This window comes from Macaca thibetana, chromosome 5 (assembly GCF_024542745.1).
Source record: "Macaca thibetana thibetana isolate TM-01 chromosome 5, ASM2454274v1, whole genome shotgun sequence".
Classification (NCBI taxonomy): Eukaryota; Metazoa; Chordata; class Mammalia; order Primates; family Cercopithecidae; genus Macaca; species Macaca thibetana.
In genome coordinates this window covers 89,278,942-89,397,396 of record NC_065582.1, presented here as the reverse complement: position 1 = coordinate 89,397,396, position 118,455 = coordinate 89,278,942, and the positions used below count along the sequence as shown (strand labels likewise).

The following is a 118,455-nucleotide window of genomic DNA, read 5'->3' as shown; positions in this document are numbered from 1 at the left end:
TTATTTCTTTAGGTTCATTATTGTTCTAATGCCTTAAGTCAAATCTTCTTAATATGTTTATATTCAGTCATTCTCATTTATTAGCATAAAATTTTAAAGTGATGAATTTTCCTCTAATCACAACTTTAGCTAGATCTATAGATCTGATATGTAGTGTTTTTATTATCTCTATTTTCAAAATATTACATAATTTCAGATTTAGTTTCCTCTTTTATATAAGTTCTTGAGAAAAAAATTTTAAAAGTGAGGCTTTCATCCCATCTTACCAAGTTTATTTTCCAGTTTAATGTATTGTTATCAGAGAAGTTGCCTATATTGTTACTTTTGGAAAATTTTCCTTGTGGTCTAATATAGTTACTTTTATGAATATGAGTTGTATTATTGTTTTTTCAGCCTACAAAATTTGATATTACTATCTGTATTAATTATAGCATGTACATTTTCTACATATTGATCTTTTGTCTACTTACATTGTCATAGGTTGAGAAATATGAGTTAAAAACTCCTTATACTGATGTATTGTTTCATTTAATTCCCAAAGGCTCTCAATGACTTCAAATACTGTGTTACCTGATACACAGATATTCATAATGGTTAGATCTTTATTAAGGACTGCATTCTTGACAATTGTAACATGCCCTTCTCCTTTTCTTTTTTGTAATGTGTTGGACCTTATCCAATGTTAAGATTGTGACTTCTGACTTCATTTTATAGCCTGGTATGTCTTTTTCTATTTTTTATTTTCAATATTGCTGAGTAGCTTTAAATACAGCATGTATTTCTTTTTTAAATCCAATCTGGGAGATTTTTGCATCATTTAAATTTGCTGATAGGACATATAGATTTTGTCATGTGATTGTGTTTTATGTTAGCATTGTTTTTGTTGCTTTTATAAATGTTTCACTAAATGATCTGTAATTTCCTTGTTTTGTTTAGTGAGTGTTCATTTGGTAACTTAGAAAGTTTACACTTTAAAAATCTTATCTAAGCCTGGGTTCCTCAGAAAGTGTAGCCTGAAACAAAAGCCTATATGTTATTACCATTTTAGGGCAGGCAATGTCAAAAAGACTGAGAAACAAGGGAAATGAGGCAAGAAATGAGAAAGCCAATAGAATTGTTAGCTACTGCTTTACAATTGTTTGCTCAAGCCCTAAGAGAGAGGGTAAATGGAGTAATATTTCCATTTTACATATAAAAACACTGAGACCTAGCAAAGGTTGAATAACTCATTCAAAGTCTCAAAACAGTGGCAGTGCCAAGATTTATGCTTAGTCCAATTCCCTACTGTTTCCACTGATTCTGTCCATGTACCACCTTTTGATTCTGTCACTGCTTCTCTTCTTCACATTTATTAGATGACTACTGTATTTGTCTGGTAATGAGACAGGGAAACAGAGATAAATACCTGCATGCTAACTGAAATCAAAGTTTAATGACTACTATATGCCTTTACTGCCCTTAATTTGAATCCCTGCCATTCTCTTTTCTTTTTTTCTTTATCTCATTTTACACCTGTTGTCTGTATACTTTCTCAGGGCTCTATAGACAATTCTTGCCTTTTATCTACATCATTTCTGTGACCTTTTCTGTCTATAAACTGAAATAGTATGTCCCTTTGCTTTATAATTGCCAGTCACTGGTGGATTTCATCATTGTTCATTCACCTCCCAAAAGATGTTTATTCAGTAGAATTACTTTCTTTTCTCGTTTTTGGTTTTTCCATTCTGAGCATTTTCAAATGCTATAATGTCAACAGCACCAATCTCTGGAGAATCAGAATGAAGCATGGTTCTTCTCTTAAGAATGAGCTTGCTTTATGATGACCGTAGGTCATTAAAGAAATTAAATGTGAGGAAATTCTATATTCCCACAGACATATTTTTTGATGCATTTATTTAGGTAGTTTAATTCTCTCCCTTTATTATGTTCTAACACAAGTAACTTTAATATTCACTTAAGTTTTAACAAATAACCTAAATAAACCAAAACAATGTTGAGAGAAAAGGATATATTAAAATGAGCAAAAAGCTTAGTATTTTTAAAACCAAAATTTTAAATACCTCAGAAACTAGTTATATCAAAAGAGGTAGTAATCTTTGCCTTCTTTTCGCCTTCTTGCCACCAATATCCTAGATAAGATATGGGCCTGTAGTGGGTAGAATTGTGTCCCCCAAAAGATATGTCAAATCCTAACACATGGCACCCTGTAAATGTGACCTTATTTGGAGACAGTATCTTTGCAGATGTAGTCAAGATGAGGTCATATTGGATCATGGTGAACTCTAATCCAATGCTGTTCTCCCTAGAAAAAGAGTTAGGACACGGATACAAACATAGAAGACAGGGTAGAAGACCACTTGACAACAAAAACTGAGATTGGAGTCAAGCCACTGTAGGCTAAGGAGCAGCAGGGGTTGCTGTGACAACCACCAAAAGCCAGGAAGAGGTTAGGAAGTATTCTTTCCTAGGGCCTACGGAGGAAGCATGGCACTGGGACATTGTGAGTCTAGACATTTAGTTTCTGGAACTGTTAAGACAATAAATTTCTGTTGTTTAAAGCCACCCACTTTGTGGTAATTTGTTACAGCACATCTAGGAAACTAATACAGGGTTTTTTATAATTAATAAAAATTAAACTTTTATTTGGAATGATTTTCCCCCACCTTTCATAATTAAACAGTGCCCTATTTTACATTACATAATTTAAGTAAAAGGCATAATATTTCATGCTAATAAACCACATTTTTTTTTACTCAGAAAAACATGAACCTTTGAAAAAATACAACTTAAGACATAAGCTTTGTTATTTTAAAATTGTAGGGCTTGTCTTTACTTACATATCTTGCCTATAGACCTCACCTTAAAATAGTAACTATAATAGATTACTAAGAACAAAGTAACAAAAATAGACAGTAAATATCAGTACTAAATCCAATAAACTTTGTGTATATATGTTAGTAACATATATAGTATATTACACATTTTTAAAATATAACTTTTATATATTAAAAAGAAGACAAAAGAACAGCAACTCATTTTACCCAAACTCAATGAAGGCTACTGAAATCTTTTAGCTGTGACAGAGACCATTTTACCTTAAACATTTAACTGCATATACAATTACTGATAGGAAACTAAAACAGCTCCCTTTTACACTATTATTTCTTGCCAACATTCCCATAAAAATGTTTAGTTAAGGATTTTTGTACTTAATAAAATTCAAATTGTTCTTAGGGTGTTCAACACAACCATTCAAGTAATAAAATAAGTATTCAGTATTACAGAATAATAAAGTATTTCAGTATTATTCAAGTAATACAGATATATGGCAAATCAATCATGTTATCAACAACTAATAACTAAGAACCATACATGATGAGGACAGAGGTAAATATATATTTACATGCATATTTTCACATGTGTATTTGATTTATAGAAACATACATTAGTATGCATATTCTTATAGGAGAGGAGGCAGAAGCACATATAAACTTTATTCATTTTAAGAGCCAACAAATTAAAAATATATATGGAAAAAAAACCCACAGCTGCTAAAAACTGTTCCATTTTAAATGCAGGTAAAGACAAAATTGATCTTTCAACAGCAACAGCCTTACAAAATAATTTAGTCTGCAAAATTCAATTTTATAATTGAAGTAACTTATCACCATTGTAAGAATTAAGAAAATGCATTAAAGAGATTCTCAACTCTTCAGTAATTACTTCAGAACCATAAAAAGGCACCACAAAGAAGGAACAGATATGCGCTCCATAGTCCAAAAGAAATGAACTAAGTCTATCAAACTGATACTTCTTCCTAAAATTACTAAATTTCTTTCAAGTAACTAAGTTAAACACAAAAGCTACAAAGAGAGGGTAACCTACCATATACAACATTCTGATAGATTGACAGTATATTTATGAATATGTGCCCTCACAGATACGTAGGCAATAGATCATAAAGATGTTGATGTGACTATAAAATTAAAAAACTGAAAGGTCAGAAGGCACATTCTAAAGAATATGAAAATATATTAATAAAGTAAAATTATCTAGAAACCACTATTTGAGGCTTTAAAAAGAAACAAAAAAAAATACACATTTAAATCTTCTTATTCTAAATCAAAAATATTTTCTTACAAAGTTTAAAGGGCTTTTTTATTATTATTTAGGTCCAAAAAAAAAGTTTTTAAAATTCACAACAGAAATAACAGAAAATAAAATGTTCTTCCAATTTCAATATTCTATACAGCACCTCGCTTTCTCCTAATTTTTCCTTAAACTAAAAGGAAACCAGGTAACATTAGTGTGGCAGAGAGTTCCCTGTAGATTCAGTGTGATTTTCCTTATCCTGCTTTTCTTCACGTGGTGAATCTAGTTCATTTCTGCTATCTTCCTCCTCACTGGAATCACTGTCCGATCCACACTCCTCCATCCTGACAGACTGAGGGTCATAAGAAGCACTTTCACAGGTTTTGTCTGTGGGAACAGCTCCTTTCCGCTGGGGCAAGATAGTAAAAAATGCTTCTTGCCAGTCTCTTGTTTCCAGGTATTCCAGAATAATCTCAAACACTGCAATAAAGACAAACTCCATACATTTCTTAGCCAAGTTCATCACAATGCTGCACAATGTCTTTTAAAATACATTGTCTTTGTGTTAAGAGTGCTAGTTTTTCCTAATAACTACTTTGTTCTTATCTCTTCTTTCTATTGTCTGTCAAGCCCAATTTGCCCCAAGGTACTCAAGCCTGTTACCTCTTATCTAGCTTTTTCTCAGTTCAGTTCTTAAGCACTCAGATACTTTACCAGTATCCCATGTCAATTATAATCAATAAAGACCTTTTCAGTTTATCTCCTACTCTTTTTTAGCCCCTTCACATCTTTATCCTTTACATGCTAACAACCTAGTTAGCATTCATTTAACTTTCTTCATGTTTCCTGTAAAGAGCCACTCATGCTAGGAGCTCCTTGTCTGCTTTTTTTATTTTGTTTTTCTTTTCCCATTGGTTGTAGTAAACAGTATCAATATTGTCTCCAGGCTACTCACATCAGCATACTGCTGAGGGGCAAACCTGAATTACTTTGTGGAAAAAGTAATTTCCACTATATATCAAAGGTTTTAGAGTCAATTCATTTGTTGAATCAATAATTTCATTTTTATAACTCCCTAGAACCTGCTATATAGAAAGTATTTAGTGTATAAGAAGTTTAATAAGCAGTTGTGTATTGACTAAAAACTCGGCTTAAAATTTTTTTTAAAGCAAAGTCAAGGCAAAGACAGGTACAAGAATGGATATGTTATTTGCAACAGCAAAAAGAAAAAAACACAATTCAACCATAGCAGAATGGTTAAATTATTGTATATTCAAATGATGGACTATTACATAGCTATTAACAACAAGTTTTTAAATTAATTAATTTATTTGAGACAAGGTCTCACTCTGTCACCCAAATTGGAGTGCAGTGGCACAACCATGGCTCACTGCAGCCTCCACCTCCTGAGCTCAGGTGATCCTCGCATGTTGTCCTCCTGAATAGCTAGGACTACAAGTACCCACCATCACGCCCAGCTAATTTTTGTATTTTTTGTAGAGATGAAGTTTCCTCACGTTGCCCAGGCTGTTTTCGAACTCCTGGGCTTAAGCGATCTGCCTGCCTCGGTCTCCCAAAGTGCTAGGATTAAGATTACAGGCGTGAGCCACTGTGCCTGGCTACCATTAACAATCATTCAATGACATGAAAAAATAAAGTCATAAAGGAGAGAAAATATCCCAGATTTATAACATTGTACGTAATATACTAAAAATCCAATTATGTAATAAATAATAATATATATACATAGGAAAAGAACTAGAAGTCAACACCAAAAAGTTAATACCAAGTATTTCTGTGCAGTAAGACATAGCTAATTTTTTAACACTTTCGTACATTTTCAAAATTTTCTAATATGCATTCTGTTACTTAAACAAATTATAAATGATTACGTTTTACAATTTTGTCTCCAGGAAAGTGTAATACTTTCTACCTATTCAAATACTAAATGCAATATTCTTTCTCACAATGTTCGCTCAGGTGTATTTTCAGTTTATCCCTTATAGCTTACCATGATTAACTGCCAAAACTTTTCGACTATTCATCTTCACAAAATTTCCAAGCGGGAGCTGTGCATGATTGATTCCATAATCTGATGCTTGTTTATATGTGAGTCCCTAAAACAAAGACACGATGACTTCGACAAGAACATTAAATTATTTAAAGTTTCTGTAATAGTATAAATAATTTTTAGATAAGATTTATAGTTCAGAGACTACCTGAATGGGGGGTATGTGTGTGTTTTACTGCTCATTTGGAAACATTCTCTTGAAAATAAGTATAGTCAATGTGCAGAGTATTTGTTTTAAGCTCCTCAAGTTACAAATGAGGAAACCAAAGACATGCTTCCTGCCCAGTTAAAAAGCTCCTCAGCAGCAGAACCACAAGAAAAATCTGGCTCACATATCTCCTGACTCAAATAACTTTTCCCCATTCTACCCTGCCTTTATCTCAGTTTAAAATACAGTCCTGCACTGCATAACAAAGTCTCAGGCAACGACAGATTTCATTTACAGTGGTAGTCCCATGAGATTATAATGGAGCTAAAACATTCCTGTCACCTAGTGACTTTGGAGCTGTTGGAACATCACACTGTAATGCATGACTCAAGTGTTTGTGCTCATGCTGGCAGAAACAAACCTTCTGCTAGTCACATAAAAGTACAGCACATACAATTATGTACAGTACATAATACCTGACAATGATAATAAATAATTACCTGTTACGTATTTACTATACTTTTTATCGTTAGAGTGTACTCCTCCTACTCCTAAAAAAAAAATAATTACATATAAAACAGCCTCAGGCAGGTCCTTCAGGAGGCATTCCAGAAGAAGGCACTGTTATCACAGATCCATGCATGTCATTACCCCTAAAGACCTTCCAGTGGACCAAGATGTAGAAGTAGAAGACAGTGATTTTGATGATCCTGACTCTATGTAGGCCTAGGCTAATGTGTGTGTTTGTGTCTTAGTTTTTAACAAAAAAGTTTAGAAAGTTAAAAAATAAAGAGGATTTTTTTTTTTTAAATTTTAAAAAGTTAAAAAATTAAGAATAGAATAAGGCCTATGGAATACGGATATATGAAGAAAATATTTTTGTACAGCTGTATAATGTGTTTATGCTTTAAGCTAAATGTTATTACAAAAGAGTCCAAAAGTTTAAAAAATTAAGTTTATAAAGTAAAAATGTTACAGTAAGCTAAGGTTAATTCATTATTGAAGAAAAATTTTTAAATAAATTTAGTGTAGAGTAAGTGTACAGTATTTATAAAGTCTACAGTAGTGTACAGTAATATCCAGGTCTTCACATTTATTTGCCACTCACTTACTGACTCACCTAGAGCAACGTGTAGTTGTGTAAGCAGCGCTCATGGTAAGTGCTCTACACATGTATACCACGTATAACCTGTATTTTTAAAATCTTTTATATCATCTATGTTTAAATATGTTTAGAAACACAAAGACCATTATGTTACAGTTGTCTACACTATTCAGTACAGTAACATTCTGTATAGATTTGTAGTCTAGGAGCAATAGGCTATGCCATACAGCCTATGTGTAGTAGGCTATACCGTCTAGTAAGTACCGTCTGTAAGTACACTCTATAATATTGATATCGCTTAATGATGTAATTCTCAGAACATATTCCCATTGTTAAGCAATATACGACTATACTTAAACTGAATTCCTATAGAATCACCATCATTATTCCCATAAATGTAAAAAAAAAAATTAAATTTCCAATAACACTACTTTGCACAAATGGCAAAGACAAGTTAAATGAAAACTTGAATTGAGAAATTTTAAATAACTGACTATAAGTTTTATTTTTCCTTGTCAAAAAAATACAGAATATGAATTTCATCTCTTCTCAAAATTAAAATCTTTGAAGCCTATGTCTAACCAGAACTGAAATGGTCAAAAAACAGAGTACAGGAGAAAGAAAAGCTCAATTTCTCAACTGATGGTTTGTATACTTGGGGGGCGCAAATAATAATAGATTGAAGCAGGTGCTTTTTTTTTTTTTTTTTTTTTTTTTTTTTTGAGACGGAGTCTGGCTCTGTCGCCCGGGCTGGAGTGCAGTGGCCGGATCTCAGCTCACTGCAAGCTCCGCCCCCCGGGTTTTACGCCATTCTCCTGCCTCAGCCTCCCGAGTAGCTGGGACTACAGGCGCCCGCCGCCTCGCCCGGCTAGTTTTTTTGTATTTTTTTAGTAGAGACGGGGTTTCACCGTGTTCGCCAGGATGGTCTCGATCTCCTGACCTCGTGATCCGCCCGTCTCGGCCTCCCAAAGTGCTGGGATTACAGGCTTGAGCCACCGTGCCCGGCCTGAAGCAGGTGCTTTTGAAAACAAAATTGTTTTAGTTCAGAGAAACATAAACATGAGAAAGAATGTGGTTCTATATAAATAACAAAATAGAATTTTTCCACAAAGAAAAAAATAAAAAGGCTAAAGATCATTCTGATAAAATTCCTTATGATGCAATAGAGCTGCAACTGTCCAATTGGTAGCCATGTGTGACTACTTAAATTTAAATTAATTACAATTTTAAAAATTCAGTTCTTCAGTCATACTGCACACATTTCAAGTGCTCAACAGCCACAAAGCTAACATACTGGACAAGCAGATATGAAGAATTTTGCATGCTGCAATGTAACTGGCGAAGTACAAAATGACATTTTCTTTTAGAAAGTGCTTTTCTGTAATTTTTCATCCAAATAAAGGTATGGATGGGAAGAGAGAAAAGTACAAATGAAAGAGAACAGAAAAAACATCCCATGAAAATAATATATTTAAAAACTAGTTAAGTTCTAATGGCTTAGCAACTGATTAGCAGCAGATTCTTCTATCAATAAAGCATAGCATTTAAGCATGTGGATGGACTCCAGAGCAATCAGCCTGGTTTCAAATAGCTGCTCTGTCATCTACTACTGTTGATTTTAGACTTAATTTCTCTGTGCTGTGAATTCCTTACCTGTGGAATGGAGATAATAATAGCACTAATCTCACTGGGTTGTAGTGAAGATTAAGCAAGCTAATATATGTGAAATACTTTGTTTAGCTCAAAAAGTGACTGACGTATAGTAGGCACTCAATAAACATCAGCTATTGTTAGTATTATTGTTACTTTCAGGAAATGGTGATGTATCAATTTTAAGTACAAGCAAAAGCAAAAATAAAAATTTAATAGTACCTTGTGATGGTTGTGATCTACTAATCCTCCAATCACATAGGCCTTTGATTCATCTAATTCCTTCAGTATATTAGGTGAATCTGATGTAAGATAAATCAGGTCTTCTTTTTTTATGAGTTCACTATAGTGCTCTGGTTTGATATGGATATCCTTTAAGACAATGGGGAAAGAGATTACTAATTAATAGGACCTTATGAAAGTTGGCTAAAAATGATTATTCTATTTTCCCAAAACAAATCCAGTCAAAAACATATGAAACAAAGTTTGAAAGAATATAATTACAATGCATTATTTTGAATTTACTACATCAATTTCTTATAATCTCACATTTTGATCATTTAAATAGCCTCTTAGTTTTGTTTCCTCGTTGTTGGCCTTAAACCCCTCCAATCTACTTCCACACACTGATAGCAGGCTCTAAAAACACTACTTTTAACGTTTTATCTTTTTCTGTGGGATAAAATCTAAACTCCTTAATTTAGAAACTCTTTCCTGAATATAGCACTAATCTACTTTGCCAGCTTTATTTCCAGTTCCAACAAAACAAATGCATTTTTACTGCCACATATTTGCTTACATTGTTCTACGACCAAAGAATGCCTTCTCCAATTACTTCCTCTCCATCTATATGAATCATGAAAGGGAAATAGCTGGTCAGGAGTGGTGGCTCATGCCTGTAATCCCAGCACTTTGGAAGGCTGAGGTAGGTGGATCACAAGGTCAGGAGTTCGAGACCAGCCTGGTCAACATGGTGAAACTCCGTCTCTACTAAAAATATAAAAATTAGCTGGGCATGGTGACAGGTGCCTGTAATCCCAGCTACTCAGGAGGCTGAGGATGGGGAATTGTTTGAATCCGGGAGGCAGAGGTTACAGTGAGCCGAGATCGTGCCATTGCACTCCAGCCTGGGTGACAGTACAAGAGACTACGTCTCAAAATCCATGTATCTGTTCTACAAAGAGACACACATTTGAAAACTTCTTCACCAGAATTGTCAGGTCACAGGTACAAAATTGAACAACAGCTGGCAGTCATGATTTTGTAAGCCACATTGATTGCATAAAAGATGTATCACCAGGCTCAGATGACATTTATCCATAATTTTTAATGAAACCAAGAATGAAGCAAAAGAACTCTCTCCTAAAATGTATAATTAATAAATAGCCACTTTTCTGGAAAATGTTATATTATAAATTTAATAAAGGCCCCAAGAAGAACCTGATTAATTACAGAACAATTAATCTCAAGTCCCTCTGGAAAGCTGATGGTATAAATGATAAATTTAATAAGTTGCAAAATAACTAAAAACATGCCTCTTTTAATTTATTACACTACTTCTTGGAAAACCAGGTACAAATGTAGGATTTGATAAATATATTGTACTTAAAAACTTAAAAGCCTTTGAAAACGTTTCATATCATAGGCTATTAATAAAATAAATGCCTTCGTTATGCAATTAGTGAGTGTGAAAGGGAAAATGTGTCACTGAGAGAACTGACTTTGAGAAAGAAAAAAGGTATAGGGATAACCCAGTACTTCTCTAAATAGGATCAAGTTCCTCAGGGACTGGTACCAAAGCCAATCTATTTAGTCACCTTTACCAATGACTGAGAACAATTTGGTCCAATAGAAAAAATTGTGAGGCCACACACGCAATTTTAAATATTCTAGTATCCGCATTTTTAAAAATGAAAATAGGTGAAATTAATTTTAACAATTTATTTTATTAACACAGCATACCCAAAATTTTATCATTTGAACATATAATAAATATTTCAAAAATTATCTAGGAGATATTCACATTCTTCCTCTCTCTTCTGTGGTACCGAGTCTTTGAAATCCTGTATGTATTTCACATTCATAGCACATTTCAATTCACAATTCAGACTGTCATATTTCAAGTTAATAGCCACATGCAGTTAGTGGCCAGCACAGGGTAAGAAGAAACAGAATGCAGGCACACTTCCAAAATTTAGAGTGACTTCATTTTTATAGGTAACATATAATGTATAGCTAGTATGCCAGGGAGAAATTATATAAAGGCCCTTAAAATTATTTCTTTTTAAAAATATGTTTTAAAAGTTGACCATAAAATAGGTAAGATTTAATGAGAACAAATACAAGCTACCAGATATCTCACTCCCTTCTTCAGCATCTCTGATTTGTAATCTTAGACTTAGGTTCAGAGATTGCATCTGGAGATTGTTGTATTAAGTAGCATTATATAGAGTTTAGGTACGAAATGTAGACCTTTAGAAACATAAAAATACTTGGAATTATGTGAGAGTTCATCTGTTTTAATTACCTTCCAGTTGACCCATCCTTTGTCATTTTCATCCATGTTCTTTTTCAGCTGGCCTCCATGGCTTGTCAAGTAAAACTGATAAAAGATTTGTAGGTATAGAAAGAGAGAACATATGACCATTTAAGTCTAATGTTTTATTTCTCTCATCTACTCATCTGATGATCAATGAAACACAAAATATATTTATTCTCATTTATCTAGAAAAAAAAATTTGTGACATGCTTTGAACATACAATAAACTGGGGCAGAAATAGTATGTTTCGTGTGCATGCTTCATAACCCAGTAGCTGCGGTATCCCATTTACATTTTCATTCCAAGTAGTTATAACATGGCTATACCTTAATTATCACTTGTCTGCAAATTCCCTGCTTCCATGTCAAGTTCCCAGTCCTCTTTTTTTTTTTAAACAATACAAAGTCTTCATAATTTTTCTTTGATTCTAAACCCTGATACCTATTTAAGTTTGAATCATAGGTGAGAAGGGGTCTACTACAGATAAAAATGGGGATAAAAGGACTATCACAGAAGTGTGATATGAAACTATAAAACAAAAAGTACAAAATACAAAAATTTAAAATTACTATTACTTGGTAAAAACAAAATATCTAACCAAAATATATTAACAGTTCCTGGTTCTTAACATCAGTGAGCCAGTATTAATTTTTAGGTCACCTAGAATTCCAACAGAAAGATGTTATTCTTAACAGTAGCCAAATAGTCTCCCAAATCACTCCCTCATCTCAGCTTAAAAAAGACTTGACAAAACTCTCAGTGACCCAAAAGAAAACTAAAAACCTTTAAGTAGACAAAACCTATACAACAGATACCACAGCATATATCAAGCGGTGGCAGCCACAGCTTCTGCCTCTCCATCCAATCTTTCTCCCACATTGGAAGTAATTGTAAACTGAGAAACTGGTATAAAAATATATGTACGTCCCATAAAGAAGATATTCAACTACAGGCAAGGAAAAGGCCAATTTGTGTAAGACTGATGATTACTGGAAACAGTGTGTCTAAGATAACATATTAAAAGATGTTTAAAATATTTTGCTTTATTTTTGTCAAAAAAGAAAACATTTTTCAAATAGGCATTAAAAAAGATTATCTGTAAGACTCCTGCAAAGACTATAGGAATTATCTATGTCTTTTGCCACAAAAGATATAAAAGAAAACTAGAGTCTGCTTTAAAATCTTCAGACATACCTGCACAGGATGCAGTGCCCGTCGGTTTTCTGCGTAACATCGTTGAATCTGCTTATGAAGTTTCTTAATGTCCTATTACAGAGTCAATTTTTAAAGCAAAGTTATTAAAATTGTCTATGGCCATTCCACAATCTTAAAGGAATGGAATAGGCAGAAGGGATGACTATATACATACAATTTTTCTTCTTAAATACAAATGCATTCTGATAAATGTTATTTGATTTCCTTACATTAACAAAATTACTATAAGTTAATGCTCTGTAAGTGACCCATTATTACATATTTTGTATTTATTTAAAATGCTAGTTCATGAAAACAGTTACTGTCTTAAGAGACAACAACAACAAAAGACTTTCAGAGCCATATTACTATTTTCATGTTTTACCAACAACACTGGTAAAACCCCGTAGATCTTTATGATTAATAAGTGGTTAATTTAGTTCTGTCATCTAGATTGTGAAGTGTGTGTGTTTGTCTCTCTTTCCTGTCTGCACACATACTGACACACACACATATAAATATACATATTTATTATATCAATGCAATTTGCTAGCTAATTTAACTTAGGGGAAATAAATTTTGAAAAACTTAAGATTCATTTCAATACACAAATTTATATAAAAGGGATATTACATATTAAAACAAAAATGATTTGATCTAATTCATATACAAGATTTTTCTGACAATGATTCATGATACCTTTAATACCATCAAGTCATCAAAACTACAGTCAATAATAAGGCGAAGGGTGCTATGAACAACATCTCTTCGAACACGTTTTCTGTCATTTCCATCTGAGTTTGATTCCATTTGACATTGTCGCTCCAATTTTTTCCTCTTGCGTTTTTCTTTCCGCTTTTGTCTAAAATTAGTAATTGAAATAACATTTTGTTATTGTGTATTCAGTTATTCACAACTCTTCTATATAAACAATTACTTCTAAAAACCATCAAGTTAAGCCATATGAAATTGTCACTTCTGTGACCATTCAAATATGGTCAAGTATTAGCAGTTTTATATAGTACATCTAAAAGCTTCAGATAGGAAGGAAATGAGCTTCCAAAAATGATCTAAAGCTTTCTGTCTAAATCCTAACTATACTACCTGAAGAGCTTCATTTGTTATTGGTATCATATTATCCCTAAGAAAACCCTCTAAATACTGAGTTTGAGTTGTATTGAATTTTACTTTCATAATTCACCTAGATGATTTTTAAGCCACATTTATAAGGTATAGAAAAAAGCAAAATAAAATTGTTCATTAAAAAAATTACATACTTTTGCTCTAATTTATACCAACTATAGTTTATTTTCTCTCCACAAACTTTGGCATTTATCATAGTAACAAATTTAGACTAATTGCTTTCACCAAAATCTGCAATGGTTCTTGTGGCAAAATCAATGTTAGGCCAAAACTTGATCTTTCTGAGTTGGCTGTTTTTATTCCATAACTAGCACATGGACACTAATTACATCCCTTATCTAAGTCAGTTGTTTCAAAAATTGTGCTGCTACTCATAATAAGGTTCTGCATGAGAAAAAGTGTTGAGTGCAAGATCATCAACAGTGCTAAAAGATACCCCAATAATAATGTTAAAAAATAGTCTTAACAGCCAGTTGACAGTGTTAGCTAACAATATACATTTTTAGCTTCAATTTTTTTCTCTTGCGTTTTTCTTTCCGCTTTTGTCTAAAACTAGTAAATGAATTTTAAGTAACAAAAATATGCCAAAGGGCTATGCAAGCTCTAACATTCCATATTTCTAAATAGGAAGAGAGCATATACATTTGAAACACATACTTGCGGAGTTCCCGTTGCTCTTCCCATTGTTTCTGTTTTATTAGTTTTTTCATTTGTCGCTTAGATATTGGTTCACACCCTTCACCTAATCTTGGCTTCTGGCTTTCCTCTTGATGTTCATTTATGCCTTGCTTTTTGTCAACATTAGAAGTTTCAATAAATGCTGGCAACATTTCAGATGACATTATTTGGTGCCTCTGAAAAACAACTTTTGACATGAACAGATAATTTACAAGCACAAAAAAGTTAAAAAACTCAATCAATATGATTAAAGTTAAACCATACAATAAATAGAAATAAAACTTTAGACAAATAAATGTCATTTATTGGTAACTATCATTTAAATACCATTTAATATAAATTAAATATCATTCATCAGCAATGCTAGCAAAGGTCTAAAGAAATGGGGTGTTTCATATACTATTAGTGGTCATGGTACAATTTTTCCAGAAGGCAAGACATACATGTTTTAAGAGCTTTAAAATCTCTATTTAGACACCCTTTGACCCAGTAATTTATTTCCTTAAATTTCTGTAAATAAATCAGACATGCACACAAAAATGTGCACAAGAGTACATGCAATGAATGCAGTGTTAAAAAACAGTGAAAAGTTAGAAACCTCCTGAATGTCAGTGAAAGGAAACTAAACAATTATGGTTAATCTATAACATGGGCAAGGAATACTAAGCAGCCAGTAAAACGTATATATCCAAAATTATTTAGTAAGGGGAAACGGTTATACGTTAAATAAAACCAAATAAAACAATATATACGTTACGACCAACTTTTTAAAAAAGGTATACACACACACAAGTTTAATTCTTACCCATGGTTTTCTACATTTTCTAAAGTTATGTAATGAAAATGTTTTTAATAAAACAAAAAATCTTAAAAAGAGATGAAAAGCATCTTTTCTATAGTCTTCTTTAATGCTGTAGAATGAGGGAGACTATGAAAAGACAGAACTGATTTTTAAAACTGAAATCAATAACCAGGAAACAAATTCACTTGATACAAATTAAAAATAGGGCAATCTGAAAATGACTTTAAAATAAATTTGGCTGAAACATTTCAGAGAGGTCATAAGGGAATAATAACTATAATAACAAAACAGAAAATTGTGGTATAAAAGCAGGCTTTACTAAAAGGTAAAACAAGAATCTGAGAAAAAGAACAATTTGAAAACTAGGAAATGAAGACATAAAAACTTCAATAGAAGAGACAAACTCCAGATTACCTGGAGTCCCAAGAAGTAACTGATGACTTAGAAGACATCCTGACAATCTGACTCAGGATGCAGACAAAAATCGAACAGAAAAACAATATGGAGGAGCAGTAAAGACTTGGATAACAGAATGAGAGAGATAAAGGAAAACAAGGTAATTAGAGATAAACATATAGCCTTGAATGCACTTTTTTTTTTTTTTTAAGCTAGAAAGTAAGGTAAGCACTCAATTTAAGAAACTGGAGGTAGGGAAACTGAATAAGCCTAAAAAGACTACATGGAAAAAAATTTTTAAAATATGTATTTTGATTCCCTGGATCACTTTTATTTTCCTTTCTTTCAATACACAATACATTAAATAAAATTCAGCAATGCAGGTATCCAAAACAATACCGGGTGGAGGAAACTTAAAAGCACAATTAAAATTCACAGAAAACAAACTGCTCTCTTCATGAAATAATAATATTCCAAGAGAGCACATTTCTGTTTATCAGTGGCATTATTTTCAGTTAATTCTCTATTTTATTCAAAAACTGCACATGTTGATTACTTCTATGTGAAGATTTTTTTTTTTTTTTTTTTTTTTTGAGACAGAGTCTCGCTCTGTGGCCCAGGCTGGAGTGCAGTGGCCCTATCTCAGCTCACTGCGACTTCCGCCTCCCGGGTTCAGGTGATTCCACCGCCTCAGCCTTCTGACTAGCTGGGATTCCAAAGGCGCGCCACCATGCGTGACTAATTTTTGTATTTCTAGTACAGAAGGGGTTTCACCACGTTGGTCAGGCTGGTCTCGAACTCCTGACCCTGGAGTGCAGTGGCCTGATCTCGGCTCACTGCAACTTCTGCCTCCCGGGTTCAGGCGATTCCACTGCCTCAGCCTTCTGCGTAGCTGGAATTCCAGGCGCGCGCCACCATGCCTGGCTAATTTTTGTATTTTTAGTAGAGAAGGGGGTTTAACCACGTTGGTCAGGCTGGTCTCGAACTCCTGACCTCGTGATCCGCCCGCCTCGGCCTCCTGAAGTGCTGGGATTACAGACAAAAACCACCAGGCCCGGCTTACGTGAAGACTTTTTAAAAAGCAATTAATGTTTTACAGTTTATGTACACCAGGGGGAGCATTTGCTTTTCCTATCCAAGAAGTCTGCAGTTAAATTTAATTTGACCTGTCATAGTACAGCAATGTTTCAGTCTCCCAAATACAAGGAAAGGTGATGAGCTGGTCAACATCTTCATCTTCATCATCACCATCATCTTTTTAAAAACTATTCCTAATTAAGAAAACACACTGTACTAAGTGAAGTTTTTAGGCTTTAAACAAGCCAGGTGCACTGAGACAAATGGAATGCAACAAAAATGATGCCAGCTTGATATCTTATAAATTATTCCTTATAGTATACTTTACAAAGATATCTACCAACTCGCACTGTCTACACTATACAATAAGTATAATGTATATCTACACTGCACTATGTACCAGCGTGTTCAGATTGAATGTTAAGCAAAACATAGCATTTTATTAGGTATACTTGCTTTCTAATCGTTTTAGTTTGGGCAATAATTTATAAAATTCTGTGGCAGTTGTTCATTCCTTTCTCACATGCAGTGATGCTCATCGTACATTTTCATTCATTCAACCAAGTTCAACAAATGTTCAAGAATGTATTTTACAGTAACTATAAAAATATTTGTGTGAGGTCGGGCGCAGTGGCTCATGCGTGTAATCCCAACACTTTGGGAGGTCGAGGTGGGCGGATCACCTGAGGTCAGGAGTTCGAAACCAACATGGCAAAATCTCGTCTCTACTAAAAATACAAAAATTAGCCAAGCGTGGTGGTGGACGCCTGTAATCCCAGCTACTCGGGAGGCTGAGGCAGAAGAATCCCTTGAACCTGGGAAGCAGAGGTTTCAGTGAGCCAAGATCGCATCACTGCACTCCAGCTAGGGCAACAGAGCAAGACTTCGCCTCCTATATGTGTGTGTGTGTGTGAAATTTTACTTTTGCATAAAATTTTAAAAATCTGTAGGGTTCATTTGCAGATATAGGTTATCAGGTGGGCTTACAAACTATCTTACATTGTATTTACATATCTTAGCACAGCTTAAGGCAAGGAGGATACATCCTAAATCAATGAGCACCAAAAGAAATAAAAAAGTTTTTTAAAACGGCATTAATTTATGGATTGGGATAAAATAAATATTCGTCGTAATTTATGACAGTCTCCCTTTCAGAAAAATCTCAACGAATGTGGGAATAATGCAGATTAGAATTAATGACTTGACAGCAATAGCAAAAGAATGTCCTTTTTTTTTTTTTCTTTTTTTTTTTTTTTTGAGACCCAGTCTCGCTAGGTCGCCCAGGCTGGAGTGCAGTGGCAAAATCTCGGCTCATTGCAACCTCTGCCTTCCGGGTTCAAGCAGTTTTCCTGCCTCAGATTCCTTAGCCGGGATTACTGGCATGCGCCACCACGCCCGGCTAATTTTGTATTTTTAGTAGAGACGGGGTTTCACCATGTTGGTCAGGCTGGTCCCGAACTCCTGACCTCAGGTGATCTACAACACGCCTTACCCTCCCAAAGTGCGGGGATTACAGGCGTGAGTCACCGCGCCTGGTCAGGAATGCCCTTTTTAAAGACATGCTGGCTAAACGTGGAGCAGCGAAAAGCCCTTTGTTCACTTCAGTTGTCAAGCCTTTTGAGCAGAGGGTTGGGAATGCAAGGGGCAGAGGAGATTCATAAAGTGACAAGTAATGTGTCGCCATCCTCTTTATATCTCTAGAAAAATTCCCAAAATTTAAAGTAGTTCAGTGAAATCAAGTAACACTTCGATCTTTTTAAAACTGTCCTCAGCTCACAGCACCTGCAGCAATTTCCCCTCGGGCTTTCTACATTTCAGAGGGTTCAGTCACGTCAGCCCTTCGCAGGAAAAATGAGGTAAGGCACCTTTAAAGAGGTAACGCCCACGGTCTCTGGCCACGAAGTGGCAGGGTCGTAACACGCTTTCCGGCCCTTTAGAGTACAGATTTCCCTCTCATTCTTTGCAAACTCACTTTTAACATACTACGGGCCGATGGCAACCCCAAAACACAAGCCGACGAAGAGCGCACAACCACAGGGGCGGAGCCTCGCCCACTCTCCCTTCTACGCTCCCAGCCAGCGAACGCATTTCAGAGGCGGGATTAAGCTGCTGCTGGCGAACCAGGAAGCAGCTGGGTAGGCCGCGGGAGGCGCCTATCAACGACGTCATTTCCTTCGGCAACAGCGCAGCAGGCAACCACTTCCACACCACTGCTCCCCTCTACCCCGGAAGCCCTTGTTGGTAGTCGGGGGCTGCATGGCACGCACCCCTTTGCGCCCAAATAATATCATAGTGCGGGGGAGCGCCAGCCAGTGCAGGACACTTACCGAGATGAGGAGTTGATAGGGAAGTGAAATCTCAGAAAGAAAGCCTTTCTAGGTTGGCCTGGTTACCGCTCACGCTTCCTTCCACAGAAACTTCAATTCCCAGAGGCAGGGGCGGTAGTTACACAGTGGAGGCTACGGCGGCTGCGTCTTACGTCATCGAACTGCGCCAATTTAGAACCCGCAATGGGAGAAAGGGGAGGGGTTTATGCGGGGCGGGGTGTGGAGTTAGGGTTTTGGGAGCGGGAGGTAGTTACAGTGATGTCTGTTTTTTCACGTTCAAGAAGTAAGTGTGTACCTGCAGACATGTATTTATTCATTCATATATTCTTGTGAGTATTGGGTGGAGGAATTAAGATAGTCCCACCGTTAAAAATGCAAAATAACGAAGAAAGGCTTGTAATTTGTCTGTGTTCAAAATGAAACGCATCTCTTGCCTATATTATTTTTAATTTATACAGCAAATTACCATATCACATGATTTTACATAGCTCAAGTAGAAAATTAAATTCGAAAAGTGAGTCAGATTCACAATAAAATGCATTTAAATTTAGAATCTGTAAGGCTTTTTTATGGCTGAAGTAAAACAGTCATAACTTTACTCTTTATTCATTCCTTGAGCTATTTTTCCTATGCTGTTTTGCAGAACATCAGATGACATTTCATTGTTTATAATACTTGACCTTATATAATCTTTTTGCTATATATAGACCATGTCAACTGAGAGAGAAATGAAACACAATCCCATAGATTGTCGTTTTCTATTTAGTTTTTTCCCCTCTACTTCTAATAGGTGATTATTGCAGAATTTGAAGATAAGAATGAGGTTTGCATCTTTGAATAGAAGACTGGCTTCTCATATAGAAATAATTTTGAAGTAAATTATCATTGATGCTTGAAGGTATTTGAACATGTTTAAAGGCTTCAATGAATAGAAAATTAAATCCAGAATTTGAGGTTCTCTAAAAGAGCCGAAATTTCTTTGACTTCAGTTACAAAACTACAGTCTTGCCATAAGCCCTTAAATTTTACTTGAAACACTATGTCAGCTATAACACTGTTGTGAGTGCCTCTTCTGTTTCTTCCTCATCTCAAACCTAAAAGATCTTTGTTAACTAAGCACTAGCAAAAAAGTCTGGATCCACTTCTGATCTGTTAGTAGGGCATCTTTTTTCAGCTGCCTCCATATCAGGGCAAAGAGTAGCTCAGGGAGGATTAGTAATTGGATATGTAGCCCTTCACATGTAGGTCATTAAATTCAGGCTGGCAAAGTAATGTGCCAAATCTTTCCACAGCTGTTCAGTTGCTTCTATGGGATCTGTTTTATAAATAATTATACATTTTTTTCAGAGTTAATACCTGGCATCCTTAGATATTTTAAGCAAAGTTTTAAAGCAAAAAAACAAACAAAAAAAACAAAAAAACAAACAAAAACACTTCATATGCTAATAATGAAGTCAATAAATTTTCTTTTGACGTGGACATCTAACTTTGTAGTCACTTGGTGCAAAATTTAAAATGATTCTAGTATTAATCCAAAGTAAGCACCAAAAAAGCACCAGCAAAAAAGTCAATTTAAAAAAATTGAAACATGGAAAGTTTAAGAAGGTGAAATCATATGAAACAATATTTTCATTGATTTGTAAAATTTATGTGTTTATTTATTTGACACATGTATCGAGTTCTATACTTTTTGTGTTAGTACTGGTGATACAGAAATGACTGTCATCCTTAAGGATGTCCTTAAGGAATCCTTAATCTAATAGGGGAGCCAGCAGTAAATAAATACAACATGTACTTGAGATGCTTGTACTTTGAAAGAAGCAACTATTAAATGTTTCTCCTTGAGGTACAAAACAAGGAGATAAAAACCCTAAGGGCTTCTCTGACTTGGACAACTGTAGCAATGCAGTAACATTACCGAGGTCATTTAGGGAATACTGGAAGAAAAATAGGTTTTGAAAAAATAGTTTTGTTTTAAAATATGTAGATTCTGGGGAGTCTGCAGGACATCTGAGTAGAAACAGATTTTAAAAAGAATGAGCACATACTTGTAGTTTAAGCCAATATAAGAGGTTGAACTCAAAGAGATACTACTCCGTGGGTTACAAATGCATACTATCTACGGGGACTGGAAGGTAGCAAATGAGAGAAGCGTCTGGAAGCAAAGTATTACAAAACTGAGAGTGCATTTCCTCTTTAATCAGGGTGCAAGTTCCAAGAGAGAATATGAGCCTAATGACACCAGAATATGAGCCTAATGGCATCATTTTTTTAAGAACAGCCATAAATATGAAATCTGGTTTTAAAGTGTTGGCAGCTATTTAGTTTGTTTTAAAATACTGAGCAGACTAAATAAAATATGTTTGTGGGCCATATTCAGACAATTGATAACCAGTTTGTTAAATTGGACCCTAGTTGATAGAATAAGAAGGAGGCCACAGATAGAACTGGAACTTTAGAATATAAAAATACAGTAATAACTATGATTATGAACCCCTCCATAACTTTGATTTCAAAATATTGGGCAATCATTACAAATTTCATTATTTTAAGCTTAATTCTGATTTTAAGTCTTAGGATACTCTTCAACAAGTTGTGAGTGAGGAGATGTGGAAGTAGAATAACACTTGTGAGTACTTTAATTTCAGTCTAGGAAAGCCAAAAAGAAACCCATTTTTAAACACGACTTGAAAGGTAGCTAAAAGGAAGAATCGACCACTCATCTATAATCATTTCAACCTGCATTTCGACCGACTCCAAAAATACAGAAAAAAAGTTTAAAATGTATTTGTACATTTACATATACATACATATTAATCATATCCTCCCAAGTAGTACATGAATATTGAAGACTCTGGGAAGATGATTAGAGAGGCAGTGTAGTCTGTGAACCTCCTGAATCTCCTCATAAAAACAGGTAAAGCATCTAGGATAGAAAATAACAATCCCAGAAGATAGCTATAACATAACTAGGTGAAAAGGAATCCCTACAAACCTCACAATGTGAACAGGAAGGAGCAAACCCAACTTAATATCGGCAACTGTGTAGGAGAGAGTGGTGGAAAAACAACAGATCATCTGAAAACCCTCAGAATGGGAAGTCCCCAAAACTGCCAAACAAATAATCACTAAAAAACAGAGGAAACCAATGTGAGGTTGGCGGCAAAACTGGCAGGTTGTTCATCTGACTCTAAGCTCAGCTAAGTGTGAAGGAATGAGCAGGAGGGTCTGAAGCTGCTGGAGGGACGTGAGGCCTGTGAAGTCTCAAAACCAACAAACTGGATCTCCATTCTTGAACGTAGCCCAACACTAAGGAGAAACTGCTGAAAGTTGAATCCAAATTGAACAAAACAGAGACAATGCGGCCAAGAAAAAAGCAGATGCAGATAAAAGTGGAGAATAGAGAGGAGACAGATCTCAGAAAATATAAAGACACGTGTGTCATTTTATGAAATACTAGAAAAGGAACCTCTAGAGCCATGAAACTGGAAAAGCTATTCTACCCAATCCTCCCTCTTAAAAATACAGCATAACTTAATTAGCCTAAAAATGCACCACAGAAAAGGATCGTGGTCGAATTTCATTTAAAGTTGCTATAATAGAAAAAAGAATATGAAGCCAAAAAAAAAAAAAAGTGGATGAAAACTATAATGCAGTATTTCAAAACAGCAAATTTTAAATAATAGAAAATATTGAAGAACAACATGAAAATGATTCAAAAATGAATATTTGAGGATGAATAACAGAACTCAGAAAATAAGAAATATACAAAGCACACCCATATATTCACCATTATACTGGAAGTTCTAACCAGTGCAATAAGATTTAAAAATCAAATAAAAGGAAGAAATAAAACCATTTATAGATGACATGAATATCTATCTAGAAAATCCCCAAAAATGTACCAAAAAAGACCCTCACTAAACTAATAAACAATTATAGTAAGGCCTTGTGATATAAGGTTAACATGCAGAAGTCAATTGCCTTCCTATACAGCAGCAGGGCAGAACTGGAACTTGAAATTAAAAAGCAACAACCCCTCCAAAATGAAATAGGTATAAATCTAACAAAATTTGAACAGAATCTACATGAAGAAGTTGCGAAACCGATGAAAAAAGTCAAAGAAGATCTAAATAAATGGAGAGATATGTATTCTTAGATTGAAAGACTTGATGCTGTAAAAATGAGCCAATCTTGGTGTCCAGATCTTGGTTTCTAGTACAGTTCTTCAATAAAGGAAACCAGGGATTCTTGGAGAAGTGACTGATTCTAAGATTGGAGTAAAAATGTACAAGATGAGCTGGGAGCATCTTGCAGTGCCAGATAATAAGGAGATGCTAAAAACCAAAACCAGAATCAGAACCCAAACAAAACACATTTATGGGTATGTCAAAGGAACACGGGGCCAACTGAAGGAACTCCCAGTGGCTAAAGATAGAACAATTGTAGCAACAGAGAAGGATTTGACTATAACCTAAAATATAAATTAAATATCCACAAGTCCTTATTGATATAGTGATTAAATAAATCAATGGGAAATTAAAGACAAATTTCCCATGCGGAGGAATTCAAATAATTTATGTAGCTACTCCACCCTCAAGGAGGAGGAACATAACTCCCAACCCCATAAGTGTGGGATGTACATAGCACTTCCTTCCAAAGAGCTCAGTATGAAAAAAAGGGAGAAAAAACAAATTAACTTTACAATGGAGAAATCTGACAACACTGCTCAGCCAGATGATCAAAGTCAATGTAAATAGAGATAAATCATGTTGATATTATGTACCTCTGATGTAATGTGGTATCAAGAAAACGGCACTTTACCTCTGTGGTCTTCCTCCTCCAAACTTACAACTTCAGTCAAATCATGAGAAAAATATCACAAAAATTCACTAGAGGAGTATCTTACAAAATATCTGCCCAGTTCTCCTCAGAGCTATTACAGCCAAGAGGAGCCTAAAGATACATGAGAACTAAATGTGATGTACCCTGGATGGAACAGAAAAAAAGAGGTAAAAACAAAGGTAATCTAATAAAGTATGAATTTTAGTTAATAATATATTAATATTGGTTTATTAATAATAAATCAACTACACTAATGTAAGATATTAACAGTAGAAATAACTGTGCAGGCTGTATGGGAAATCTTTGTATTATTTTAGCAATTTTTCTGTAAATCTAAACTGTTATAAACAATAAAACATTTTAAAGTAACATATACATTATAGTATGTGAGAAAATATAACGGCAAAAAAAATGCAAAAACAAACTATATTCCATCTCTCAGAGATAGTAATTATTAAGGTGTTCAGTGAATACTGTTCTAATCCTTTTCTGTGCTAACATGTAGGTATATTGTTTAAACAAGAAATCTCAAACCATATCTACATCTGCTGTTTAACAGACTGTTTACTTACTAAGATATGGTAAATATACTATATTTACATGTTTGCATATTTACATATACCATATTATACAAAATACATGCTTATATAGTATTATTTTAAAATGGCTTAGTGGAATTCTGCTGAATTGATACACCATAATTTATTGAACTAATTTTTGTACTTAAACATTATGGTATCCAAATTTTCACTATACCACAAACGTCTTTGTGGTAACATTTTTAATGTTATTTTTGTGCATTTTATGCTCAAACCCACAAGACACTATTATTAAGAGCTAGTGTGTTTCTCCACCGTACTTTCTTTGCTCTTCATCCCTTCTTGCATCTCAGATTTTATCTGGGGTCAATTTTTTTTCTAATTGAAGCATATTTTTAAATATATCATTTGGAGGGGTCCTTTAGTTGTAAATTTTCAGTTTTAATTTCTCTGGAAAATCTCTATTTCAAGTTTATACTCAAAAGACATATTTAGAGAATATATATAGAATACTAAATTCACAATTATTTTCTCTCAGCACATTGAAGACAACATTCTAATGTCTCCTAGTTTTCATTGATATTGTTAATAATTTAGTAGTTGTCTGCTTCTCTTTCTCCTTGAAAATAATCTATCCTCTCTATCTGGTTCCTTTAAATATCTTCTCTCTCTCTTTGATATTCTGCAGTTTAATTATGATGTGTCTACTTGTGTGTATGTGTGTTTTAAAAATTATCCTGCTTAAGATTTATTGAGCCTCATGAATCTGTGGATTGGTGTCTGTGATAGGCAGAAAATGGCACCCCAAAGATGTTAAATGTCTTAATCTCCAGAACCTGTGATTCTAAGTTAAGGTTGTAGATGAAATTAAAGTTCCCAATCCGCAGACCTCAGGGTAAAAAGATTATCCTGGATTATTTAGGCAGGCCCAGTATAATCACAAGGATTCATAAAATGGAAGAGGGAGACAGAAGAGATGGTCAGAGTGACATGAAGTAAAAACGATTCAGCTTACTCATGCTGGTTTTGTAAATGGAGGAAGAGACCATGAGTCAAGGAATGCAGGTAGCTTCTAGAAGCTAGAAAAGGTAAGAAAACAAATACTCCCCTAAAGCCTCCAGAGAGGGATACACCTGCCAATACTTTCATTTTATCCCAGTGACCCCAGTGTTAGACTTCTGACTTCCAAGAGTATAAGACAATAAATTTGCGTTTTAAACCACTAAATTTTGTGGTAATTTGTTATGGTAGCTATGGAGAACTGATACAGTCCCTTTCAATAGTTCTTGGAAATTCTTCAATATATTCCCCAAATATTGCCTTTGCCCCACTCACTCTATCCTCTATATCTCTTGATCTCTCTTTAACATTTTTTATTTTCTTATTTGGGTAATTATTTAAAATAATTGACTTCTGGTTCCACTTCAAATAAATTCATATTTTTATACCTATATATTAAGAATTATTTCATAAATGTAATTGTTGCATTGCATATACTTTAAAAGGAAAATTGCATTTATGCTAGGATATAATTTAGGTTTTGAAATTTCTTTTTTTTTGAATGTCCAATACATTTATTCTGATCAAAATTAAAATCTTATTGTATTTACAGTAGTCTACTAAAAGAGTTTCCATCAATTCTCTCCTTTAAATGCTAGCAATTCAGTTTTGTGTGGTCAAAGATAATTTAGAATCCTTTTATGGTAACTGATATGATACAAAGGCTTTTTTTGGTTGTCAAATTTATATGCGTGTATATATGTATGGGGGCATACAATTTGGTTAATGACTCTATTTTGGAAAAATGAATGTTCTTTTTAGATTCTTAGATTCCCAGTGTTTCAAACCAGTTTTGCTTTTGATAAGGAATTCAATGAATCTTTATTTTCTTATAGAGAATTCTTTAAACAATACCTTTCAAAATAATGTATGTATTCCTATAAATTTTGCCTTGGAATAAAAAAAAGTCATCACATTAAGAATATTTTTAACTTAAGAATTTTTTTCAAGATTCTTTCAAAATGCTAACTCTCTCATTGATTTGAAAATACTTTTAGATTTAAACTGTTATGACCATGTAGGAATAACTTAAAGTGTCCTTCTAAATTTTTTTTTCATTAATGTCATGCTTCTTTCTAAGAACAAAGTGTTTCAATGTTGTAAACAGACTTTTTTTTTTTCACATACCTTTCACACATCCTGACTTTCTATATCTAGTAGGATAATACATTTCCTTCCAACCTTTAGTGGGGTGAAGTTCATTTGTCTTCTAATCTAAGAAAATATGTTAACTCCTGACAACCTCTGACACTCAACAGAAACACAACTGTACTTTGGAATTAATCATCCATCTTTATTTCATAGTCTCCTTATTTATCAATGTAAATGGAAGTATAGCAAATATTTCACAGTGTCATGTACTACCAAAGGAATTTCATTGCAACAGCATTGTTTAAAAATGTATCATTTGATTTTAATTTAACTATCATAGATCAACTTTTACCCCTGTATGTTCAGCCTGAATGTCTAACCACAAATTCACAAAAATCAAGGGCTCTGTTAGTTTTCATACAAAATTGTGATGATTTATTATGAAGACAGTCCCAATTAATAATTGCATGTCATCTGTAAGAAATCAATTTTTTACTCACTTCCCACCTGTAATTTTTTTAAGCAAAGAGGAATACTTGAGTCTAGGTTTCAAGGTTTATTTTTCTATAGTCCTAAAATCACTTCAGTAAATTAATCTGAGATGCATTTATCTAATATGCCAAATGACTGTTGTAAGGATTCCTATAAAAATGTAAGGTGATTAACAATGTATGTAATTGTTCCATAGATGGCAGCTCTTGTTTTTTTTCTTATTGTGCTTTGCTTCTGCCCTGCTTCACATGTTATGTAAAATAGCTGGTGAGTTTTAGGAGGTAGTGCTCAAATACTTGCACAGTGTTTGCTGTGCTTGATCAACAGAGTAACAGAAGAGAATACTTCTTCAATACACAGAGTTCACTGAATTTGGAAAGGCTTTGGCATTCTTATTTCATCTGTAATGAAACAATCTCAAGAAGTCTTTTCTAAATTGTCCTTATAAAAAGAAAATGTTGTAAGTTTATATTTTATAAGATGATGTTATTTATAACCAGCAGAAGCAGCCTTATTTGAACATCTTATGTTGAAATGACTACTTAAAACAGTGACTCATAGGAGCTTTCTAGTGGAAATCAAATGCTCAAATGAAACAGAATTTAGTTTGTTAGGCAATAGTGATATATCTTTTATTGGTTGGACTCTGGAAAACACTTGACAACGAATAGTACTTTACCCGAAGGACATGTATCATGCACCACATAGTCTAACCACAAACATTAAAGGTCTTGCAACTGTGAGCCTCAAATGAAAATATGTAAGGACAGTTTTCATACAATCAAATACGATACAAACTAGCTTTTAATTTAAATAAATATGTAAATAAAGTTCAAGTGATTATAATGGCTTTATATCCCTATGTATGTATTACAGAAATTGTGGCAAACAAAGAAATCTATTCAAATGGAAAGTAAAGCACTTTCACATTACCTTATATTCGTAATCCCTATTATTCATAAAAACTTACATTTCTTTAACAAAGCTACTTTTCTGTTTAACTCCAGGAAAACTTTGTATTTATAACTTGAAGGTGATATTTCCAACCAAACAATTTATTTTTGCTTGCTACTATAGCTATATTTTTTATACAAAATTGTGATAGCAGATGAAATTCTATTATCAATAGAAGAACAATTTTCATATTTCGATCTTTATGTAAAGATATTATTCAAGAGGAAATATGCTTAACTTCGTAGATTTAAAAATTTTAAATTTCATTGTGTCCCTATCAAGTCTACTATCTTTTACCTGGATTGTCTGGAAGATTTAATCTCAAGGTTAGGGTTTGAGAAAAGGGTTTTGAGAGTGACCAGGGTAGACTCAAGAATTCATTTTATATGAAAATATGGCCATAAATATTTTAAAATACATTCAGATAGCCCTTCACTAGCACATTTTTCCCTACTTTGCCAAAACATTCCCACATACTGCCTAAGCCACCTCATTTTAGTAGGTTTTGTTCATAGCAGGTCTCTCTCATGGGAGTTTCCAGGGACAAGGATTGATTCAGTTAGTATGGCCTCAGCCACACTAGGGTATTTACTTTAATTCTACAGAAGTTTTCTAATTAATAGTCTGTAGCAAAAGAACTAAGAGCTGGAATTCCCCCTCTTAATCTCTTCCTAGAAATGGGATTCAGAAAGGACAGGACTGCATCCAACCAGTTTGGAGACTCAGACAAATGTGTCTTGTCACAGACACAAATAGAGGTCTACTATGAAATACTCAATTGGCTTGCTAGTGTGCTAACGACAGACAATGCTGATTTGCTCAAACCTCATACAGTTTCACACATAAGGATGATCATCTGTGTTTCATGAAAGTTCTATCTAACATTATTTTGAAGTGATTGGTGGTGGTATGACTTAACAGTTTAAATATAAATCCTAAAATTCAGTGTGAATTTTTTATAATAGCATACAAATAGTATAAAAATTCAAAGATGTCCATACAAGAAATATTAAAATTTGGTTAGGTTTAGCTGAGTTTGAGAATCCTTACTACCCTCCCACATAGTATTGTAATGTGAATATAGGCAGTTACTATAACAGGCATAGTGATGGTTATATATTAAGCAGAAAGTATCACCACCAGTTTTTTTCTTGGAATGTCCCTCAGTGTCTCTGCATTTATAGGATGGCATACTGGTTTGGTTTAGCTCTCAAAAGTGAAAACATTTAAAGTTTCCTCATTGGGTAAAAAAAATTAAAAAGAATGAGAGACTGAAAACTGCAGCCCACCTACGTTTAATCATTAATAATGAGCCCTTCAGTGAACTTAGGTCGTGGTTTTGGAGTTTGGAGTCTGACCTTTCCCCAAAGATAAACATGATTGTTGCAGGTTCTGAAGAGGGTCACTCCCTCACTGGCTGCCATTGAAAAAGCCTACTTCTCAGTGACTCCTAGCTGGGCACTGGATGCAGTTGAGGGTCGCTGGTCAATATGATTCTCCTTGCTGTGCTTTTTCTCTGCTTCATTTCCTCATATTCAGCTTCTGTTAAAGGTAAGTTTGTGTTGCCTTTTGCTAAACTTTAATTTCAATCTTTGGGGTGGGAGGCGGATACGTGCGTGTGTGTGTGTTTGTATGAGTGAATAGTGAAAGAGTTTCTAACTAAAGTATCTTCAAAACCATGTAACTTTGGAATGTTTGTGAAAGCATGGTTGAATTGAAATGAAAACCAAATTCAAATCCCTACAAACATTAAGAAAACAGAGATTTCTCTTAGGTTCAGTTCCTCAGACCAGTGTGTTCTTGCTTTAATTTCTCATTCATGGTCTGTTTTTAAAAGAAGGAAAAAAGATACCCGCTATTGTTACCTGCTGCTGTTGGTCACACTGAATGCAGCTCCTTCATTTGAATTGTAAATGAGGATTTTTTTTTTAAACCCAGTTCTTAAATTTTCTTCTAGTTGCTTAGCAATGTGACCTCAAGAAGAATTAGACCCAATGAAAAAGGCATTTGATTTGCCAAAGAATTATGAATGAAATGGCACAGCATGTATTTAATTCTGTTACAATTCAAAAATGATAGAATTCATAGTGAATTAAAGAAAATTAAATTTCCTGATACAGATTTAAGAAATAAGACATTATCTTTGGAAAAATAATGTTGCTGCTTACAGTTTATATTTTAAGATGAAATTAATTTTAAAAATATGTATGCATTAATACCATTGAAAAGGCAAGAGATAAAACATTTTATGAGCAATGGTTTCATAAAACTGTTGCGAAATGTATTAATATAGAATCTTGTTTCAAATCAGCTAGATTATAAACATTGGATTTCCAAATGCTGCATTATGTACAATGAATACTTTTTCGTTTCTTAAGAAGACACACTGTTAAAACCAATTGATCAAACAGCTTAGCATTATAGGGACCAATTTTAAAACCATGTACTCTAAGTAATTGATAGTAAACAATTCACTTATAAACTTCTAAAACCTGTTACGGATAAATGTAGCTTTTGATATTAAAGTAAAGTTTGCCTCAGGACTTTTGTTTAGAAAATTTCCACATGAGGAAAAAAACCTAATCTTCATTATTGGAGCAATAGAGGGCTAAATTTAAACCAATTCACCTAAGCAAATCACACTGTAGGTTCTTGAACTAAAGAAAATATTTTCACCAATTTCTAAATGTTTACTATTTAAACATACAGTTCTTACTTGGACAAAAGAAATTTTTTAATGAGAAAAAGATTTGTAAATTGTATCTGAGAGTTGTTATATAGAGAACTTACTATTTCGTCTGCCAAATAAACTGTTGAGTAGTCAAAATATGTGTGATTTAAATACCATAGTATCAAACCTAATACCATAAGTATTTTGAGAAAAATAATTGAGACATGGTACTTATCATGAACTTCTCTTCTTTTTCCCATTTTATAAACTAGTTAATTGGGTGACCTCATGTTTTCAAATGTACTTACAAAAGATTTAAATGTACACATATGCTAGACAATGACTATTGGGAAACAGCATAAATGAGAAAATGTGGTTTAGAATATTATAGGTAGCTGTAGCTACAGTTTATTGTGTACAAGCTTAGTAGTAAATCTAGATTTTTAAAGCTTAAAACATATAATTTAGGGGCCACTTTTGAGAAAAGATTACAAAAATATCTTAACTATTGCAAAGGTTGCTCAAAAAGAGATGGCATGTGGATACGTTGCTAGGGTCCTCTTCTGCAGTCTTTGGAAGGATCCTGGGCAAGAGAGCTTAAGCTTCATTAGCATCATGGTACGTTGCTTATGCTGATTTCATAAATTAAAAGTGCATGACTTGAGAGCTTCTTTACCTAGATGGAATAACTTTTTGCATTATGGTACCATGATTTAGTTATAGATTCTTTGCCCTTTTAACAACTGACATTAGTTAGCAAACAACTCGTGAAGAGTTTACCTTAAAATCAGTCCATTTAAAATTTGAGGATCTCATGCCTCATTGCCTCAAAACTCATCTCTAAATTACCAATGCAACTTTAGTAAATCCCCAGATCTGGGTGGATGTTGAGGGAAGGTTAGAATCTAAAGAAAATTGAGGCTGGGTGTGGTGGCTCATGCCTGTAATCCCAGCACTTTGGGAGGCCAAGGTGGGTGGATCACCTGAGGTTGGGAGTTCGAGACCAGCCTGACCAACATGGAGAAACTCCGTCTCTACTAAACATACAAAATTAGCCAGGCATAGTAGTGCATGCCTGTAATCCCAGCTACTCAGGAGGCTGAGGCAGGAGGATCACTTGAACCTGGGAGGTGGAGGTTGCAGTGAGTCGAGATCACGCCATTGCCCTCCAGCCTGGGCAACAAGAGCAAAACTGTTTCAACAAAAAAAAAAAAAAAAAAAAAAAGAGAGAGAGAGACAGAAAGAAAGAAAGAGAAAGAGAGAAAGAAAGAAAGAAAGAGAAAGAGAGAAAGAAAGAAAGAAAAGAAAGAAAGAAAGAAAGAAAGAAAGAAAGAAAGAAAGAAAGAAAGAAAGAAAGAAAGAAAGAAAGAAAGAAAGAAAGAAAGGAAAGAAAGAAAGAAAGAAAAGAAAGAAAGAAAGAAAAAGAAAATTGAATGGCAGATTGGAATCTGAAGAGGGTGTTAGGATTAGGATACAAGAGCACATCTATATGATTTGCTGTGTGAACTTTCTAAAGACAAGTTTTCCCTACTTTTTCTTAGTTATACTTTGTGATGACTGGACTATTTTCAGTGCATTCTCTGGATTTTCCTTATAAAGTATTTTTACCTATTTAATTTCGTCACCTTTAAACCTGTATGCTTCCTTCATTTCCAGTCTTTCTCTCAATCCCTCACCCCACCCTTACTTTTTAGTCAATTTTTATTAATCATCTTCCAATTCTTTTTTGTTCTTACCCTTCATTCTCCTTTTAACTTCTGACCCTTTAGTTTTCTGTTGGGTTCATAAATGCCATTACCTATCACCCTTATCATCATTGTACATCTCTTCAAACCTCACCATTAACTTATGTTTGCTTTACCTTCTTGACTAAGCCAATTATCAGTTATTGTACTCATATAAATCTGACAGAGGAGTATGTAAAAAATATTTCTTGAAGATTCAAAACTAACAGTTTTGTTGCTTTTAAGTCACTTAAAAATTCTAAATGCACTTGAAGGGCAAATTAAAGAGGTTCTGACTTTTTTTGGCTAATACTAATTTCTGTTTTGGTTTTATCTAACAAGAGTTATCAAAAAATATTATTATACATACTCTGAAGAGCAATAGCCTACAAAAGGAATTAAGTCAACAGTATAAATTGGACATGCCCCAATGCCCAATGTTGCCAGAACTCTGCAAAACGTAAACAGAGAAATACTGATCAAAAAGGAAAGTATAAGAGGGATAACACTCTAGCACAGTCCAAATTATTTGAACCATTTTAGGCTTTTTCTCCTTTTGAAAGAGGTAAGAAACAGTTTGGAGGAATAAAAGGCCCATTCTTCCCTGTGCTTTATCATTTCCAAGTCATAGTCAAAAATCGATTTATTATATGGCCAGTAAAGTGAGGTAAGAAAAAAAGTGAATAACATAATAGTTTGGAAAGCTTTGGAATTTAAGAAAGGTTACCTTCCTACAAATATTTCATAGTTATTTTAACCAGAAGACATCTTAATATAGTCCACAAAACTTGGATTTCGGTAAATTTAGACTTCAAATCTGCATTATATTTGCTATATTGGGTTGAACTTGCAGTCAGCTTCTATCTGCTGTCACACAATGCTTACATTTAAGAATTGCTCTGAGGATTAGATAAGACAACATGTATTTCCTTTATGCCCTATGTGGAATTTGATAGGTGTCATAAAAAGAAGGCCTCCTGACCAAAATATTTTTCCTAACCAGAAAGCCAGTATTTAAACCTGCTATAGAGTCCCCAGTTAAAATGCAGAAGAGATAGAGATAAGAGGGAATCCCAGCCTTCATCCCCTTCAAGGTTTTTCCTGACTCTCTTTGCCTTCTGTATCTCACACCTCAGTTTCTGCCTGACTTGGTGCTTGGACACAGCTTGGTTTTGTGTATACACATTTAGATCCTTTCATACTTCCTTCTCCTGGCTCTTCTTGATTCCTATGAAAATCCTTGTCCCTTTTCTTTGAAGGTTTGACAGATTATATGATTTCACTACCCAAAACTCTATGACAGCGTCCCACCTCACTCAAACTCCCCAAATCTTCCTGCCACCCATAGGTACCTCCTTGACCTCATCTCCTTCACTGTGTCTTTTACTTACTAATTTCCAGCCTCTTTGGTCTCCCTGCTCTTTGCTCTTCCTTCACTACACCTGCAGGAGCCCTCCTCGGGGCCTTTGCACTTGCTGTTTCCTCTGTGAGGGGAAGGGGTAGAAAGGATAGGAGTTGGGGAAGGGGGGTACCCTTCCCACAGATGTGGCTCACCAAAAACCTTTGTCCAAAATGTCACCTTTCCACAGAGGTTTTTCTCTCAGCACCTCCATTCCCTTTCCTGCTTCAGTTTTCTTCATGAGCACTTCTAACATACTATATAACTTGCTTATGTACTCATTCTTTTTAATTGCCCTTCTCCATCGCATTTAAATGTAAACTCCATGAGGGTAGAAACTTTGTCTCCTGACTGGGTGCGATGGCTCACACCTGTAATCCCAGCACTTTGGGAGGGTGAAGTGGGCGGATTGCTTGAGCTCAGAAGTTCAAGACCAGCCTGGTCAACAAGGCAAAACCCTATCTCTACAAAATATAAAAATTAACTGGACTTAGTGGCATGAGTCTGTGGTCCCAACTACTCAGAAGACTGAGATGGGAGGATCACTTGAGCCTGGAGATGAAGGTTGCAGTGAGCCGAGATCACACAACTGCACTCCAGCCTGGGTGATAGAGTGAGACCCTGTCTCGGAAAAAAAAAAAAAAAAAAAAAAAAAAAGTATAGAAAACAAGAAGAAACTTTCTCTGCCTTTCTCTGCTTGTTAACTGGTGTAGTCCCAGAGCCTTAAAAAGTACTTACTGTTCAACAGGTACTCACTATATTCTAGTTGAATGAATGAATAAATTTCTAGCTCACTACCTAGGAATGGAAAATAATGCAACCTAAAGTTTTAGAGATATATAGTATAGGTAAGAGCATAATCTTTACAGACAGACAGCCTGGATTAAAATCATGTCTCCAGCCAGACGTGCATCTATAATCCCAGCACTTTGGGAGGCCGAGATGGGAGGATTACCTGAGGTCAGGAGTTTGAGACCAGCCTGGCTAACATTGTGAAACCCTATCTCTACTAAAAATACAAAAATTAGCTGGGTGTGGTGGCATATGCCTTGTAACTTGTAATCCCAGCTACCCAGGAGGCTAGGCTGAGGCAGGAGAATTGCTTGACCCCGGTAGATGGAGGTTGCAGTGAACTGAAATCATGCCACTGTGCTTCAACCTGGCTGACAGAGCAAGACTGTCTCAAAAAAAAAAAGAAAAAAAAAATCATCTCTATGATGAGTGACCTTAGGTAAATTATATTGTTTCTGTGTCCCCTCAGTCTCTTCATCTATAAAATGAGACTAATAATAGTGCCTACCTCATTAGATTTTTGTGAGGATTAAATAAGTTAATACATATAACATGCAGATGATGGAATTTTGACCACTATTTCCTCTGGGCAAGTATGTGCTGTCATAGATAGAGGAGACAGTGAACAGATTGTTACTGTGTAGGTGGGTAAGTCCTTTTCAGAGGTTTTCTTAATTTTTTGGCATTGCAAAGTAGTTTTTGCTATCACCTTTCTCGACTGCTTTGCTTTGGTCTAGTCACCCCAAACCCCTTTCCTGTACCTCTCCCCATATGTATATTTCCTGAGAGAAAAAAAGATTATGGTTTCCTATTATAGTAAACCGGGCAATGAAACCCCTTTAGCATTGAGGAATAAGGTAAACTGAAGTCTTTTTTAACTATCTCCTGAGAACCATAGATAGAAAATACACAGAAGAAAAAAACTTTATGTGACCATTCATTTTAAGTCATCTCTGGGAAAAGACTTGCTCCTTGGCATTTCTTTTGGTTAGGTAAACTGAATTGGATACTGTGTGAACGCATTCATATATCAGTTTTCTTGGATCACAGTACAGATTTGTATACTATTTGATCTTTTTAAATTAAGCCATGCCAAGTTTAAGCCTGTACTAAGATTTCATATAGTAAGACATTATTTTATTTGGGCACAGCTAATTTAAAGTTACATATGTACAGCCCTGAAATGTACCTTTGTACTAAAAGTTTGCTAATTACATTAATAGAGTAAATTGCACTGAAGAGATGTTTCTTAAATATCAAAAATATCCAAATTAAAGAACTTCCTTCTAACCGCTAAAATTACTTTGGAATTGATCTGCTTGCATTTAAATAATATGTTAATTACAAATGGCTCATATTACATTTATAAACCAATTATTGGTGGGTCATCTACTTGAAATCATATTCATATAATTAAGAGAAATACAATGGCATTTAAACAAAACAACAAAATATCTATAGTTCAACCATGGCACTAGCTGATAATTGATTAGGAATACAAACTAAAGTTCTCTGAAATGGGAACTTCTTTGTTTGTTTTTTGTTTGTTTATCTATATTTTACAAGTCAAAGATTTCAGCAGACGAAGTAGAACCATGTTTCAATCAGCGAATATTTACCAATATTTACCAAGCTTCCTGAGCCCCACTGTGGTAGAGAGATGCACTGATGGTGAGACAGCATGTTCCCTTACAATGAAAACTTGATTTGTGTCATTATCTTTATGCAGGTCACACAACTGGTCTCTCATTAAATAATGACCGGCTGTACAAGCTCACGTACTCCACTGAAGTTCTTCTTGATCGGGGCAAAGGAAAACTGCAAGACAGCGTGGGCTACCGCATTTCCTCCAACGTGGATGTGGCCTTATTGTGGAGGAATCCTGATGGTGATGATGACCAACTGATCCAAATCACGGTGGGCATTTTCTACCAGATAAATGCAAAGATTAGATGTCAGAAGTTTTTGAGAAGTCTACCATTTGACAGCACTTGTTTTGGGTTCTTGGTTATACATCCATTTAGTTTGTTATCTATCACTAAAATAAGCAATTCTACATATTTAAAGGTTTTGCTGATGAAAAGTGAACTGATCTTTCCAAATTGTTGAAACAGACAACAGAAGGTATATACTGGTAAACAACCAGAGTATGGTGTTCAGTTCTATAGATCATGTTAATAGGGACATTATACTAGAGTCTTTTCAAAATGTTCTCGGAGAGAAGGGTCAATAATCCATTTTGTATGGAAAATGATTTAGACCACTAACTCAAGAGGAGATCAGTTAGGAGGTTCCTGCATTCCTTGATACAACAGGTAGAATTACTGAAGAGAGAGTAAACCCAGTCTGTGTTCTTCCTGAGGAAGGAACCAAGTACTCCCCCGAATAACAGTGTTTGGTCAGTTAAAATGGTTTAGATTTATGTGTTGAAGAGGGAGGTCAAATTAGATGGTCTCTGGGGACTTTTCCAATGGTAATATATGGTGATTCCCTTATTTGCTTCTCAAGAACCTAAAGATAATAGATTCCTTGAGTAAAGTCAGTTATTCTGCATCTTGGTGTGAAACAGGCACACAGGACAAAGTATTTGGAACAAGTAGTTGCTGGTGTCCTTTATAATGAGGTGTCATAGCAATCCATTTACAAGTGATATTTGCTTCTTTGGATGTCTCTAATTGCTGTTGTGTTTTCCAAGTTGGATCAAAGCATCATCATCCATCTCTCTGAGCCATTTCTCAATACAACAGTAAACTATTCTCCAGAAAACATTATATTCCTCCTTATTCAGTAATTCAGCTTTATTGTTATTTACACAGATGAGGTAGAAGGGGGCGGGGGTCCTTTCCAACAAGTGGTAAAGAAAGTGAAGTGATCAGGCAGACAGAAACCACACAAAACAAATGAAAAGGGGCAACGATAGGAAAGAATCATATTCAAGTCATAGTTATTTTAAGCCTAAAGTCACAGAGTTCTTTAAGTATTGCTATTTTTACCTTATTAAAAAACCTAGTTTTTAAATACCTTCTCCATTCTTTTAAAGTGAGTGGCAAGGTCCTGTAAATTATGAACTGAAAATGACAGAAGAAATTGTGGCCAACTCTGTCTGTTTCTTTACCATTTTATTTGCAGAGAGACTCTGATGAAGACAGACATAGGAAGTTTTTTTTAAACAGGTTTCTTTCTGTTACTCCAGATGAAGGATGTAAATGTTGAAAATGTGAATCAGCAGAGAGGAGCGAAAAGCATCTTCAAAGGAAAAAGTCCACTTAAAATCATGGGAAAGGAAAACTTGGAAGCTCTGCAAAGACCTATGCTCCTTCATCTAATCCATGGAAAGGTAAAGGGGCGTTTAGGTTCCACATCTTCTTCTCCAACTTCATATTTTTCTTCCCTTCAGCAGATACTATTTTGAGGTAATCACATTATAACTACTTTTATGGTAAATGGAATTTCTTCAAGAACTAAAGAACTGAGGTTGTAAATTAAATGTTTCTAAACTAAATCAATGCCCCGAGTTCCCTTACATTTACTAGCCAATTTGTTTCCTATTTTTCTGAAAATCTTTATAGTAGAATCAAGTATTTATTTATTGATGAAAGGCATTATTAAAAGGTAATTTTCTTATCAAATTATAAGGGATTACAAACATAATGTAACAAAGGAAGTCATCAAAGCATCGTTGGATAAATTCAGGAAAGAAGACAAATTATGAGACTGAAATGATCCAACTTAGATTAGTAATATTGATTTGTTATGAGATTATCAATATTTGGCTAAAGTACAAGGTTAAAGCTTTTAAAAGGGTATGACAAGTCTAAAGTAGAGTTTTTTAAAGCCTTTAGAAATTATTTTAAAACTATGACATGGAAAAGCATTTTGTATATTAAAATAATGATTGAACACTTTATAATATCTATTTGAAATTCTGTTTTAAAAATTCTATAAGTGTGCATTACTTACGACTTGAGTCTAGTCACTTAAAATGGTCTTAATAAATTTGGAATTGAGAAACAATTGTGATCAGTTAATTATTAGGCATTACATATGTGTGTTTATGAAAATTACAGATAGTGTGCTGACATACATAAAAATGTGTCTAAAGATGAGAGCTCAGTTTTAGGAACAAAAGCAGGAAAACAGAAAGGGAACATTAGACTTATAACTCCATACATCTCTAAAATTTCACTTTCTAAATTCAAAATAAAGATAAACTGATCTTTATATACTGATAAAGTAATACTTTATTTATTTTCAACTAAAGTATTTGAAAACAAATACTTTGGACATTTCATATATGTATATTGCTAATCATGATGCACATTTTTGTATGAAGTTCTAAAAAGGAGCTCACAAGAAGAAATCTTGTATTTTCACCTCTCCTACAACCAAGTATGAATCACTATCTTTAAGAATGCTTTCTCTTCCTTCTCCACTTGTCAAAATACTTCCCATGTTTCTGACTGCTCACATGCCATTTCTGTCATAAAGTTCACACCCTTCCAGCCAGCTGGAAATAACCATCACTCTTTAGAATACTCTTAGCACTTTGCAGCTCACTCATGACCCTTATCACTTTCTTTTTGATCATTTGTGTTCATTGCTAGATTATGGATCTTGTATAGAAAAAAATCCAATTCCTCTTTGTATTTCAGCCTCTCCCCTCACATCCATGCCCTTCCACTCCCTCCTTCCCCAAAGCACCCAGAATCATGCCTTGCACTGCATATTTTTATGAAGCTTTCTCCAACATCTTCCCAAACCTCTGGGCCTATTTCTATCAAAGCATTTATCACAGTGTATTGTCATTCTCTTTTTATGTCTTGGCTCTCCACATTCAGAGTAAGTTTCTCATGGGCAGAGTTGTATCTCTGTCTATTCAGCACCTTGCTCATAGAGGGGACTGAATATAGATACTTCTAAAATAAAAGATAAACAAATAAGATTATATAGGGCTCAACTGAATTGAACTTTGATAAAGGTTTTACTTATTGTTTACTTTATAATAGCTAAGACGAACTAAGCACTTACTGTGTGCTAGGTGCTGACTAAAGGCATTACACGAATTGTCTCTTTTATTCTTGTAATGGCCCTGAGCAGTAACGGCTGCCTTATCAACCTCTTGTGATAGTTGAGGAACCAAAGTTAAGAAAGGTTAAGAAATTTGCCTATGGTCATACAACTGGCAGGCGGTGGAGTTGGGATTTGAAATAGAGTCTATGCTCAAACTTTTATGTCTACTGTCTTCCAGCTGGAAAGTATTTGGAGAAATGCCTGCTTCTTTGGTTGACTTGCAGTGTTCCTTATTTACATCATGAGATCAGTTGACTTATTTGATTTTCTTATGGCTCAACTTTGTTAACAACATGAAATATTGTTATTTTCTTCTCTGAGCTTCCAATGTGGCAAGACACTTGAGTTCATAGATATTATTTGCATTTATAATCTTAATGACAACCAATCATTTTATAGCTCCTTTGGTAGCAGCTGAGTACAAAGTCTTCTGCTACACACATGAAAGGACTCAGTACCCTCACTGTTCAAAGGCTAGGATGGAACTGCCACATCATTATTTTAGTAATGCAGTGGGCTAATTCTAGAGGAGCTATGATTTGCGATGATTTACTGTAACCACAGGTTAAAGTACATCATCGTATCTTTCAAATATATAATAAAGTATTTGTTGGAAAAAACAATGAAGACTAAGAAGCCAACAGGAAGTTTTGGCCATATCAGTATCAGAAAGATCATTACTTAAATTATCATTTCAGTTTACTATGAGAGAAATTATGGACAGGCAGAGTAAACTGCAGACGGGCTACTTTCTTAGAGAGCATTTTCTACCATAGGCTCAAATTAAGTTGTGCTCCCTGAAGTTTCTGTGATTTCAAGGATGCTCATCAGCATGTAACTTTTGTCCTTCCAGACCTCCCCCTCTCTCCCTTTCCCATATGAGGGTCTCATGTTTACATTTTAAAAGAGAGTCCATTAAAATACTTAGATACATATTCATTGCACATCTTTTTTCTATGCCCACTCATCTTCCCTACATAAGTGGGCATGACTCTAGTTTTGTCTACAAATCATAGAGTTGGAAACGTGACAGTAATCTGATTAAGTTGATTAACGCTGATGAGTGAAAGATGCCTCAAGTTATACTATGGATTCTTTTTTTGGCCTGAAAGGCTAATCCAATTAACTGGATAATTACCAGATTTCCATTTCTGGTTTTGGCTTTGTGTTGACTAAATTAACCACGTGGCTGCTGAATTGGGCCTTTATTTTGTATTGTTTCCAGGCATTGATTTGCTCTCTAAATCAGCATGGCTCTTGTACACACACTGAACTGCCACAAGAGATGTGACACCTTGAAAGTCCTTCTGAAATTTGTTATATATTCCTTTACATGTTTGTTCTCCAACGTGTCATTTCCTAGCCGTGCTCTGTCTTAGATAGATATCAAATATAAAATTACTAATCTTTGTTTGCTGGGATTCTTTTTATTATTTTGATTGTTTGGCCACTTAATGGAATTTAGTCTCCTCTTATTTTTAAAAGATATATAAAGGAAGGTGTGGAGAAAGGCATTGTCTTCCTAAGAAAAAAACAATATGAATGATGACTACCTATTTCAAGAGGAAATTGGCCCCTCATATTTGGCTGGAAGAGGCACTGCACTGCCTTCCCAGCCATTTTACCCAGTCTCCCTCTAGGTGTGGTTTCCTTGGATTAAAGACTTCGTTTGTAACCAGGTCGTACCTGCTGCTGCTCTTTGGAAGCTCTGAGTACTGTGAATTTAGATAAGAGCCCTGTGCTGTTGGATGTTCAGAACTAATTTCAATGCTGAATGAAGTAATCAACTTTATGGCCTGAGTATAATAAAACTTACTCAGTTCCTGTTGTGAAATAATAAATTTAAGATTATTGCTGTGACAGCCATGTGGCTTGAACTGCAAAATTCTGACTTCATGTTATTATTTTTTAAATGATTACAAGGCAGCTCAATTCTAACAGTTTTGACATTTAGCTGGTGTGGATATCAGTACTATCTTCACTTTGGATCTCATCAGTCTGCACTAAAGAAAAAGAATTTAGGCCCTAGAAGTAGCAGTCATATAAAAGAAAAAGAGATGTGTTCATTTTTCTAGTTCTGGGGAAGCAATAAAAACTAATAGAAAGGATGAAAAAAACTTTTTTCTTTGTGTCTCACAGTTTATAGCTATCATTCAGCCTGCCAGGAGGGAAAAAAAGGCTCTAACACCATTTTCTAAGGGATCCAGAGGTCAAGATCAAAACTTGGTCCATAGCAGTGGGTCAATAACAGATAAGCACTTAATCTTATGCATAGTCCAAAGATTAAATCCAAGAACTGGGTTTCCTTACCTTCTAGGTAAAACTTTAAAAATAGTTCAGGTACATTTTGTAGCCTGGAAGGAAAATGACACAGTGGTGACAATGCTTTTGTTTTTCCCACTTAGGAGATCTTGCTTTCTAAAGTGTTTATGGTTCATACCAAAAAGACATGGGCCATATAGACATGTGTGTATTGCCACTGAGTGAACACTTTCTGACTATTTTGGGGTAATCTAGTTATGAACTTCTAATAGTCATGATATCTGGAGATACACTTCCAAATATTTGAAAAGGAAATTACATTATGATTATTAAAGGAAGGAGATACAGTTTACAAAATAGAACTTCAGAAACTCAGGCTTGGGTCTGAGATATTGCCAGTGATTTGTTTGAGAATATGATACTGTGAATTTTCAGACACTGAGGTCATTATTCCAGTTTCTAAGTTGGACAAACACTATTCCAACATTTATAGGTTAGTCCAGTCTAATGACTAAAGCTGATTGCCAGATAAAGTACCTAGTAAATCCATCACTAGGCAGAGTATATGTAGGAAGTAAAAATAGAGATTTGAGACACTTGTTTGGATAATTCAGGAAAAACATTCTCTTCTTCTAAGGCACAAGAGAGTCTTTATGTAGGCTAAATTACTGAGCTTGGTATTATTTGGATTCATTGCATAGTTATTGAGCTTTATGTTTTACTTTAGAAGCTGTGGTTGGTTTTAAAGAGTACTAGGAAGGCATTCAGGATATTTCTGGTAGAAATGCTCAACTGTAATTATCATAGACCTTGAGAATTTTTACAGGGAACACGTATCTATCCTCTATTTCTAAATTGTGTGATGTGTATCAAGTCTACAGGATGAAAACCAACAAGTTGCTTTCCATTAAATTCGCTTTGTACTTTTATCCTTGTTTCTTCAACATTAAATTATCAAAATGGCAAAAGACACTGTTATCATCTCTGTGCCTATAGATATCAAAGATGATAAAACAAAGCTAAGTGGCTTACTATTCCTGCCAAATCATAGTCACCCTCCTCATTTCAACCTCCTTTCTCTGTCTTCTGATGGGAACCTCAAAGCAGTGCCTGGGGCAGGTTATGGAGCAGTAGCAATCTCAACCTCAAATTTCCCAGCCTTCTGTATGTGTATATATATATACGTGTGTGTATATATAGGTATACCTTTACCCAATACCAATATAAATACTCTGGAAGGTGAAGAACATTGCCCCTGTGAAATGTTGACCATGGGTATTATGGCCACGCCTGGGGCCTTGCGATAGCCCATAGAGGCTGTGCCATCTCAGGAATCTCAAAGGTAGTGATTGCCATTTTTGGCCAAGGACTTTTTTATTTGCTGTTATTTTAAACTTTAGTTATTTTTTGTTTCAAGTACCATTACAGGTAGAGAACATGCTGACATGTTCAAACAGAATGTTCATTTCTCTTCCCTTGGGCCACCCTTGTTTTCATGAGGCTCCCAGCTTATATCAGTGCTCTTGCCCAATGCTGTGCCCATCGTGCAAGAGCCTTCACTATCAGTCTCTCTAAACTTCACATTCTGATGGTCTCAGAGATTTTAAATAGCTTCTTTTCACAAAAACGAAATTCCAGATTTGGAGTGTCAGATCTCTTTCTCCCAGGATTAATACAGGTAAGCATCTGACTTTGACACTTATTTAACTAAATCTGATAAATTATGCATTTTTGCTTCATTTGTGTTCTGTTCCCCTCTCTCCACCAGGTCAAAGAGTTCTACTCATATCAAAATGAGCCAGTGGCCATAGAAAATATCAAAAGAGGCCTGGCTAGCCTATTTCAGACACAGTTAAGCTCTGGAACCACCAATGAGGTACTTACAAATATTATTAAGGATTCAGCATCTCAATAAGTTTGTAAGGATTTCTACTTACACAATTTAAGTAGAAGAGTTACTACTAAGATAATGCTCAGAAAAGGTGAGTTGTGTAGTGAAGTCTTGTTTACCTAGAGAATTAGAATTATTTACACTAAAGGAACGTTGTGGGAATCATTCCAGTGGTTCCCAGACGTCACTGTGCACCACTGTACCATGGAGGGGCTTGTTACAAATATAGATTCCCTATATTCATCCCAGAGATTCTGATTCAGTAGATCAGGGAGGACTGAATATCTGTTTTTTGTTTGTTTGTTTGTTTGTTTGTTTGCTTTTTGAGATGGAGTCTCACTCTGTGGCCCAGGCTGGAGTGCAATGGCGCAATCTCAGCTCACTGCAACCTCTGCCTCCCAGGTTCAAGTGATTCTCCTGCCTCAACTTCCCAAGCAGCTGGGATTACAGGCAGGCACCACCATGCCCAGCTTGTATTTTTAGTAGAGACGGGGTTTCACCATGTTGGCCAGGCTGGTCTTGAACTCCTGACCTCAGATGATCTGCTCACCTTGGCCTCCCAAAATGCTGGGATTACAGGCATGAGCCACCGCGCTTGGCCAAATATCTGTATTTTAACAGTCTTTGTGGATTATTTGGATGCCTTGTCAAGGTGGGGAACCACTCGTCTGTACCAACACTGTTCATTTTGCAAAAGAAGAAACTAGAGAAGTTAGGTGGACCTTCCAGTATCATACCTGGGGTCAAGACTGGAGTCCAAGTTTCTTAGACTGAATTCAACCAGCCCATGAGTGGGTGAAAAATCTGATGGTAGGGTTGGACCAAAAGAATGTTGGTTAGCTTTCTAGAAAAGAGACCTCTGCTTCTGTGATGCTGGCAGAGGCCCCAGGAGAAAGCTCAGAGAAGCTAGACAGAATCTGTATTGAGATACATTTGCCTCAATTCAAACTAATGATGTGTAACTAATGATGATTTGAGTTAGTCCCACAGGATTTTAAGAATTTCTAATCATATTCAGCTAGTTGAAGTTACACACACACACACACACACACACACACACACACACACACACACACCACACACATACACACCACACACACACACACCACACACACACATGCACAGAATCTAGATACAACTTTAACAATCAACTCCCTTGCCACAGAATTACCCATTTATCAGAAGTTTCAAATGTTACCAGGCCATTTGTCTAATTCTGATTGGATTTAGAGAGAAGTAGGAAATCCTACATTATTCCTGAAAAAAATGAGAAGGCGCTAGTAAGACTCAACCAAAGAGAATGGGAAGGAATCAACAAGCTACCAGAAACCTTGTTCCTGTCTTTGTATCTTATCATCCTGGGGGAGAAAAAAAAAAGTCCCCTGTGGCATATTAGAGACCTCAGTTTTCAAGCCACTTCTCATTAGAACTCAACTGGCCCACAAGGAATCCCAAACATTATGCCCTTGCTTTCTTTTTAGGTAGATATCTCTGGAAATTGTAAAGTGACCTACCAGGCTCATCAAGGCAAAGTGATCAAAATTAAGGCCTTGGATTCATGCAAAATAGCGAGGTCTGGATTTACGACCCCAAATCAGGTATGATAGATATCACTTTCTTTGAGGCATTCAAATAATTACATTTTGTAGAGATTAATGTAATAGAAAAATAAAGTAGAAATAGAATTTTGAAGCATTTATAATTTTTAGTTTAGGCTGTAAATTCACATATATGAAATGAATAGACCCATTTCAGTGAGTTGTAGGTGTTAATAATGAGGGATGGGTGTAATGAGGAAGTTGTTTTGTAGACCAAAAGACAGTTTGCTATTTACTTGATTCGATAATTTAAAAGATGATTCCTTGTTATAAAGATGGCTATTTATTTATTTAGGTCTTGGGTGTCAGTTCAAAAGCTACATCTGTCACCACCTATAAGATAGAAGACAGCTTTGTTATAGCTGTGCTTGCTGAAGAAACACACGCTTTTGGACTCAATTTCCTACAAACCATTACAGGGAAAATAGTATCAAAGTAAGATAATGCTGAAATTTTTATTTTCTTATTATTCTTTGTTATATTATTATACTTGATTTGTAAATAGATCTCTGTGTGTGTGTGTGTGTGTGTGTGTGTGTAGTCATGCGTTGCTTAACAATGGGAATAAGTTCTGAGAAATGCATTGTTAGGCAATTTCATCATTGTGCAAACATCATAGAGTATACATACACAAACCTAGATGGCATAACCTACACTACATTATATGGTATAGCCTATTGTTCCTAGGCTACAAACCTGTATAGCATATTGCTGTACTGCATACTGTAGACAATTAAACATAATGATACGTTTTTACGTATCTAAACATAGAAAAAGTCAGTAAAAAAATGCAGTATAAAAGATACTATGTAGGTGTACCTTTATTCATAAAAGGTACGTTAATGAAATTTGCAGGGCTGAAAGTTGCTCTGGATGAATCACCAAATGAGCACTGAGTGAATATCATAGACTAGGACATCACTGTACACTACTGTAGACTTTATAAACACTGTACACTTATGCTACACTGAATTTCTAAAAATCCTTTTTCCTCTATCATAAATTAACCTTAGCTTACTGTAACATTTTTACTTTAAAAACTCTAATTTTTGTTAACTTTTGAGCTACTCTGTAATAACATAGTTTAAAACACTTTGTACAGATTACAAAAATATTTTTTCTTTAAATCTTTATTCTACAAGCTTTTTTCTATTTTTAAATTTTTTACTTTAAAAAATTTCCGGTTAAAAACTGAAGACATAAACATATATATTAGCCTAGGTCTACACAAGGTCAGGATCATCAATATCACTGTCTTCCTCCAGTGGAAGGCACCTACAACCTCCAAATCTTGTCTCACTGAAAGGTCTTCAGGTGCAATAACATATGTGGAGCTGTCACCTCTTCTGATAACAATGCCTTCTTCTGGAATACCTCCTGAAGAACCTGCCTGAGGCTGTCTTATAGTTAATTTTTTTAATAAGTAGAACGAGTACACTCTAAAATATTAATAAAAGGTATGATATAATAAATACAGAAATCACTAATAGTCATTTGTCATCATTATCAAATATGTATTGTACATAACTACATGTGCTATACTTTTATATAACAGTAGCACAGTAGTGTGTTTCCACCAGCATTGGCAGAAATATGTGAGTAATGCTTTGCACTATGATGATAGGACAGCTATGATGTCACTAGGCAAGAGGAATGTTTCAGCTTCATAATCCTGTGGGACCACCTCCATACATGGGTCCATCATTGACCAAAATGTCCTTGTGAAGCACATGACTGTATTCATTGTGCTTCCTCATTTCAGCTGTGAGCTCCTTGAAAGTAGTAATTATATCTTGTTCATCTTTATTTTTTACATCATCTACAACAATTCATGGCACATGGTAAATAACTACATTTTAAATAAAATTGTATTAAAAATCAATTATTTATTGAACAGATTTTAAGTTTTAAAAAGACAAACTACTTGATTCATTCTAGTTCATTTTCTAATTTCTCTGTCAAATGTTTTATATGTTAAGGTTAAAAAGTGGTAGCATTTGTAATTTTTCTCTTTAAGAGTTTTAAAATAAATATTGTTGTTAAAAACATAAAAAGTTCCATAGTAAAGGGATGTGACAAAATTTTTGATATGACTTATGCAACTTAAATATTTAGGCCTGTTTTTCAATTGAAGACCATTTCTCTGGACAGAATTGTTCTAACAGGATTAAGAACTAGAATTTTAAATCTTAGAGTTTCTGTTATTTTCAGGTTTTAATTCAGAAAACAATGTTTTCTAACAGTGAATGTATTATACCTTATGCCATTGCTTCTCAAATTTCTCTGGAGTAGCTCTAATATTAGTACCAAATAGATACAAAATATTAGTAAAAATGCCTCATTACAATGCTTGAAATTTTATAGAAGCCTCATCTGGAGTAGAATTTTGCTTTCTACTTCATATACTACCGGTATATCTATAATGTTTTATTATATTTTCATATAAAATCAATATTTTAAGTTACTTATCAGGCCTATGAGATTTCCATTGCTATGTAACAAACAACCCCAGATTTAGTGGTATAAAATGCAACAATCACTGTACTGTTCTCTGTCATAATTTATAGGCTTGCCTTGGCCTTGCTCGGCATCTATGTAGTTGCAGACAGTCAAACTATTTAAAGGTTGTTCCCCCATGTATCTGGTGCATGGGCTGGAAAGACTCAAACAACTGAGGCTCCTGGCGCAAGTATCTTTTATTTCCCTGTGGCCTCTCAGCATGGCAGCTTCATGTCAGACTTCTTATGTAGTAGCTCGAGGCTCCGAAGCACATGTGCTGATAGTGTGCCAGAGAAAAGCTGAATCCTCTTTTAAGATATAGCTGTAGAGATCACATAGCATTACTTTCACTCTCCTCTATTAGTTGAGGCAGTTGCAGAGTCCTACCAGGGTTCAAGGAGAGGGATGTAGACCCTACTTTTTGAGACAGACAGGTTCTGGAAGAGCATGTCACACAAAAATATAGTTGAGACTATTTTTGGAAAATAAGCTTTTCTAGCTGTCTTGGTTAATAAGTAGCACATGGTTTTATTGACAGTATCATTTTCAGAAAGCTGGGCTAAATTCAAAAGAGCTGACGTCGCATATCTTATACATCATCCAGGCAATTTTTCTTCCCTGTATACTGTTGACATAATATTTTGAAAATCCAAACTTAAATTTTCAAATCTTTTCATACAATTGTTGCTGCAGAAAGACTTCATAATGAGCTTTCAGTTACCTATGGAGATATCACAGTTTGAAAGACATGTCTGTATACAACTTGAATAAATTACTATCTTGTTTGCCAAAAGAGTGGCAATTAGTATCTTGTTCACTCAAAAGAATGATTATAATATAGCATTTCCCTTTGGTATTATGCAGGCAGAAATTAGAGCTGAAGACAACCGAGGCAGGCCCAAGACTGATGTCTGGAAAACAGGCTGCAACCATAATCAAAGCAGTTGATTCAAAGTACACGGCCATTCCCATTGTGGGGCAGGTCTTCCAGAGCCACTGTAAAGGATGTCCTTCTGTAAGTGCAGACAAATGTGTGAATAATCATGACATCAGACTCTGTTTTCCTTTTGTCTCCAGTGAAAACATCAGCTCATTTAATGAAGAAAGTTTCTGAAGAACTACCAGCTACCACAGAGTTGTGATGACAGCAGTCACAATATGCACCTGACATGGTGCATGACACACCAATAATTAACAACTAGTTACCATTCATTCCTCTCAAAAAGTGTTATAACTCAAGGGCAACTTTTAATAAGTCATCTAGAATTCAGGGAGGATAGAGGGCTTAATGAAGTTAGGGGGAAGCATATGGTATCAAGAATGTGGACAAAGGCTGAACCCTGAAATTTCTGTCACATAATAGTGATTTGTCCACAGGTGACATACTTTACTGGCCTCAGTGTTCTGAGTATTGCTGCAAGGACTGAAAAAGGATACCAGGATCTTTGCCTAAATTAGGAAACATTTATTTACCCCAGTTTCCCCTAAAATTACTCTCAGAAATGCGATATCTCATCCCCAGGGCAAAGTGTAGATTATCTTGTAACATTTTTAATCCAACAAAGAAAATTTTCTTTTTATTGCATGAATCAATTATGATATACAGTCAGAGAAATGACCATCCAGCATTTCCTTATCTGTAATCTTTTGTCAGAAGAACAGACCATTGGCTTCATGCTCTGTGTGTAACTACAGGGAGATGCTCTTTCCTTCAATACTACTGGTGTTTGTTCAGAAAAGTGAAATCATCAAGATGTAATACCATAATTTGCTTAAAGTACAAGACAGTAATTGCTTATTAGTTTCTGAAATTGAGTTAGAGGAAAAACAAAACATTTTAAAACACAAAATCATCATCTTCAAACATTGTTTCTTCACTTGTTTTTTTTTTTTCCATATGTCATTTAATGTTCTAATGTAATTTTCTAATGTTGTATGAGACGGAAATTAGGAAGGTGGCTAATAAAACTAATCTTTTCTTGTGCTCTGCACTATTAATTTCTATCCCATAGATATTAAACATTACAAGCCATCTAATATTTTTGATAATTATTTCCTAATTATTATAGAAAATGATTTATTTATGTCATTGAGAAATTTGCTTTTCCAAATTTGGAATTTCAAATTCCAAATTTGCTTTTGTAAATTCTGTTGCAGCTCTTTAAAGAAAAACAAAAACACCTGAATTAATATTGATATGTTCTCTGCCTTCAGAAATGACCCAGTAAATCTTTAGCTAAGTGCAGCTTGAATTTCACTTGGAACATCTTCTTAAGATTAGATAGCTAAAAGGGACTTGAAAAAGAGAAAAAAAGGATCCATTGCTTATTAGAAGTAATGAATAATTTAAAAACTGGCAGCAAGTTATTACTATAGAGTTAGAGAGTTAGAAGTCACTGATAGGATTTCATAAAACTAGGGGGGGAAGTAGTAAAGTATGAAAAATAAGTTATTTCGTTAGTTTCAAAACCAAGAGATGCCATTAATTAGAACTACTTATTAGGTTGTTGCAAAAGTAATTGTGGTTTTTGCCTTTACTTTTGCAACAACCTAATACTATTTTTAAAACTGCAATAGAGTAACTTAGTGTATGTGAGAATTACCTTTATCTAAATGCTACTCTAAAAACCATAGATATAAGAAATGAATAATTCAGACCTTAGCAATAGCAAAACATTGAATTTCATACAAATAATACAATAAAGAGATAGAATGGGGAGCTCACCAAAAAATGGATTTTCAATGAGGTGCAGGTAAATTAGAAACCTGATACAATTCTTCAGCAGTTCTATTATTTTATCACTGAAATATTTTGCTGTTAATTAAAATTCTGCACAATTTAAATTGCACTATGGTAGTCAAAGCCTGGTCTCAGATAGAATTCCCTTGGTGTAGCCATGAAATGACCTATATACCCAGAAACCAGTTAATTATTGCCCTAGGCTCTTCAAGCTAAATATGAATAGACAAAAACAGTCCTCCTACAGAGGAATGGTACACAGAGTGATTGGAAGTCCCAGGGGTGTGATATGGGCAGAGAACTATCAGGTATATTGAGGTAAGGTACAAAAAGCTGCTTTTGCTTCAGACACAAGGGACATTTTATTCCTGGGAGAACACCCTTTGTAAATGTGGATGTTCACAGTTGTGAGTGGGGTATGAGCCTGCAGCTATGTTTTGCAGATCTTGGAGCACTGGCAGTCCACCAGGAAGTACCTGCAGCCTGACAGCCTCTCCAAGGCTGAGGCTGTCAGAAACTTCCTGGCTTTCGTTCAGCACCTCAGGACTGCGAAGAAGGAAGAGATCCTTCAAATCCTAAAGATGGAAAGCAAGGAAGTATTGTAAGTTCCCCAACCTTTGTGTGAGGTTGTCTGTCAGAAACATTTCTGGATTGTTGGTTTTTTTGAAGCAAGAAAGACCCCTTTTAAACCGACTGCCCCACCTCCAAAACAATTATTTTGTTGTACTACATTTTCATTGAACAGTAATTCCACAGTTCTGTAATTTAATAGTCACTTGACCAGAAATACAATAGCAGATTTTCAGCAGGGACTTGGAATAAATATGTTGTTGTGTTTATGAGTTTAAATCGGGACTAGATTGGTACATAGATAAGTGAAGGCAGGGATTCGTCATGACACCGTGGGGCATGTGCTGCCTCGCTGTTTTTGAAATTGTGTTCCTCGTGCTGTTGACACCTGAACAGATTTGAGTTGGTTAAAAAAAAAACAACAAGAAAGGTTTGACTTGTTCAGTTGAAAATGTGATTTCACTAAAGAGCCAGTTGAAACTACGTTTTATGTAGAAAACTGAGAACTGAGGTGAATGGTGAAAAGAATCTGTAAAAATAAATCCATACATTATTCAATATTTGGTGAAAATATGATGCATTTTACATGTGTAATAAACAGAGTTGACTTAATTCTTTCCCCAAAACATTGCATCTGTTTCTAAATACAATGTATTTTTAGTCTATAATACAGAATTTGTTTATATATACAAATTGAGCTTATGATACCAATTATCTTCATTGATGATATAGAACAAGGCTCAATTAATTTGACAGTGAATAACAGTCATTAACATAATCAAAAGTGGAAATTAGCCAAGTTACACACACGCACACAGCAGTAGTAGTCACTGAGTTCAAAGGACTGAATTCCCCAACAGGAGGAAAATTGTAGCTTTTTTCTGAATAGTCTGTTTATGCTCACTTGCATTTATTTACTTGCCTTAAGGATATTAAAAAATTGATAGGAATTCCAAATTACTATTCAAAGTTGGTTATTCTCTTCAAAAATAAATATTTAAACCAGAAATTGAAAAATAAACAAAATCATAAATTCTTAGGCTCTGTTTCAATTACAGCATGTTAAAATATATTGGTAGAAGGACTTGTCTTAACATTACTTTTTGTATTTTTAAGATTCTTTAAAAATTTTACCACTCTCAAAGTACATAGGCATTGTCTTAACATTAAAGGCAGAAATTACTGAGAATGAAAGTGGAATCATTAGGTATTAATTGAGAATAGAGATTACACTAAACTTTAGCATTATCTGTATCCTAAAAATCTTAAGGCAGCAATAATTTGGAGGACTGCATGATGCATTTTCTAAATCAGATTATTTATACAATATTGAACCATATAACATGCAACACACATGTAGTGTAGTGTAATAGAAAGGACACTAAGATGAACTAAAATCAGAACATCTAGTTTAAATTCTACCCTCCAGTAACAGTATATCCTTCAAGGAAGTCTTTTTTTTTTTTTTTTTTTGAGACTCTGTTTTGCTCTTATTGCCCATGCTGCTGGAGTGCAATGGTACAATCTCAGCTCACCACAACCTCCACCTTCAGAGTTCAAGCAATTCTCCTGCCTCAGCCTCCCGAGTAGCTGGGATTACAGGCATGTGCCACCACACCCGGCTAATTTTGTATTTTTAGTGGAGATGGGGTTTTTCCATGTTGGTCAAGCTGGTCTCGAACTCCCGACCTCAGGTGATCCACCCACCTCGGCCTTCCAAAGTGCTGGGATTACATACGTAAGCCACCACACCCGGCCAAGGAAGTCTTTTATATTTAGCTTCTCTGAGCCTCACTTTCAACATCTGTAAAATAAGGATAATAATTTTTTCTATTTATTGTAGGATAGTGAGAGGCAGGGTGGTGGAATGTAACATTTCCCAAAGAGCCTCTATGTTGTATCCTGTAATTTGCAGGAAGTTAACAGGTATGCAAAAAGGAAAAGATTCTGTGAGCAACTGAGTTTGCAAAACTGGATGAAACCATGTCAATTTCTCTCTGTTGCAGAATTTTATAGTATCTTTAATCAGATAATATTCTGGTACGTTTTGAATATTTTCTAAAATACATGACCTTGAAAATCCCTTTTCTTAAAGCATTTTGTAGGACTAGTGTTAACATGGAAAACACTTTGAGAAACATCAATGTAATTAAGAAACTATGGACTCCAGAGTCAGAAAAACCTAGATTTCAATTCCAGCAATCCCATTTACCAGCTTTGTGACCTTGAACAAATGACTAGGTATATCTGTGTCTGTTTCCTAGCATGTACAGGGGAATATTAATATTACACTGATAGGAATGTTCAGTGGATTAAATGAGGTGGTAGTATTAATAACAGCTAATATTTATCAATCACTTACTATATGTCAAGCACTCTTCTGAATGTTTTACAGAGATAACATAATTTAATCCTCCCAACAATCCTGAGGTAAATACTACTTTAACTTCATTTTACAGATGAAGAACTTAAAGAGAGGTTGGACACATAAAATTTTTAGTACAGAGCTTGCACAATATAAACTCAATAAGTATTATGTCTTCTAGTTATCTAAGCTTAATTCACTAGGTTTTTGTTAGGATCAAAATAGTACAAGTATATCATTTTTTAAAAGTATAAACTACTAAGCACATGTCACATTGTCTGGTGTGTTTAAATAGATGTAGTATGTAATATTTACATACATGTGTTCATTAATATGACAACTACTCTTAGAAGTTTTACCGTCCCAGGCTCAAAAAAACAAAGATTTTTGATGACTAAAATATGTAACTAGAGTTTTTCTGTAGGGGTTCTATTCTGCTCACACGTATTCATTGTGGTTAAACATAGAGCTATACCATGTTTTGTTTTTTTTTTTTAATTTTTAAAAAGAACAAAACCTTCCTCCTTGGATATAAAGTTAAAGGATTTTCCATCAAATAAGACTGCTTTAGTTCAAGTAGGCACTTCTGAAATGTGTGTATTTGTAAAGCTAATTAAAGAAAGAGAATAAATTTGGGGACCCATAGCTTTTATGTATTACTATATAGGAAGGAATTTGAACTTAATTTTTAATTGTATTTATATAATTTTTATTTACAAATCTCCAAATTATACTTAGCTTAGGTTAATATAGTAAAATTAGTTTGTATATTCTGAGTATACACTGTTTGAGTGAGAGAGAGGGGCGTTAAAGGAAAAAATTAAAATTAAATGGGGAGGGGTCTTTTTGAGAAAGTCTTAATCATTTCTTCATTGGTTCAAATTTAAAAAAATCACTTCTTGAGAAAACTCAAGCCAATAGAGACTCTGTGAATGGTAGAGATTTTTAAGCATTCCTTCCCCTAAACATTGATATCCATGATTATGCCTTTTTTTTATAGACCTCAGCTGGTGGACGCTGTCACCTCTGCTCAGACCTCAGACTCATTAGAAGCCATTTTGGACTTTTTGGATTTCAAAAGTGACAGTAGCATTATCCTCCAGGAGAGATTTCTCTATGCCTGTGGATTTGCTTCTCATCCCGATGAAGAACTCCTGAGAGCCCTCATTGTAAGTCAAATAGAAAATAAAGACCCTCACCTCCTGTAAAACTTCTTAAGACTATTAACAGTAATTAAAAGTTTCTTAGATCAGAATGAAGGCTATCAACTAGAGACCTCTGAGTATTCATATCCAAATTGGGGTATTTTCTATCCACTAATTATTAACTGTATAATAAATTATTTCACTTAGTGCCTTATTCGCAATTTCACTAAATAGTATAAACTATATGGTAATTTAAAGATTGTGTTCACCTATCATGTTATATATAGCACAGGACAGAATTTCAGAGGGGAGAAGTGTGGGTTATGCTTCAGTAATCAATTTTACAAGATTTGTTTCGACTTCAAAAATTCTCGTGATACTTAGTATACCTACATTGAAGAGATACAATTCTTCTGCTGTTAAAGATTTATATTGAAAATGAAAGCTAGACTTCTCTTGTGTCCAAGAATGTTTTCTTTTTAATTGCACTTGTTTACCTATGATCTAGTGGAATAGTTCATAATCTTTATGGAAAATGTACCCATTGAGAATCTGATAAAAGTGATGAAGCCCCTTTTTACTCATACATAAAATTTTATAACCCCTCCCCCACTTTTATTTTTTGTTCATTGACCCAATGAATCCAATCCATAAACCTCCAGGGTTAAGAATTCCCTATATCGCAGGTTAAAAATCCCTGAAAAGGGGATTAACTCTTCAATTCAAAGCTACATAGCAAATGTGTAAGTGTCTCAAAAGCAAAATTCTGAGTTTGCAATCTAGAAACATAAAAATACTTCCCAAGGATGTATTGGTTACTTTATTTTTTAACTAAAAATGTTCCTTGGAAATATTTAAATGTCTTGGTAACCTATTTTATCCCTGTTTGGTTAATAGGGTAAGTTCAAAGGTTCTATTGGGAGCAGTGACATCAGAGAAACTGTTATGATCATCATTGGGACACTTGTCAGAAAGTTGTGTCAGAACGAAGGCTGCAAACTCAAAGTAAGTGCAAATCCAATCTCATGTATTACATCATTCTACACCATCGTCCTATTTGATACTCACCATGCTGCCTACTATTGGCACTACTAATTCTCTTTACTCTATTCTACTTACCTTATTTGCATAGCAATTTTTGCCATCTAACATACATTACAATTCACTCACTTATTACGTTTATTGCATATTTCCATTTCACTAGAATGTAAGTTCCATGAAGAAATGGAACTCAGTTTTTTTCAACACCAATTGCTTACCAGTTCCTGGTACATGGATAATATTTAATAAAGACTTCCTAAAAAGTGAAAGTACGATAACCTCCTTACCCATATACTTTATTGAGTACCCACTATGTATTCAGTTTTAAATGGTGTGTATGATATACTTCTTGTTTTCAGATAAATATTAGACTCTAAGGCTATCTCCTAGAGCAGAACTTTGTCTATAGTAAGTGTGGTTTGCAGTTTTTAGTTTTGATAGTAGGAATTTAGTTACTTCTAATCACAGAGAACTTTATATCTTATTTTCAATTTCATTTGCCTAAAGCTTTTCTACTTGCCTGAGTGGACTATCAATTTTCACATCTTTCTTACTAAAAAGCAAAAAGCAAAAACACTTTTTAAGTATAACTAAATATGGAAAACCAAAATAGATTAATGTCTAACACAGCCCGTCTTTCTATAATGCAAATAAAGATGCTAAATATATAAAAACGTAAGTCTTTTTTCTGTCCACATTATACAGACAGTGTTCCATCAGCATTTTTTCTACCTCAGACAGCACTATATATCATTTTGCTTACTAAGTGCTTGCTATTAAAAATAGTAGGGAAAATGTTCTTGAAACCAAATAGTCCCAAAAGAGGCAAGCCAAAACTAGAATATACATTAAGTATGAAAAAGATCACTGAAAACCAGTAGTACTGAAAAAGCTTGAGTATGAACGTATTAAGTTCTGGCAGAAATTAAATTTATTATTTTTATGTTAGGGAAGCATTACTTCTTATATTTTTCAATTTCCGTAATTATTTGAGTAGCCGATTTACTTCAGCTATTCGTGTATTAAATATCTTGGCTAAAGATAAAACCCACATATCGAAAGATCTGTTCAGCAGTATTTAATGAGCATCTACTCTGTGTAAGGCATGATGCTAATCCTCAAATATAAATATACGTAAAATATTCTACCATCCTCAAAGAACTCCTAGTCTGTTTATCAAATATAAACAAATAAATAATATTGAAATATAGACAAAGTACTCAGACAATACAGAAGATGCAGCAATGTTTTCTGTTTGAGTGTGCTAGAGAAGTTTCCACCAAAATAACAATTTTTAAACTTAGTCTAGAAGAGGTTTTTAAGTGAAGAGGTCAAAGTATGGAATGAAAGCTGTTCTGGGAGACATACAACAATGTATGAAAAGGCCCAAAGTCAAAATGGGCCTGGTATTCTTGGGAAAGTGAGAAATTCTGTGGGGTTGGAACATAAAATATGTATGTTTCTGGGGGCAGATAAGTGAGAATGGAGACACAGGAAAGATGAGAATAGAGACGGAAGGTGAGCTGGATCTTCATTAATAACAAGCTAAGGAGTCTGGCCTTCATTCTACAGAAACAAGAGACCAGTGAAGTCTTCAGGCAGATGAATGACATACTCAGATTTTTTATTAAGACAGAAGCAAGATGTTGTGTGGACTGATTGTTTACTGGATTAGAGTTACTGAGATCTGACTGGAAGCATTTGCAATAACCTAGGCAAGAATTAGTAAAGGTCTGAATTAATGTAGGGGCAGGGGGCTGAGAGGAGATAGATTCAAGGGCCATTTTATTTAGTGACTGATAAGATGTGGGAAATGAGAAAGATATAAGAATCCAGGTGACTCTAAAGCTTTCAGTTGAGGATACCAGGTGTATGGTGATGCCAACCACTTAAGTAAGGTTTATACAGCCTGGTTTGGGGGGTGGGAGGAGAGTAGAGCTATTAGTTTGTTTTGGCCATGTTAAGTTTGAAATCCTTTGGGTCACCAGGTTCAGTTGTCCAACAGACAGGTGTCCATATTCACCTATGGCTCAGGAGAGAAGTTAGGGTCAGAAATAGAGAGAGGCTGAAACCTTGAAAGAGACTGGGGTTACCTAGGAAAGTCATGTAGCATAAGGAAACAGAGCAAACGATCAAATTTAAAGTTCTTCTGATAATGGACAGCCTGGTTCTCATCACATCTTTAAAATTACCTTGAAGGTAGCTGCAGACCATCTACTATCATTGGCATTCAGTTTTGTTCATGTTTTTGCGCAAACTTTTTTTTTTCATCTTTGAGGATGATGAGATTTGGCTGTAGTGAATTTACTACCGAACAACTGTAGTAAAGGTTCAATTTTTCTTTTGAATTTTCTGCTGTGGAACACTCATTTATCTTTTGCCCAAATCAAAGATATATGAAAGGAAGGAAAGAAAATGATGTCTTGTATTAAATAAGCACAAATTTAAGGTAGCTACTGGGCACACTACAGGCATACTGTATAAAAGGTATCTGCCATCCTATGTAGTTCTATAGCCTTTCAGAACTTACTGGCATAAAAGCTACTGTCCTGTGACAGTCTGAATGGTGGCTAGACAAGTGCACAACCAGTACTATGCCACATGTTTCTTTTTTATGTTTGTCTTTTGCTTATGTTTTGACCTCCCTGCATCCTAATTGCTTATTTTCGCTGAATTTGTACTTGAAAAAATTTAAACCTACGGAAACGTTGTAAGAACAGTACAATTCCATGAACAGCCGGATATCTTTCATCTAGATTCATCAGTTGTTAACATATTCTTATCTTTGCTTTATCTCTTTCTGTTTTATTTTAGTTATATAATTTGACAGTAATTTGCAGACATCTGACATTTACCTCTGAATACTTTTACTTCTTATTACTTGAGTGCCATTGCAAATAGTATCTTACAATGAAAAAAAAATACATGTATTTACCAAATTGTGAATTCCCACTGCTATCTCTAATTCTAATTCTAATTCAACACTATAGGGTTCTTTTTTCCCTCGTTTCATCATTATATTTTCCTTCTCCCACTGTGACAAATGTGGTTTTCGAGAACAACAATATATTGATTCATCTGCTCAATTCTAAAACATACACAATATTTTTTTGGAATTGCTACACCAGTATTACTAGAGAAACAAACTAAGTAAAGTTCAAGACTTTATTATAGTTCTTTTTGTCCTTAGACTATATTCCATTGCATATGTACAAAGTTTTATGCTCAAAAGTTACTTGGATTAATTCTTTTTTATTCTCTTCTGTTTAGTCATATTAACAAGTTGATAGACATTTGGTTTCATTTGTTTCTGGTTAAATTGAATTTTGATAATTGTTCATCCTGTTGATTTAATTTTATTTCTTGAACATGTGAAATAGTAATGTGGTTCAAAAGACAAAACTGTGTTTTAAAAGTATTATCAAAGAGTTCTCATTCGCTTCCTGATGCTTTTCCCCCAATCTCACCTACTTCCTCTAGGTAAACAAAATCACTGATTAAAAAAAAAAAATTCTTTCTATGTTTCCTTTTGCAACAGTAAACAGATGTTCACACATTTACATACCTTTTTGCACAAAATATATCATTCTGCATATACTCTTTTTGTATCTTACATTTTTCACTTAATATATCATGAAAATATTCACTACACAGAGATCTTTTTCATTCCTTTTGACAACTGCCTAGTACTCCATTGTGTCTATGGACTATGTTTTATTTAACATCTCCTATGAATGGTCATGTGAGTGGCTTCCACTATTTTGCTATTACAAATAATACTGAAGTGACTAATCTCAGGCACAGATTTTTGCTATTGTTGAGATGTAGCTTTAGGGATAGAGTTGCTTGTCAAAAACCAGTTCTGTTTGTTTTTGTCACATTATCTTTCATAGGAATTGTACCGTTTTAGGCTTTCATCAGCAATTTATGAAAAGGCCTACTTCACCATAGTCTCACCTAAAAAATATGGTAGCAAACTTTTGAATTTTTCACCAATTTGGTAGTTGAGAAATGTCACTTCTCTGATTAAGTGTGATGTTTAGCATCTTCCCTTCTATTGGGAGCCTTTTGTTAATACTTCTCCACTCTTCCCCATATCATTCATTCTCCCCAACCCCGTGTGTGTGTTTGTGTGTGTGTGTGTGTGTGTGTGTGTGTGTGCTTGTAGCCTAATTTCAGAGGTTATGAATCCTGTGGATGAATTAGATCTTAAAACCCTTTATTTTTAAAAAAATTTTTTCAGCCTAGGCTCTGTCATCCAAAGAATCTTTATTTTAAACATGAAACTGAAGTCTCTAAAACATATGTAGTGGCAAATATAAGACCAGAACCCAGATGTCCCTATTTCTAATTTGCTTTCCCATCAAACTATTAACTTACACTCAATCCCCCTTTTTCTCATACTAGGACAAAAGGACTTCTCTCATTATAGAATGTATTTGAAAAGTACCTAGTAAAGTACCTACCACATAGGAGGTACTTAAGAAATATTTTTTAAACTATATTGCAGCACTAATTAAATTTGGAATTAAGTAAAAACAAGCACTTTTAAAACATTTAGAGCCAGACCTTATGGTTGAGCTCTAAGAGGTCTCACCCGAGTTTTTACTTAAGGAAAGGTGCATGGTGACACTAAGGCTCCATCTAATTGCTGCTTTAGCGATTGATAATACTCACTGCTTCTTAAGAATGTATATGTATTTAAAAAAAAAAAAAAGCACAACACCTTTATCAGGCTTTACTTGTTTGCTTTTATTCCACTGTGTGCCTCAGTCAAGCAACCAATGCAAAACTTTGTAAAACTGTAGGTTGCTTTCTTCGACCCAAGAATAAAGCCAGTCTTGCCCAAGTCTTCTTCAATGTATGGTCATGCATATATCTAAGGTATATGATTTTTCAGGCAGTAGTGGAAGCTAAGAAGTTAATCCTGGGAGGACTTGAAAAAGCAGAGAAAAAAGAGGACACCAGGATGTATCTGCTGGCTTTGAAGAATGCCCTGCTTCCAGAAGGCATCCCAAGTCTTCTGAAGTACGCAGAAGCAGGAGAAGGGCCCATCAGCCACCTGGCTACCACTACTCTCCAGAGATATGATCTCCCTTTCATAACTGATGAGGTAAAATCTCTGAGAATATTTGTGACATTAACAGAAGAAAAAAAAAAGCATGTCTGAACATGAGTCAAATGCAAATTCCTCTCAAGTCACTCTATATTTTCTCCAAATAGTCTTCTCTCCTGCTTAAAAATAACTCTAAAATTGCATTTGAGGCTACTCTAAATATCCTCACAGGGTAACATCCTATATCCTGAAGCGTAAATATTGAAGCATATTCTCTTATTTTAAGAAACAAATTCGTTTTTGAAATATATTTACTTTTATAAGTTTTAAGATGCTGTTACATTTTTCAATACTGAAATATCCTGGTTTAAATATAACTTTGTTTGTTACTACAACTACATGTTTCAGGAAGCCAACTAAATTAAACCTTTGTTAGGGCAGACAATGTCTACAAATCTCAAGATAAACCATCTGCCGAGAATGGTGTTTCCAGTTTGTAGCTAAGCACCTGCCCACCAGTTTTGTGTTGAAGTTGGTGGCTGCAAATCATGACGGTTAGGGGCACACGCTTTTGAGAAAGACAGGCCTACATATAAACTCTGGCTCTGTCCTTCCCTGGTTGTTTGTTCTTGGGTGACTTATTTAACATCTATATATCTGAGGGCAAAGCCAGGATTTGAGGGAGTTAGTAAAAGGTAAGGGGAAATGGAATTAAATAAATATAGATGCTTAGTGTAGATCCTTACATATTGCATATCGTTAGGCAGTTCTAATAATCTATGAAGTTACTTGTTGCAATGGAATGCAATTATTTTGGCATTCTTAATGGCTTCAGCCTAGAAGTGATCCTCATAGATTCTGTCAATGGCCCATTAGCCAGAACTACTCACGTGGCCCCCACCAAATCACAAAGGAATCTGAGAAATGTAGTAACACATATATATTTTTATGAACACTCACTATTCCTGCTGAAATGTCCATTTAAAAAATATCTAGATGTGCACTGAGTTTGAATATCTCATGAACAGGTGAAAAAGACCTTGAACAGAATATACCACCAAAACCGTAAAGTTCACGAAAAGACTGTGCGCACTACTGCAGCTGCTATCATTTTAAATAACAATCCATCCTACATGGAAGTCAAGAACATCCTGCTGTCTATTGGGGAGCTTCCCCAAGAAATGAATAAATACATGCTCGCCATTGTTCAAGACATCCTACATTTTGAAATGCCTGCAAGGTATAATATATTGCACATGTCTTTCTGTGTAGTCAAGCTTATTTGTGTGTTCATGTGGTACCCATGTAGCTAGTAATAATGATGTGGCCATTATGCAGGGTTACGTTGCATAAAACCAAAGAGTGCCAGATTTCCCATAATAGGGCTATTTAGGGGACCAGATGAAACAACTTCAGTTTGGCACTATGAGTCCATGAGTGGGAACTCTGGGTATAATTTTTACTAGGGTTGTCTTGTTCAGTCTGGAAAGTGTATATTGCCAAATGTTTTAAAAGCTAACTGCATTTTCAACAGGATTTTTAAAATACGTACAACAAAACAATGTAAATTCTTACCAAATGGTTTTTTATTGTAACATTTCGAGTGTTAGGAATTTTTGAAACCTCATTTATCACAGATCAAATAAATTTCCCATTTAAGTTTAAAATCTTAGGCACTGCCTACATTTTAAGATGATTCAAAATTTAAAGAGTGCATTCAGTAGAGTTCATCACTCTATAACTCTTGCTGAATTAATTTCCTTCCAGTTCCCAAGTCACTCCTCCCAAATGCAAAGTGGCTCCGCCAAGGTGCCTCCTCCCTGGAATTAGAGGGTCAGAGAAGGAAGTTTCATTTTTTCTGAGTTACATGCAGAACACTATCCCCAGGAAAGATCAGATTTAAGCATTCACCACAGAGATTGGAAGGGTGGAAAATAAAGAGAAAAAAAATGAAAAAAGACGGCATTAAGAGTTTGAAAGAAAGAGAAACAAGGACTAAGACTGAAGGAAGACATAAGAAATAGATGTGAGTAGAGCAGAGATAAAAGCAGGATGTTCAGGAAAGAGGAAGAGAGCAGGTGAGAAAAGAAGCCAAGCCTCTCTGCAGCCATGTATTTCTAATAGAATGCATTTAGCTTCTCCCTCCATTTCTTTGTTTGCTTTTATGCGACCCTGTGGAGGAGATCCTGGGTGTACTTGCTGCCTTTGTCTTGTGGCCCTAGCATTTCAGGGACCTGGAAAGAGGAGACAGTGGGGTAGAGAACAGACTAGAAATTGTGAGGAAAGTATCACCAACATTATGGGTCAGAGTCTCAGAACCAAAAACATTAGAGTGGGGAGGAACACTAAAGGCTCCCTTGCTTGGCATCTCTCCACTGTAGGGCTGTAGTCTCCCAGCAGGTGGTATTCAGACTTTGCTTCCCTCTCCCGGTGACAGGAAGCTCACCATCTTTGAGGGAACTTGTGCCAGTGTTGGTCAGAGACTCTCAACATTATGTCTTTGTATAAGGTGAAATCTTCCTATTGGCTCTGGTTTTATCCCGGGAGCAAAGCAAAATACATCTAGTCATTCATCCACAAGAAGACCCTTTGAATATCTGAGAACAGCTGTCATGACCCTCCTCATCTTTGCTTCTCTAGGCTAAAATCTTATAACCTAGTGATATTGGAGGGGAAACTTCTCAGGATGCCATCGCTTCACCTCAATTATTTTCTACCTCAGACCTAGGACCAGATTTCTATAGTTGATTATTTTGATGTTTTGCTGTGTTGTCGTAATGTTGCTATTACTGATATGATTAATGTTATGTAATCAGAAATGAACATCTTAACACCAATTACTTAGACAACAAGATGGAGGCATGGGGTAAGGATTAAGACTTGCTCCAGAGGAGACAGTCGTTTCTATATGGGTATTACTGAGCTGTTTCTGTAATTGGAAACTTCACAGATATAGAAGAAATACTGGAAATGTACTGTCATATGTCATTAGTGAAAGAGACTATTAGAGAATGAAGAAAAACATTTAAAGAAATATTGTGCAACCTCTCCAGTTTGGCACAATTTTCCTTTAAGTGTATGCACTATTTAACAATAAAGCCATGACGAATTTTGCCATGCCTGAAATGTGTCTACTAGTCAACTTAAGCCACCTCAAAGCTGGACACCCTTGCCTTGCTGTCATTTTGATACCAAACTAAATTTCAAATATCTGAGTAATGAAGGGGCTAGCCCTAATCCTGATGCTACCACGCCAGCTGGCACCGCCCCGGCTCTTGGAAAGGCATGAGGAAAATTTGGCTTCCTCTTTTTTCCACTGAGGATTTCTTTTTTCCAAATTTGACTTGGGAAACAGTCATTACAATGAATGTGCAGCTTTTTTCCCCCCTCATATGTTGCAGCAAAATTGTCCGTCGAGTTCTGAAGGAAATGGTTGCTCACAATTATGACCGTTTCTCCAGGAGTGGATCTTCTTCGGCCTACACTGGCTACATAGAACGTATGTACACCAAAAAGAGGTTCTCCTTCTGTACCCCACAACTTAGCATTGCTGGAACTGCTATTAAATTACAGTTATTGTGTGTCATCAGGTAGTCCCCATTCGGCGTCTACTTACAGCCTAGACATTCTTTACTCGGGTTCTGGCATTCTAAGGAGAAGTAACCTGAACATCTTTCAGTACATTGGGAAGGCTGGTCTTCATGGTAGCCAGGTAACTCACTTCTCATGGATTTTGCTTAATAAAGTATGCAAGAAATCAGGCTGAGGTAAAATAAAACATATATACTGTGGGTAATGCTATAGAATGTATAAGTTAATGGTGGCCTCTGTCTTATTTTGCCCAAGATTCCCTTATCTGTAAGAGGCTGTATGGTTTATAGTCACTCAGAGAACGTTTCAAATATGAACTTGAAACCTAAGTAATTTGATCCATTGAACTTGCCAAATGTCCATTTGTCTTTTCAAAGGTGCACATATTCAAAAAACTGAAATTGTACCAATATTTCTCACATAAACATTTAAAAATAATATTTTATTTTTATTCACAGATATATTTCTTAGCCCACTCTCACCCCCAAGTATTTAATTCTAGAATATATTTTCCTTTTCTGGGTGTTTCTATGAAGAGATTGATTCCCCATAATAAAACCTTTCATAATAGAATATGACGCTCTAAAGGGTCAATCTATATTTCTCCAACACTGCTAGGAGAGAAAAGAATAAAATGTAGGCATTCAACAGTTGGCTGACTTCCATCCCTTTAGTGTTAACCAAATTGAGGTGATGGTCTGTAAAGACTTCCTAATAATGACATGTACTTTCTTTTTAGTTTTTATGTACATCAAATTATAACCTCATAAATACAGCCATTTAAGTTTTTTAAATAATCCAATGCTATAAAAACTTGAGTTTTTATCAATCTTATATTACTATACCTTTTGGTAGTACTGTAGTCAGAATACTATGCCCTTCTGTCCTGAGGAATCACCATCTGTTTTCTGATATGTACTTTGAAATGCAAAACACTCAGGAGTTAAAGGGCTGGGTATGGAGGACAGAAAATATGTAGGATTCCTATTTTTGGTGGAAATAAGGGTGTTAGTCCCCTCATGGTGTTTATCGACTTTTTTTTTTTTTTTTTTTTTTTTTTTTTTGGCTAGGGAGAAAAGTTTGACATGGAATGGGGTGAGTCATGGTTTAGAGAATACCATGTCCTCACATAGCAGCAGCCTTAGAATGACTCTGCCAACACCTTTCCATCTCCTTTTAGATGCTCTGCAAGATAGCTGATGAATGGTATATGACAGTCCTGGAAAGACTAAGAGTTTCTAGGATGACATCATAAAATGGAAAGCTCATGGTCTTCATAGTCAGACAGAAGGGGTATGGGTCCTGCCTCTGACATATATTAGCTGAGTAAACTTGAGATTTTTTTTTTTTTGCCTCATCTACAAAATGGGTAATATCATATGTACCTCAAGGAGTGGTTGTGAGGATTAAATAAAAAACTAACCCACCTTATATTCAGGCATAGAGGTTTTTGTCTGTTTTATTTTCTGTTTTTAGCTGTTGCAAATATTTAAGTTTTTGGCCCCTTGAGAAGTTCTAGCTGCAGCTCAGAAGCTTCACCATTATTTACAGAGCAGGCAGGGAGCTTGCATCATGAACATTATATTGATTTTCTGCAGGTAGTTATTGAAGCCCAAGGACTGGAAGCCTTAATCGCAGCCACCCCTGACGAGGGGGAGGAGAACCTTGACTCCTATGCTGGCATGTCAGCCATCCTCTTTGATGTTCAGCTCAGACCTGTCACCTTTTTCAATGGATACAGTGATTTGATGTCCAAAATGCTGTCAGCATCTGGCGACCCTATCAGTGTGGTGAAAGGACTTATTCTGCTAATAGATCATTCTCAGGTAATTCATTCAGTCTGTGAGTATTATTGAGTCCCTAAAATATACCAGGCATGTTTTAAATATGCTTGGTTCTTGGAGGATACAAGACAAAATTGTGCCCATCTTGGAGCTCATATTCCAAGCACTTGGCCCTTGGTATTGTTGCCCTTTCTCCTTTACTATAGATATGTTATAATTTCATTTATTAGATGATTAATAAGTGCCTTTAATTTGAGGCAAAGAGAAAATGTTGATGCTAACAGAAACAAGAAAGGTTAGGACACAAGAGAATAGAGCTACCATTGTCTTCTCACTTGGCTTTCTCAGGCATGAGGGCTTAGGTGATATTTATCCTGAAGGCAGAGGCTGAACTATGTGGCCTTATAAGTCACTGATGACATTTGTAATGACAGTGATGATGAAGATGCGTACAGTGCATCATTTTGACCCTGCCAAATTAGTAGAGGCACAAGCAACCACGGCCATGAGCCACACGCAAGAAATCATGAAGGCTCTTTGCCCACAAGTCTCATGTATATAAAATCTTAGAAAATTGTGTTCATTCTTAGAGTATAGGAGTACTTTCATTCTCTTGAGTCACATTCTTCAAACTGGTTTTCAATTTTTGTGGCCCAAACTCTTAAGCTACTGTACCAAAAAATGACAATACAATCTTTGGTGCAGTAAGATTTAAGTGGCCAAGATACTGTGGTATGGAGATGGTCTGCCTAATTAGATTTTCTGAAAAACAGAAGAGGGTTAATCTGAATAGCCTTTGAGTTTGAATGTTTGGTGCTTAAAATTTTTCTTTAATAGTTTGGTTTATTTCCTGCTTCATTAAGCATAGCAACATAAACAATGAAATATTTGCTAAATAAGATCTTATAGGGAATCAAAGTGATCACTGTGTACTCTGAGTCATACTTATATTGAGAATATATAAGGAGATTGAAATAATAATTTACAGATGATTGGATTGACTTGCAAAGTTTGCTTTATTGTTTTAATACATTAATGGATAATAGCCTACATTTGAATTTTGCCTCCATTACCTTCTTGCTATGTGCTCTTGGGCAGTTACTTAATAGCCTTAAGACACAGTTTCATACTAGTAAAGTGAGGCACCTGGAGCAGGTGGTCTGAAGATTTCATCAGCTTTGTTGTTTGCCAGATAATTTGAGGATTCTGATTTGTTAGATTCTGGTTGAGAAATCATAGATTTTAAGGGCTGGGAGACATCTTAGATATTAGATTGTATTAAAACTCCTCCAAAACCTCATTACTTGGGATTAAACAGTGTTAATTTTCTATCTTTCTTGTTCCTCGTATCAGCTCAGGATAGCTGTATAGAACAAAAACAAAAAGCAATTTAGAGTGGCTTAACTAAATAGTTTGACTTTTATAGTGTAACAAATATTTGGAAGTAGGTGGTCCAGGGTTAATATGGAAAACTTAAGGTATCATCCGAATTCAAGCTGCCTTCCTTCAGCTCAGCCATTCTTACTTGTGACTTTTGACCTCATGCTTGTCACCTTGTGATTATCAGATGACTGTTCCACTTCCAGAACCACTTCCTCATTCCAAGACGGAAGAAGGGAAGGATAAGAGGAGGTCACAGAGTCTGACTCTTTTTCAAGAATTGTTTGGAATCCCTGTCTAGGTTTTGGACCAAAACGGTGTTACATGGCTACCTCTAGCTGAGAGGGAAGCTTGTGAATATAGTTTTTCAATGGGTATCTGAACAAAATTGTTTCTGTCAATACAAATGTAGAAAGGACAAACAGCAGTGCCTCTTGTATCCCTTAATCCTCAAGTCACACATAAAAAAAAAAACAGTTCTCAAATTATATCAGAATTTTACATTGCACAATTCCAGTTTTAATGAAAGAATCATCTAAAGGCAGCACAAGTACTGAAAAAGTAGTCCACGTTTTAAGACACAGAGGACAGCTCAACACCTGCTGTATGTGCTTAGCCATCCATAAACAATGCCTGAGAATTTGAATTGGGGTGTAAAACCACGAGGAGTAATCTAGACCTGGGTCAGCAAACTTGTTCTGTAAAGGGTAGAAGGTAAATATTTTAGGCTTTGCAGACCACATGGTCTCTGTTGCAGCCACTCAGTTTTGTTACTGTAGAGTGAAGACAGCCATCAGCAATACATTAACAAATGAGTATGGCTGTGTTCCAGTAAAATTTTATGTACAAAAATAGCCAGTGGACCAGACTTGCCTGCTGGTTGTAGTTTGCCAATCCCTGATCTAGATTATGTTGTACAGTTTTTCTATTCACTAAGCTAGGGCAGCTAAGGCAAGGCATATTCTATGAGAAAGATTGTCCCCTAGCTATTAAACATAGCCCAGTGTCTGTGTGTCAGGTTGGAGTATTTGGCAGATCTGAGGTTATTATACAAATTAAGCTGTCTGAGGCCCCCTGGCTCTGCAGAGCACTCCAGTAATGCCATCCTAGCTTCAGAGGCACATACCACTCTAGGTCAAGTGCTGACACTGAAGGAAATGTTGGCAGTGGGTAGCCCATCACAGCCACTAGGGCAGATGGAATTACTGTGTGCTTGCTCACACTTTCTCTCTTCAGCTAATTGGATTACTCTTCAGAGAAAGATGTCTGATAAAGTCAGTTTAATAAGGGGGATCCTCTTTAGCCAGTAAAGAACATATTTCCCTAAATGGAAGCAATGGGATGAGTTGTCAAAATGTCAGCATCTGAGCTATAAGAAACACTTACGGGACCAAGAGAATCAAAGCGGTCACATTAGCTACAAATACAAAGTTCTAATATCTTTTTCCTCTAGTTCATAGGAAAGAATCTAAATAGATATGCACTCTGGGCCAAATAAGGATATAAACCTATGCTCTCTCTCTCTCTCTCTCTCTCTTTTTTAAAATATTTCTTAGAACAGGCTTTCTTGTACACCAGAAGACAAAAGAGAGTTATGAGCTTGTGATAGCTATGAATATTAGTAGAAAAGTCTTCACACAGGCCAGGTGCAGTGGCTCACACCTGTAATCCCAGCACTTTGGGTGGCCAAGGCAGGTGGATTCCTTGAACTCAGAAGTTTGAGACCAGGCTGGGCAACATGGTGAAACCCTAGATCTACAAAAAATAAAATTAAAAAAAATTAGCTGGGCATAGTGGGGTATGCCTGTGGTCCCAGATACTCAGGAGGCTGAAGTAGGGGTGAGCTGAGGCTGGTGTGGCCCATGATCACACCACTACACTCCAGCCTGTGTGATAGAACAAGACCCCATCTCAAAGAAAGAAAGAAATGTCTTCACTCTACAGACAGCTGGATCGTTTATTCTGGCTTGATGTGTAGCCGCTGAGACTGATTTTTCCTTTCAATCTTAAGATATAATGCCTACCATGGAAGATTGGTATGAGGATTAAATGAGACATCAAAGCTTTATAGAGCTTTGGGCACACAGTAGGTACTCAAAACCTGTTAGTTCCACTTACTTTATACTGCTTAAAAATTAGCACCATGTGGCTTAGTCCCTTTCAAAAAGGAAAAAGTACTTTGTTTTTCTACAGGAGTCAGTGGTTTATCTTTATAAGAGGGTTCAAGAAAATTCCTCTTTGCACATACACACTCTTGTATTGACCCTTTGTGTAAAGAAGTGGACTTTTCCCAGAAATCCAAGGCACTCCTCATAACCCACCTTGCAATGGAAATGCTCTCACCTCACAAAAGGTGCATTGTCTAACAGCCATGAAATGGCCTTTTCGATGGCACTTGGTGTATTTTACCTTCCGTTTAATATATGGTTGGTGGGAAGGCCAAGGTCCACATCACAGGCCTCTGCTGGACTGGGTGGATGACCGAGATTATAATTTTCAAATTAGGAAGAGAGAAAAAGATGCAAAGAAAGGAATACTTCTGAGGCGAGGCACACCATAGCTTTCATTTGGGAACAATCATGTTTGCATACACATACAGAACTCTCATGTTTTGGTCCTGTAGTTCACAGGCATAGGTGAAAATGTGGACATGACTATTGTGGTTTCCTCAGGATAGTTTGCATCCATCACATTAGTTATAATGCCGGAGACAACCCCTTCATCCCCTTCAGCCATATTTTGTTCTATACCAAATGTCTCTTTAAGTATCCTTAGGGCTGTCTCCTAATGTGTCCTGAGCATGGCACTGAGAATCTCATACTTCCATCAAAGAGTGTCCTTCAGACTGAAAATAGCTTCATGCCACAACCGTACTTTTTTAGTACACCTGGTTGTAAACCAAGTCCTTTGCCTGGGATTTCTTGTCACCTTTTTTTGGAAAGTGGAGAGAACTCAAGGAGATCAACACAATCCTTTCTAGAAAGTAAAATCATGGCAGTTATAGTTGGCAGATGCATGACTTGTTTGGTCTGAGTAGGGCAGTTACATAAAGAATTTAGTCATCCTGCCGGTTGCCAGGAATTTAAGATCTTTGGAGGAATATCAAAATTAAGAATACTGAGTCTTTTTCTCAAAATCATTATCACTTTCAACACTGTCCCCAGGCAATCTGATTCCAATCCAGCTAAAAAGTTTTGTGCCAACATCACCTCAACTAACATACATTAAAAAAAAAAAATGCAAGACTTAAAGGCTAAATGCAGGCAAACATCACAAAACAATGGGTTTCAGACAACCACAAAATTGCTCAGGATGGACCATGTTTGTAAATAATTACTGTCCCTCTGAAAAATGCTACTGAGTTCTTGTTGAACTTGACCATTAACTCAATGTCATTTCAAATGTCAAACAGCAGCATATTAAGGCTTAGTTAAATTGCTTTGCCTTCTTTTTCTAGTTGGATGTAAGCAGTTCCTGGAACTTGTATACAGTTGGCCTCTCTGTAACCGCTGGTTCCTCATCAAATTCAACCAACCCCAGATCAAAAATATTTGGAAAAAAAAAAACAAAACGTGAACAATAAAATATAGTAATATTAATATTACAGTAAATATTAATACGATTTTAAAAATACAGCATAACAGCAACATAGCATTTACATTGTATTAGTTATTATGAGTAATCTAGAGAAGATTTAAAGTGTGTGGGAGAATGGGTGTAGGTTACATGCAAATATTATGCCTTTTTATATAAGGGACTTGAGCATCCTTGGATTTTATTATACTCAGTCTGGGCAAAGGTAGCCCTGTAACAAGTTCCTCTTGGAAACTAACGGACAAACACACTCCACAGGGAGTTTTAAAACTTGTCTGTTACTTTCTAGCAGGATGCAGTTGACTGTATTTGACACAGCACATAACTAGAGAAGTGCTGAGGGACCTCGAGAGATCACCTGATCCAAACCTCCTCCCCTTACTTCCCTGGACAAAAAGCCACAGCTAGATTTCTGATGGAGATGACGTCATTTTCCTTAGTTCAAAAGTTTCCAAATTTAGGTGGATCAGAATCATACAAGGACTTGTTAAAACATAGACTGCCAAACCCCATCCTCAGATTTTCTAATTTAATAAGTATGAAGGGGAGCTGATAATCTGTACTTCAAACCAGTTCCCAGGCAATGCTAATGCTGTTCCTCACAGAAACACACTTTGAGAACAATTGTTCCTTTCAAAGTGTAGCAATGATTGAAGGAAAACATCCTTCTTAATTGGCACTTCATTACTCTGGTGTTTTAATTTACTAATTAATTCAGCAAATCAACAGAGTCTACTTCTGGTGATCAGGATTAGGACAGCATGTTTCCAAGCCTAGAGAAAGACTCCAACATCAACGCAATTCAAATGGAATTATCTACAGCAGGAGGTCAAATGTGCCATTGGAAAGGGGGTTAACTAAATTGTAATTATTATTTTTATAACTATTATTGTTTTTTTTTTTCTTCTAGGAACTTCAGTTACAATCTGGACTAAAAGCCAATATAGAGGTCCAGGGTGGTCTAGCTATTGATATTTCAGGTGCAATGGAGTTTAGCTTGTGGTATCGTGAGTCTAAAACCCGAGTGAAAAATAGGTCAGTGTTTATGCATTATACATTTATGAATTACATATAATACTATATGCAGAGAACTTCAGAAATATGTTTTGGGAATTAACCTTCTGACTTTTCAAAATCTATGCTTTCTATTTGTAATCATAAAATGATAGAGTTGGAACTGATCACAGGAAGTTATTCTATCCATAGCTTCTTATGCGCAGGTCAGAACCTAACACTACTCAGCCAAGAATTTTCCTGCTTTTAAAGACATACATAGACAGGATGCCCTGTGAATCAGATGGTTCATCTTCTTTCGGTGTTTCACCAAAAGAAGAAATTTTACTTTAAGGCAAACTTTCCTCTTTTGTTGTCTTCAATGGGGAAAAATAAAGAAGATAATTTCATCTGTGCAGAAACTAAGTATTAAACGTTAGGAGTCCTTAAGTCTTTTCATCAGCATTCCTTTTTCTAAATAAAATACTCTAAGCTCCTTTAATTTTTCTAATCTACCTGTGAGATTTAATGAAAGTGTTTTACTTTGAACATGAAACAATGTCTTTGAACTAGTGTGAAGATGAAAATTATTAGTATTCTATTTGTTACAGAATTTTTAAAAAGGAAATAGAAATGCAACTTATTTTTACTTTTTTAATATTTAAAAACACACTCGGGCAAAAGTGAGATACGTGATAAAATCAAATTTTTGATTCATTTTGAACTACAGATGAAGGAACTGAGAGCGATCAAACAGTAGCACATTTAATGTGAAGTGTGACCCACAGTGTTACTAAAAGGAACCACAGAATGAAAAATGACACTGGTCATCAAAGGGTTCAGCAATATAACTTAGGGCTTCCCACATAATCAGTCATCTTTCACCTCTTTCCAAAGTACTTTCTAGACAGAAGTTTTTCCAAATGAAATGGAATTGAATTCTTTGCAAAGAGAAATCAACAACAGCAACAACAACAAAAAGTAATTTGGATTTTTTTCTAAAGTACACAGTATCCTTAAGAATCTACCATTAGCCATAGTGTAACCAATCTGTCTTCCATTTCCACTTGTTCATTTTAAAAAATATATTTTAAGCCTTTGCTGAATATAGGACATCAGAAGGTACTCTAAGTGATTCAGGGATTAAAACAACCTGTGACCTACTTTTACACTGATCATAACAGCAGCAGGGGTTTTAATTTGCACAGCAAAAATTAATACCCCTGTCAAAAAATATGGGCATAGAACTCTGATTTAATTGTGAAAATAATTTATCGCAGTTTGATTTAAAGTCCACAATTCAATTAAAGTAGAGGTAAAACTTCTGTTGAAATTATTTATCCTTTTCATTGTTATCCAAGGCACACTCCCAGCCAGTGCAATCTGTTTATCCAGTTCTTAAAGGACCCACCATATTCATTCCTCCTGGGACCTACTCACTGTACATGCCCCACTGTAAGAATGATTTTTTGTAACACAATATTTTTTTTCAAATATCTTGGCAACCAAGGGCTTACACCTCTAGAGATTCTTTGGTGAAGGTAATTAAATGGGATTAAAAAGCTGCCTAGAAGCCAACAGAGAGATAGTTAACAAAAACTATAAATATCAATTGTCTTCTTGGTAAGTTTAGACTCCCTTTTAATATAACTTGAGTATTTCTGACCTCCTAAGAGGACTGGGTTCCAAGAATGTTTTCATTTTGGTCTTTGTTATGCCAATACAAAACAATGTAATATCTTATAGGCACTCCCCACACCTGCAACTGAAGGCAGGGGAGAGCTCAGGGGAAGGGCAAATCTTCCCTGCCCAATATCTGAGACTCACCAGGCCCTGGTTACTAGCAGAACTCTGAGCACATCCAGGTCACTTCTGAATCCCTTAAGTGTCTTCTTCCAGTCACTGGCATCATAAGTTCAGATCCTGTAAAATTATAGCTGTTAGTCCAATTCCATTAAATATAATATGAACAGGTTTTTTCTTTTTTTCTCAAATATTTAGGGTGACTGTGGTAATAACCACTGACATCACAGTGGACTCCTCTTTTGTGAAAGCTGGCCTGGAAACCAGTACAGAAACAGAAGCAGGCCTGGAGTTCATCTCCACAGTGCAGTTTTCTCAGTACCCATTCTTAGTTTGCATGCAGATGGACAAGGATGAAGCTCCATTCAGGTAAGATGCAGCATTCAGGTAATGTTCCAGGACCATCACCAGTGCACCAGGAACTTGCATTCAGTCTAGAACATTCAGTTTCAGAATTAAAAGGAAACAGTAGAAACCCAGTGAAAGATGAATTTTCTTTAAATAAGTAGAAGAATAATTGATAAGGCCAAAAAAAGTCAATTTCTGGGGTACCAAAAAAATCTAATGACTAGTTCATTTGATTCTGGAGATAGTATCATATTCTAATCTAGAAACAATTTATCAAGGAAAGAAAGGCCTATGATTTACCATAGGAGTTGCCACATAGTTTCATAAAAAAAATCAGATACACATTTACTTTCTGGTATCTTCACAATAAACTGCTGGACAGAAGATTTCAAATAAAACACCTGGCAATCCATTTACTGTCTTTAAGGGCAAAAATGAATTTGCAGTTATTAAGTATTCCATATAACAGCAATTTGACCCTGTTTAAGTTTTGGCTCAAGTTTCAGAGTTTGGGATTCTGAATTTTCTTAAATATTGCTTTTGGTAGATGTGTTAGTGTTTTAAAATACAAAGATATAATTTCCATGTAACTTTATGCTGTGTCATTTGAATTTTGTAACCATTATTTGTACCAGTACTATCACATAGAGCTAGAATGCTTTGGATCTAGGTAGCACTGACCCTTTCATAGTAGTTGACCTACACTAACCATAAGGGTCATTTGTAGACTTAAAACAGCAAGCCACATCTTACATCATCTCCTTTGATAAGTAGGCCAAAATTGAGCACCTTCATTATTTTACTGACATTTCATGATTCATATTAAAAAATGCATCAATTATATAAATATAAACATGAATAGGCTGTATTTTCACCGAATAAAAGATTGTGCATTATAGTTAAACTATTAAGCTGTCACTAACTTACATTAACTTACATCTAGAATAAACCTCCACAAATGCATTTAAAAAAGCCAACCTTCTAATGGTTGAAATGCAGTGACCACCAACCCACCCACATGGTTAATTGGTTTGGTTCTACATTTCCCTTGGGCCAGAGCTCTTGGAATGTTTCTCTGTCCGCATTCTCTGCTTAAATCCAGCGGGGCTTGCCTGTTACTCAAAAGGAGAGTGCTCCCAAGGTGGGGCTTCTGGAATGAAGGGTGAGACACAGCACAGCATGCAAAGCGTAACAGCATCACCAAAAAGCTGAAAGGAATTTAGTCTTTCATTCTAGAAAACTGTATGGCAGGACTCCCATATCCCAGGCATTTGAAGTGTTTCTGTTGGTATAAAAAGAAATGAGGCCGGGCGCGGTGGCTCACGCCTGTAATCCCAGCACTTTGGGAGGCCGAGACAGGCGGATCACGAGGTCAGGAGATCCAGACCATCCTGGCTAACACGGTGAAACCCCGTCTCTACTAAAAATACCCAAAAAAAAGAAAAAATTACCTGGGCATGGTGGCGGGCGCCTGTAGTCCCACCTACTCGGGAGGCTGAGGCAGGAGAATGGCGTGAACCCGAGAGGCGGAGCTTGCAATGAGCCGAGATCGCGCCACTGCACTCCAGCCTGGGCGACAGAGTGAGACTCTGTCTCAAAAAAAAAAAAAAAAAAGAGAGAGAGAAGAAAATCACCCATTCATGGAGTAGCCTTTGACACTCATATCCTTTCTCAAATTACTTTGGAACAGAAACTTCAAGTATACATTCGGTAACTTGGCTGGAGAGGTGTAGGGTGACTTAACTGTGTGTGTAATTCTGTTATTGTTGCTGTTGTTGTACAGGCAATTCGAGAAAAAGTACGAAAGGCTGTCCACAGGCAGAGGTTATGTCTCTCAGAAAAGAAGAGAAAGCGTGTTAGCAGGATGTGAATTCCCGCTCCATCAAGAGAACTCCGAGATGTGCAAAGTGGTGTTTGCCCCTCAGCCGGATAGTACTTCCAGCGGATGGTTTTGAAACTGACGTGTGATATTTTACTTGAATTTGTCTCCCCGAAAGGGACACGATGTGACATGACTAAGTACTTGCTCTCTGAGAGCACAGCGTTTACATATTTACCTGTATTTAAGATTTTTGTAAAAAGCTACAAAAAACTGCAGTTTGATCAAATTTGGGTATATGCGGTATGCTACCCACAGTGTCATTTTGAATCATCATGTGACACTTTCAACAACATTCTTAGTTTTCTTGTACGTCTCTCAAATCCCATTTGGTACAGTGAGAACAGTTATTCTCTAAGAGGAAACTAGTGTTTGTTAAAAACAAAAACAAAAACAAAACCACACAAGGAGAACCTAATTTTGTTTCAACAATTTTTGATCAATGTTATGAAGCCCTTGATAAGACTTCCTTAAGCATGTCAGGAAAACCAAGCATGTTCCCTAATCAGAAAAAAAAAAAAAAAAAGTTTTTTTTTTTTCTTTTTTTTTTCTCTTTTTTGGAGTTGGGGGCTCGGGGAGAAGGGACAAGACTTTTAAAAGACTTTTATTCACCAACTTCAAGAATTAATATTTATGTCTCTGTTATTGTTAGTTTTATTAAGCCTTAAGGTAGAAGGCACATAGAAATAATATCTCATCTTTCTGCTGACCATGTAGTAAGGTTGCTCCAAAGGCATTCAGATCTCTACCTCCAGTCCTGCAAAAATATTGGACTTAGGACAGAGGAATCAGAAAAATTAATTTCAGAAACTCCCTTTGATTTTTATTTTGCTGTGTCTTTTTGAGACTGTATTGTGGTACACTGTCGTCTAAGGGACATCCTCATATATTAATCGTTTTATCTCAACTTTTTGGGGGTGAGAGCTCTAGTTCACTTAACCGTAATCTGCACAATAGCTAGGATGACTAAGAGAACATTGCTTCAAGAAATGGATTTCCAAAATATGAAATCAAGAAAACAATGTCTTTATTTGCATGAATTAAAAGAGCCATGTTGAACATTCGCAAATATTTATTAATAAACAGATGTGGTGATAAACCCAAAACAAATGACAGGTGCTTATTTTCCACTAAACACACACACGTGAAATGAAAGTTTAGCTAGCCCACTATTTGTTGTAAATTGAAAACGAAGTGTGATAAAATAAATATATAGAAATAATATTGAATTCCTTTTGTCTTTCATTACTTCCAACACCATATTTCTCATTCCTGCCACTTTCTGAGCCTAGACACACACACAGCTAAGCCTCTGCAGCAATATAGGTCAGGCCAGGTTCTCTAGATGGGAGACCAGACCCATTTGAAAAATGGGCCACTGAAAATATCAGCAGTCAAAACCTCTTAAGGACCTGTGAGCTTGAAAACATGCCATAACCCCAATTTTCATAAAGCTCTGGACTGACCCCTTTACTCTCATGTTACTATAAAGGAAGAAAGGAATCAGAAACTAAGGTGGTGGGTGGAACATGGTAGGTGGTAGCATCAGCCTTGGGGAAACCACTCTGTAAAGATGCTGACATCGCAGGGAAAGTGAGTTGGTCTAGGGTACTAAGCTGAATATGCTGTGGACTCAGGCGCTTCAGCCCTGTGAGGTTTAACAAAACACAGCCAGCTCTGCGAAATGTAATTATTTATCTAACAGTGACGACTGTGGTGCCCTGAATGTTAGTGTTTGGCCATTTCCCAACTGTTTACTGGGCTGCTGAGCCAAGTGTCTGCCCACCCAGTGGAGAATGGACAATCCCGAGCAACTCTAACATGCTCCAAAGAAACAAGAAAGCAGCAGCATAGGACAAACAGTAACTCCTTTGTAGATAAACAAGATAGAAAATGAAGAGGGGTAGAGTGACAGTCCACATTTGAAAATAAGATAGTATCGGAGCCAGAAAAATAACTTTAAACCTCATTTGCAGTCCTCTAGTTCTGACTACTTCTCCATTACAAATGTCAGCGTACAGACACATTTGTCTTCTGAAAAGACACCTATTTGGGAATTGTATAGCCCCCAATGCGAATCTCCAGGCCTCTGTCCAGTCAGGTCTTTCCTGCAAGCCTTAAAGTTAGCCTGGCTTCTTTTCTTCTGTGAAATGTTGCTGTCATTCCCTGGCTCATGTTGCAGTCTTGCCTGTGACAAGTCGCTCCCTGCTTCTCTGAACTGACCACCTTCAAGTAAGTGTTAAAGCTAACACTTCCTGAGTGCCTATTATATGCAAGGTATTTTAAAGCATTTTCCATATATTAATTTAATCTTCACAAAAGCTATATTTAACAGGTAGCATTATTTCCGCATTATAGATCAGCACTAAGAGAAATATAATATGAGTCACATAAGTAATTTGGAATTTCTAGTAGCCACTTTAAAAATGTAAACCAAAATAGGTGAAATAAACTGTAATAATATATTTTATTTAACCCAAAATATCCAAAGTATTATCGTATCAATATGTAAGTAATATAAAAATTATTAATGGGAAGCTTTACTTTTCGGGGGAAGATTAGATCTTCAAAATGTGGTATATATCTTGTATACAAAGCACATCTCAATTTGGATGAGACACATTTCAAGTGTTCAGTGGATGCATGTGGCTAGAAGCTGCTGTGTTGAATAGTACAATATTGGGCACACAAGACATTTAATTTGCCCCACAGAAGACACTTTCTGACTTAGAAAGTGAAAGAACCAGGACTCAAATATAAGTAGTTTCACCTCAGAACCTGCTCTCTGAACCCACTATAGGATGTTTCCCACATGCTTTCGGTTTTAAAGATTTGCTGCTAAACGAATACAGACAGTAGTTTATGAAAATGACAAACATGTGACAGCAGCTATAAAGCTAAGAGTTGTTGCCCCCTCCCTTTTCTTTTTTGAGACGGAGTCACGCTCTGTCACCCAGGCTGGAGTACAGTGGCGTGATCTTGGCTCACTGCAATCTCTTCTTCCCAGGTTCAAGCCATTCTCCTGCCTCAGCCTCCCGAGTAGCTGGGACTACAGGTACCCGCCACCACGCCCGGCTAATTTTTTGTATTTTTAGTAGAGACGGGGTCTCATCGCGTTAGCCAGGATAGTCTCAATCTCCTGACCTTGTGATCCACCCGCCTCAGCCTCCCAAAGTGCTGGGATTATAGGTGTGAGTCACCGTGCTTCACAGAGTTGTTGCCCTTTCTCTGTGGTTGTTCAGTCTCCTCCTCTGATGGAATCAGAAGTCCACCATAATCAACTGTAGAATGTTTCCATCATTCCAAAAAGAAACCTGTACCCTTTAGCTACCACCTCCAATGTACCCATCTCCCAGCCCTAGAAAATCACTAGCCTACTTTCTGTGTCTGTAGATTCATTCTGGACAATTCATATAAATGCAATCATATATACTATGTAGCCTTTTGTGATTGACTTCTTTCACTTAGCATTGTGTTTCAAGTTTCTTACACATTGTAGCATGTATTAGCACTTTATTCTTTTTTATGGTCAAATAATATTTCACTATACAGTCATGCCATGTGTTTATCCATTCATTAGTTAATGGACATTCAGTTTGTTTCCAGCTTCTGAATATTACGAATAATTCTGCTATGAACATTTGTGTACAAACTTTTTGGTGGGCGTATATTTACATTTCCGTGAACTTAGCAGTAGAATTGGTGAGTCAAATGGTAATACTATATTTAACTTTTTGAGAACTGCCAGAATTTTCTCCAATGTGACTGAACCATTTTACATTTCCACCAGCAGTGTTTAAGGGTTCTGATATTTCCACATTCTCACCAACACTTATTAATATCCTTCTTTTTGATTATAGTCATCTTAGTGGGTGTGAAGTTATCACTATATTTTGAATAAATAAAAAAAAGTATTTGGCTTGAATAAACAAAAAAAATTATTTGGCGGCCCACACCTGTAATCCCAGCACTTTGGGAGGCCAAGGTGGGATGATGGCTTGAGGCCAGGAGTTTGAGACCAGCCTGAGCAACATAGGAAGAACCTCATCTCTACAAAAAAATAAAAATAAAAAAATTAGCTGGGCTTGGTGGCACATGCCTGTAGCCCCAGCTACTTGAAGGCTGAGGTGGGAGGATTACGTGAGCGCAGGATGTTGAGGCTGCAGTGAGTCATGATGGTGCCAATGCACTCTAGTCTGAATGACAGAGCAAGACTCTGTCTCAAAAAAAAAAAAAAAAAAAAAAAAAAAAAAAAAAAAAAAAAAAAAAGATTCAAGTCCTTGCCCTTTTTAAAATTGAATATTTTACCTTTTATTATTGAATTGTAAGAATTATTTATACATTTTCGTATAAGTCCCTTATCACATACATAATTTGCAAAAATATTCTCTTGTTCTGTTGGTGTCTTCACTTCCTTGATAATGGCCTTAGAAGTGCAAGAGTTTGTAATTTTGGTGAGATACAATTTATCTATACTTTTTCTTTTTTGTTTGTTTGTTCTTTTGGTGTAATATCTAAGAAACCATTGCCAAATCCAAAGTCACAAAGATTTAACCCTATGTTTTCTTGTAAGGACTTCATATTTTAGCTCTTAAATTAGTCCATTATGGTTAATTTTTTATATAATATGAAGTAGAGGGTTAAAATTTATTCCTTTGTGTATGGATTTCCAGTTGTCCCATCATTGACTGTTGAAAAACAACTCTGTCCTCAATGAATTATTTTGGCATCCACAAAGATGAAGGTTCATTTCTGGATTGTTAGTTTTATTCCATTAATCTCTATGTTGATCTTTATGCCAGTACCACACTGCCTTGATTACTGGTGCTTTGTAGTAAGTTTTGTACTTGTGAAGTGTGAATCACATATTTTGTTCTTTTTAAAGATTGTTTTGGCAATTCTGAGTGCCTTAAGTTTTCATATGAATTTTAGGATTAGCCTGTCAATTTCCACAAAGCCAGCTTGGATTCAAATGGAGATTGTGTTGAACCTGCGCATCAAAAATTAATTATATTGTCTCCAGGTCCATGAACATGAAACATCTTTTCATTTATGCACATCTTGAATTTCTTTCAACAGTGCTCTGTAATTTTCAGAGTATAAGCTTTACACTTTTTTGTTAAATTTATTTCAAATGTTTTATTCTTTTTGATGCTATTCTGAATATATTTGTTTTGTTTCATTTTTTGATTGCTCATTGCAAGTATATAAAAACATAGTTTATTTTTGTATAATATATTGCTCACATAAAAAGTAAATTATGTTGCAACACTGCTGACCTCATTTATCCATTCTGTATCTTTTGGTAATAGATTCTTTAGAATTTTCTATGTGAAGAATAATGTCATTTTTGAATGGACATAGTTTTACTTCTTTCTTTCCCATCTGAATGTTTTTATTTTTTATTTTCTTGGCTAATTGCCCTGGCAAGAACCTTCAGCACAATCTTGAATAGAAGTGGTGAGAGTAGACATACCAAAGATGATAATGCTGGTAAAAAAAAGTGGTGGTGTTGACAACAGTGACAGACACTAATAACCACGGGATGTGAAAGGAAGGCCCAAATCATTTGGCAGTAGCTCTGGTTCTATTTTCACTAAGTAATATACAGTTGTTCCTTGATGTCTGTGGGGGATTGATTCCAGGACCCCTGGGGATACTAAAATCTGTAGATGCTCAATCCCTTACATAAAATGGCATAGTATTTGCATATAACCTACACCTGTGCTTGCTTATGCTTTAAAGCATCTCTAGATTACTTATAATACCTAATACAATGTCTAAACATCACTTCATTCACATGGCTTCAACTTAGTAGTCAATGTGGGGCAAATTCAAGTTTTGCTTTTTGAAACTTCATGAATTTTTTTTTCCGTATATGTTTGATTTTCAGTTAGTTGAATCTATCCATAGATGGAGAATTTATGAATATGAAGTATTGTAAGTTCTGCTGTGCTTGAAAATTAATAAAAGCTCATTTGAACATTTAAAACACTTTCAAGATAGTCTAGATGCCCGACTGCACAGAGAAGAGATACACAACTTGAGGCGCCTGTCCCAGCACTAAGAATATGTTTGAGATTCAGATTGGCCGAAGCTTCAATGTTCCTTGTCAACTTAGTCCTCTCCCAGAAGGAAGTGTGGAGACAAAGGGAATAGGACAGGGAGGTCTGGCTTAGAAATCCAGTTCCACTACCTGCTGGATCTTGGGCATGTGACTCAACCTATCTGCCATTTCCAAATAGGTATTATAATCTCTATTTCACTGTGTTGTTTTAAGGATTCGTGGAGATTATGCATGTGAAGCACACTGCCCAGCACATACTTGGTAGCATTTGGTTAATATTTTTAATTTTGGAGATGTAGTGAGCAATATCTTATAACTGATTAGTTTTAATAAAAAGGAGTTTGTTTGCACTTTATTTCTACCTCCTCCTTACAGGTAGTTGGAGAGCATAGTAGTCATTTCTCTCTAACTCTCCAGAATCGGTGCAGAATGGCATGAAAATCTTTCCCATGCAGCTTCCAGGAAGGTGGGAGGCAGGGGATTGCAGCAGTGAGGAGATTTGGAGTAAGATACTCCTGCATACGTGAAATCTCACCTCTTGTTCTTACTGCTGCTAGATAAAGCTTCAAACCTCTCAGCTTCCACACTGGGAATATGAGCAGTACCTCATAGGCTGTTGTGAGGATGAAGTAAGGTAATAAGCAAGTTCCTGGTACATAACAAGCATTTAATAAGTACTCATTAATATTAACTTTTCATGTGCAGTCTTATACAATTTCTAAGCAAAGCAACATTTTATGTTCTGACTCAATGGAGTGAATCTATTTGCTGGACTTTTATCCATGAACATCATGAGTTTTGGAATGGCAACCAGCTTTGTTTGATTCCTTATCATGAAAACACTACTTTCACATTATAAAAAAATTATTCTTCCATTTTCTAAAAACATGACTTTCATCCATTTCTCTGCATACCTAAATTGACCTCAGATTTCACTGATCCTTTCTTTACCTTTTTTTTTTTTTTTTGCTTTTGTCCTTTGTAAATATGATAATTACCAAGAGGAAAGAATAAGTCTTTTCACTAGGGGGCATGGAATGAATCTAAAATTCATCCACCAAATAAGAAAGTTCTAGTGTAAAGTTTTTGGAGAAAATCTTAAAAGAACTCTACATCATAAGTAAAATGTATAGGATTTTTGAGAGGAAAGAAAATACCAGAAGACATCACTCCAGCTCAGTCATTCTTCTTTAAGACTTGAGCTGAATGTCATATCTATGTTTAAACTTCGACCTATTCTCAGTCTTCATCTTCCTTAACATCAGTTTCTCCTTCCATGTCAAGGCCCCTGTAAGAAATAAAGTTATTGCCTGAAACTGAAACTGGGTAATTTGAGGAGAGCTCAATAAACTCCATAAAGATGTGGGCAGGATATAGAAAAGCCACAAGGGATGATGTAGCTCCTTGAGGCTCCTAACAACAGGGATCCCGAAAAGTCAACGGAGGGAGTGGTTATTGGCACCCATGGGATATAAACTGTGTGGAGCTGTGGCCTTGGATAGAGGAATGCATCTACCCTCACTATCTCCACTGGGTGGAAACTGGGGAAACTCTGTTTTCACTTTCATCTCTCTGTCTTCTGTTGATGGTACACCTTAGCTGAACCAGCCAGGAGCCAGAGGGCAATAGTGCCCTATTAATCCAAACTATATACAAAGCAGGTAGAAATAGTCAAGAGCAGGGTGGAGGGAAAAATGAAATAAATCCAGCCAAGCTTATATGATGAGTCCTTCTCTACAACTTGTTAATTTATTTAATCATTTGTCTTATGCAATGTGGAACATCTGTTAGAATCAAGAAACGTGCTAGATTTTTTTTTTTTAAAAAGGCAAGATATGCTGCTTTTATCTCAAGAAACTCAGTGAAGTGAGGGAAGCAATACAACTAAAAATAATTTAGTTCAATAAAACAAGTGTAGAAGAAACATAGTCAAAATCCTAATGGAGCATAAAGAGAAAAAAGATAAAGAAAACATCATTGAGGAGGTGATATTTGAATTAGGCTACATGGTTCCTTTACCTCAACCCCAGCTGCTACTTAACCAACTGCTATTTTACTTTAACTGTTTATCAGCTTCCATTACTGTCCATGATATCTAAGACCCCGGCATAGAGTCAGGTCTGTTGGTCTTCAGCTTGAGTGTGCAGAGAAATAATCTGCAGTCTCACAGAGCCTGCTGTAAAAATTGCAATTATATTTGATGAGAGTAGAAAAGAAGATGAATATTTAGACTGATAAAAATTCCACTGATGGAGTTATATTAGCTAATCATTTGCCTCCTATCTTGGGATTATAGTTAGTCTAGAATGATGTTAGTAATCCTTTGCTACCTTCCTATTCATAAAAGCTTAATTTATTCATAGTTAACTGGAACATGATGTAAATCTGTAAACTATTTTCACCCTTCTATTTTTAATAGAAAGATTCCTGCCATAATCTTCTAGGATTACATGTAAAAGTGTGGACATTCTCTTTCCAGAGTAGGCTTTAGTTATAAACTAACTGATTTCCTTTGTTAGTGAAAATGAGTCAATGCTATTTGGTTTAGGGGTACCTATCTTTTTAAAACACTTCTCCCACTCAATTTGCCTGAAGATTAACCATGTAAACAGTCATGGAGTAAAATTTCAGGGTGCAATGAATCTTTCAAATTGCCAAGATACACAGAGATGCTTAAAGGTAGAGACACTCTCATATATTCCTCAAATGGTGAAACCTTGTCTCTTCTCAAAATACAAAAACTTGCAGGGTGGTGGGTGCCTGTAATCCCAGCTACTTGGGAGGCTGAGACAAGAGAATCACTTGAACCCAGGAGGTGGAGGTTGCCGTGAGCCAAGATCATGCCACTGCACTCCACCACACTCCAGCCTGAGTGAGACTGTCAAAAAAAAAAAAAAAAAAAAAGAAGCAGATGTTCGCTCTTTAATGAGATCTGAAAGAGTTATGGTACATACAAAGCACTTGGTAGATGAGCAGACAATTCCCAATAATTAACATTACTTAACATGCCTAAACAAAGTTTTCTCTACCTTTATTATTTAGCAAACATTTTATATTACACTTGTTAAGTGTCATGTACTGCTCTAGGCCCTTTACAGGCATTAAATCAATTCCTTCTCATAACAACCCTACCAAGTAGGAACTATTATTATACACTTGATTTGTTTAGGAAGAATCAAAACACAGAGATTCAGTGACTTGTCCAATGTCTCACGGCTGGTGAAAGGCAGAGTCTGGATTTAACTCTGAAAGATTTAACTCTAGAGGAGTCTGCTACCTATGGCAAGATCCAGTCTGAGCTCCTAAGACTGGAATTCGATTCTCTCCTGACACTCAGGTTCCACACTTCATTCCCATCTCCTATGCATGACTCTTCATGAATATCACCTTTCCTGCCCTTGAAATATGCACTGTCCCAAACAGACCTTACCCTTAGCTGTTTGTTTCTCTGCTCTTGCCTTCCCCCTTCCCTTCTGCCCAAACAAATCTTACCTAGCCCAGCTCCTATTACATTTCCTGCACATAGAATCTGCCAGCTATGGAGACACCTGCTTCCCATGTATGCTTATTAAATATACAACCCAAATGGAAATTGACCAAACCAACTTGGGTGACTGCCTTTCTCTGTTGCCTTATGTCATTATTTTTTAGAAGTTTTACTTTAAGATTACTTATGTAAATATCTTTCTAAATGAAGTGTGAGCTTCTCAAACTCAGCGTCATGTATATATCCTCAGTATCCTCCATGCAGTGTATAGTCTGTGTTCAATGACCACTGAGCTATTCCCTATGGATGCTAAGGGCATCCATAACTTAAACTCTTCTTCAAGATGGCCAAGGTGCCATTTGAAGTGGGCAGATTTGTTAGAGCCTCCGTAGCAAATCAATTTACTCTCCCCTCATGCCCTGGTACTCTGACACTTCCCTCAAAAGAAAAAAAAGATAAAGGGTCAAAAACCATCATTCTTAGCAAACTATCACAAGAACAGAAAACCAAGGGATTCTCTCACTCATAGGTGGGAACTGAACAATGAGATCACTCGGACTCAGGAAGGGGAACATCACACACCGGGGCCTATCATGGGGAGGGGGGAGGGGGGAGGGGGGAGTTAATTGTACCAATATAGAAGGAAAACAATATTTCTTAAGATTTTTTTATGAAATGTTCACAAAAACCTTGAGACAGGCATTTATTGTCCCCATTGTTAAAAGTCACTGAAGAAAATGAGGATTGGAGAGAAAATATCTCACTGGGGACTAGTACACTAATATAATGGGTCAAGAGCAGAGTTTTCTACTCAGGAATATCCGTCTTGCTGCCGTCCAGGAAGGTGACCAAACTGTGTTGCCAGGGCACGGTGTTCCAGAGCAGCGGTTCCCAAATTTGCATGAGAACGACCTGGAGGGCTTGTTAAAATATAGATTGCAGCTTCTCACCACTCCCTGTCCATTTCTGATTTAACAGGTGTAAGATGGTCTAAGGATTTGCATTGAAAACAGGTGAAGTTTCCCATGCTGTTGATATGGAGACCACACTTTGAGAGCCCTGTTCTAGAGAAACTTGAGCCAGGAATGAAGAAAAACAATGACAATCATAAGACCACATAAGATCATTAGTCCATTACTCTTTCCTGATGTCTGTAAAGTAGCAAGTGAGAGAGATGTCAAAGTAAACGTTTATATAATACTTTCTGCAATGAAATATGCAATGAAATATGTATTTCTGCAAATCACAAGGAGCTGCTCATTCTTCCACCTTCAAGATAATTTGAAATAAGTGAAGTGCTAAAATATGAGGTTTCTAAATGGAGCGTTTGCAAGGCAGCTCTCGTTAGAATAGAATACTTTGAAGGAACTGGTGACTCAGGTGTGTGTGGGGATGGTGCAATTGGGAGATGGAGGGAGGAAGATGTCTCAAAATCTCATGTGTCAAAATTTCTAAGAATGCTCATGCCCTTTTGTTTAGTAATTCTAATTAGAGGACTTTACCTCATGAAAATAATCAGAGATGCTTACAAAGATTTAGGTTCAAAAATATTTATTGCAGCATCATTTTCATAGCTCCAAACTATAAATACTTTAAAATATGAGATTGATTAAACATATTATAATACAGCCATATAAGAAAAAAGATACAGCAGTTAAAAATCATTCCTCCAAGAATATTGGAAGATAAAGAGGTAGAATATTGGTGTAAGGAAAATGGATGTGCTGTGGTCAAGAATAGGCTGAGGCGGACATCCAGTCCAGCATGACGCGGCGAGTTTGGAGCAGAGGTGCACATCTCTGCTCATTGTGTAACCGTGCCACATGAGGCACATTAGATGATCATTCACTTGAGTTCCTGCTTGGCTTGGAGCCACTATTGTTTGTAAAAGATATAATTATCCTGCTAACACTGTACATATGGCTCGTGCCTGGACTCACTCGTGCCCAGAGAGAGTAAAGCCATATTGAAACTGTCTATGTTGCCTTGAGTGTTTTTCCAGCTACCCGCACTCGCCCACCGACTCCCCTTGGATCTCAGTTAGAACCTGACATTTGGCAAATGAAGAGGTACAATATTATGAAGTGAAAAAAAGTAGACAACAAAATAGCACGTAAAGTATCAAACACACTTATAAATAGTTATTTTCTAGAGACAATTTGTGCAGTGTGTCTCCAAGCAAAAATTTTTCCCCCTGCTTTCTAATTTTTAAAAATATTGTAATTAAATTTTTTAATGAATATGCATTATATTTATAAATACAATGCATACAAGGAATCCCAAAAAATGATTGAGTATTTTTAAGTATGCTGTATAACAGTGAATTTGAAGTTTTCAGAAGAAGTGCTATAATGGAGAGGTGTATCATAACAGTTAATGTTTCTCGAATACTAACTATAAGCTGGGAGTGATACATATTATTTCATAATTTTCTCATTATAATAATACATATGTCATAAATATAATATGTTATATTGCAATACTGTTAAATATATTGTGTTTGTGTATATTATATACATACACACACAAACGATAGTATTTTATATACTGTTAATAATAGTGCTATTACTAAACTTATTTCACACAGATGATACTGATCTAAGAACTGACTTTAGAATTCCTTTTAAAAAAATAGCTGTTTAAAAACACCCCTTAATGAGTATGGTGCTTTTAAAACATGTCCCCCAGTTCTTCAGCACTCTACCCATTGAGAGGTAGAATTTATGTTCTTGTCCATTGAATCTGGGTTCTGTGATTTCTTGTCAAATAGATGATGAAAGTGCTGCTGTCAGTTTCTGAAATAGGTCTTAAGAAACTGGCACTGTCTGCCTCCTGTCTCTGGGGATACTTACTGTTGAAACCCAGTCACCACATTTTGAGGAAGCCCAAGCAGAAAGACGCCCAAATGAAGAGGAATCAAGACCCTTTTCTTTTGGGCCTAGCTAAGCTTCCAGCTGACAGCTAGCATCAACTTGCCAGTCATGTGAGTATGCCATCTTGGAAGTGGATTCTCCTATTCCTAGACTGATACTATGTGAATCACAGCCAAACCTGCCATGCTGAGCCCTGCCTGAATTGCAGATTCATGAGCTAAACGAAGAATTTTTGTTGTTTTTAGCCACTAAGTTTTGAGGTAGATTGTTTCTCAGCAATACATTACTAGAACAATGGGCATGCTTGTTTATGAAAGTAAGATCTTCTGGATATAGTGTAGTGGGTCTGCATCAGTAGGGATCATTAGATAGGTAAATTGCTTTATACAAGAAATTACAGAAACGTGGAGGATTGGAAGTCAGAAACCTAGGAAGCAGGGGAAGTGGAGGATGGAGGGAAGAGAGGGCTCTAGCAATTAGGAGAGTATCTGGAGCACAAATAAACTCAACGTCCAGTGAAAATGACATTTTGCCAGAGATGGCATGAGGCTATTTAAGAATAGGAATGCCAGTGGTTCAGGTTTAAGGTGTTTGCTAATGCAGCTGCCTGCCATATGATGAACTACCTGCTAATCTCCATCGAGTTACAGTAAACCTTCAGCCAAATCCTGGCACACATACAGTCCCTGTTTCTGAAATACTCAGGATTGGGTGAGCATGCTGCAATGAAGGCTGGCAGGGCAATGCAATGCAGAGAAAAATGGCGCATACTTGATGCAAAGTGGAGACTGTAGTTTGAGAATTCATTAGAAACAAGACCCGGAAGCCAGAGGTGACTCAGAAGTGACATATAAGATCTGAAACTGCCCTTAATTTCCTTTCTTGCTTTATATCCCCCAACCACTAGACAGATGTGAGGAATCCTGGATGTCTGTCTTTGTGGAATACGGGTTCAAGCGTTTTGGGGCCTTAATCTTAAGGTTTATAGTGATCTTACCTGACTAGTGGATTATTTAAGGGACATATTACAGCATTAATCTTCATTGTGCAGTAGATTTCCAAAATGTATGTCTCTGATATGTAGTTTCTGAGAGGGATGGTCACATTACTTTCTGGGGCCCCAGTGTGGACTCTCAGGCACACAGGTTGTCTGTGTTGCTCTTTGGTGTCAGTGGAGTGTCAGCACCTTGGTAGGTGTTCCTCACAATGCTACTTAATGAGCTGAGATCAGACTCCTTAGGTTGGCCAAAATACTCTGGGTACAGGAAGTAAAATACTCTGGGTACAGGCAAAAATCAGTACCAGACTTCTGACAGCCAGAGCTGTAAGATCATAAATTTATGTTGTCTTAAGCCACTAAATTTGTGGTCATTTGTTACCACAGCAATAGAAAATGAATAGTACCTGGATGTGAAATACTAATAGAGTATTTTAATTAAATGAAGGATTTAAAGTAGAAGAAAATAAAACTATCCAAAGCTTGTTTTTTGAGTTAAAATAAAGACAGACAATGCGTGTTTTCTTTGAAGTAATTTTTACTGGGAAAAAAAAAAAAAAACCAATAAAACTTTTTTTTTCCAAAACAGTCAAAATAAAAGACCATTACACAAGATTGCACAATCATTTACAAATGCTGGCAATTAAAGGTAAGTAGGCTAGTCTCACAGAATCCTTGTCTAAATAGTTTACTCCATATTCAATGCACTGAAAATGTGATTCTCAGAGCTGTTGAGATTCAAAGTCCCCTTGGCTGGATTCAAAGTTCCCTTGGCCAAGTTCATTGCATTCTACAATTGAATCATATCAGACCTCTGGTAGGAACCTTTTCCACCAAGATTCCTATGTTGAGAGCAGTTTAAAATTTCACATTCTTCCCATTTACCACCAGCTTTTTTCATAGTCCGGGGTATAACATTATCCAACATCCTTCCCCATTAATCACACAATTTACTCTCCTCTTTTCCAACATAACTTCTACAGTGTTCACATTCTTTTCAACCACTGCTGTCTTTACTATACAATAGTATAATTTATATGTAAATACAGAAACACATGTCTTCAAAGTGGGGATAAAAAGAAAGCATCACCTGCTGTGGATACAGGTATGGTAGGTTATTCAGGAAGCCCTGGGAAGGACTTCTTGCCATTAACACTAGCCATAAAAAGCAATTATGAAACTTAAAAAAAGAAAAAGAAATCAAATCAGATGTGTATGTGTGTTTTATTCTGCACCATGATGAATTAAACAAAAATAAATCTAATGTGTTCTAGTTGCAACATGAAATACTGAATGTTAACAGCTTACAAACGCTGCTCTGAACATTCAGTTCTCTTCTGAGACACAGGACATACAAAGGAGTTCAATTTTCAGACTCTTCCCCTGGGCCTAGTACTCACACATGCCACAGATGGACATGTTTTTTACCCCAGAGGACCAGAGTCTGCAATTCTGATTAGATTCAAGCTTAAGGCACCAATTAGCAAGTGCTACATGCTTTATTAATGATTTTATGCACCTGTGAGGTCTACTTAGGACCCAGAAGTTAGTTAAGAATATATAAGCAGTCTTTTGATAATATATATCTTATTTCTACATATATCTCCTTAGAAATTATGTGAAAGCCTAACAAATTTTGTGAATTTGATTTTTATAAGCAGTTTTCTCAAACAAACTTACACAAAAAATTTCCCCCTTAACAGTACTGATAAAATACAGGGCACCTTTTTCTTTCAAGTATTTGGGTGAAATAGCATACCCTGAGAATTTGGGGTGCAAACCTACACCTTGTAAACTGTAGAATGAAACTCCTCAAGCACCACATAAGTAAATGTATACCATGATAGTTTTTAAACACAAAGACTATTGTTGAATGTTGTTTTCCCATGCACATATACATACTTATCATGAGATTATAGTCAATCTACTTAGGAATCAATACTGTCCTGTCCTGCAGTCCAAAGTATTATTTCAGGTAATGTGAGCATTCAATTTGTAGCAAACACAGACTTTGATTTCTATGAAGTATGAAAACAATTAAGATGTATCTTTTTAAGAGGTAAAGATGATAATGTCAAATTTGAAAATAAGAAAAAGGAATTTATATCACCAGATATTTCCAGTGACATAAGGATGTATTAGAAATGCGTGTCAATAGTTGAGATTTGTTATAAAGATATAAAGTGTAATTTGCTTTAGCTTATTTACTCCATGATAAATGGACATATAGAGAGCCTATCTGCTATGTCATTACCTACATATCTGGGCCTTCACTTAATCCTGAGGGCAATTTCAGTGAGTACTTTTTAAAAAAATATATTCTGGTGAATTAAATTTTTATATGGTTACAAATGTGTTCAGTTTTCCAGAAACGATTGAAATGGAACAGATTTCAAATATGACCATTTTATCAAGAAGTAAAAAGTGGCCCTTCTGGAAAACTGAGCCACACATATAACCCTAAGAGGATATTATAAAAGCCAGACTCTGCAAATCTGATTAGATTCAAGTTCAAGGCACTATTTAGGAAATGTTTTACTAATGGTATTATAGTAATAAAAAATAAAGGGGAAGTTCAGTAGCTAAAGGGACATTATTAGAGTAACAGTTTTATAGGTCAGAAGGCTTCCTAGACTCTTGTTTGATTCCACCTGAGTTATAAAAGGAAGGGTATATTACTTCATTCAAATATTCATGCAACCTCAAGAAATGACAAAACAATAAAAATAAAGATTGAGATTTACCTCATGCCTGTGAAAATATTTTTTCCTATCACTGGAGGTAGTGAATGGCCTAGCAGCTTTGTATGATTTGGTGAAATAGAGAACCATAAAATTATCAATAGATGACGTAATATTAATAGAACATTATTTAAAAGTTGCGTTTTTAACCACTTGGACATCACTGTGTCCTTGGCAACTTCCTAAAAGGTGAAGTCTCTTGTATAGAACAAACAAATGAAAAGCTTTTTCTTTCTTTCCTTAGTTTGTGTCCTAATTTACCTCAATGTGAGAATTTAAAACTCAAATCTGCTGGCGAGAAACACTGATACATAGATTATGGGCCCCAAACTCTCAACTCTACCACATTTTCTAGGGAAGGAGTTGTTTCTCTTTTTGAAGAGTTGGCGAGTGAGCGGTCACTACTCAACATGGCCACTGGTTTTTCCTGAAAGTCACATTTGGCTTTAAACCAGTCTTACCAAGTTTGGTACTATCCACCCAAATCCTATATAGGTTTCACCAGGTGTATTCAAATACTGGAGGTTTCTTGGTGCTGCTTTCAGTAAAATAAGTGTAAAGATTTCTGAAAGGGATTCTACTTTCTTGGGTCAATATTAAGTTACCTTATACCCAGCCAATCTCTTCTGAAAACGAGGAAGCTCTGATGCTGTAAGATTTGTTCCCCAGTGGAGAAAACCTCGGTAAGTTCTGGGGGGAATTGATTGATATGCCTGGGTAAGAAGACCTCTAGGATAAAGAAATATCTTTTTCTTGAATTTGGCACAAGGGCGTCTTTTTTATGCATAGAGACTATGTTTCGTATTTCGTATCTCATAAAGTCTATAGCTTCATTTCATAGCTCATCAGCACAACAAGCAATTGAATCATGATCAGAGTTGACTATTCCTGCCTCAAACCTTTCCCTATACCCAAGAGAAGCTTTTTTCAGAGTAAGATCCCTTAAAGGAAGACCCTGAAAGTTAAATTAAGTTTTTTTTAAGAGTCCGAGATGGGAAGCATAACTACAAAGTAACAAGATTATATAAATCATACAAAACTCAGTCTCATAGTTTTTTACTCACACTTTTTGTCATGAGTAGCATAAAACTCTGTGGCTTATGAAGAAATTTTAAGCAGAAATAAAATATTGCTGATGATTAAAATAATAATAGGGCATTAAAAAAATTACCAGAATGCTTTATCTTTCAACAAATTGGTAAATAAAGGGAGATTCTCAAAAAAAAAAAAAAAAAAAAAAAAGCCTGAGAAAAACTTCAAATTATTCCTTTAAAAAGTAATTAAGTAATATTTCAACGTAACATTTGCCAAGTATCTATCGATACACTTATTATGGCAAGCTAAATATTTATCTGTTCAATCAAGTCTTCCAGTCTTCAAGACTCACTGCACTCACTCACTCAAATAGCCTTCAGAATTGGGTTACAACTGAGACAGTACTGAATGTCGATAAAAGATTCCATGATTTGGATTCTTGACATCTCTTCAAACCTGCCTCATAAGGAGCAAGTGTTGTAACTCTAGGTTACTGTTATTGGGATAGCAAGGCTAGGGCTGGAGTGAATCAGAGCCACTGAATTAGTGCCGTATTCTACTCTACTGCCCCAAAGGGTCACTCTTTAAACTCCAAACAATCCATGAGAGACATGAGTATGCAACTATGGAGGGAATTATTGAAGAAAAGAAAAATGCTATACACCCACAAAAATAGTTGGATTCTTAAAGGAAAATAGATATTTTATACCTTTCTGAGACTAAGTACTTAATTTTAGATGCAATCATTGGCTTTCCAGTATTTCAAGCTATTCTATTTTAAGACAACAAATAGTGTTGTGGCATTGCACAAATGGGAAAAATAAAATAAAGCACAAACATGAAAACCACCATTTTTCACAATCACATTTGAAATCATGCCAAACCTAATAAAATAACACATAGAGCATAACCAAGAGCATGGGTAGGTTTGGCTGATATATTATTCAAAGAGCAGACCACCATATTGCAAACTTAAATATGTACTACAACTCAGCCAGCTAGTCTTGATATATTCCAAGAACCTATAAGGAGATTCGTGATCCAAATTACTGATTTGCTAGCTTGGTTCACAACAGAATCAATCCCATTCTGTTGCATGTTTTGACTGAACAATGGGAACAAAGGAATTGTTTGTCTAGTCACAAGTACAGGGGGAAAGGAGGTGAATAGAAAGTTTATATCTTGTGTTGAAGTATAAAAAGAAATAGTCATAAAGGGAAAAAATGCAACCATTCAATCAACTTAATAAAATTAAAATAAAAACTGCCTTAAGAGGGTTGTTCAGAAAAATACAGAAACTTACACACTTGGCTTATAAGAAGCAAAAATTAAGAATAACACATGTGGAAGAAGTTTTCCAGATGAATCAATTCTTAGTGCTATTACAATGCAAATTCCAGATTAAAGAAGAATAGTCCATCTTTTTGTCTTGCTCCTATAAAATAAAAAAATTTCAAAAAAAAACATAGTCAAGGAAAACATTTTTAGTTCTAAAAGCAAATTTCACTTTTACGAAACAAGAAAAATATTAAAATCCATTTTATTTAACTGTTTGGCTAATTTCAATGTCAACAATGAAGTTAACATTTTAAAATGTGCTTGGCAAATGTGTTTATGAACTTACTGAACATTATGCCAACTTCGAGAAATTGCCCCAACTGGAACTTGAATCAAATCTAATCAACTCTTCAAAAATGACTTTGAAGTTAAATGCTCAGTTTCATTGAAATCATTCATAGCAAAGATAAAATAATAGATGTATTTCTAATATTAGCATGCAGAAATATTTAAGCTAAATGGAAATATTTGAAATTTAGTTATCAATCTTATTAAATGAGTAAACTCCATACTGAGAATTCTTGTAAAGCAAATGACCAGTACTTAAATTATGTCGAAATTCACATAGTACATTTTGTTTAAAATAAGATGTACTGATTAGAACCTAACTTAGTTAAATCAATTCTAGAATAGCATTGACATGTTTAAAAGCTTACTGAAGGTTAGCCTTTTCTCTCTATCTCCACATAAGTTCTAGCATATCTACCAGAACTTTGCCTAAGTAAGCTTTTTTCTTTTTTTAAAACATTTGGGAGTTGATATTTGAACACAATATTATGAAAACAGAAATAGAGTGGCCTACAGGTAATATTTGTTAGGGATTAAGAAGACTCATGTGAAAAATAACCTCCCAAAAGTATCAAATAACAGCTGTCTAGCCAATTATATGCACTCAGAGTAGCAAGGCAAGGGACATTTTAATTCTGTCATCTAGAAACAAACCTGTTTAAATATGTGTTTTAAAAAAGAAGTCCATAAGAATAATTTTTAAGCTCATATGTATATACTCCATGTTTATTTTATTGTGTTGTATTTTATATTGAGGAATGACCTGCAAGATGAAAGGGACCGTTGTGAATTTGGAGACCCCTCATTTGCTAAATGTAAGTTTTTCTACCTTAGGACATCAAAAGAAGCAATAGAAAAATAAAATTTGATTACAAGAGGGAGAAAAGAAAATATAGGACTCAGAAGAATAATTTCAATGTGGATCCAAGGATTTGACAACAACTCTGGCTGAGTCCTATCACAAGGCAAGGTTTGCAAAGACTCCTTGAGCAGTGAGAAGACATTGAAGGGAGACAGAGAGACAGAAAAGAAAGAAACAGTCAAGAGAGACATTGCACTATAGGACACTAATAGTCTGAGAAATGAAGGAGAAATCTGGTTATACAATCTACTAGGATCATATTTAGGGATTGATAGTATAGATACTGCCTTTTTGGATATTCACAGAATATCGCTTCTGCTTACACTAATTTCAGAGGAATTTGATTTGAAATTGAGAATTAGTAAAGTTGCTCCCAATTCCTATTAAAGACAAAGTAATAAAAATCGCCAATATAGCTAACCTGTCAGAGGCCTCACAAACATTTGCTGCAGTAGAATGGATCATGAAGAAGTCAGTAAAGATGAAGGATGACTACACTGTGTCACCAGGGAGTTTAACTGGATGACTTCCCACGGTTTTAGGACCAGAACACATGACAGAGTTCAACAGGGATCCTGGGTCAGATTTTCCCTTTCTCCACGCTGGCCTGTGCCCAGACAGAGGGGAAAATCACCACACACAGCTGGCAAGCTATGCTCAGAGTTGTATAACATTCTGGAAGGCCATGGGGGATACTAGAGTACCCTGACACACAGCCAATTGGCCTGCCCTGAGCCAGCTAGCTCAAAGAGGACTGCAGAGCTGTGGGCACTGCCTCCGGTTTGGGGAAATACAGAGCAATCCTGGGCACAGGTCCATGATGCTTACCCTGGGAGTCTGCATTGATAAGAGCTGATTTTCTGCTCTGCTGAAGGGCCCTGAGAAGATAAGGGGATTCTGAGGCATTTATGAGGGAACTTGAACACTTACTACATGCCATGTATATGTGCTGTCTTCTGTCATGGTTCTGTAATTCAGTCTTCACTACTCTCCTGAAATGTACCCCATTTTACAGATGAGGAAAATGAGGCTCAGTGACAGCAAGTCACTTGCCTGGACTACACTGTGACTAGTAAGTAAGATTAGTTACTTAGACTAGTAAGTAACAGTATTAGAATCTGAGTTGGGGTTGCCTGACTTCAAGGCACACGTACTTGTGCTTTAGTAAAAGCCACACAGCTCCCCTTCAACTAAAATGCTTTAATTCACTGGCATCCAAGAAGATTTCACCCTTACCTTTATAGCCCACATTCTTCTGCTTTACATAAACAAAAATTCTCCCACTGCTGGAAGCCACAGCTCCTAGGAGTCCTTAAGCTGGCTCAGGTTTCTTTTTGGGGCATACAGTGTTCTAAGGACAGCTAGTTTTTTAATAAATGAAAAGCACACACAGAGTTTTAGTATATGCTGAACACTGACAGATTCAGGGTCAGTTTCTTACCTTATTCCCTTTCCCTGCCCTTTGCCCCAAACCACAACATACACACACACACACACACACACACACACACACTCCACGGCAGTAAAATGGCCAGAAGATTCTATTTCCTCTGAATGAAACAGAAGTTTGGAAAATTAGCAGCAGGGCAGCCAGTCAAATGCCAACTGTGTTCTCTTCTCCCATCCACAAGGACTTTAATGTTTCATATAATTAACCCTTTAGCGGACTGATGTGGCTGAGAGGAAAAATGCAAGGGCTGAAAAATTTTGGAGAAGTTAGGCAGTGGGAGAGTCCTGACACAAAGAACAGGTAAGGGAAGAGGTACAATTTACAACAAAGAACTGAGACCAGAAAGCAGAGAATAAGACAAATAATGAACAAGGGGGTGATCTATAAAAGAACGGGCATGGAGCTCCAAGTGCCTGGATTTCAATACCTGTTGATGTGGGACAAGTTAATGTTTAATTTGTCAAACAGAGATTAAAAATAGTACCTACCTGTGTTAGAAATTCAATGATGTTAAGTCTTGGTATATACTAAATGATTCATACACACTAGCTATTACTTTTCATTTTTTATTAATTTTAGGTAAGTTAAAAAAGAAAATATAAAGGCAGTGGAATTGTGAAGAAAGGTATGAAATAGTAGCTAGAGGAAAGCCACAATGCAATTAAAGGGAAAGGGAGAAAAGAAAAGGCAAAAACAAAAAAATACATTAAGAAGATAAAAGAAAACGGCAGCTATATACAATAATTGGGAGAGGAAGTCACTACCAAGTTAGTGGGGAAAATAGAAATAAACTAATCAATTCATGAAGGTAATTATGGAACGAAGTGAAAATAAAATGTCTAGGTTATAGCCTGCGGATTAGCTACCTGGCCTGCATGCGCTGAGTCACCAAAGTCCCTGTCCCTCAGATGACTTGCCTGGGCTGCAAGTACAATGCTTTAAGAACATTCAGGTGAGGGAGCTGGAGAACCCACCCGGTCCTACCCTTTAAGCGGTCTAATCTGTGATAAAAACAAACTACAAAAAAAGTGAGGAAAAGGGAAGAAGTAAGGTGGCGGCACATTGAACTAAATCAAGTTGCAGTGAATGGAAAATGAGAAACCACAGTAAGGAACAAGTTGCAAAAAAAAAAAAAAAAAGCAAAGGACAGAAAATAAATTCTCAAGTAAATGGCAATGGGAAAAAGACAGACTAGTGGGACAGACACCAGGAAGTAACTCCAAAGAAAAGTGGCCTTAGGGAGAAAAGGAAAAGGAGAAATGGACAGCAAGAAGAAAACGCCTGTGCACCACTGCACTCCAGCCTGGGCAATGTAGTGACTCCACCTCTAAAAAAGGAAAAGACTTTGGCATGGAATATTTAGGTTTTGAGTCCCAGTTCTGTGACTAAGGAAGGGTCACTTAATCTCTCTATGTGCCAATTTCCTCTTGGAATTTTAGTACAAAGAGACTGGGTTTGATAATCTAAGGACCAGTCTAGGGACCCCTTAGAATAATAAAACAGCTCTCCCTGAATCCAGCCCTTGCTCTTCCTACTTCTGTTGCTGATGCATGGGGCCCTATACAGGGGGTAGAAATAACTCTGAGGAAGTAAATAGAAAAGAAAGACCAACAATGCAGGAGCAACATGAAACACAGGGAGAAATGAAGAAACAAAGGCTTACGGTAAAAAGAGAAAAAGGACATAAAAATGAAACAAAACAATTGCAGTTCCCTTAGGCTGATATCCACTATTTGTGCCAATGAAAGTTTTCTTTTATTAATATTACATATTTATTTTATCTTTATGCCCTTGTAAATTGTATTTAGTATCAAGTCTCAATTAAAATCTTAAAACAAAAATATAGCATCTAAGTGGATGGGCAGGAAAGTATGTCAGGAAGAGAAAAATATAGCCATGTGCCTCAAATAACAGAAATCTTAAAAAAAAAAAACTCATTAAAAAGTTTTCAAAGATCATGTGAAGAAGGAACATTAAAAACCAAAATAGACAGACAAAAAGGCCTAACAACAATGAAAAAGAAAGTGGTGAAGTTTTGCAGCTGGTGTGCCTAGTGCACTGGTGTGTTGCAATTGGGTTACTGCTGTAGCCACCTGAGCAGTTGGGTCCCAGGTGGTACACAGCCTTGTCCATTAATCACAGTGTGAGATGGGAGTCCTAAATAATAATAAAATGAACAATATTATTACTTTTTAGATGTGGTGTGGCATGGCAAAATCTGAGAAATACTGGAATATTGACCACAGGATGAAGAGAAGTGAGAAAAACTCACCTATAAAAATTTTTTTAATAAGGGAACATTTATAAGAGAATAATCAGAAAAAGATAACAGCAGCTGTTTATGTCCAAATATATAAGGGAAGGAAAAAAAGTGAAGCTCCCTGTTGCAATGTGGTGCTAAAAATAGATGATGAAATACTTATTATTTGAACTGGAAGGAATCTTAAAGGTTATGACAGTTCTTGAACACTTGTTTTGTAGTTTTGTGTGTACAAGTTTGTCTCCTGCTGGAGTGTAAGCCCCTAATTTGTGTTATCTGTATGTGGGTTTATGGCCCCAACAGGGAGTACACAGTGGCTGGTGGAATGTAGGCATGTAATTCATGCTTGTTGAATTAGCGCATTTTGTTGAAACATTCATTTTACAAATGTCCAGAGAGGCAAATGGAAACACAGATGGTTAATGGCCAAATGCCACCACAGAGCAGATCCCAGGTGTCCTTGCTGCCAGTTCAGAGCTTATTACACCTTCTTTACTGTTCCTTTTTTGCTCCATGCATCACACCAAGGAACACAGAGTGGTCTGCAGGGAGCATGGTGTCGCCCAGGAGTTAAGAGCTGGTTCTAAACATCCTGGTTGTCTCATTCTCTGAGGACCTCAGCAAACCATTTCTTTCTAAGTCCCAGTTTTCTTCTCTGTGAAATATTGTGGTCAGATAAAAATAATTTACATAAATTCTCATTTGAAAAGAGCACATAAATCTACCCTACCTCAAAACAAATATCTGCAATAAGTCTGGTTTTTAAAGGAAATTTTGACCTGAAATCACCTTTCAAGATTTCTCACACTGACCATCTATATGAGCATCTTGAAATATCTGAACAGTACTTACAATTTTTTACACAAGGAGAAGAATTACACACTTAAAAAAAAATCCATCTGGCTTTTCTTTGGAGGGTGGTATTGAATGTTCAAAAACGTGAATTTTGAAAAATTTTTAATTCATTATTTCAATTTGGCTAAGTCAACTTTTGCCTACATACAAAAAGCTAATCTTTAGTTGCCAACCAGATTTGGCCTTTCTGTCTATCTTTAGGGCTTTATTTACTAAAATAAAGGTCGTGCTTTCAAAAAGGGAAAAATTTTCAAATATCACCATTCAAGTCCCAAATGCTAAAAACTCTAATGCATATCTGTGTCTATTGGAAACAACCCCAAGTCTAATCTCTCTAGACTCAACAGACAGGAGAAAGGCCAAAGGCAGCTGCTTAAGAGGATACTGTGCAAGTGTGTGCCCGATCCTCCCTCCTCTCTTCCTTGTCCTCCCTTCCCCTTGCTTCTGTACCTTCACAGCTTGCACAAAGGTCTCATAGCATTAGCTGGTCCCAAACGGCCCTAGGTAAACACACCACCTGTCTAAGCGATTAAAATACTTTTGCCTATAGGCTACTCTTTTCCTTCTGCGAAACTAATTCTCTAATTCTGAGTTTCCTACCCATGCATATTGAATATTTTTTTAATTTTCTACACTAAACAAAATATGACTTATTTGGCTTTAATTTTCTCCCTCCCCTCTTTATATGTTATCATCACACAGTGCCTGTTGCAGACTCTCCCAGAAGAATAATTAAAATAATGTATTTCTAGATTGCAGCTAAAATGAGGCTTGTGCTTTCAACTGAATTCTTAGAGAAAGGTTTAAGGGTTTTTTAAACAATGCCTAATGTTGTCTTACAGTCCAATAAGTGTAATAATATTCAGTAACAATCCCTTAATTTGAACAAAATTTTTAGCTTGCAATACACTGTTATATCATCTGATATTTAGATACATGTTTAGGGTTAGATATTATTGTCCCCACTAGAGATGACACATGAATGCTAAAAAGCTTGTAATGCCCAACATCACACAGCTGGTGAGAAGCTGTGTGACTCCAAAATCCAATGATCCTAACTCCAGAATGAAGGCTCTTTCATTGCACAAAGCAACAATATTCCCGTTCCTTTTCAATTATAACAGAGAAGAGAGAAATAACTTATTTTTTATTATAGAAGCATAAATAGGATTTCTCTTCTTCTTCTTTTTTTTTTTTTTTGGTTCAGAATATGATCTTACCAAAGACTGAAAGTCCTAGAAGCATTTATAATATCACCCTTTCCCCATCTGAAGAGAACAGGAGTGTAAGGGGCAAGTTTGTCCCCACACAGTTCTGACACGTTTACGCTCATATCTGAAGGTGTCTTTGCCCTGTCATGTGTTTGACCTGAAGTGTCCCGGTTTGAACAAGTAAAGCTCCCTCTTCCTATCAAGTTCCATGTACTGTATTTCCAGGGATTCCTGTTTGGACATTTGGATTAACTTAGGTGTCAGGAATCTATTTACTCTGATTTCCTTTACCTGGGCGTAGGTGTAGAAGTTGATTCTTTTCTGAAGAAAGAATGCAGACATGAAAATAACAGTCTTGTGGGGATTAGCAGCAAAGCATAATGTGTTCAGTCTGAACAGGACTGGATTAAACACAGCAACTCCATTCAAGCAAGGAGTAACTGCAGCTCCAGAATCCTCCATAGAAATCAAAGTGTGTGTGTGTGTGTGTGTGTGTGTGTGTGTGTGTAAGACACATTAAAGACCTTGAACTCATCCTAAGAATGTGTTCTGATTATCTGAAAACTGAAAAACAAGAGCTTAAAAAATACAGCCGCTTTTATAAGCAATTTCAAAAGGAAGATACAAGAGGAGAAAGAAGCTTTTCTGCAGATTTTAGAAAATGTTTCTACAAGAAACATCTGTCTTTGCTTCTCCATACTTCTGGGGAGCAAACAGATTGAAGGGTTTTGCAATGACCTCCTAGGATGTTCAGTGCCTCCTGTCCCTGGGGCTGTCACAAGCAGAGTGAGGCTCACTCCACAAAATCCAAGCTGGATTTTCATTTCTTTGCCCTGACAACGTTTACAACAGACTGAAAGGACAGACCCAAGGTTCACTCCCCTTCTACTCTCAGGTGGGAAAAAACACTCAGGCAATCTGAAAAGGTCAAAGGGCAAAGGCTGACCTTGGGGACTGAAGCCTGGAGAGAGGGGGGAATCCTGGCAAAATTATCCCCTTTGTAAATTGGATGTGGTTTTGTTCTATTCTCTCAAAACATCCATTTTTAGAGACAGCCTCCTTTGTTGTAAATCTCTTACTTCAAACACAAACAAAAACATTATTGTTCTTACTCTCTTAAACCTGATTATCAAAGTGAAATTCACTTACCAGGAGTGTTTCATTCCACTTCCTGGTGGCTGCCCATCATCTGTGTTCTACCACAAAGCTCATGGTGGTGCCATCAAAGGAAGGGGGAGCAATGATCCGTGGCCCCAGGGGCTGTGAAGTAATGCTGATGACAGGCTTGCCATGCAGCTGGGCAAAGCCCTTGGCCCCTACAAGTTGAGATGTGGCTGCTGGGGCTGAGGAGGATGAGGCGGCTGGAGACTGACCAGAAGCTATGAAGTATGGGGCCTCCGTGAAGGCTGCAGCTGCCTCTTTGCTGGAAGGCTCAGCCGCCATTGGGGAGAGCTCACTGCCTCCTGGAGTACGAGCAATTGGTGTGGGCTGCAGGGCATTTGTGGGCAGCACAGTGGGCAGAAACCCAGGGTAAATCATGTAGGTAGGTCCATAAGCCCCAGGACTCAGGGCCAAGGGAGGCACAGGGATGGACATGGGAGCCACAGCCTGCTGCTGGGAGGTCATGGGCACATCCACATACTGCCCTGTCTCAGGGTCAAACAGTCTCCGGGTCATGGGCTGTACCGGTGTGTCCACCAGATAGTACTGGCCAGTTGTCACATCCAGGAGCATCTTACGCTGGGTCTGTTGAGGCTGTGGCTGCTGGAAGGGGTCTGTGGGAACTGGAGCTGAGCCTGCAGGTGCAGGAGCAGGCATGCTGGGTGGGGAGAAGCAGAGGACCTGGGGCTGGGCCCCCTGTAGAGTGAAGGGCAGCGAAGGCTGGTGGTAGATGGTGGTGGGGGGATGCTCAGGGCTCTGGGGCCCTTGGGGGGCAGCTACTGTCTCCCGGGGGTTTTCAGGTTTGGTACGCCAAGCTGGTCGGCTGGTTCCACTAACCTGAGAGCCTTTGGAGCTACTGGGGACCTGACTGCGGGCACTCAGTGGGGGTAAACTACAGAGAGTGGCAGCTGAGGAGTTGGGGGGCCCCTCCCTGGAAACCCCAGGCCTGCTAAGAAATTCCCCTGCAGCAGAGCTTCCTTTAAGAGGGATGGTCAGGTAATTCTCACAGTCACTGTTGCTCTTCTCCAAATTGCTGCCACTTTTCCTGTTGGTCACCTCATCAGGAGGTGTCCGGGTGGCTGGAGGGATCTTGAGGGACCGGAGTCCCTGCGATTTGATGCCCTTAGCCGCTGAAGGACTCTCTGGAGAAGGCCCTTGTGGGAACTTGCCAGCGACACCCCCAGTTTTCTGGATGCTGCTGGCACTTACAGTGAACACGTTCCGGTTGCTGGGGAGTGGTGGGAGGGGCTGCAGGGGTTGTGTTCTCTCCACATCCTTGTGGACTTGGGGAATATAGAGAGATCGGGGTCTTTCTCTGGCCAGGTTCTCAAAGGCCGCTGCCCTGGCAGACACACTCTCAGCGCTGGGGTTGGAGTTTCTCCGCTGCAGACGTTCTATGGGGGCCCCTCGCAGGACCACACCAGCTTTGTTTCCTGTGCCCCGTTCTTCCACCTCACCAAGCCGTTTGGACAGCTTGTCGTGGTCTCCCTCAGCACCCACCACCCCTTCCCTCTCCTCACTGGCAATGAGCGACAGCACGTGGCTGTCCATCATCATAGGCAAGGGGTCGCTTTTGCGCTTCCACTCATTCCTGTTGAAGCTGTACAGCTCTTCCATGGACCTCACGGCTGCAGTCAGCTTCTCCAGGGCATTCCGGGCTGGCTTTGTGGCTTTCCCTTCCTCCTTGACCTCCTCCTCCTTGAGCTTCTCTGGGGTCTTCTGGGTGGAAGCCTTGGAGACAATCTTGAGCACAGGCAGGTATGAGCCCTGCTCGGGCTTATTGGGGGCAATGGTAGCCACAGGCAGCCTGCCAGATGCCCTGTGAACCAAGACTGTCCCTTCTGGGGAGGAGGAATTCAAGACTCTGCTGCCGCCCCGTTTGCCCATGCTCTCCCTGGGCTCTCGGTCCATGCTATCTTCCCTCTGGTTCACTACAGCCTGGCATGTAATCACCATGGGAGACAGGGATCCAGATCCGCCAGCTGCTGCAGACAGCTGCCTGGATTTGGGTCCAGTCAGCCCCTGCTCTGGGGTAACACTGCCCTTGTCACTGCTATCCCCTGACCCTTTAATTAGTTTCCTGACATCTCTCACCTGGTGGAGGGGGCCTGGAGCCTTGGACTTGTCTCTGATGTCTCTCACCTGGAAATGAGGCACTTTTTCTAGGTTGTCCCCGCGGAAGTGTTTCTGCTGTGCCCTGCTATTGTCCTCGATGGTCTTGAACAGGTTAGACGCGCTGCCACCAGCCAGCTTGGGTGTGAGCAACTTGGCAATGTTGAAGTCTGAGCTCGGCTGCTGCACACTCCCCAGCCGGATCTTGATTTCGGGAGCCTTGGGTCTGATCACCGCTGTGGAAGTGGCCTGAGCAGCAGGATACTTGGTGGCCTGCTTCCCCGGCTGCTTGTCCTTGGGTGTCTGCTGGATGTTGGGGACAAAGAGGCGTGACATGATGGTGTTCTTGCTGGCAGAAATCTCCCCGAGATCAGCCCGCCAGTCGCCTCCTTTGGGCAGCTTCAGCTTCCCGATAGGGGCTTGCTCCTCTCGCTTCTCGGCCTCTTTCTCCTTCCATGACCGGAACGCACTGTTCTGACTACGGAGGAAGATGCCCTTGACGGTCTCTGAGGCACTCTTTTTAATTTCACACACTTCTGTGTGTCCATCGGTGAAATTCCGGCCAGGGCCTGCGCTGCGCTCGCGAGGAGTACTGGCTTTGAAGACGGGGGATTTGGAGCCCGCCACGGACCCCTCCCCGCCCGCGTCGGACACGCTGACCACGGTGAACTCGGAGCCGGCCTCGGAGTGACGAGAGCTCTGCCTCTGCAGGCCCCTCTCTCGCTGCCTCTCGCTCCCGGGGGCGCCCTCCGTCTCCTTGGAGGTGCCTGTGAGGTGGTGGGATGTATCCGTGACTTCTCCCCTCTCCATTTTGAATTCGTGTTCCCGCTGCATCTTCTTGGAAATGACATTTTTTAGCAGACTAGAGGCGAACTTGGACTTCTGGGGGCCATCAGCGCGGGAGGCGGGCTTGCTGCCCTCGGAGGTCTCGGAGCCGTCGTCCGTGTATGCCGACCCGGGACCCTTGCCGGGGCCTTTGGTGGTCCTGCCAGGCCCAGGGGCTGAGCTGGCTTTGCTCTCACTGCGTACATTCAGGGGCTCCAAAAGGGTGACGACGCGCGAGCCCGTCTGGACCTGCTTCTGGAAACACAGGGGCGTCTCCACATGTTTGATTTCCCCCTCGACTTTGCTAACCACGAACTCCAAGGCCTTGGTCTGAGACTTCTTGGACTGGATGTAGAGCTGGTCGGCAGTGGCCCGGGCCCCACTGCCCTTCCTCAGACCTGCAGCCACAGAGGCCGCGCTGCTCCTGAGGAGGCTCTGCTCCACCCTGGCCCCAACACCCCCACATTTTAAGTCCAGGAAAGTGGACCAGCGCCCAAAGCCCACTTCGGAGAGCGTGGCGGAGGACTCCCGGGAGCTGATGTTCAGAGCCTCAAAGTAGGGGTAAGCCAGGCTCCGGAAGGCCCGGGAGGTCAGGTTACGCACCTCTTTGTCGGCATCGTCCAGTTCGCTCACGGCACTGGAGGCTCCGCTGGAGTAGTCCACCAGCTCCTTTGCCCGGATGGCCCCGCACCTGGTTTGCAGGCGAGCAGGGACAGCAATGAATTTCTTTGCATGGTCCTGAGCCACTGCTGCAGCCGGGTTTTGCTTCAGAGAACTTGAATTGTGTTCAGCAGCTGTAGAGACGCGGAGGCTCATGTCGCCTTCATGCTTGGCAGCATAAATAATGTTTTGCTTTGCACGCACGTTGCTAGGCTCATTTATAGCCCGGGAAGCCGGTTTGATTGATAGGAGGATCTGGCTTGCTGCACTCCCACAGCTGCTTGCGGCGGCGGCGGCTGCCCCTGAAGCTGCCTCCGGGGTCTCGGGCAAGGCCTCAGTCAGGGGGGCAGTGCCAGGCCCAGTGGGTGGGGGAGTGGGGCCACTGTCAGAGGGGCCGCTGCCCACTTCCGTGCTGCTGGTGTCGCGGCCACTGTGGCCTGCATTGGGGTGGGCCAGGTCGCTGCTGGTAGGGCTGGGCGTCCGGGTGGTGTTGGTGCTGGGAGTGGTGCTGAGGTAGCAGCTGTTGTCGTCGTCCTCTTCGGTCAGACTGGTGGTGTCCCCTGGGGTCTCGTCGCTGCCACCAAAGGAAGCATAATCCACGAATGAGTAGATCACGTTGTTGTCCTCGAAATCCCAGCGGGAGGCCAGTCCCACGTCGAAATCCATGTCCTGTTCCACCTCACTCAGCTGGATCTCATGGGTGGTGATGTAGTGAGCCTCTTCGACTTTGGGGGGGTCCCTGCTGCCCTGGGACTTGGCAATAATGTCCCTGCACTCTGTTCCATCTCCTGCCCCTCCTCCCCCTCCTCCTTTTCCTCCTCCTCCCCCTCCTCTTGATATTTTCTCTCCTTCTCCTCCCATGGGCTGGCAACCTTCACTTTCACCACTCTCACTCTCAAAGCCTAAGGATGAAGAAGAGGTGACCAGAGCCCCTGTGGATGTGGTGGAGTCCTCCATTTTGGAAAGGCCATCCTCTTCTACTTTGTTCATCGAGGAGGAGGATGAGGAAGATGAGAAGTTGCCACCCTCTTCAGAGGCAGAATGCTGGGATCTAGAGAGTTCGGAGGAGGCAGGATTGTTCTGGGGGCTTGGAGTCTTGCACTTTTGACTGCTGGGTTCATCTTGGGCTTTCTCCTTTGGGCTCCTAGAGGCCCTCTGATCCCCAGGGCAGTGCCCCAGGGTAAGTTTCATGGTCCGGGGACTCTCCCTCTGGACTTCAGCTGAAGCGCACATCTCCACGTATTTCGCTTCTCGCTGGGAGGAGGCTGAAGGCTTGGGAAGTGGCCACAGCTGCTGCTTGAGCTCCTGGCTGTCTTGAGCACTGCTCACCCCGTCCCCTACCTCCGCCTGTCTTGCTTTCGAATTCAGCTCAGGAGGGGCAGCTTCCATTATGAGCCCTTTCCCAGGTTTCAGCGACAGGAAAAGACAATGGTGAGCACTGGGGAAGCCTTGGGTCCGTCTCCCGCCCCGGAGGGGCTGCAGAGTTGCCCGAAGCAGGGTCCCACGTGTCTGGACTGGCCCCAAGGCTGTAGGCACCGCTGCCACTGCTGCCACCACCTCCCAGTTCTTCAGCCCCTGTGGCGGGGCGGCAGCAAGCCTGAGGGAGGTGGGAAGGCTCCTGGATGGGGCGGTGGAGGTGGTCTGTGGCTGGGGGGCTGCTGCTCTGGCCGAGACTGTGGCCAGTGTTCTGTAGCTGAGCTGTCCTGTCCAGTTGTTTGCCTGGCCCCGTCGGCAGCAGCGAGGAGTCTGAATGCCATCGGCCACGGAAGAAGCAGCATCTGTAGGTTGACCCCGGGACTCCCAGAAATGAAAGGAAAGCATGTGCTGTTTCTTGTGAAGCCTTGTCCCTTTCCTGGATGGGGCGAGAGAGGGTCACGTCATTCCAGAAATATTTTTAGTGTCCATTCCCTAGTCATATCGAAACCACACTTGAGGGTAAAAAGAAGAGGCTCTAATGAGATGAAAAGAGAAGGTTGGGGGTGGAGGAGGCATGTGGGTTCTAATTCAAATCAGCCAAATGTTCTATGTAATCTATTATAGCGATGTCTAGCAAGTATGAAATTATTCTTTCCTCACAGCCATCTTTCACTCTCATGTTTTTGATTAAATGGTTCCCCCCACTTGTTCTTAAATAAAATTCAAAATTTTCACGCATTTCAAATGAATTAAGGACACTCTGGAAATATTTCAAAGTCTCCCTGGTACATATGGTAGCTTTATATTCGCCTCAAAATCTATGCATTTCTTTTTCTTTGGAGAGCCAAATCAGATGAGTTTTGGTAGTAAAACTTTTCATAGGAATAGAATATTCCATTCCTTTTCCCCCAAAGTTACACTCTATGAAACATGACCTGTTTGGTTCAAAAGGATCTCTCCTGGAATCCTTACTGTGGTGACTCAAATTATAAAAGGGCAATTTTCAAAGAACTAAACTTAACACTTTAAGTAAACTTTTCATTATAGTCACTAAAAAGGACATGTGGAGCCAAAATTGACACTACTTCAAATCCCTACAGTGCCTTAATCAATCTGAAAAAAGATCCCTAAACTTGTAGAACCATGGCAAGACAATAAACCTCCAATTAAATATAGCCTGAGCTGCAGCCTCATGATTCAGTTACACTGGCTGAATTCCAGGCCTGCAGGGCACTGAGTCAAAAAGCAAAATAATAACCAATACACTTACCCTTCAAGAGTACAGTGCAGCTTGGAGGGAGATTCAGAGAGGAAATGTGACCCACTGGCATGACCCATGGAAATGAAGCCAAAATCCCGGTTCACTGACTCTGAGGTACCTCCATTTCAGACAATTCGGTAGTTGTGCAAACAAATTTGCCAGTCCACTTAAGATGGGGGTCTGTGCTGGCCATCCTCAGAGCTGATTCCTTGGGTACTATCGGTGGAGAACCATGATGCTTGATTTTGGTGAGATCTGACCCTTGTCACCTGCCAGGCCCAGTTCCACCACTATACATAGTCTATGTGTCACTTAAGCCGATTGAATAAAGCACTATTTTAAACATCCACATTTGTGGGGAACAAAAATAACACCATCAACCATCCCCTTTCAACATGAATGCCACCTCCACACAGAAAAATGTTCTTTCCTCCGAATAGGCATGTGGGTAGGTATGGAGTGGGAGCCCCTAACAACTGAAGCATCTACCTTCTCATACTTGGGCTGTGGACAGCTCAGGCCTGCCATTATCCTCCCAACTCCTTTCTGCCCACACCACTGCCATTAAAAGTATGACTTAAGGCAAGACTAAAAATACCAAGAATCAGAATGCAGACATAAAGCCAGAGATCTAGGTGAAGAGAGTAAAAGAGGAAAGGAAAAGGAAAGAAACAAAGGAAGAAAATGAAAGAATAAAGAGAGAGAACTTGCTAAATGTGCAATCAACTTTTTGATTATAGAGAACCATGTTTAATACCACAAAATCTTAGGGTTTTTTTTTTCTTTTGAGAGGGAGCCTTGCTCTGTTGCCTAGGCTGGTGTTCAGTGGCACCATCTTGGCTCAACGCAACCTCTGCCTCTCAGGTTCAAGCAATTCTCACGCCTCAGCCAAGTCCTTAGTAGCTGAGACCACAGGGGCACCCCACCATGCCTAGCTAATTTTTGTATTTTTAGTAGAGATGGAGTTTCGCCATGTTGGCCAGGCTGGTCTCAAACTTTTGACCTCAGGTGATCCACCTGCCTTGGCTTCCCAAAGTGCTGGGATTACAGGCATGAGCCACGGTGCCCAGCCCTTAGATTCTTAATGATAGTAATTACAATATTCACAGCTAAGACTTCCAGAGCATTTACTATGTGCCAAGAACTACTTGAAACATTTTTAAATGTGTGTATTAATTTATTTGATCCCCCTAACAACTTGATGAGTTAGGTGTAATCATTGTTCTAATTTTATAGATGGAAAAACTGAGGCAGAATGATATTAAGAAATGATGTGACAGACTTCAAACCCAGGTAGTCTGGCTTCAGAGCTTGGACCTTAACCATTATACTACACAGTGTTACTGACTTCCATGCTCAAATACTCTACAGGGCACCCAGATTCACAATTAGAAGGAAGCCACTTATCCACTAGGCAATTTCATTTCATCTGCATGACTACAAATATACCACATAACTTGTTTGTTTTTTGTGGTTTTTCATATAACAAAACTGTGTACACTTTATCTACTCAGGGATTAAGGATCATAATCCTAGAAATAAAATGAAATAAAATATAGTTGGCTCCTTCAGGCAAGCCAAATATTTTCAATGTCCCATTTTAATTTTGCTTTGAGGCTAACCGTGTCTTGGACGATAAACCCTGAACACAGCCTTGAGGGCTGTGGCGCATACATACTCCATAGTGGAATAGAAGGCAGAGTTTCTGCCCATCAAGGCAATTATAGTCTAAGGAGGAATTTTTCCAGCACTTTTCATATGGCCTTCTCTGTCATGACAACAGATTTCAGCAGAGTTTCTCTCTGCAGTTGGCACACTGCAAAATTGGAAGGTCATATGCCGTAAGTGTAGGTTAAAACATAATTGCTTAACACCCAAAGTTCTGAAAATCTACCTCCAGCATCTTGCTTCCTCCACAGAGCACAGTCCTAGTTAAAACTCCCCAAGAGGCAAAGAGAGAACATCGTTCTGACAGTAGTACTTACCTCCAAAGTATCTGTGTGGCTCCTTTACTGCTTTCTATCTAAATGAATGCCAGTGTAGGAAAAAATTTACAGAGAAATCTTTTTAAATGAAGTCAATTTCCAGTCGGGTTTAATTCAAACCACAAATTCTCTTTAAAAACCGTATGAGCTGAAAAATTTTAATAGAACAGACTCTATTCAAAGCAAAAACAACTGATAAATAGAAAAACGATAAAGGCTAAAGTAAAACAATTAAGAACTCCAAACTGCTTGCCCTCTGGCATTTTCAGAGTTCTGCTGTAGTATATGTTACTATGAAAATGGATGCTGTCAGTTCTGTTGAAATAACTTGCAGTTATTGGGTAGCCATTGAGCCTTTTATTCCTTAATATGACTACAGTCATTTTTTTTTACAGATGAACTCAGTGATTGCCTACCTGATCTCAACTCTTGAGCAATTAACAGTGACTAATGTCACCAGCATTAAACCATATTAAGCAGGCATACTTGCTAGACCAGGGTAGGTACACTTAGTTGATAACTTTATATGGGAATTCAAAGAGTAACAAAGGCAATGACTCAGTATCATTATTTTTATCTCTGCAGAGAAAGTTTCTTAGCATTCCCTGAAAGTGTTGGAGATGATGGTATGTAAAAGAATGAAGGCCAGACTATCCACCAGTTGGTAAAAGGACACGGTTATATTTAGGGTCTCTGACAGTGGCATAATAGGACAAATAAATAGGTTATTCAAAAGGAAGAACAGTTTATCAAAGGTAGAGCGCTAGACCAGAAATGAAGACAGAGTCAAACTCAGACTCAAATAAGGGGTCAGAAAAAGGACTTACCAAACACAGACATTCTCAGGATTTTCTGGGCTGTGATGGGCGAGGGATATTCTCTGACTATCTTAAATTTTATGTCAGGCTTTCCATAGACTCTTGTGCAGGTATTCACACACACTGATGGAAAGGAGTCTCTTCCGTGGGCCACAGCTTAATACTCAGAGGGTGGCCAGCTGTTTCTCTTCCTGGCCAAGGGAGGCATGCAAAAGAATTATATCTGAAGGAAAGGTACTGTATTATCTTTTTCCTGAGGGTGCCAAAGACTATTATTTATTTGTCTACTGGGGTAAATGCTTTACATATTTTTGCTCATTAGTCCTCTCAAACATACTGTGAAAGAACAACTATTATTCCCAGGTATAGATAAGAATTGGAGGCTGAGTGAAGACACGTGCCCTGAATGACTTTTCATAATCAGTAAGTGCTAGAGCCTTGATTAGAACCCGGCTCTGAGTGACTGGAGCTCAGGCTAAGTTGATGATTGAGCATTTAGCCTATTTGGTGGAGGTCACAGGGTCGTGCCCACTGCTGGCCAGTTAGCTGTTTCACAGCCTCAACCAGCTGCCTGCACACAGGAACAGCTCGTCACCATGGAGTCCAAGGAAATGGAGTGGCACAATTAGTATAAACTATCCCTGTGAATAGAAAAACAGCATGTACTACGAGGATAAATAAGTAGCACTATCTTCTTGTGCAAAGAAGAGCACGTTATTGTAGAATCATGCCATACACATTGTAGATGTAACCCCTTAGCTATGCCATGAAAACTTGGAAGGACAGGAAGAAACAATTCACCGCCAGAAATAAAACCTTACTAACAGCCACTCAAACCTGCACACAGAGGCCAGAGGTGATGCAAAAATGTTTGCTACCTTCCCCCTTGAGTCAGGTTGTATATCAAGGAGTCACTCCTCTCTGATCTCCCTCCCGCTCCTTCTCCTCTCTGAATGGTCTCTTAGGCATTTGCCCTCCCTTTCCTCACTCCCATTGCCCCTCTTTTTCCTCTTAGCACCTGACTTGTTGTCCCAGATAATAGTTTTCATCTGGCTTTCTCTTAAGGGAGTTGTGGAAGTTTTGGTGTTTCAGATTTTGCTGGATAATGGAAAATTATTGCTTCCAGACCAGCCTCAGAATGAAACATCAACAGGACAAACAAATCTTTCTTTCTCTATATAATACTGGCAATTTCAAGTAGCCTAATCCTAAATCTTGGTCCATCTTATCCAAGACCTCTGTCTGTTATCCCAGCATGAATGATATAGGGCCCAGAGAAGTGAGTGGCCAAGGATACTCTCCCCAGTGTGGAGGGCAGGACAGAAGAGCTGCCTCACTAGGCTTTCAGAAGTTGCTGTAAGTTTTTTCAGGTTGATGTTGAAGCAGAGTTTAATTAAGCAGCCAGCTCAGCTGCCTGTGTACAGAATCACATGAATGACTTATTTCTGTGACTTTTTAAAAAATAATTGTTTTTTGCCTTTTAATTCTTGATATTGCATTTTGGGGGCTAAAACCATGTTTCTGTTTCTGTTTAGTTTGGAAAATGTTTCTTCTCCCTATACATCTGATTTCAGACTTCAGCAATTTCAAACACGAGCCTGTAAAGATACACTCAATATTTTATTTTTTAGCTTTCTATTTCTATGAATATTTTTGAAAATTATTTAAGACATCATGTCTTACCTTTCTTTAAATCTCACATTCAAAACTTCAGAAACCTCAAGTACTGAGATGCAATTTAGAGCAACTTTTTAGAAAACAATCTGACCATTTTTATCTATCATACAAAATGAGAAAAACTATGAGGGCTTAATATTATATGCATGAGGATGCTTATTGCAGTGCATTATGATAGAAAAAAACGGAAACCACTTAAATATCAATCAATAGAGAAATGATTGACTGATTACAGTGAATGCATGCTATGGAACATTGTGCAGACATTAATTAAAATGAACAGTTTTGACCTTGAAAGGATTTCCATGAAAAGAAAATTGAAGAATAAAATGTGTTAGTACCATTCCATTTCAAAAATAACAGACTAGGCGTGGTGACTTACGCCCGTAATCCCAGCACTTTGAGAGGCCAAGGCAGGGGGACCATGAGGTCAGGAGATCGGGACCATCCTGGCTAACACGGTGAAACCCCATCTCTACTAAAAATAAGAAAAAAAAATCAGCTGGGCATAGTGGCAAGTGCCTGTAGTCCCAGCTACTCGGGCAACTGAGGCAAGAGAATGGCGTGAACCCGGGAGGCATAGCCTGCAGTGAGCCAAGATCGTGCCACTGCATGCCAGCCTGGGCAACAGTGCGAGACTCCGTCTCAAAATAAATAAATAAATAAATAAATAAATAAATAAATAAATAAACAAACAGTAACATCCATTTAAGTAAGCATATAGTTCTATCAGCATAGAAAATATTATGGGAGTATAAATACAAAACTAACGTTATTTTTGTATGTCTGGGAAGGTAGAATTCAACAAAGGGATGAGTACATTATTACATTTTCCTTTAGGTAGCTCTGTGTTGTTTGAATTGTTAAAACAAACGTGCTTTTCTTTTATAATAGAAAAAATAATTTTGTTTTGGAAAAATGTATTTTCTCTATAACTTTCCTAAAGTTAAACCCAAACTAAGCTGAAGTTTGGAGTTAGAGCAAGGAACATTCACAATGGAGTAGACTAAAGACAGACATTTTAGCTTAACTTCCTTATTTTATCAGTACTGGAACAGAAGTTTAGAGAAGAGACTTGCCCAAGTCACAGAGCTATGAATAGTGGAGGAAGACTAAAATCCATTTCTCCTGACCTCAAATCAGGGCTTGCTCTTGTGTTGTTCAAACTTTGTCATTAGAGTGACCAGAAGGAAGAGGAGACTTAATTGCATTCTCAAAAAATTATTGTATATTCCCTTAAAAGGCAAAAAATTTCATTGTAACATCATATTTTATCTTAAAAATTATGTGAATTTAATCAACAAACTACTGTCACATGTAACAACAAGAATGAATCTCACAAACATAATTTTAAGGAAAAGAAGTCAGTGGCAAATAGAACATACTATATGATTCTATTTATATAGAAATCTAAAACAAGACAAAGTAATCAGTGATTAGTAAGAAATCAGGATAGTAGTTAATTTTAGTTACAGTGTCAGAGAGCACTCGGGGGCTCTAGAGTGCTGATAATGTTCTATTTCTTCATCTGGGTGGCAATTGCATGGTTGCATTCACTTTGTGAAAGTATATTGAGCTGTATCCTTATGATTGTGCACTTTTCTGAATAAATGTTATACAATATGGTCATTAAGAATTCATGTGATTTTTACAATCATGTCTGTTTTCATATGTATATATTTCAAATCTTCAAAAGAAGTTTATGGTTTATTAAAATATGCAATATTTATTTTGCCCCTCACATGCCAGTTTGTACACTGCAGAGTGCCTCTAGAGGTGTCAATGCCCCTGGTGTGAGAAGCAGGGAGTCAGGGACAACATTCAGGGCATGGGCACTGAATGTTGAATAGTGACTGAATTTGAATAGTGACTCCACCATTCCTAGTCATGTAACCAAGGACATGAAATTTAGCTTCCTTGTATCCTAATAGGGTCCACTTCAATAATGTTGTGAGGATTAAGTTACAGAATACATTTAATGCACTTAGTACAGAACCCGGCCCATAGTAAGCACTGAATAAATGCTAATAATTGCTAACTATTGTTATGCTATGGGGAAATTTTGACCCTTCTCCTACTACATGTGAGTCTCTACCCCCTACCACACACACACCAGGACACAACACATTGTTTTACATTTATCAGATGCTCAATATTTTTTAGCTGAATTGAATGCACTAATTCCCCATGGTCTGTAGAAGAAAATTAAATCTCCTTAGTTCTCCTTTAAGGTTGTCCCCCATTTCAGTTCCCAACTATTTTTCTAGTTTTATTTTATTCACTGCTTTATATAAATCCCGTGTCCCAAACACAGTGTCTAAAACTATTCCCACAGATGCCTTGAATGTCTTTTTATCTCAGGAAGTTTCTTTGTGCTCTCCCCATTTCCTGAAATATCCTTCCTTCTTCTCTGTACCTTCTATAATTTAACCCATCCTTTTAAGATTGAGACTAAATTTATCTCCGACGGCAATGCCTCTAATCCTTTTTTTGATTCAGAAAACCCTTTGAGAATTTCACAATTCACTCTTTAAAAAAAAAAAAAAAAAAAAAAAAAAAAAAGGCACATGTATACAAACCATCTAGTTTTGGAAGTTTTACAATCCCCCTGAATCCTAGACCAGCCCCCCATCTAGGGTTCCCCAGACTACCATCACCATCACAAAATGACTCTTATTCTCGATACCCAAAGTAATTACTCTCTGGACTAATACATTTTGATTGTTTTATTGACATTTGCTTTCATTTGTATGTATTTTTCCTTTCACCTTTAATGTAAGTCTCTTGAGGATAAAGATATTGTCCTATACATCTTTGTTTGTCAAAAATGACGAGGCAGGGTGCCTCTCACATAAGGAGCACACAATAAAGAATTGCTGACTAATTGGCCCCTGCTCATCTATATTATTTTCTTCGTTGATCTCATCCTGGCCCTTTGTTTTAAACATTTTTTGTTTGCTGATGGTTGCTTGCTAATTTTTATGCCTTTGCCTAAACAGTGCCCTCAATTCTAACTCACATATCCCATGGGCTACTTGATGTTTTCATGTGGATGCCTGACTGGCATCACAGAGGTTAACACATCAAAAATTGAACTCGTCATTGTTCATGTCAACTTTCCCTTCAGCAAATCTTATTTCTACCCTGGTCTTTTCCATTTTAATATGTGGCACTTCATCAATTTAGACCTGGTTCTTCCCTTTTGCTGTGCTCATCCCCATCCCATTTTTAAATAAGGCTCTCAAATAAACCTCCAAAGTCCATCCCAAACACATTCCCTACTCTGCATCTTCAGAGTCACTACCGTGGTCCAAGCCGTCACCATTCTTACATGGCTCCAAGCTGCCCTCCTGCTCCTTCCATGCCCCTCCACAATCCATTCTCCAGCAGACAGAAATATTTTTTTACAAATAGAAATTGGTTGCTACTCCCTGTCTTAAACCCCTTTCCATTTCATTTAGGTAAAGCCCAATCCCCTTACTTCAGGCTACAAGAACACATATGAGCTGGTTCCCACCTGAACCTCCAGGGCTGCTCACACTAAGCTCTAGTCATAGGTTCCTCCCCCAGCAAACTCTTCTCTGCCTAGGGCTGTCAACCGGCCTGGAAAACTCTTCCCTTTCCCTTGGCTCTAAATGTCTGGCTCCTTCTTATCCCTCATGCTTTAGCTTAATCATTTCTTCATGGGATCTTCTCTGACCACTGTATCCAAAGTGGGAGTTAGAATGGCCATGTGCTATCCCATCACCCTGTACATTACCTTATTATTGAATTCTCTTTATAAAATTATTTTCCTGGTTTGTTGCCCATCTTTTACACCAGAATCAAAACTGTATACAGGCAGGAATCATGTCTAACATATTTATTGTTTTAATTGTAACATCTAGGACAATACAAGCTTCACAAGGACAAAGATTTTCTTTTTTCTTTTTGTTCTTTTTATTTTTTCTCTTTCATTCATTATATTGTCTTCAGTGCCCATAAAAGGGCCTAGCACAGTGAGTATGCAATACATCTTTATTAACTCTGTAATGACTGAACAATAGAAACACAGCAAATGCTATTTTACCTACATTATTGAATGAATAATTAAACTGTCTAATTATTAGTTTTGGATAACTGGAGAGAAAGTAGCAAGAATATTTAGGAAAAAATCCTCCTTTATTGAATAGGCTAAAAAGTTTATAATTAATGCATCATAGCATTATGATCTATAGGTGTTATTAGCAAGTTGTTTACAAATAGTTTTATACAAACTCCTTAGAAACACTTAATTTTCAAAAGTTAGCAAAAATTTCCTTATCTTGTTTACATTATGAATTTGCTTAATAAAATGCTTTTTAAATTAAAGCGACAATAAAATACTTAATACGTTGTTATTAAATGATGCAAATTCAGAATTAACAAATTCTGAAGTAATGATTTTAGTTTATAATTCAGCTCAAAAATTGATGAGGCAAATCAAGAGTAGGTCTCTTTGGAGTATGCTATAGCACTTCATTAAACCGGGACAACAGAATTCTTCCAAGTCTGTTGATCAGCCCATATATCACGTAAGAGCCTCTGTGTTCAAAATAGCTCACTGAAGACATAGTCTTTAAAAGGTCAGGGGTCATTAATCAAGAAAGACTGCTTACTTTAAGCTCAGAACACTGGCTGCTTTCTGCCAGCAGCAAT

At 37.1% G+C, this 118,455-nt stretch overlaps 3 protein-coding genes across 5 annotated transcripts; 1 reads left to right on the top strand and 2 right to left on the bottom strand.

The window, feature by feature from the left end:
- Positions 1 to 2,803: 2,803 nt before the first annotated feature.
- TRMT10A (tRNA methyltransferase 10A) lies at positions 2,804 to 19,385 on the bottom strand. Of its 2 annotated transcripts, none has more exons than XM_050791546.1 (8): positions 19,224 to 19,385; positions 14,601 to 14,808; positions 13,500 to 13,662; positions 12,801 to 12,872; positions 11,594 to 11,668; positions 9,289 to 9,438; positions 6,104 to 6,209; positions 2,804 to 4,572 (listed from the first exon to the last, which is right to left on the bottom strand). In XM_050791546.1, the coding sequence occupies exons 2-8, from the start codon at positions 14,783 to 14,785 to the stop codon at positions 4,304 to 4,306; spliced, it is 1,020 nt and encodes a 339-aa protein (XP_050647503.1). In that variant the 5' UTR covers positions 14,786 to 14,808; positions 19,224 to 19,385; the 3' UTR covers positions 2,804 to 4,303. The 2 variants fall into 2 exon arrangements, with proteins under 2 accessions (XP_050647503.1, XP_050647505.1); XM_050791548.1 differs by lacking the exon at positions 19,224 to 19,385 and adding an exon at positions 18,869 to 19,035.
- Positions 19,386 to 19,529: 144 nt separating this feature from the next.
- MTTP (microsomal triglyceride transfer protein) lies at positions 19,530 to 77,619 on the top strand. Of its 2 annotated transcripts, none has more exons than XM_050791543.1 (18): positions 19,530 to 19,552; positions 36,520 to 36,707; positions 37,984 to 38,127; positions 43,891 to 43,998; positions 45,495 to 45,611; positions 45,907 to 46,046; positions 48,975 to 49,125; positions 51,294 to 51,451; positions 54,786 to 54,954; positions 55,828 to 55,935; positions 60,872 to 61,084; positions 62,056 to 62,267; positions 64,429 to 64,526; positions 64,618 to 64,739; positions 66,217 to 66,444; positions 72,287 to 72,411; positions 74,371 to 74,541; positions 76,304 to 77,619. In XM_050791543.1, the coding sequence occupies exons 3-18, from the start codon at positions 37,984 to 37,986 to the stop codon at positions 76,473 to 76,475; spliced, it is 2,436 nt and encodes an 811-aa protein (XP_050647500.1). In that variant the 5' UTR covers positions 19,530 to 19,552; positions 36,520 to 36,707; the 3' UTR covers positions 76,476 to 77,619. The 2 variants fall into 2 exon arrangements, with proteins under 2 accessions (XP_050647500.1, XP_050647499.1); XM_050791542.1 differs by lacking the exon at positions 19,530 to 19,552 and adding an exon at positions 29,444 to 29,755.
- Positions 77,620 to 90,343: 12,724 nt separating this feature from the next.
- C5H4orf54 (chromosome 5 C4orf54 homolog) lies at positions 90,344 to 108,768 on the bottom strand. The gene is made up of 2 exons (XM_050791541.1): positions 103,013 to 108,768; positions 90,344 to 95,034 (listed from the first exon to the last, which is right to left on the bottom strand). Exon 1 carries the CDS (start codon positions 108,440 to 108,442, stop codon positions 103,049 to 103,051), a length of 5,394 nt encoding a protein of 1,797 aa, XP_050647498.1. The 5' UTR covers positions 108,443 to 108,768; the 3' UTR covers positions 90,344 to 95,034; positions 103,013 to 103,048.
- Positions 108,769 to 118,455: the final 9,687 nt, after the last annotated feature.

Excerpts from the sequence above, each read along its gene's own strand:
- TRMT10A (XM_050791546.1), bottom strand. The coding sequence starts at position 14,785 with ATGTCATCTGAAATGTTGCCAGCATTTATTGAAACTTCTAATGTTGAC. Across the intron at positions 13,663-14,600 it reads GAGCAACGGGAACTCCGCAA|ACAAAAGCGGAAAGAAAAAC; the intron begins GTATGTGTTTCA and ends TACTAATTTTAG. Across the intron at positions 9,439-11,593 it reads AAGGATGGGTCAACTGGAAG|GATATCCATATCAAACCAGA; the intron begins GTAATTAAAACA and ends ATTGTCTTAAAG.
- MTTP (XM_050791542.1), top strand. The coding sequence starts at position 29,695 with ATGATTCTCCTTGCTGTGCTTTTTCTCTGCTTCATTTCCTCATATTCA. Across the intron at positions 43,999-45,494 it reads GCTCTGGAACCACCAATGAG|GTAGATATCTCTGGAAATTG; the intron begins GTACTTACAAAT and ends CTTTCTTTTTAG. Across the intron at positions 45,612-45,906 it reads GATTTACGACCCCAAATCAG|GTCTTGGGTGTCAGTTCAAA; the intron begins GTATGATAGATA and ends TTATTTATTTAG.
- C5H4orf54 (XM_050791541.1), bottom strand. The coding sequence starts at position 108,442 with ATGCTTTCCTTTCATTTCTGGGAGTCCCGGGGTCAACCTACAGATGCT.